This window comes from Pan paniscus, chromosome 12, assembly GCF_029289425.2.
Source record: "Pan paniscus chromosome 12, NHGRI_mPanPan1-v2.0_pri, whole genome shotgun sequence".
Classification (NCBI taxonomy): Eukaryota; Metazoa; Chordata; class Mammalia; order Primates; family Hominidae; genus Pan; species Pan paniscus.
Window position 1 is genome coordinate 95042370 of NC_073261.2, and position 121896 is coordinate 95164265.

The 121896-nt window shown below is 42.5% G+C and overlaps 1 protein-coding gene across 1 annotated transcript; it reads left to right on the plus strand.

Annotated features, from left to right (window-relative positions):
* The first annotated feature begins 33694 nt into the window (after positions 1–33694).
* Positions 33695–113894, plus strand: XDH (xanthine dehydrogenase). Its single transcript, XM_057301321.1, has 36 exons — positions 33695–33812; positions 42475–42532; positions 45299–45395; positions 47111–47219; positions 49802–49928; positions 50771–50832; positions 60206–60274; positions 60603–60689; positions 61886–62027; positions 64597–64689; positions 65292–65443; positions 66714–66807; positions 68467–68576; positions 71102–71286; positions 72797–72971; positions 74384–74467; positions 75929–76098; positions 77847–77970; positions 79665–79784; positions 80268–80364; positions 81328–81452; positions 82213–82346; positions 82777–82864; positions 84078–84164; positions 98020–98211; positions 98412–98557; positions 99305–99386; positions 99922–100017; positions 100635–100763; positions 101460–101534; positions 103574–103626; positions 105923–106037; positions 106822–106887; positions 108532–108720; positions 110401–110577; positions 112209–113894. The coding sequence occupies exons 1-36, from the start codon at positions 33771–33773 to the stop codon at positions 112257–112259; spliced, it is 4002 nt and encodes a 1333-aa protein (XP_057157304.1). The 5' UTR covers positions 33695–33770; the 3' UTR covers positions 112260–113894.
* Positions 113895–121896: the final 8002 nt, after the last annotated feature.

Sequence of the window (121896 nt, forward strand, 5' to 3'; positions counted from 1 at the left end):
TTTCTGCTTGGAAGCTTTTTCCAGTGCTTAAAGTGGGGTGTTGTGGTTTCCACCTATTATGGTATTAAAAAGGCCTCTCTCTCTCTTTAGCTCTAATAATATTTGCTTTATAAATCTGGGTACTCCAGTGTTGGCTGCATATATGTTTAAAGTTGTTATATCCTCTTGCTGAATTGACCCTTTTGTTATTATATAGTTGCACACAGTGTTTATATCTCTCATACTCACAGAATACTTTTCTTAACACAGCAACGATTATGTTCTTTTGCCACACTTTTGTCACTGGGTTTCTGATAAATTGTCCTTAGAAAAGGCGAAAATTTTAAAAGCTCAGCTATTTCAGAAGTGAACAGAACATTTAAATGAAACAAAGTGAAATTTCAAAAACACCTATAAGTGGTAACATTCAAAGACAATCAATAAAATAATTGAAGTAGAGTGTAAAACTTCCAGACCAAACATGCCACGAATGGAATATTTTTAAAAATGAGAAAAGAGAAGTCATAGAAAAAAAACAGAGAAGAATGGTAGAAACAAGCCCAAATATTTTAATAATCAGTAAAATGAAAATGAGTTAAACATGCCAGTTAAAATAGACTTAGACTGGATTTGAAAACAGTAATACAAAATTCTGCCCGTGCTTTTATAAAAACATGCCTGAAACTTAAAGGCCTGAAAAGGTTAAAAGTAAAAAGGCTAGAAAAAAGATGAAATACCTAAATCCTAAACAAAAAATGCTGACAACAAGATATTAATCTCAGATAAAATAGACTTTAAGACATAAAGCATCTTTAGGAGTAAATAGGTCTCTAAGTAATGCTTAAAAAGCTTAAGTACCTAAAAGCTACCTTAATATATTTCAAAAATATAAAGCAAAAATTGATAAGGTACCTAGAATTACCATGAGAAATGAGCAAATTCAGCATCAGAATGGAGGATTTTAATTTTAAAAAGTTAAATTATTGAGAGGTGAAACAGACAAATATTAGGGTGTGGTTAGGATTAACTGATAATGTGTGTCATTTAGCTTTTTAATTTGATAGAATGCCTATTTAGTGCTAGACACTATTCCAGACTTCGGGTCAGAGTGGTGACATACAGATATGGTCCCTGATCTCATGGGACTGACAGTCCAGGTCCTAGGGCTGATGGAGAAGGATGTTCACAACACCCCCTCACCATGACATGGAATTTGGAGGTATAGCTTAGTGGTTAAGTGTGCACACTTTGAATGGAGATCTTGTTGGGCCTTGTCTCTAGCACACAGGAATTGCATGGTTTGAGATGGTCATTTAATCTCTGGCCACTCATCTATAAAGCGGATGCAATGCCTATCTCCAAGTGCTGGTGAATAATACTATGTAGGGTATTTGAAGCTCTTAGCACAATGCTTGGCATTAACTCTCAGTAGTTGGTCACACTTATCATTACCTGTCATTTCGCTAAAAGCTTTGAATCAACAGTTGCTGCTGAACCAGATGGTCGAGCTTTAATAACACCCTGATTCATAAGTAATGATATTTTGTGGATGAGTATTGAATGAGTCAATCTATTTTCCCACAAATCCTAATTTTCCAGTTTTTTATTCTTTTTAGCCAGCTTCATAGTTTTGCATATTTGGGACTTGTGGTTGGTGAAACTGAATGCTATGGTTGCTTTCTGTTTTGTTTTTTTTTTAAGATGGAATCTGACTCTGTCGCCTAGGCTGGAGTGCAGTGTGCAGTGACACGATCTCGGCTCACTGCAACCTCCACCTCCCGGGTTCAAGCGATTCCCCTGCCTCAGCCTCCCGAGTAGCTGGGATTACAGGCACCTGCCACCGCACCCAGCTAATTGTTTTGTATTTTTAGTAGAGATGGGGTTTCACCATATTGGCCAGGCTGGTTTCGAACTTCATACCTCAAGTGATCCACCCGCCTCAGGCTCCCCAAGTGCTAGGAATACAGGTGTGAGCCACCGCGCCGTGCCTATGGTTGCTTTTGACAGTTCTTTGTGTGCTCGGAACCTAAGAATCAGATTATGCATGTGTCTTACTTAGCATCCTGGTCAAAATGGCCACTTCCCACCCCTCTCCACATGACTAGACGTTCTAACATTACATTTGCATAAAACTCAGAATTGGAAACTACTAACTTAAAAAAACATTCTTTTATCAGTGGCTGCCCAGTTATGAGCTCCTACTTCATTTTAAGGGATCAGCACCAAATATGGCCAGGAATCAAAACAGAGACCTTAGTGCATTTCTGCCATGTGTATGTAATTCCTTTAATACACCAATAAATATTTACTAAATGCTTCTGAAATGTCATACTCTTTTTTATTTCAGAAATGGTGGAGAATACAACTGTGAATAAGTTGTGATTCCTACTCTGGAGAATCTTACTGTTTAGGGGGAGGAATCAGGCAGGTATAAAAAATAATTCTGCTCCCTCTAAGAGCAAGAACAAGGCAAGGATGTCTACTCTCACCACTTCTTCTCAACATTGTTCCAAAAATTCTAATCAGTGTAATATGGTGGACATCACAGAGAAATAGAAGGCATAAATATTGGAAATAAATAGTTAAAACTCTTTATTCTCAGACAAATAAAAACAACTAGGGCAAGTGAATTTATCAATGTCATAGGGTATGAGGTCAGTATGCAAAAATCAGTTGTATTTCTATATATTAGCAATGAAGCATTGGGAAACAAAATTTAGAAAGCAATACCACTTATAATAACACCAAAAATATAAAGTACTTAGGAATAAATTTAACTGAAGATCTTCAAGTCCTTTACATTGAAGATTCCATGGCATTGTGGAGATATTAAAGACCTAAGTAAATGAAGTGATATACCATGTCCATGAATTAGAAGGCTCACTGTTGTTAAGATGTTAGTTCTCCCCAAATTGGTCTATAGAAATATAATATCAAACAAAATCCCAGTTGAAATTTAGAAGCTGATTTTAACACTGACATAAAAATTCAAAAGACCTAGAATATCCAAAACAATCTTGAAAAAGAACAGGGTTGGAGAACCTTTGTTTTCTAACTTCAAGACTTATTAAAAAAACAGAATATTTTTGTGATCTTGGAGTAGAAAAAAATTTATTTATTTATTTATTTTTTTAATTTATTTTTATTTTTTATTTATTTATTTTATTTTTATTTTTATTTTTTTAAATGACTTTTTGTATTATGTAGACACATATTAACTATAATAGAGCCCTTCAGCAGGAAAACTGTTTCTTCAAAGTTGCAAAGTGACTGACAACGATATATATAACTAGAAGCTTCAAGAAAAATGTTACCAGAGGCCACTTTTAAACTAGGGGGAAAATCGTTTTTCACAATAAGCTATCCCATCTCCTCCCTACTGAAGCCTCTGATCTGCTATGATTATTAAACCCTCATCTTTTTTTTTTTGTTAATAAATGATGACATTTATTACTGTTCTAATATATTATTATTATTATTATTTTTATTATACTTTAAGTTTTAGGGTACATGTGCACATTGTGCAGGTTAGTTACATATGTATACATGTGCCGTGCTGGTGCACTGCACCCACTAACTCGTCATCTAGCATTAGGTATATCTCCCAGTGCTATCCCTCCCCCCTCCCCCCACCCCACAACAGTCCCCAGAGTGTGATATTCCCCTTCCTGTGTCCATGTGATCTCATTGTTCAGTTCCCACCTATGAGTGAGAATATGCGGTGTTTGGTTTTTTGTTCTTGCGATAGTTTACTGAGAATGATGATTTCCAATTTCATCCATGTCCCTACAAAGGACATGAACTCATCATTTTTTATGGCTACATAGTATTCCATGGTGTATATGTGCCACATTTTCTTAATCCAGTCTATCATTGTTGGACATTTGGGTTGGTTCCAAGTCTTTGCTATTGTGAATACTGCCGCAATAAACATACGTGTGCATGTGTCTTTATAGCAGCATGATTTATAGTCCTTTGGGTATATACCCAGTAATGGGATGGCTGGGTCAAATGGTATTTCTACTTCTAGATCCCTGAGGAATCACCACACTGACATCCACAATGGTTGAACTAGTTTACAGTCCCACCAACAGTGTAAAAGTGTTCCTATTTCTCCACATCCTCTCCAGCACCTGTTGTTTCCTGACTTTTTAATGATTGCCATTCTAACTGGTGTGAGATGGTATCTCATAGTGGTTTTGATTTGCATTTCTCTGATGGCCAGTGATGATGAGCATTTTTTCATGTGTTTTTTGGCTGCATAAATGTCTTCTTTTGAGAAGTGTCTGTTCATGTCCTTCGCCCACTTTTTGATGGGGTTGTTTGTTTTTTTCTTGTAAATTTGTTTGAGTTCATTGTAGATTCTGGATATTAGCCCTTTGTCAGATGAGTAGGTTGTGAAAATTTTCTCCCATTTTGTAGGTTGCCTGTTCACTCTGATGGTAGTTTCTTTTGCTGTGCAGAAGCTCTTTATTTTAATTAGATCCCATTTGTCAATTTTGTCTTTTGTTGCCATTGCTTTTGGTGTTTTGGACATGAAGTCCTTGCCCATGCCTATGTCCTGAATGGTAATGCCTAGGTTTTCTTCTAGGGTTTTTATGGTTTTAGGTCTAACGTTTAAATCTTTAATCCATCTTGAATTGATTTTTGTATAAGGTGTAAGGAAGGGATCCAGTTTCAGCTTTCTACATATGGCAAGCCAGTTTTCCCAGCACCATTTATTAAATAGGGAATCCTTTCCCCATTGCTTGTTTTTCTCAGGTTTGTCAAAGATCAGATAGTTGTAGGTATGCGGCATTAATTCTGAGGGCTCTGTTCTGTTCCATTGATCTATATCTCTGTTTTGGTACCAGTACCATGCTGTTTTGGTTACTGTAGCCTTGTAGTATAGTTTGAAGTCAGGTAGTGTGATGCCTCCAGCTTTGTTCTTTTGGCTTAGGATTGACTTGGCAATGCGGGCTCTTTTTTGGTTCCATATGAACTTTAAAGTAGTTTTTTCTAATTCTGTGAAGAAAGTCATTGGTAGCTTGATGGGGATGGCATTGAATCTGTAAATTACCTTGGGCACTATGGCCATTTTCACGATATTGATTCTTCCTACCCATGAGCATGGAATGTTCTTCCATTTGTTTGTATCCTCTTTTATTTCTTTGAGCAGTGGTTTGTAGTTCTCCTTGAAGAGGTCCTTCACAACCCTTGTAAGTTGGATTCCTAGGTATTTTATTCTCTTTGAAGCAATTGTGAATGGGAGTTCACTCATGATTTGGCTCTCTGTTTGTGTGTTGTTGGTGTATAAGAATGCTTGTGATTTTTGTACATTGATTTTGTATCCTGAGACTTTGCTGAAGTTGCTTATCAGCTTAAGGAGATTTTGGGCTGAGACAATGGGGTTTTCTAGATATACAATCATGTCGTCTGCAAACAGGGACAATTTGACTTCCTCTTTTCCTAATTGAATACCCTTTATTTCCTTCTCCTGCCTAATTGCCCTGGCCAGAACTTCCAACACTATGTTGAATAGGAGTGGTGAGAGAGGGCATCCCTGTCTTGTGCCAGTTTTCAAAGGGAATGCTTCCAGTTTTTGCCCATTCAGTATGATATTGGCTGTGGGTTTGTCATAGATAGCTCTTATCATTTTGAAATACGTCCCATCAATACCTAATTTATTGAGAGTTTTTAACATGAAGGGTTGTTGAATTTTGTCAAAGGCTTTTTCTGCATCTATTGAGATAATCATGTGGTTTTTGTCTTTGGCTCTGTTTATATGCTGGATTACATTTATTGATTTGCGTATATTGAACCAGCCTTGCATCCCAGGGATGAAGCCCACTTGATCATGGTGGATAAGCTTTTTGATGTGCTGCTGGATTCGGTTTGCCAGTATTTTATTGAGGATTTTTGCATCAATGTTCATCAAGGATATTGGTCTAAAATTCTCTTTTTTGGTTGTGTCTTTGCCCGGCTTTGGTATCAGAATGCTGCTGGCTTCATAAAATGAGTTAGGGAGGATTCCCTCTTTTTCTATTGATTGGAATAGTTTCAGAAGGAATGGTACCAGTTCCTCCTTGTACCTCTGGTAGAATTCGGCTGTGAATCCATCTGGTCCTGGACTCTTTTTGGTTGGTAAGCTATTGATTATTGCCACAATTTCAGCTCCTGTTATTGGTCTATTCAGAGATGCAACTTCTTCCTGGTTTAGTCTTGGGAGAGTGTATGTGTCGGGGAATTCATCCATTTCTTCTAGATTTTCCAATTTATTTGCATAGAGGTGTTTATAGTATTCTCTGATGGTAGTTTGTATTTCTGTAGGATCGGTGGTGATATCCCCTTTATCATTTTTTATTGTGTCTATTTGATTCTTCTCTCTTTTTTTCTTTATTAGTCTTGCTAGTGGTCTATCAATTTTGTTGATCCTTTCAAAAAACCAGCTCCTGGATTCATTGATTTTTTGAAGGGTTTTTTGTGTCTCTATTTCCTTCAGTTCTGCTCTGATTTTAGTTATTTCTTGCCTTCTGCTAGCTTTTGAATGTGTTTGCTCTTGCTTTTCTAGTTCTTTTAATTGTGATGTTAGGGTGTCAATTTTGGATCTTTCCTGCTTTCTCTCGTGGGCATTTAGTGCTATAAATTTCCCTCTACACACTGCTTTGAATGCGTCCCAGAGATTCTGGTATGTCGTGTCTTTGTTCTCGTTGGTTTCAAAGAACATCTTTATTTCTGCCTTCATTTCGTTATGTACCCAGTAGTCATTCAGGAGCAGGTTGTTCAGTTTCCATGTAGTTGAGCGGCTTTGAGTGAGATTCTTAATCCTGAGTTCTAGTTTGATTGCACTGTGGTCTGAGAGATAGTTTGTTATAATTTCTGTTCTTTTACATTTGCTGAGGAGAGCTTTACTTCCAACTATGTGGTCAATTTTGGAATAGGTGTGGTGTGGTGCTGAAAAAAATGTATATTCTGTTGATTTGGGGTGGAGAGTTCTGTAGATGTCTATTAGGTCCGCTTGGTGCAGAGCTGAGTTCAATTCCTGGGTATCCTTGTTGACTTTCTGTCTCGTTGATCTGTCTAATGTTGACAGTGGGGTGTTAAAGTCTCCCATTATTAATGTGTGGGAGTCTAAGTCTCTTTGTAGGTCACTCAGGACTTGCTTTATGAATCTGGGTGCTCCTGTATTGGGTGCATATATATTTAGGATAGTTAGCTCTTCTTGTTGAATTGATCCCTTTACCATTATGTAATGGCCTTCTTTGTCTCTTTTGATCTTTGTTGGTTTAAAGTCTGTTTTATCAGAGACTAGGATTGCAACCCCTGCCTTGTTTTGTTTTCCATTTGCTTGGTAGATCTTCCTCCATCCTTTTATTTTGAGCCTATGTGTGTCTCTGCACGTGAGATGGGTTTCCCGAATACAGCACACTGATGGGTCTTGACTCTTTATCCAATTTGCCAGTCTGTGTCTTTTAATTGGAGAATTTAGTCCATTTACATTTAAAGTTAATATTGTTATGTGTGAATTTGATCCTGTCATTATGATGTTAGCTGGTGATTTCGCTCGTTAGTTGACGCAGTTTCCTCCTAGTCTTGATGGTCTTTACATTTTGGCATGATTTTGCAGCAGCTGGTACCAGTTGTTCCTTTCCATGTTTAGTGCTTCCTTCAGGAGCTCTTTTAGGGCAGGCCTGGTGGTGACAAAATCTCTCAGCATTTGCTTGTCTGTAAAGTATTTAATCTCTCCTTCACTTATGAAGCTTAGTTTGGCTGGATATGAAATTCTGGGTTGAAAATTCTTTTCTTTAAGAATGTTGAATATTGGCCCCCACTCTCTTCTGGCTTGTAGGGTTTCTGCCGAGAGATCCGTTGTTAGTCTGATGGGCTTCCCTTTGAGGGTAACCCGACCTTTCTCTCTGGCTGCCCTTAACATTTTTTCCTTCATTTCAACTTTGGTGAATCTGACAATTACGTGTCTTGGAGTTGCTCTTCTCGAGGAGTATCTTTGTGGCGTTCTCTGTATTTCCTGAATCTGAATGTTGGCCTGCCTTGCTAGATTGGGGAAGTGCTCCTGGATAATATCCTGCAGAGTGTTTTCCAACTTGGTTCCATTCTCCCCATCACTTTCAGGTACACCAATCAGACGTAGATTTGGTCTTTTCACATAGTCCCATATTTCTTGGAGGCTTTGCTCATTTCTTTGTATTCTTTTTTCTCTAAACTTCCCTTCTCGCTTCATTTCATTCATTTCATCTTCCATTGCTGATACCCTTTCTTCCAGTTGATCGCATCGGCTCCTGAGGCTTCTACATTCTTCACGTAGTTCTCGAGCCTTGGTTTTCAGCACCATCAGCTCCTTTAGGCACTTCTCTGTATTGGTTATTCTAGTTATACATTCTTCTAAATTTTTTTCAAAGTTTTCAACTTCTTTGCCTTTGGTTTGAATGTCCTCCCGTAGCTCAGAGTAATTTGATTGTCTGAAGCCTTCTTCTCTCAGCTCGTCAAAGTCATTCTCCATCCAGCTTTGTTCCGTTGCTGGTGAGGAACTGCGTTCCTTTGGAGGAGGAGAGGCGCTCTGCGTTTTAGAGTTTCCAGTTTTTCTGTTCTGTTTTTTCCCCATCTTTGTGGTTTTATCTACTTTTGGTCTTTGATGATGGTGATGTACAGATGGGTTTTCGGTGTGGATGTCCTTTCTGTTTGTTAGTTTTCCTTCTAATAGACAGGACCCTCAGCTGCAGGTCTGTTGGAATACCCTGCCTTGTGAGGTGTCAGTGTGCCCCTGCTGCGGGTTGCCTCCCAGTTAGGCTGCTCAGGGGTCAGGGGTCAGGGACCCACTTGAGGAGGCAGTCTGCCCGTTCTCAGATCTCCAGCTGCGTGCTGGGAGAACCACTGCTCTCTTCAAAGCTGTCAGACAGGTACATTTAAGTCTGCAGAGGTTACTGCTGTCTTTTTGTTTGTCTGTGCCCTGCCCCCAGAGGTGGAGCCTACAGTCGCAGGCAGGCCTCCTTGAACTGTGGTGGGCTCCACCCAGTTCAAGCTTCCTGGCTGCTTTGTTTACCTAAGCAAGCCTGGGCAATGGCGGGTGCCCCTCCCCCAGCCTCGCTGCCAACTTGCAGTTTGATCTCAGACTGCTGTGCTAGCAATCAGTGAGATTCCGTGGGCGTAGGACCCTCCGAGCCAGGTGTGGGATATAGTCTGGTGGTGCGCCGTTTTTTAAGCCGGTCTGAAAAGCGCAATATTCGGGTGGGAGTGACCCGATTTTCCAGGTGCGTCCGTCACCCCTTTCTTTGACTCGGAAAGGGAACTCCCTGACCCCTTGCGCTTCCCAGGTGAGGCAATGCCTCGCCCTGCTTCGGCTCCCGCACGGTGCGCGCACCCACTGGCCTGCGCCCACTGTCTGGCACTCCCTAGTGAGATGAACCCGGTACCTCAGATGGAAATGCAGAAATCACCCGTCTTCTGCGTCGCTCACGCTGGGAGCTGTAGACCGGAGCTGTTCCTATTCGGCCATCTTGGCTCCTCCCCCCTATTTATTTATTTTTTATTTTATTATTATTATACTGTAAGTTTTAAGGTACATGTGCACAATGTGCAGGTTAGTTATATATGTATACATGTGCCATGCTGGTATGCTGCACCCATTAACTCGTCATTTAGCATTAGGTATATCTCCTAATGCTATCCCTCCCCGCTCCCCCCACCCCACAATACCCCAGAGTGTGTTGTTCCCCTTCCGTGTGCATGTATTCTCAATGTTCAATTCACACTTATGAGTGAGAACATGCAGTGTTTGGTTTTTTGTCCTTGTGATAGTTTACTGAGAATGATGATTTCCAATTTCATCCATGTCCCTACAAAGGACATGAACTCATCATTTTTTATGGCTGCATAGTATTCCATGGTGTATGTGTGCCACATTTTCTAAATCCAGTCTATCATTGTTGGACATTTGGGTTGGTTCCAAGTCTTTGCTATTGTGAATAGTGCCGCAATAAACTTATGTGTGCATGTGTCTTTATAGCAGCATGATTTATAGTCCTTTGGGTATATAGCCAGTAATGGGATGGCTGGGTCAAATGGTATTTCTAGTTCTAGATCCCTGAGGAATCGCCACACTGACTTCCACAATGGTTGAACTAGTTTACAGTCCCACCAACAGTGTAAAAGTGTTCCTGTTTCTCCACGTCCTCTCCAGCACCTGTTGTTTCCTGACTTTTTAATGATTGCCATTCTAACTGGCATGAGATGGTATCTCATTGTGGTTTTGATTTGCATTTCTCTGATGGCCAGTGATGGTGAGCATTTTTTCACGTGTTTTTTGGCTGCATAAATGTCTTCTTTTGAGAAGCATCTGTTCATGTCCTTCGCCCACTTTTTGATGGGGTTGTTTGATTTTTTCTTGTAAATTTGTTTAAGTTCATTGTAGATTCTGGATATTAGTCCTTTGTCAGATGAGTAGGTTGCGAAAATTTTCTCCCATTTTGTAGGTTGCCTGTTAACTCTGATGGTCCCTGGGATGCAAGGCTGGTTCAATATATGCAAATCAATAAATGTAATCCAGCATATAAACAGAGCCAAAGACAAAAACCACATGATTATCTCAATAGATGCAGAAAAGGCCTTTGACAAAATTCAACAACCCTTCATGCTAAAAACTCTCAATAAATTAGGTATTGATGGGACGTATCTCAAAATAATAAGAGCTATCTGTGACAAACCCACAGCCAATATCATACTGAATGGGCAAAAACTGGAAGCATTCCCTTTGAAAACTGGCACAAGACAGGGATGCCCTCTCTCACTACTCCTATTCAACATAGTGTTGGAAGTTCTGGCCAGGGCAATTTGGCCAGAGAAGGAAATAAAGGGTATTCAATTAGGAAAAGAGGAAGTCATATTGTCTCTGTTTGCAGATGACATGATTGTATATCTAGAAAACCCCATTGTCTCAGCCCAAAATCTCCTTAAGCTGATAAGCAACTTCAGCAAAGTCTCAGGATACAAAATCAATGTACAAAAATCACAAGCATTGTTATACACCAATAACAGACAAACAGAGAGCCAAATCATGAGTGAACTCCCATTCACAATTGTTTCAAAGAGAATAAAATACCTAGGAATCCAACTTACAAGGGACGTGAAGGACCTCTTCAAGGAGAACTACAAACCACTGCTCAAAGAAATAAAAGAGGATACAAACAAATGGAAGAACATTCCATGCTCATGGGTAGGAAGAATCAATATCATGAAAATGGCCATAGTGCCCAAGGTAATGTATAGATTCAATGCCATCCCCATCAAGCTACCAATGACTTTCTTCACAGAATTAGAAAAAACTACTTTAAAGTTCATATGGAACCAAAAAATAGCCCGCATCGCCAAGTCAATCCTAAGCCAAAAGAACAAAGCTGGAGGCATCATGCTACCTGACTTCAAACTATACTGCAAGGCTACAGTAACCAAAACAGCATGGTACTGGTACCAAAACAGAGATCTAGATCAATGCAACAGAACAGAGCCCTCAGAAATGAGGCCGCATATCTACAACTATCTGATCTTTGACAAACCTGAGAAAAACAAGCAATTGGGAAAGGATTCCCTATTTAATAAATGGTGCTGGGAAAACTGGCTAGCCATATGTAGAAAGCTGAAACTGGATCCCTTCCTTACACCTTATACAAAAATTAATTCAAGATGGATTAAAGACTTAAACGTTAGACCTAAAACCATAAAAACCCTAGAAGAAAACCTAGGCATTACCATTCAGGACATAGGCATGGGCAAGGACTTCATGTCTAAAACACCAAAAGCAATGGCAACAGAAGCCAAAATTGACAAATGGGATCTAATTAAACTAAAGAGCTTCTGCACACCAAAAGAAACTACCATCAGAGTGAAAAAAATTTCTTAAATAGAATAACCATTAACCATAAAATAATTGATAAGTTGTGCTAAAACAAAATTGAAAATTTCTCATCAAGAAACATCATTAAGCAAGTGAGTAGGCAAGCAACAGACTTTGAAAAGATGCTTAAGATGAATGTATACCTCAAGCAGGTACTTGAATTCAGAATATATACAGAATTTTTACAGTTCAATAATGCAAAGACAAAAATCTCAATGTAAAACAGACACTGTGCAAAAGAAGATATAGAAATTGTTAATAAGCAATGAAAACGTGTTCAAAATCAGGGAAGTAATGAAAACCACAAGACACCGCTTGACAACTACTCAAATGGTTAAAAGGAGAGATTGATGACAATAAAGATTAGACAGGATGTGGAGTAGCTAAAATTCTTATATGTTGCCAGTGAGAGTATAAAATGTTATGCCCACCTTGAAAGACTACCTAGAAGTTTCTTATGAAGTTAAACACACACCTACTCTGTTACCCAGCATAACAGAAGAGTGGATAAATAAGTTGTGGTGTATTCTTACAATGCAATACTATTCAGCAATAAAAAAATGAATTACTAAATAAATGAATCTCAAAAACATGCTGAGTGAAAGAAGCCAAATACAAAAGAATAGATACTCCATGATTCCATTTACATGAAATTCTATAACAGACAAAAGTAATGCATAGTGATAGAAATAAGAACAGTAGCTGCTACTGTTGGGGGCAGGGAGTGGGGATTGATTGGAAAAGGGATGAAAGAACTCTCTGGAATGACACAAATTGTGGGGGCAAAACGAGTGTACGTATTTGCCAAAAATTATTGAACTGTATACTTAAGATTTGTGCCTTTAATGGTATATAAATTTAAAAGAAGGAAATAACTCTATTAAAAGGTAGCCATTTATAATTTTACCAATGCTTAAGTAGCAAACTCAAATATCCTATTCTCCGATTACATTCTCCTTGGCCTCATGAAGCACTCCACAGTACCTTGTATTCAGGTACAAGTCAATGGACCATTACTATAGGCCCTCCCTTGCAGATACCCTCAACTCTCTCACCTCTTTCCTCCTATTACATGTGCCTGTTGCAACTCAATTCTGCATAAACCTATTCACTGCCTTTTCCATGCCTGCCTCCATGCAGTTGAAACTGTGCAACAGTCCCACAATTGGGTAGATTGATGTGACTTTTCACTTCTGTGATAACAAATATTACTCTAGGCTCATGATTTCCAACCTCAAATGGGAAACTGGCACTGCCAGTCACCACACAGCCGAGATAAGTCCATTCTTTGACTCTCCTCAAGGAATATTTGTACACTCTCCAGTTTTCCAGCTGTATTCATCTTACCCTGTATTCCTCTCAGCTAACGACCTTGTCTCATATTAATTAAAAACAAAACACACAAACACCACCCCACCCTCACCCCAAATCCCACAGTGTACAATACAGAAACTCTACCTGTTTCTCTCCACTACCAAATTCAAACACCTGGTGGCATCACCACCCAATTTTTCTCCTTCATTACTGTTTCTGGGAAGAGATTTCATTTCCTCTGCAAAGTCAGACTCCCCATTTGTGCTCTGATCCCTCCCCCTTTTTGCCATATCAGCCGGTTTTGTTCCATCGTTAACATTTCCATCTTTACTCTCTATTGGATTTATCCAATAATTATTCAGACATTTGTACATTACCATCTTTATCCTAATCATCCCCAGCTATTGCCCCAATGGTCTGTCTCCCTTAACTGCACTTCTTGCAAGAGTTGTCTGCAGTCTCATCCTCACCTCTCATTTAATCCTCACTGTATTCAATTTTGGTTTCTGCCTCTTCCATTTCATAGAAATGGATTTTGCGAAGGGCACTTTGTGCTGCCAAAGCCAGTGTCCTCAACGTACTGGACCTTTCTGCGGTAGTCTAGGCTGTTAAACACTTCTTTCCGGAAACATGCTTCATCTCTTGGCTTCCTTAACACCAGACCCCCAAGTTTTCTCCCAGCTTTCTGGTCTTCTCAGACTCTTTTGCCAGCAGCCCTTTCTCCCCACTATCCCATCTGGGATAGTGGAGCAAGCATAGGGAGCAAGCAGTCCACAATCCTCTTCTCTTCTTGCTTTAAATTTGCATTCCACCCATTCCCATGACTTTGGATTTTACTATATACTGTGATCCTTAAACAAATATTTGTAGCCTGGATCTTTATTCCAGGCCCCAGACTCTCACTTTCAACAACTTACTCTACATTTCTATCTCAGAGGGCTCACAGAAATCTCAAAATGAACTTGTACCAAGAAAAAATTTGATTCCCTTATTCCCACCCCTTCATCATTCTTTCTCTTCTGGGTGAATTGGACTTAGGAGGAACCAACTCCATCTTTCTTGCTACCTTTTTCTGACTCATTGCTCCTCCCAACATATTCTAATTCATCACAAATTGCTATCAATTCTGCCCCTACAACATGTCTTAAAATTATTATGCACATGTCCATGTCCATTTCCGCAGGTCCAACCCAAGTCACATCATCTGTTGCCTGACTGTTGCCTGAATAACTCCTGCCTCTCTTCAATCCACTCTCCATGTGGTAGCCAGGTAATTAAACAAATGGATATAGGACAATGTCTCAAGCTCACACACAAACTCCCCCAGCCACTGAACACTATCAATGTCTTATGTCATGTAAAACACAATCTAAAACTCTTAACATGATCTCAGGCATGCTTTAGCTTTCCTCACCAACTTCCCCTTGAATTGCTTTTCTACTCACTCGCTACAGTAATTTCCCTCCTCTCATTGGTCCCTCAGGTATACCAAACTCTTTTCATCTCAGCGAGTCTGTACAACCTGTTCGCTCTGCCTGGAACATTCTTTCCACCACTCTTTGCCTGGCTAACTCTGAGTCAACTCTCAATTCCAACAATACTTCCCCAAAGTGGCCTCTCTGCTATTCTGTCTCTGAAAGAGTTCTGAGAGGCCAGTCTTTCCTACTGTAACCTGTAGGCCAGTTTGTATTAATAAATATATATTTATTTGTGTGTTGATTACAATAAATATATATTTATTTAATGCTAGCTTTCTCTAGAGATATTTGATCTCCACAAGGCCTGTTTTGTTTACCATTGTATATCAGTGGGTGCACTTCCTGGCCTCTAGTAGATGCTCATAATTATTTGTTGAATGAATATGAGGTACATAATGATAAGTTCTCCAACCTCAGGCCTGGATCGATTGTCTGCTTTTCTGTGTAACTGTCCCAAATCCCCTCCAGGCAGGGTGTATGGTTTACTCTGACAAAGTTCTATTCGATAGCCCTCTGTGTTTATATTTACAGTGCTAGTAATGGTAGATGTCACTAATATTCACAAATATCCCATGCCCCTCCACTTTGAGTTATAGATAGGATTATACTTTCTTGCTGTGTTAGATTAAGTTTTGCCCCCAGTATCTGCTGCGTCTGTATGATAAGATTATTCTACTTCCCTACCTTTGCCATCAGTCTTGGCCACGTGAGAGGTGGTGCCCCTCCACATAGGAGGATTATGCTTCTCTGGTATCAGATATTGACCATGAAACTCATTTTGGTCCACAAGTAGAAGTGAAGAATGCCACTCCTGAGCAGAAGCATTAGAGCTATTACATCAGCCCACAGACTTTCTTTTCTATCTATAATGAGAATGACATTGTCTCACATAGAGGCTGCTCCTTCAGCCTGGAGCCCAGGGCATTAGATGACCACAGGATGTATGAGAGAGAAAAAAAAAAATCACTATTTCTATAAATGCTTGAGACTTGGGTGATCATTCCCACAGTTTAACACAATCTAAGCTGACTGATCGACATACCTCCTTAAAGTTATCTGCAACTGGTTCTGCCAACAAAATATGAGAAGTCATATGTATCACTTCTAGGCAGGTTTAGTTTGGTTGAATCTCTCCAGGCTTGAGAAGTCAGGGCCTCTGGGCCCAAATGCAGTAAGACAGTAAAGAATCAGGAACAAAACATTAAGCATATTAGATATGTATGTCTTAGTAAAGAGAGAGAATGAGAATACAGTTATACTTTGATCCTCTAACCCAAATCCATACTGCTGGCCTTTGGGCCACTAAGCATTTTTATTGGATAGGACCTGATCTCCTGATCTGTAAGGGTCCTGAATCCCTGGATATCTTTTTTTTTTTTTTTTGAGATGGAGTCTTGCTCTGTCGCCCAGGCTGGAGTGCAGTGGCGCAATCTCGGCTCACCGCAAGCTCTGCTTCCTGGGTTCATGCCATTCTCCTGCCTCAGCCTCCCGAGAAGCTGGGACTACAGGCACCCGCCACCACGCCCAGCTAATTTTTTTGTATTTTTAGTAGAGACTGGGTTTTATTGTGTTAGTCAGGATGGTCTCCATCTGCTGACCTTGTGATCCGCCCGTCTCGGCCTCCCAAAGTGCTGGAATCACAGGCATGAGCCACCACACCCAGCCAGATCCCTGGATATCTGAGACCACTTAGTCCAATCTCTGAGACCACTTAGTCCACAAGTGATATGAAGGAGTACTTACTTCCACAGTTTGGCCCAAGACAGGCCTCACAGGAGGAGTTCATGCTCTCTCTCTCTCTCTCTGCCTGCTGGTGGTCATTGCTGTGTCTCAATGTGGGATTCAGAAACTTTTCCCTAGAAGGTGCTGAGAGAACATCATTACTTTATTGGTAGGTGCACATGGCCAGGAAGTCTTTGGGAGAGTGGCATAAAATACGTATAAAATACTGCCAAGCTCCAACTTCTGCTTTCAGAAACACTTCTTGATACTTGCTCTAATCCTGGCATTAACAAACATTGTCTTCTTACAACCACCAGGTAAGGAAACTATTACTGTCTCCATTAAATAATGGGGACATAAGGTCAGAGAGTATAAAGATCTTGCCAATGGATGCAGAGTTAGTGAGTTGTGAACCTGAGATCTACAAACATTTGAATTCTTGCTTCTTCTTCTCTGTCTCTCTATCCCTTCCATTCTGTATGTTACTGAAAATGCACAGACCACTACTAATCTCTAATATCTCCTTCTCTAAATCTCATCCCTAGGATCTTTTTCTTTGAAAGCTCTTCCTTCTGGTCTGGTATTGAAGGATATTTTTCAGTCTCCTGAAAATAGTTCCTTTGTGACAAAAATTAGTTCTTACAAGTGTAATGGAAGAGCTCTGAGAGGCAAGCTTTTGGAGTCAAAACAGCAGAACCTTCTTTCCCAATTCCTGTTGGTTACTCGGGCATAGGTTGTGCCAGCAAAAATAAGCTTCGGGCCCCCATAGGAAACCAGGGAGGCACAGGGCTCGGTTGGAGCTGCTGGCTCGAGACCTTCCTAGGTATCACCCAGTGTCTATCTGTGTACCACAGGTGCTGCAGAAGAGAAAAAGCCTGCTGCAGGCCCCTCTCCCCAGAACATGTCCCAGAACTAATTGTAGGTGATGTCTCCTGAGTCAAAGAGCACACCATAATTAGGGGGACATGCTGGGGCAGCCACAGGCATCCACATCTTAGATGGTGCCACCCACTGTGCCTGCTGGCTGCTGCCGTGTCTTTTCTCAAGCTGATCTACCGGCTCTTGATGGTGACTAATTGTCAGCTTGTGGTTCTGCTGGGCATTTCAGGGCCTGTCATAGTTGGGCCTTGAGGAAGCTCCTGGTGGAATTTTGAATGGCACACCTGAGTTCTGTTAAGCTTTGTACAGAAGCAGTGTCTTCCCACCCCTTCCTTGCTGTTTCCTCTCTTTTCAGTGGGTGCTGACAGGAAAGGGATGGATCTCCAGGCCCTAATTGAGGGAGAAGGCGGGTTCTGTGCATGTGAAGATGAGTCTTTAATTTAGGTCAGACAAATGACTGATTTTTGCAGTTGATATCTGATTCTCACGCCTTATTCTTTAGCTCTGGAAAGCTGGCCTTCACAGACACAAGTTGGTATTAATGTAGGTATTCCTAATCTGGTTCTACAAATGCTGATGCAGCGCCATGCTTCCAACACAATGTAAAAGTGAATCACAGCTGCCCCACTGCACGGCTAAGCAGTAAGGGACTTGAGTGTGAGGGCTTTGCTTCCTGAAGGGGCAAAGAGGAAACCTAGGAAGAGCCTTGAGAGGGGAAAAGCAGCAAGCAGAGGGCCTTCTCCTTTCTCAGCGGGAGGTGAGAGAGAGTGTCTCACTTTTCAGGGCTTTTGGTGGAGTTGGGAAAGCAAGCCCATGGTCTGGCCCATTCTTAGTGACTTCTTGCCAGCACTGACTCACCTGGCTTGTGTAGAATTAAGTTGGCATCATGCCACAGGAAACCACAAGGCCACAGAGGTGGGCAGGAGTGCCTGGCTCATCCTCCGTCTGCTAGAATTGGTTTTTTTGGACTACTTTCTGACTTCCTCCCTCTTCTTCACCCAGACTGCTTTTCCCACCTGTCCCTTTCTCAGCCCTTCCTTATGGATTCATTTGTCCATTTCTGGACTGCTTCCTTCCTTTAGCAAGCATTCTTTCCAAATCCCTTCAGAAGTGTTCCTTGTGAGATAGTTTCCAGCAATCATTGCCCTCAGAGGTTGAAACCTTGAGTCACTCCCATGTGACCTCCCGTTTTCTGGAAAGTCCTAGTTCACTTGAGCCAGCATGTCCAATGATTGGGGTTTATTTAGGTGGAACTCACTTCCCTGTCCCTGGATTTTCATTGTTGATTGTTGTGGTTTTGTTTTTTACACGTTGGGGATTTCCTTCCTGACTCTTCCTTCTTGGCCCCAATCCACTGCTGATTAAATCTCTCTGTGGATCCTCCACCAGGCCCAGCATAAGCTGCTCTGTCGTGAGACCCACCTGAGTGCTCAGCTCTGAACCTCAGGGATCTAGTGGAGTAGAAGGAGTGCTGATTCTAGAACTAAAAAGTGGGCTTCAAGTGTAAGTTCTGCTGCTTGGTCACTCTCAGAACCTATTTCTTCAGGAGAAAATGAGACTTACAGTATCACATATATGAAGCTGCCATGAATTGATGTCTATAAATAAACGAGAATACCATATTAAACCATAGTGCATGGTCATAACAATGGCGAAGAGGAAGAAAAAGGAGAAGAGTGATGAGGAGAATAAGCACAAGACGACTTTCTCTTCCGGGTGAGAGGGAAGCAACCTTAGGTAGACTGAGAAGAATCAGTGGCTTTTCTTTACTGAGCAGAAGTCATTGAGCAAGTATTTACTGACCACTACTGCATGTTAATGTGGATTCAAAAACAAGTAAGATCTGGTTTCTGTGTGATATGCCATAATAGACATAGGTATAAAATAACAATGGACATGAATGAAAGACCAGTGAGTTTCCCTAGGTGTGATCGTGTGGGGAGTCCAAGGTCATAGGCTTTTAAGAGCTGGTTGCATTTAAGCTGAGCTTTACATGATTTTATTAGGGGAAAGGGAGTTCTAGGCTGAGCAAATGACCTGGGCAAAAGCATTGAGGTGTAAAACTGGCAGTAAGTTCAGGGAACACAGAGTAGTCTATTGTGGCCAAAGATGGTTTGTGTGGGTGAGGTAGTGGGAAATGAGGCTGGAAGGTGGGCTGGGTCCACATGGGTCCAGATGGCACAAGCTTGTGTGCTGAGGACAGGGCGGGTTGTGCTGGGCTCTGTGAATCCTCAGTGCCCTTGGAGTCCTTCTGTTTGCATTGCTTTGAGTTTTAGGAGGGATTTCCCCCTAAACTGTGCATCTTTGCAACTTCTCAACATCTTTCTGTCCTCCTTGACTGTATATATTCAAGCTGTGGGAACAGTACCACTTTCCAAGCCCACTCCCACATTTGCAGGGCTCAAGGCAAGGGTACAAATGGAAGCTCATCAGCTAGATGTTTTCATTCTTAACAGTTGTAAACTAACTTTAAAAAATGTTAAATCAGAATTTCTATGCTCCTCACTTGACAAGTATACTTTCGTAATAACCCTGAAGATCAGGTTATAATTGATCATTTTCAGACTCTCCAGAAAACTGGTTTCCCCGTCCTCACCATAGTCTCCCCTCCCTAACTTGACTTCTCATCCCTAGCTTTGCCCCATTCTGTGACAATCCTCTCTCAAGCACATGGGTGGATAATACGGTCCACATATCTAAGCTATGCCCACTGCCCCATTCGTCACCCCAGGGCACCTAGAGATATACATCTTGGGAGCCAAGTGGTGGACATACCAGAGGCACAGGTCCCCTCTGCGGGGATAGGCCAAGGGAAATGGCCAGACTGGGCCTTGGGAGTGAGGTAGAGGTCACTGGGCAGGGGCCCTGATCCACGGGGAGTGCTGTAAACAGAAAGTGACATAGGCTCTGAATGGTCACATTCCATAGGCGCAATGAACTTCTCACCCAGTGGGGAGAGGCATAGCCACAGGCATGCCAGAGTAGAGCCCTCTAAACAGCAGACCCAGGGCAGAGCCACCTCTTGTCTGGGCCTCCGGGTGGGGCTGTGATGAGCCACTTCTGTCTTTGGTGAGTCCACTTTCAGAGTTACTGGGCTGAGTTGGTAGAAGCATCAGACTTTGTCAGCAGGAAGTGTTCTTATCACCTCCATTTCCCAGTGGATAGGGAATGCACTCTATCCCTTGGTGGACAAGAGTCTTAGGATGACAGTATATTTTGTCATGCGACAAGAATATCAAGAAAATTTCAGAGGCTTACGAAAAGGAGGATTACTCAAGGATATTCTATATTAGGAAATACTGGTTCAAACAGTTACATGAAAACGACAAGCACAGTCTGGGCATGGTGGTTTACGCCTATAAGCCCAGCACTTTGGGAGGCTGAGACATGTGGATCACTTGAGGCCGGGAGTTCGAGACCAGCCTAGCCAACATGGTGAAGCCCAGGCTCTACCAAAAATACAAAAATTAGCCAGGTGTAGTGATGCATGCCTGTAATCCCAGCTACTCGGGAGGCTGAGGTAGGATAAACCCTTGAACTCAGGAGGTAGAGGTTGCAGTGAGCCAAGATTGCACCACTGCACTTCAGCCTGGGCAACACAGCAAGACTCCATCTCAAAAAAAAAAAAAAAAAGCACAAAATGGACTGGAGAACTTTCATAATCTGGTATTATACTCTTTTCCTTAGCATTCCAGCTATTCCAATGCTGGACAAGTGGGAATATCCTGTAACATGGACCCAACTTTCTCAGAAATGGGTGAGGCTCAGATGGTATGAATAAAAAGGCCACCAGAAAGGAGGATGCAAACACACACACACACACACACACACACACACACACACATACACACACACACACACAGGTATTATGTCATAATACCCATAAATGTTAGAGCTGGAAGGGTCCTTGAAGTTTTATAGATGGGAAAGGGGCTTGCCCAAAGTGACAGAGAGAGGAGCAAATCCTTGGCTTTCACCTGAGTCTCTCTTTTCCTAGACTGGGTCTCTTTCCATAGTTTCATCACAACCTCATGTTTGGTTCCAAAATTCTCTAGACCAGTTAAATGGGGCCTCTGTCTGTTTATAACAAAGGCATGGAGAGGCTGATGAAATTTTTCCTAGGAAAAAGTACTCTCTTTTTCTCATTTGTCCTGAACAAGTTCACAATCTTTGCTCACAGACCCACCATTGAAGCACTCCCATTCAGCCCCAGGCAAGGCAATCCATGTATTTCCTGGAAACTGCTGCTTCACTGGCACCGCAGTCACGGCTATGGGGCCATGGGATGCATTCAAGGGGCAGCCAGCACCCAGATTCTTGTCACCCCAGTTCCTACTTCCACATGGGATTCTCAGAATAATAATGATGATCCGATGGAGATGATGAATAGGGGAAGTTTAATATGGTGACAATACCGATACTGATCAAGACTAGAAAATTATAGTTGCCAGATCACTAGAATTATTGACTATTCTGGTCTGGCTACCTAGCTGCAGATGGAAGACAGCCAAGAATCACAGGGAGAGGAAACTTGACCAGGAGGCCATGAGCTGATCCCTGAGGTGACTATGGTTGCCATTCTATGTTTACCATTCTTTATGCCTGCCCCTCCTCTGCTGCTCCTCCTTCGGTTCTTCTGCCTTCCCTCTCTTCTGCTATTGTGCTAAGTCTATCGATTCCTCTGCTCAGATCCACAGACATGACATATGGAGGGTCAAAACCTTCCCCATTGAGATCCATGTTCCTTCCATGTTTCAGGGAGCTTCCAAGCCACCAGGGACCACTGACTTCCAGAAGCCCCTGGTCCTCCTGAGAGAATGAGGAGCAAATCCAAGCACTGGGCAGACCCTGCAAGAGTGCCGCGCCTTCACCCTTCTCTGCATATCCTGGGCTCAGGGACCCGGGGGGAGTTGGCAATGGCTAACAAGTTCCGTTCCATCTGCTGCTTCTGGCAGAGTGGACCTGGAACCTGGGGCCCTTCTCTAGGTCTCCCCGAGCCAAACTATCAAATGAATGACAGCTAAGATTCTATCGATTTCCCACCGTCTGGTTCTTTTCTTTCCCTGTGACATTTTTACACTCTGCATTTTAGTTTGGGTTTGCAGAATTTCACAAGATTCTTGTTCGATTTCCTTCCTCAAAGCACTTTATTGTGATTGTAACATTAAAAACAGAGAAACAAACCACGTCCATGAGTTTTTTTAAGACAGGCCTGAAAGCCTTGGAGCCTGCTGTGTCACACTACACGCTCTTTCATCTTCTACTCTCCTCACTCTGATTCTTCTAAGGCCAAACTTTCTCACTGCTGCTGCCAACCCTGCGTTAGTGAGACTCAATGAGATGGTTTTTCCTCTGCCCCCCATGCCTATACAGTGTAAAGGGGCCATCCTGGATGGTGTCCAGCTAGGAAAGCCCAGCCTCTGCTCTCTATTGCTGTCAGAAGATTCTAGAATCACAGGGGCTTGGGTTCGAGTCTTGATTATACCTTATCAGCCATGTGACTTTTTGTGACAACTTCTCTGAGTCCAGCCAGCTTCCTTATTTATTAAAAAATGTATCTCTCTCATAGGGATTTTTTGAAAAGTAAATGAGATAAATATGGAATGCCTGGCACATATTACACTCTTCATAAACTTTTGTCCTCCTCAAACTGTCTCTCACTATGGAGGTGATTTTGCCTTGGCCAGCAGGCTGGAGGCCTTCTGGGGAAGCATTGAAAGCAAGAACTTGTAGTCTCCTAAAAGAGCTTTAAGCTACTTACTAGATCAATAAAGAGATATGAATGTCTTAATTTACCCAATCCTCATAAAATGCACCAAAATAAAGCTAATGATACAAGAAATCCCCTTAAAATTCTCAACAAGGCTTGCTCAGTGTGCTGAGAGGCAACTGTGTTATTGTAGCTCATGAGATAAAATTTATGTTTCAGAAAATGCTAAATATTATGTCATGAACTTTCAGAATTACTCACAAATAGCCAAAATCTCAAATATTAACCCATAAATGCCAAACATCAACTTACTTTCAAAGCTCTGGAGAAAGGGGCAGACATTTTCCAAAAGTGTGAAAAAGAGTAGAAGGAAATGTCCCATCAGTAGAAGACAATATTGGCCAGGCATGGATCAAACCACCAGTAAGTGATTCCTGCAGTAGGGAAGACTCTATGGAGAAAGTCAGTCCAGTTTCCATTTCCTCTCCTTGAGTGTTGGGAAAACTAAACTTACTCTAGAGAACAGATCTGAGGCTGTCAGCTTGCTCTCTGTCCCTGATTGCTTTGGGGAATATGCTCCTTTTGGGGGTTATATGCCTAGGGATGCAAACAGTAGTTTAATGGACCTCTTTTTGCAGGAGAAAAGGGGTTCTTTTCTTTTTAAAAGTAAAACAAAGAAGATAACAGTATTAACGATACTGAGTTCCTGTGTAGAGTTCCAGTACAAGAACAAATTTAGAACAGGAACAGCAGGTGATCTTCCTGTAGCCTTTTGTGCTCTGAATTGACTTCTTAGAGTCCATTGTAATAAAACTAGGAAGTTGGCCCAAGCGATCTGGAGGAAGTGCTCAAGATTTCATATTATACCTATTTCAAATATATCAATATATCAGCCTGCATTTTGCATCTGTGTTAGGCCATTCTTGCATCGCTACAAAGAAATACCCGAGACTGGGTAATTGATAAAGAAAAGAGGCTTAATTGGCTTATGTTTCAGCTGTGCAGGAAGCATGGTGACAGCATGTGCTCAGCTTCTAGAGAGGCCTCAGGAAGCTTTTAATCATAGCAGAAGGCTAAGGGGAGCAGGCACGACACATGGTGAGAGTGGGAGCAACAGAGAGAGAGGGAGTCTCCACACACTTTTAAAAAGCTGGATCTCATAACTCACTCGCTACCATGAAGACAGCACCAAGCCGTAAGAGATCTGCCCCCATGACCTAAACACCTCTCACCAGGCTCCACCTTCAACACCGAAGATTACATTTCAACATGAGATTTGGGTGGGACAATTATCTAAATCATAATAGCATCCTTGCTCTGGGGAGTGGTGAAGTTTAGGAGGGTAAATAAAGAGCTTGGATTCAGTTTTTACAATGTTGGCTCATGGTTTATTTCTAAGACACAGTAAGGATACACTTTAAGCCTCTTTGTCCCTAGAGTTTACTCAGTGCTCAGCATAGTGCCTGACATATGTCATATGACAGAGCCTCGTTATGGTTGTGTAATGGTCAGTAAATGGATGTGTAAATATTGCCTAGTGTAGAAGTTGCTCTGGAATCCATCCTTAAAACATAGTATGGGAATGGGGACACTTAAGGTTGAAGACCTGGGGATGAAAATAAGTTCTCCTAAGGACCTAACACCTGTTTGTGGTATGAATGGATGAAAAAGGGAAGTGATCAAATGAATGGTTCCACTCAGGTGTGGATTAGAGCCACAAGACAGAAAAGACTCAGATGAACTACCAAATATTTGACCTAGGAGGGACTTTCTAGACAGCATCAAGTTCAACTCTCCAACATCAGGTAGGAGGAAACCCTGAATAGTTAAGTAGCTAGTTCAAAGTCATCCAGCAAGTTAGTGTCAGGATCAAGATTCAAATGAAGGTCTCCAATCTCCTAGTTGGGTGATCTTTCCACTATACTGCCTTTGCAACATGAGAAGGATGGCTTGAAAATAAGAAACAGAAATAAAAGAAACACTTTATAAAAAAAAAAAAAAAGAAAATAAGTTCTCCTGAGGAGCCTATGAACCCCAGTGATACCATTTGCACACACAGCTTTGCATGAGGGCCAAGCCAGACATTTAAGCTATGCTCCTTTGCGTTTAACTAAAACCTGGTTCTGATATCGTTTTCATTCATTCATTTGTTATTCAACAAATACTTCTTGAATATAATAGTATGCCAACCATGTCCAGGTAGAGTTTAGCATTGAATAAAACAGATAATATCTCTGCCTTTGTGGAATTTATTGTATTAGTGAATGTAATACTAGAGGCTATAACAGATAAACCCAGAAATCTCAGTGAGAAAGCACAATAGAAATTTATTTTTTGTTCCTGTAAAGTCAATAAGCAACAAGGGTAGGGGGAAATGTTCAGCTCATTGTATTTATTTAAGCACTTGAGTTTATTGAAAGCTCTGCTGTCTTCAATTTGTGACTTCCAACGTCACCCTGGTCATTGACATCAGTTGTCAGACAGTAGAAAAGACAGAATGGGAGCCTGGACATTGTACACATCACTTTTACCCATATTACATTCATCAATATTCAATCATGTGGCTTTAGCCATATATAAGGGAGCTGCAAAATGTAGCTCCTGGCTGGATAGTGACTTCCCAGCAGAAACTCTTCATTAGAGAAGGAGAGCATGAATATTTGGTGGGAAGATTGACATTCCTGCCACATTTACGTTCTGCTGGGTGCAGGAAGACAGACAATAAACATATAAGTGAGTGCACTAGGTATCATTTCAGATGATAATAGTATAAATAAATCAGGGGAAGGAATTAAGGGTGCAAATAGTTGTAATAATAATTTTCTCCAGTGGCTACTCATTGGTCTATATTGTCTACAGGTCACATGTGAGTTGATCCTTGAATAAGTGAAGAGGTAAGGACTTTCTTTCCTGAATTGTGCAAGAGCAGCTCATAGTGGAAAGAGAAACTTTACTTTGTCCAGCTAGCCACCAAACCCACATGGTCGTTGCCACACGTGACATGTGGTGACAGACTTTATTGAGTGAAAAATACATTATAAAAAACATAAGGATGATGCAGACAGATTGAAGTGGGTTTACATTTGCTTCGAGGGCCTTTTCTATTCCCTGGGACTTTGTGTATTTGCAGTGAAGACCCAGGCTGAAGTTTACATGCTTTTAGTTTTGACTCTGTCCATTTTTTTTTATAATCTCATCTTCCTAAGAGGATTCTCCCAGATGAGTATTTGCTTGATTGATTGATTTCCTCTATAGTAATGAAGTAATGTGACCTTTATCTTAAGGAATACTAGCTGGTTAACTAACAAAAGTTTAGTTAGAAAAGAACTGGTAAACGAAGTTAAATGATGCTGAGAATATATGAAATGACGGAAGAAACTTCTGTGTTTAGTAAAAGGCAGATGCTTAGATATTTGTGAAAACATAACTCATCCCTTGCATTGTGGACACAATTCAACAAACATTTTTTGATGCTTCTATAGATCTGGCTCTATGCTAGGCACCAGTGAAACAGTGGTAAACACTGTTCTGCTCCTAATCTCAGGGGCCCACTATCTATGCAAGAGAGAAAGACACTTTACCAACCAGAAAGCTGGATTTCAGCCAGACTAAGAAGGGCCATAAATGCTATGCTAACAATCCTGGTTTTACTAGTGAAGAACCATCAAAGAGATAACTTTTCTGCTGGGAAATGGGTGACGGATGTAGAAACTGGCATTTGCTTGTCGTGCGACAGTTGGCAAGTCAACCTCTCTGACTCTCACTTGCTTTTGTCTGAAAAAGGAAGATAAAAATAACTTCCTTACTTACCTCACAGGGCTATTATAAGGATCAAATGAAATCAAGATGTGTGAAAGAAATGTTATTCATAGTCAAGAACTGTTATTAGGATTACTTAATAATATAGATGTCTGAGAGAACAAAGGAGTATTGGGTGTTGAGTAGTAATGCTCTGAGAATATGGCAAAAATCTTTCATCCAGAGTGGAGCATATGTAGGAGTGAAACCAGTCTTGGTTAAAAAAATCTGAACAATGGAATATATTGAAAAAACATTTTCTTTCTTTTAAAGTAAACTTTGTTGTAAATAAAGAAAATGAACAAGAATGCCCTTAGGTTACAGACAAGAATGTACATCTGGTTGAAAAGAAAAAGGATGGAGCAGACTGGGAAGAAGCTGCTGCAGAGGCAGGATAAAGGCCAGCAGTGACTTCTAAAGAGAGCTAGAGACACAGCCAGGGCACAGAAGGCCAGGGCATGAATTCAAAAGCACTAAAGTCTCCACAGCTGCTGGTCTAGCTCTGACCAGCCTTTCAGGAAACACTCCATAGTCTTTCTTGAATCATCTTCTTCCAGGAAGTGCTTGGCCCTGAGGGAGCTCACTCTTCAAAAAATAAGTTATGACTCTTGGCAGCATTTTTACTTTTCTTATCTTTTATGATTTCCTGAAAGTGTGGCTCCCACTGGGAAGAGGTCTGTGTCCAGAAGACCTCAGGGCTTATCTGGATTTTCTATGAATCTTAAAGCCTCACATGCCAATGCAGTGTATATTAAAAGCCAAGATATCTCTTAGGAGAATAAGGTAAGTTAATGTAATACAATGTACATCACAGTTGGTCTATTACCAGGTGGTAAAATTCCATTACTTCAGCCAAAATTTCAGAATTCATCCTAATGTGAAAAGCATATACAGTAGATATTCAGTATGGAAAAAGTTCTGACTTTAGATTTTTTTTCCCTTCATTTATACTATTTTGAAAAGTACCAAAGAAGAGACTGATGTCAGCAAGATGGTGGAATAAGATTTTTCAGCACTCATCCTCTTGCAGAAACATCAATTTAAACAAATATCTATGCAAAAAATTGCCTTCATAAGAGCTAAGAATACCAGCTGAGAGATTATAGTACCTAGGTACAGCATAGAAATGAGAAAAGATGCATTGAAGAGGGTAGGAAGAATGGTTTTACATTATCTGTGTTACCACTTCCCCAACCCTAGGCAGCACAGTGGAGAGAGATATCCTTCACTTGGATATCTCTCCAAGATCTCCAAGGAGATATCCAGGGACAGGGAAGTGAGCACTAAACTTTGCCTTGGACCCAACACTGGGTCCACTAGAGTAAAACCCAGTGCCAGGCAGGCGTCCATGGGCCCAGACTCCAATCCACTTGGGGATTAAACCTCCAAGCCCACTCTGGTGCCAAGTGTGACCCCACAGCTTCAGGTTCCACCCTAGCACCCTAAGCCAGCCCCTGCACATTCAGGTTCAAAACTTATCCCAGCACCAGGTCAATGCCTACAGACCCAGACATCAAGCATCAGTGGAAATAGGCTCCAGGCTTGCCCTCACCAACTCAGGCTCCAGGCCTACTGCCCCTGGATTCAATCAATAGGTCTACCCCAGTGGATCCTGACCCCAGGCCCACTCACCTGCTGACCTAGGCATCAGGCCAGTCTTCCTGAAGGCTCCAGCAGAAAGCCCACCCTCAGATTATACCAGACAACCTGCCCCAAATCTCTGGACGGGCTGACTGGTGAAAAACTTTCCCAGACAAAGCCAGTTTGCAAATACTGGAATAAGTCACTACTTCTTTAAATGCTCAGATATCAACAGAAGGCAGAAAGAAACATGAAAAAGCAAGTTGATAGAACACCACCAAAAGAATAATCTCCCAGCAGCTGACCCCAAGGAAATAGAGATATAAAAACTGCTTGACAAGGATTTCAAAATAATTGTTTTAAGGAAGTTCAGCCAACTTCAAGAAAATATAAAGAAATTCAAAGAAATCAGGAAACACAATGCACAACCAAAATGGGAAATTTAACAGTGATATTGAAATTATTTAAAAAGACAGAAATTATAGAGCTGAAAAATACAATGAATGAAATAAAAATGCAATAGATAGCATCAAAAGCAATATTGATTAAGCAGAAGAAAGAATCTGTGAACTAGAAGACAGATTATTTGAAAACATACAGCCAAAGGAGAAAAAAAATGATAAAAAGGAATTTTAAAAAAGCTTATGGGTCTTATGGGACAACCTCAAAAGTACAAATTTTGAGTCATAAAAGCTCAAGATGGAGAAGAGAGAGACAATGGAGGTATAAAGCTTATTTAAAGAAATAATAGCAGAAAACTTTACAAATATGGGGAAAGATATAAATACACAGGTAAAGAGGGTCAAATGTCTCCAATAAGGTTCAATTAAACAAAACTACACCAAGACACATTATAATCCAACCATTAAAAACCAAAGAGAGGATCCTGAAAGTAGCAAGAGAAAAGAAGCAAATAACATATCAGAGAGTTCCAATGAAGTTAGCAATAGATTTATCAGCAGAGACTTACAGGCCAGGGATAGTGGGATGATATATTCAGGATGCTGAAGAAAAAACTCTGTCAACCAAAAATATTGTACCTCAAAAGCTGAAATGAAGGAGAAATGAAGGAGCGATGAAGAAGGAGAGATAAAGACTTTCCCAGACAAAAACTGGGAAGGATGTTTACATCGCTAAGCTTGTCTTACAAGAAATGCTAAAGGAAGTTCTTCAAGCTGAAAGAAAAGAACACTAATTAGTAATACAAAAACATATGAAAGTGTAAAACTCAGTGGTAAAAGTAAATACACAGTCAAATTCAGAACACTCTAATTCTGTAATGGTGGTGTGTAAATTGCTTATATATTTAGTATGAAGGTTAAGAGAAAAAAACTATTAAAAATAATGACTACAATAATTTGTTAACAGATACACAATATAAAAAGATGTAAATTGCAGCTTCAAAAACATAAAATGTGAGGGAGAATGGAGCAAAAGTTTAGGGTTTTGTATGCAATGAAAGTTAGGTTGTTATCAGCTTTAAATGGCCTGTTATAACTGTAAGAGGTTTTGTGTAAGCTTCGTGGTAACCATAAGGGAAAAACCTACAGTAGATACACATAAGATAAAAAGTAAGCAATCACAGCATAACACTAGAGAAAATCACTTAATCACAAAGTAAGAAAACAAAATAGGCCAAAAGCAACAAAAGATCTATAAAACAACCAGAAAACAATAAAATGGCAGTAGTAAGTCCTTACCTATCAATAATTACCTTAAAAGTAAATAGATTAAATTTTTTAATCAAAGGACGTAGAGTGGCTGAATGGAAAAATAAATAAATAAAACAAGACCCAATTATAAGCTGCATACAAGAGACTCATCTCACATTTAGGACACACATAGACTGCAAGTGAAGGGATGGGAAAAAATATCCATGAAAATGAAAACCAAAAAAGAGCAGGTTGGCTATACATATATCAGATAAAATAAACTTTAAGTCAAAAACTGTAAAATGAGGCAAAAAATTATTATATAGTGAAAAGGGGCTGAATTTCTCAAGAGAATATAACAATTGTAAATATATATGCACCCAACACTGAGACACCTAAATATAGGTCTAATCCCAGCACTTTGGGAGGCCAAGGTGGGCAGACACCTGAGGTCAGGAGTTCATGACAAACCTGGCCAACATGGTGAAAGCCCGTCTCTACTAAAAATACAAAAATTACCTGGGGCTAAATGAGAGTGCTTCAATGGTGGGTCTGTGAGCAAAGATTGTGAATTTGTTCAGGACAAATGAGAAAAAGAGAGTACTTCTTCCTAGGAAAAATTTCATCAGCCTCTCCATGCCTTTGTTATAAACAGACAGAGGCCCCATTTAACTGATCTAGAGAATTTTGGAACCAAACATGAGGGTGGCACATGCCTGTAATCCCAGCTACTTGGGGTGCTGAGGCAGGAGAATTACTTGAACCAGGGAGTTGGAGGTTGCAGTGAGCTGAGATCACGCCACTACATTCTAGCCTGGGCGATAGAGCTAGGCTTGTCAAATAATACAGAATTTCAGTTAGATAGAAGGAATAAATTCAAGAGATCTATTGTGCATTGTGGTCACTGTAACTTAATAACGATGTATATTTTGAAAATCTCTACGACAATTTAAGTGTATTCACCAGAAGAAATGATAAATATGTGAGGTAACATGTATGTGATTCAGCTCAATGGAGCTATTTAACAATGTATACATATTTAAAAACATCATATTATACATGATAAATGTGTACGATTTTAATTTGTTAATTAAAGAAATAAAGTCACAGAGAAAGAAAATGGTGGCAAATACTTTGCTAAATAATAAGTAATCATACTAATTCAAGTTTTTGTCAAATGTCAGTATTTAGGGTTTCAACTAGTTATTACAGAGCTGAAAATTCTGCATAACAACACAAACCCTTATTGAAAATTTATTTCACTTTTATCTTTCAATGCTCCATAGTAATATAGAGGAATTTCACCTCTAGGTAAGAGAGGGGTTGAAGATTTGCTGAGTGGGGAGAAGCACACCAACATTAGTTTCTCCTGTGGACAACAGATTTAATCTATGTTTTATTTCATTCAGCTAAGAGTTGGTCCTTACAAAGCAATTATGGCCACCTCCATTTTGTAAATGAGAATATTGATGCCAAGAGAGAGATTTTTGCCAAAGGCACACAGAAGTGGTGGAGCTAACATTCAAGCCAGCCTATGGAACTCCAAAGCCTGAGCTCTTTCCTCAGCCCGTCCCTTTAGCTTTTCCTGGAGCATTGGCTGGGGAATGCCTAGGAGGAAGGGGAGGGCTTGTTAAATTGGGTAGATTAGTGCATAGAGGAAAAGCCTCTCAATCAAAGAGGTGTGAGGGTTTGGAAGAATTGACTAATTACAAAACATGCCCGAGGTTCAGTCCCTTTCTCTCTCCCCAGCTCCTTCCTTCTTTCTTTCAGGGTAGAATTTCTCCAGCTTGGCTCTATTGACATTCATTGTTGTTCATTTTATTGGGGTGGGACTGTCTTGTGGTTTGTAGGATGTTTAGTGGCATTACTGGCCTCCATCCATTAAATGCCAGTAGCATCCCTCCCCAGTTGTGACAATAAAATATATCCCCAGACATTGCCAAATGGCTTCTGGGGTAGGGAATCTCTCAGATTTAACAACCGGTTTTGGTTTCGGTTTTGTTTTTGAGATGGAGTCTCACTCTGTCGCCCAGGCTGGAGTGCAGTGGCACGATCTCAGCTCACTGCAACCTCCACCTCCTAGGTTCAAGTGATTCTCCTGCCTCAGTCTCCAGAGTAGCTGGGATTACAGGTGGCCCACTGCTCCCAGATAATTTTTGTATTTTTAGTAGAGATGAGGTTTCACCATGTTGGCCAGGCTGGTCATGAATTCCTGACCTCAGGTGATCCACCCATCTTGGCCTCCGAAAGTGCTGGGATTATAGGTGTGAGCCTCCATGCCCAGCCAACAACCAGTTTTATAGTGACCAACCATCCCAATTTGCCCTGGACTGAAGGATTTACTAGGATCTCTGAGGCATTTGTCAGGGATTCAAGGCTAAAACTAGGATAGTCCAGGGCAAACTGGGATATTTGGTCAACCAACAAGTAAAGTTTCATCTCCTGGTTAAATTAAGGCTGTGGTGGGAGGGGGCATTGTGTTGATTGTGTGGTTGTCCTGTCAGTCTTCAGTTTCTCTAAGCTGTTGCTATATCAAGTACATCTGCCTAATACTCCTTTCTTCCCCCTCAGGTAGCCTGCTAGGGTTGTAGGGGAGGTGTCTTACTTAAGGAAGGCTGGCTGAGCCACTGTATGGGTCATTACAGGACAGAAGAAGACCAGAGTGAATGCTGGTCTCTGTGTGTGTTTTTTATGTGTGTGTGTGTGTGTGTGTGTGTGTTGAACTAAAGAACTGGTAGGGGCAGTTGGGAGGGTGCTGGACTGCAGAGAGCCCTTTAGTGCTGCTCCAGTGGACGTGCACATCTGTGTTTACACTGAGAGTTAATGGATATTGGATGGGGAAAGGTTTTCAGCTATGTGTTACTGTAGCCTATGACTATGTGGTATGAGCATTTTAATTTATTTGGTGTTTTGAAATACTTTTATGAGTTACTCTGACAACTTGTCAAGGATATTTTCCTGAGAGAAACAAATAAAAGACAAATCTCAAAAATAGTTTGCTATTAGGATTTTATTTGTTGAGATGTTGAAGATGTCTTTTCAACAGTGATAAATGTTTTGGTTCTTTGCAAATTTACAAGGCACTCCCAAAATGTCATTTGTCCCTCATTCTTCTATTCTTGATGTCATTCTATGATCCTGTACAGGATGAAAACAACTGAGTTCTGAAGGTAGTAAGTAACATGCTGAGGTCAAATGCCAGGATCTGAGTCAGGTTCATGGGGCTCCATGTCCTGTGACCTCTGTGCTCCACCAGGCTGTGAAAGAATGACTCTTGCATTCATGCAGTCAGTCTGTGTTGCTGTAAACCTGAATGGTAAAATGACAAATGTAGACACAGAGGGTGTGAATCAGCTCTATTAGCAGTGACTCTGAGAATGGTCCTTCCCCTCCTCTGTCTTCCCCTTCTCTGTCTTGCAGCAAGTGGGAGGACGAAGCAGGTTTCATGAGAGCAGTGCCCAAGACCCACAGTCACCTAGTGCCAAGTCAACAACCTTACTGATATCTGGATGTAGTTTCCTGTGCTCTTTGACACAGGTATGGAGATTGTAATTTGCTGTGTGTGATTGTTTGCACTTCCTTGATTATGTAAACCAGTGGCTTTTGCCAAGAACTCTTCATGCCCTGAAGCTCTGAGCTGGTTCCCTCCCATTGGTGGACCTTATTTCATTTTATTGGGAGGCGTAACTTTCAGGTCACAGAGCAGTGATAACTACCTGCCAGTGTCTCTTAGGAGTGAGGTATCTGGAGTTCGGGGACCCCAACCTGTGACAATGACAGCAGACGAATTGGTTTTCTTTGTGAATGGCAGAAAGGTAAGTAGGAGCTGACCTTTGGTTTTGTGTCCCTTCTCCCTGGGAGGGGAAATGTGTCCTCTGGCAGAGCCATATCTTGTTCTCTGTCTTTCCTGTTCCCTCTTACTTGTTCTCCTGTCTTTCTCTCTCTCCCTTTAAAGGTGTCGCTGCATTTTGGTAGCATTAGGGAAGAAGACCTTCTTGGGGCTAGAGCACAGACAAGATACTCAGAGGCCAAAGAATGAGGGAGAGAGAGGCAAGCAGAGAGGCATCTGTGAGCTAGCTGCCAACTCTCTGCAGTAGTGGAGATTGGCACAGAATGAGAAAGGGGAGTTGAGTTCTAGGTGAGATTTGAAGTCATCACCACACTTCTATTTCTGTCTTTAATCAAATATATCCTAAAATTTACGTTGCTCTCTTTACAGAGAGAAGGAACAGGAATGTGTTTTCCTGCTTTTATCAGGAGATAAGATGTATGCAGCCTTTGAATCTAATATATTATATATATAGGTTTAACAGCCAGTCCTGATTCACTGTGAGGTGACATATACTGACACCTTGTGGCAAACCACAATTTTTTTTTTCATAAAGGGCATCTCCCGCATTCCCCCCACTCCCCACCCACACACACTGAGTTCTACATGTAAGCTGCAAATCTCTTACCTACTTGAATTTACCTTATTGGTACACAGGGACTTAGGGAAGGTGACATGGGTACCAGCCCTTGGACAAGAGTGAGAATCTTTGCAAATTTTAATGTGGTGCAGAGAGAGAGGGGGCAAGCACATTACATGGTCACTAGCCTCCATTTGCCCTCCTACAACACTGCTGAGATGCTCACACCTGTTCAACTTCCCACTTAGGAATGAAAAGGATAGTAAAAGAGTCCCATAGTTGCACATTGTAACTAACTGTGTGGACTGTGCGTGATGAATGTGCCCAAAGTGTCCCCCAAAGAAGGGCAATTTTATTTGTCTTTCTATATTGGCATTTTTGCATTGAGTTGAGAAACTGTTGATGTAATTTTGAGTGACTTTTGGTGTAATTTTCAAGAACAATAATGTGCTTCACTGGACTCCTAGGTCTTAAATTTCCAGGATGTGTTTGGGTGACTGTAAAAGAAATTTCATGAACTGTTTCAACGTCGGTGCTCCAAAGATTGATGGACTCTCTTTGAGTGGTGCCTTTGGGAAGTGCTGGGGAATGGGGACAGTCATGTTCTTCTGGGTTCAGAGTTTCCTCTCTGAGCTGCATCCTTTTCAGGGTTGGCACCTGGTACCAACCCAAGAAGTAGGGCAAAGCTTTCAAGTGTAAGATTTTGCATCCAACATTTCAAACAACTTCTTTCCTTCAGCAATTACATTGTAGAAATCTAGGAAACCATTGTGCAATTGGCTTTCTAGGAGAGCTACTTACACAAAGCCATCTCTGGAATTTTTATTAGTAATTTTTACATTGGGTAAACAGCTAGATTCAATGACGTCCAAGGTCATGTCTTACTCTAAGGTTTTATTATTTATTAAACCAAACCATTGGTTAACGTGTAAAAGTATAAGTTTCTGCTCTTCTTCAGGGATGGCTTGCTGTTATGCACTAAATCTAGAAAGAAGAATTTCAAGGTAAATCTGGCTTGGGGAAAATTATTTTCCCTTGCATTTTACTTTCACTTTAGGAGAGTAATTTTAAATTTTTCGATGGTACCATCACATCAAATCCTATTATTTCTAGAAGCTTCTACTACTGCCAGTTTCTGTGATGAATATCCATGTTTGTAATTTATAATGATGTAGCATCTTCAGAAACTGCAAGAAAGGTAGAGGGGCAATGCAGAAAGTAATTATGTGAAAGCAATGCTGTAAAAACAAGACCAAGCAAGGGAATTCCTGGGTAAACAATGGCAGCTGGAGAAAGTTGTCCTCATTTTTATTCAGAAGATATTCTAGACCTTTTGTTACAGGAATTGTGCAAAGTAGTTACCAAAGAAGCTGTAAGAACTTAGTGACTCTTTTTTTTTATTATTATACTTTAAGTTCTAGGGTACATGTGGACAAAGTGCAGGCTTGTTACATATGTACACATGTGCCATGTTGGTTTGCTGCACCCATTAACTCGTCATTTACATTAGGTATATATCCTAATGCTATCCCTCCCCTCTTCCCCCACCCCACGACAGGCCCCGGTGTGTGATGTTCCCCTTCCTGTGTCCAAGTGTTCTCACTGTTCAATTCCTACCTATGAGTGAGAACATGCAGTGTTTGGTTTTTAAATGTGAGCCTACTCCTCTCCTTGTTTTGTACCACTGTCCAGGACTCTGGCTTCACTAAATGGGGTCCTGCAGAAGGTGTTCGATGCAAAAAGTCGAATACCTCTAGGGCCTTCTGTGGTGGTGATGAGCCTTGATGACTATTGTTTTCATTCACATCTTCTTTTGTTCTAGAGTCAGAGTCAAAGGGAAAGAGCTGTCCAGTATTTTATTTTTATTGTAATGACAGCCTTTTTGCAAGGCAGCATTCTAGCTTTTCTGAGTAGTCACTCTGTCTAGCTGAGACTGTGGCACCTGGAAGAATCTGGGAGGATCTGGCAGGTTGGGTGCAGCCAAAGGTGTCCAAGAGTGATCCCCACAAGAAGTGAGTGTCGGCTACAGAGATCGTCACGGTGACTTTCACTCACTCACTCACTCACTCACTTACTCATCATTCACTTGCTCACTCCCCATATAGTCAACATTTATCAAGCTCCTTCTGAGGCCTCAGACAACAGGATATGCACTGGGGGAATAAGATCTCTAAGATCAGGCATTTGCCATTCTGGAGCCCATATACTAGTTAGAGAGATGGATTATAATTAGACAAAGTAATACCTTCTGAAATGTATTTCACAGAAAACTAGCAGCATGAGATGCTTTTCTTGGATATTCTTAAACCACTTAGCACAGTGCATGGTATACAGTAGGTGTCCAACTAGTGTGGATGGAATAAGTGGGTGAATTTTTAAAACTTTGAGAAATCCTGTAGTAAATAAATTACTTCTCTAACTTTGTATTTTACAATTATTTTATATTTAAAGAAAAATCGCAAGAAGAATACAAGGAAATACTAAATACCCTTTATGTACTTTACCAACTGTTAATGTTTTGCCACATTTGCTTTATTATTCTCTCTTTCTTGCTCTGGACACACACACAGATACACATGGATGTATTATAAGTACATAAATAATTCTATATATTAATGTACATAATTAATATAAATGAATATATAGTATAAGATAGATTTCTGAACCTTTTGACAGTAAGTTTCAGACATCATGTTCCTTTAGCTCTTATCCTAAGAATAAATATATTCTTTTTTTTTTTTTTTCTGAGACAGGGTTTCACTCTGTCACCCAGGCTGGAGTGCAGTGGCGCGATCTTGGCTCACTGCAACCTCGCCGCCTGGGTTCAAGCAATTGTCTGCCTCAACCTCCTGAGTAGCTGGGATTACAGGCGCCCACCACCATGCCTGGCTAAGTTTTTGTATTTTTAGTACAGTTGGGGTTCTACCATCTTGGCCAGGCTGATCTTGAACTCCTGACCTGTGATCCACCCACCTCGGCCTCCCAAAGTACTGGTATTACAGGCGTGAGCCACCGCGCCTGGCCAGAATAAATATATTCTTACAAAACTGTAGTCCATTTATAGAAATCAAGAAACTTAGCTTTGGTGTAATACTATAAACTTTATGCAAATGTATTCCAATTTTCCCAATACTGGCATTTATAACTCCACAGCCCCAGCCTGGAATCCAAGATTACACCTTGCAGTTGGTTGCCATGTCTTTAGTCTCCTCTAATCTAGAACAGCTCCTCGGCTTTCCTTTCATGACACTGGTGTTTCTGAAAAAACAGGCCAGATTTTTTTTAGAATGTTCCTCACATTGAATTGTATTATGCTTTCTTATAATTAGATTCAGAGTCTGCATTTGGGGGGCAGGAATACCACAGAAGTAATATGTTTTTCTCACTGCATTCTATCATTAGGTTTGTTTTTTTAACGTCAGTTTTTGGGTCTTTTTTGTGATGCAAACTTTGATGACTTGGCTAAGGTGTTATCCACCAAGTTTCTTCACTGTAAGGTAACTTTTCTTTACCTTTATAATTAATAGAGGCTATGTGAGAAGATAATTTGGAATGATACAAATTCTTGTTCATCAAATTTTCACCCACTAATTTGAGTATCCATTGATATTCTTTTTTTAAATAATTTTTATTGTGGTAAAATACATAAAATTTACCATCTTAATCATTTTTACATGTACAGTTCAGTGGTATTACATACATTCATAATATTGGGCAACCATCATCACCATCCACCTCCATAACTTCTTTCATCTTTTAAGACAAACTGTATAAATTTACTAAATAATAACTCCCTATTCTACCTTTCCCCCAGTCCCTGGAAACCATCATTTTTTCTGTCTCTATGAATTTGACTAAACTACCTCACTTAAGGGGAATCATACAGTATGTCTTTTTGTGACTGGCTTATTTCATTTAGCATAATGTTCACCTATGTTGTAGCATATGTCAAAAATTCCTTCCTTTCTCAGGTTGAATAATATTCCATTGTATGGATGTACCACATTTTGCTTATCCATTCATCTACTGATGGACACTTTGGTTGCTTTCACAGTTTGGCTACTGTGAATAACGTTGCCATGAACTCAGGTGTATAAATATCTGAGACCCTGACTTCAATTATTTTGGGTATAAATCCAGAAGTGGAATTGCTGGATCATATGCTGGTTCTATTTTTACTTTTTTGTGGAACCATCCTACTTAGTTTTCCACAGTGGCTGTATCATTTTGCATTCCCATCAACAGTGGGCAGGTGTTCCAGTTTCTCCACGTCCTTGCAAACACTTATTTTCTGTTTATTTGTTTGTTTGTTGATCATAGCTATCCTAATGGGTATGAGGTGAAATCTCATTATAGTTCTGATTGGTGATGTTCAGCATCTTTTCATTTACTTGCTGGCCATTTGTAGATCTTTGGAAAAATGTCTATTCAAGTCCTTTGCCCATTTTTGAATTGGGTTTTATAGCTGTTGAGTTTTAGGAGTTCTGTATTACACTTGATCTCATAGTCACTGATGGCTCATTGCAACATTTACATAAAAACCAGAAGAAAAGAGAAGAAGGGGAGATGGAAAGACCTTTAATTTTTAATTTTTGGGGCTACATAGTAGATCTACATATTTATGGGGTACATGAGATACTTTGATATAGGCATGCAATGTGTAATAATTACATGATAGAAAATGTGGTATTCATCTCCTCAAGCATTTATCCTTTGTGTTACAAATGATCTAATTATACTTTTTTAGTTATTTTTAAATGTACAGTTAAGTTATTATTGACTGTAGTTATTCTGTTGTGTTATCCAACACTAGGTCTTTTTCATTCTTTCTATTTTTTTGTACCTATTAGCCATCCCTACTTTCCTCCTACCCCCTACTACCCTTTCCAGCCTCTGATACCATCCTTCTACTCTATCTCCATGAGTTCAATTGTTTTGATTTTTAGCTCCCACAAATCAGTGAGAACATGTGAAATTTGTCTTTCTGTGCCTGACTTATTTCACTTAACGTAATGACCTCCAGCTCCATCCATCCATGTTGTTGCAAATGATGGGATCTCGTTCTTTTTTATGGCTAAATAGCACTCCAGTGTGTATATGTACCACATTTTCTTTATCCATTCATCTGTTCATGGATGCTTAGGTTGCTTCCAAATGTTGGCTGTTGTGAATAATGCTGCAAAAAACATAGGAGTGCAGGTATCTGTTTTATATACTGACTTCCTTTCTTTTCTGTATATACCCAGCAGTGGGATTGCTGGATCATATGGTAGCTCCATTCTTAATTTTTTGGGGAACCTTCAAACTGTTCTCCATAGTGGCTGTACTAATTTCCATTGATGATTCTTAACTGGATCAATTGTGCTGATTACAAGATGGCCAATCATATTTATTAGATGACATTCTTCTGCCAGGAAGAGCTTTTCCATATCTTCCCTTTGTTTGTTTGTTGACTCTATCTATTTGGACTCATAGGTTTTAATTGTATTTAATGTATTATAGCCCATTATGGCTGTTATTTCTTTTGATGCTCAAGTTTTACCAGAGCAATCTGCTTAACCCAACATTTCCTTAACTCACTTCCCTATAAAATGTTTTTCCTTTGGGATACCCATTGGTATCCTGTTGAGAGTGTTCAATGGAGTGCACCATGGTAATCCTGCTGTCACACCTTGAGAGTGGCACAGTCATTCTCTATAGCAATCCACTTGTGGCTGGAGTGATAAGGAAAGCCTTTATGAAGAAATTGTTTGAAGTCTTCTGATAAGTCAAAATGCAGGTGGAAGAGGAATGGCATAGTCAAAGGCACAGGAATTAGAAGATATAAAATGTATTTTTAGTGCACTAAGATGACCAGCTTGGCAGGGAAGTAGAAGGGAGAAAGGCTGAAAATGAAGATTGGGAATATATTGAAAAGGGCCTTGAAAGACAGCCTAAGGAACTTGGATGTTACCTTGAATATGTGGGTGGTCATGAAAAGCACTGAGCAGGGAACTGATGTGATGTGATAAAAGCAGAACTGCAGTACAGGAGAAATGAACAATGTGGTAGTAAGCTAAGAGGCTCTTAATGTTGTCTACAAGAAAGGTGATAAAGATTGCTATTTTGTGCATTTATGATTACTTCTATGATTTGTAACCAGGATACTGAATAAGCTGGACTCATGGGGTGTAATCATATAAGAAAATTAATTTCATCTACTTTCCTTTAAACTTTATTCAAAGGACAAATTCTGGCAGTTTCATGAACTTTTTATTACTCTTAGTCAATAAAAAATCTTATGGTTATTTTTAAGTTGCCAAACAGTCTCAATTCAGGACGGCAGGGTGAGGATAGCAAGAAAGCTCTCCTTTAATTGGTACTATTGTAAGATGGCTTCCGGCTTTCTGAGCCTTTTAGGTGTTTGGAGCTGACCTTTCATTCTTCTTGTGATGGCTTTCAAGGATCTTCAAGGGCCACCACAGGGAATATTTGCATGCATGTCTCATGGTATGAGTGATGCACTTTTCTCAGGCTGCTGTTCTCCATCAGCCTCCAGTTTGGGGAAGTCCACTCCACACAGTCTCTCTTTATTGAATGCTCTATCCTGTATTTTGGGAAATGATTTAAAGACCTCCAAGCCAGCTCTTTTTATCTCATGAATGGCTTGCATTACATCCATAGGCAACACTTCCACATCCTCTGCTCTACCAAGCTCCGGGAGTGTATACCAACCCCAGCACAGCCACCTCTCCAACTTAAGTTTAATGAGGAGTTTAAACTTGTCATTGTCGGTATTAATTTCTTGTTAAGCCTATCTCTTCCCCTATGCTGCAAAGGTGGCATGTTAGATTTTTATGTAGCACAAAGCAAGCTCCCTCACTGAGTTTGAGGTGGGAGGCAAATATTCCTCCCCTTCTCTTTTATTTAGGATGGTGTGGGTAGTATAGTTCCCTCCAACGAAAACCTTATCATGAATTCTTTCTTTATTATCCCAATAATATACACCCTTTTAAGCTTTGGTAATGTGTGAAGAGTATTGAAATCGGTTTTTGTAGATTTCCTTTGACAATTCACAGTGGGAACTGACATCGCACTTTCTAGACCACTTTTTCCACCTTATTGAACCTAGTGATGGATCTTTGGTTTGAGATTTCTCTTTCATTTCGGACATGTATTAGTGTTGAGTAATACGCATCACATGCCAACACTCTGCTCTGAGCACAGGCCAACAGAATGGCCTTCCACAGTCACATGCAGGATCTGAGAGTGTATACTCAAAGAGGCAAAGTCCGAGATCTGCATGCCATGCTCTCAGATGCCCCTGAAATTCACAGGTGTGATCTAGCAGTTGAAATGAGATGACAGGTTTTATTTGAAGGTGATTTTGCCTTGGTCGAGCCAGCGTGGAAGGTGCAATGCCTGCGTGTTCTGTGGTGGGTCCCAAGATGAGCATTGAGGTACAATTTTAGAATTTAAGGATTTGAGTATATACATTGTCTGGCTGTAGTTTATAGGTTCATTCTTATGGAGTTGCCATAAAAATAACTTAGTTTTCATGATCTATTTAGCACATTGTATTAGGCCATTCATGCATTGCTATAAAGAAACACCTGAGGCTGGGTAATTTATAAGAAAAGAGATTTAGTTGGCTCACAGTTCTGCAGGCTGTACAAGCATGACACCAGCATGTGCTTGGCTTCTGGGGAGGCCTCCAGGAGTTTTTACTCATGGCAGAAGGCAAAGTGGGAGCAGGCACATCACATGGCCAGTAAGAGCAAGAGAGAGAGAGAAGGGGGTGATGCCACATACTTTTAAATATCTCGTGACAACTAATTCACAACTAAGGGGACGGCACTAAGCCATTCATGAGAAATCTGCCCCCATGATCATATTGCTTCCCACTAGGCCCCACCTTCAACACTGGGGATTACAATTAAACATGAGATTTAGAGGGGCAGAGTCCAAACTATATCACACTTCCTACTAACTCTACAAATTATTGAGTGAGACACTGAAGGAAGAAATTAATTGCAGAAAGATGACTAAGTATACCTATGATATATTTTTCTTTCATTTATTTTAATAGGTGGTGGAGAAAAATGCAGATCCAGAGACAACCCTTTTGGCCTACCTGAGAAGAAAGTGTATCCTGACTTTGGAGTGGGAGTGATGGAGAAGGGGGGCAATGGTGACTGATTCTGTAGGCCTTACATTGTTTCCTAGTGACTGGTGGGGTGGCCTTGAGGTGTGGAGGAAAGAGCACTGGATTAGGACTTGGGACACTTGCATTTTAGTTGCACCTGTAATCTGAAATTCTCAGCTACTGAATGAGAGGATTGTTTGTGGTGATCTTCGAGGTGTCTCCCCGCTAAGACTCTAGTAATGCCAAGGTTTAATCCAGGGCCTGTAGAAAGGTCCTCATTAGCCTTGGTGAGAGCTTCATGGTCATTCCTCTGTGGGAAGAGGGGGGCCTTCCTTAGGTGACATTTGCTTAATACATAAATGGAGTTCCTGGGGAATGTTTCCAGCTCTGCCTAGGTGGAGGGAAGCAAGGGAACATGTGTCTATTGGGAAAAGGATGCGTGAGGTAAGAATCCTATACAGGTAGCATTCATTGTAGAAACAGCAAACAGGGAGCCCTGGAGGGTGGGGGGACTCCTTAGAAAGACTGGGGTGCTGCTCTTCACTCAGTGTGGGTGGGGCTTCTGGAAAAGCCCCTTTACCTTTAGTTCTGAGTATCGGAAGTATTCTGGGACCCTGGAACTAAAACGATAATAATAATTGGAGTTAATATTTAATGAGCACTTCCTATATACAGGCAGGATTCAAAGTGATTTGTGCAGCTCACCTCAATCTCCACAGGAATCCCATGGAAGCGTAACACTCCCTTTTCACAGAGGAGGAACTGAGGCCTTGATATGTGAAGTGACCTGCCTTTTGCTAGTGTGTTCTGGGGAAATAGTGATGGAGACTGCACCAAAGCCTAGAGCTGTGTTCCCAACCTCTCACCCGCACTGGCAACTCTCCAGGGGGCCTGTGAGCAGGACTGTGCTCATCCTGACCTCTGTCAACAAAACCCTCCTTCTCCTAGCGGGGGTGTCTAGTGGATCTTTCCAGTGACATATTTGGGGACAGCAAGGATTATTTCAACACACACAGAAGTGAGACTGGAGCCCATGCTTTCACTCTGGTTTGCTCCCCTCCTATCAGACGGTACAGTGGTTGGCTTTGGTGTACTTTGTTCTGGATTTTTTACCTTAAGTGGGTGTATCTGGAGGTTCACAGAAGATAAACCTGGTGGTGCTGGGGAGTGAAAGTGTCACTAGATCGGATCAGGTGATTGTGTGGATCTCCATTTACAGCCCATCTACCTGGGAGGTCTGGGAAGAGAAGCTCATTTTCAGAGATTATTGAGATCAATTTTAGCTTTCTAATAATAAAACTAATTTTAATTTTTTAATCATTTCCATTGTAGTTTTGAAGGCCCAGAAGCCTCAGAAATTCCTTATCACAGCAATTGGCTGTGTCACATCTTAAATGAAATGCAAAACCGAAAGTTGGCACATAAGTAGGATAACCTTGCAACTTATGGCTATCTGTGCTCAGAGTCAATTTATGGAGTTCCAGATGGGGGAGAAAACTCCAGCCTTGACTTTTACCCTAGCTTCCAGAAAGGTCTCCAGGCTGGAAGAAGACCTTGCTAGACTTTGTACTGCCACCATTCATCTTCAGGTGCCACCATTCATCTTCAGGTGCCCCCAAAGTTGTTTGACCTGCTGAGAGCTGCATATATCCTGACTAGGACACAGAAAACCTTCCCAGGTGTGCTGGGGAGGAAGGAGCGTGATGAAGGGACCTCACCCAGTCTGGAGTCCGATGGCTGTGATGGAGCCACACCGGCAGGGCAACATGTGTTCCTGTGTCATCTTGTGTGGCCCACGTTACCTCTTGGGTCTCAGTTTGTTGTTTTTTTAAATCTGTGAGGAAGTTTCTTTCCTACCTGCTAACCAAATCATTCTGGAGGTCAAACAGGTATCTAGGTGAAAGTGCTTTTCAAAAATAAGATGTTAAATCATTGTTTTTAAATTTTGTCTTGAAAATGAGAGAAGTGACCAGGCGATTATATCCTCAGTTCCCTCCATCTTCAGTAGGTAGTGGGTGGCTTAGAGGCCTGCAGGTCTGAGGGAGAAGCAGCCATGTGACTCAGGGAAAGTGACCTCCACAATAGCTGTTCTCTAGAATAGCTTACCAGTTAGGCACTTTTAAAACTCAAAGTAGCAGATGATCTTTCTGCAAGTATATGTAAGAGTGAGGCCCAGTATTGGACCCGGACCTAAAAAAACCACTCTATTTTAATTTCCATTCACATATCTTTTGGACCAAATATTCAAAAGCCTCTGGTCTAGCCCTAATTTTGATTCTTGGGGATTTATCAGCCCAAAAAGTTCAGAGTGAAAAGCAAGGACTCAGAGGTCCCAGAACAGATCAATGTCTCATTCTGGCCCAAGTGGCTTCATGGTGTGCCCAGCTGGGAGTGATGTGAGAACTGCCCCGTATGCTCAGGTGTATGATTTACCTGCTCACACATAGAAGACCTCAACCCAAGAGAAGGCTCTAGGACTGACCAGTCCTAGAACTCATGTCCCAAGAGATGCTACTTGGGTGCTGTCCATGGGGTTCTGATGCCTTTGCTCTTCTGTGCAGTGGAGATGGCCGTGTTCCCTGCCTCCCTAGGGTGCAGTGCAGCCCCTCTGAATAAGGAGGCCAGTGGGCCTGCTGCCTTCCTTGGTTGAGGGGCCTGAGCACGTGTGGGAATGAATGGCTCTGCCCACAGCTCTGCCCAGGCATTTCCTAGCAACCCAGCAGACTCCTCTCCCTGAGTTCATTCTCCTTAACTCTTGACCACCCAGTGGGGCTGAGTGGAACCAAGCTTGGCTGTGGAGAGGGGGGCTGCGGGGCTTGCACAGTGATGCTCTCCAAGTATGATCGTCTGCAGAACAAGATCGTGTATCCTTTGCCTGCTGGCTGACCACCCACATGGGGGCTGCGATGCAGGACCAGCTTGTGAGGGAGTGCATGAGTGTATGTGTGTGCATGTGCGCATGTGTGAGCCCCTGTTTTTATGGAGAATCTGTGCACAGGAAAACTGTAGAATGATCTCTTAGCAAGTATCTTCTAGGCTTATAATATTGACCAGGCTCCGAACTGCTGATAAAATGACTTTTCTAAAATCCACATTTATATCACATTCCATAAAACCCTTCAATAGCTCTTCATTGCCCCCAGGACAAAATCTCTTTGCTTAGTGGGCAAGGCCCTGCACAGTATGCCCCAGGTTTCTTCTCCAGTTTTCTTTCTCACCATGGGCCCAGCACTCCATTCAAGCAGAGATAATTGTGAAATACCAATGACACAGGCCCACTAATTGCTTGGTCTTTGTTTAAGCTGGGAAGTTCTCCTAGGATTTCTCTATCTGACTAACTCTTACTAGCTCTTTACAACTGGGCAAAAATATCACCCCCTCCAGGAAGCCATCCTGGATCTCTCAAGACTGGGTTAGGTGCCCCTTGACTGTGCTGGTCCCATAGTGCCCTGTGCACAGCATTCCCAGTGTAAACTCAGGCATGATACAATTTTTACAGTTTATTTGAGAAAACAACAGTTCATGAGCTCAAGAAGCTCCAGATTAGAAGCAGTTCAGGAGCTCCACCAGGGAAATGCAAGCAGGAGGTTTTTGTAGGATGGACACAGGCAAAAAGCAAAGAAATTATTTGATTGGTTACAATTATACAATTGCCTTACTTGGTCTATCCCACTGGAAAGTCCCTAGTACTATAGTTATAAGTTTGTTGACTACTTCTGATTGGTTGATCGTAAGGCTTTTTTTTAATATGAAGATGTTCGTAAGAAGTAGCTCAAGTTAAGACTCTGCTGCAAATCAAGCAGAGTTTAGGTCACTTATGAGGCCTAACTGGTTTCGTCTGCTGAGTCTTCAGGCCTGGTCTCCTTTTTAATTTACTTTAACAAGATTTAAATTGCACCTTCATATGAGCTTCTGTTTTCTCAGTTGACTGCAGGCTATTGAAGGGCAGAGCTTTCATCTTATTCATCTTTATTTTCCCAGCCCTCAGCAGAGTGCCTGACTTATGTCTGGCACTCAATAACTGATGCTGAATGTAAGTGAATGAGTGATGAATAACAGAAGAATGCAAGGAAGTTCTAGCTAAGGGCTTGCTGTCTCATGTTGCCTGGGGGTTTCCTCCCCCTTTCCCCACAGAGGAATGAAAGCAATAGAGGCGAGGAAATGCAGGGAAGCAAAGTGATTGGAGGCTAAGGAACAGCCCTGCAGGCAGGAGCATGCTTTAAGGCTGCAGCCTGCCAGAGAAATTTCCTCTTGACTCAGCCTCCTGGGTCAGGCTGAGTAAGAGGCGACTGAAAGTGACCCTGGCTCCCTTGCTCCTGCTCAGAGGCTGAGGATGCTCTGATGCCTGATCCCACAGTACTCTGGAGGGGCTCAGCTTTACCTATAAGGAGAGCTTCCTTTGTTCCTTTCCCAGAGTCTTCAGTGGAGAGGTGAGGACACTGGTAGAAGAGACAAGAACATAAATGGGAGCGGAGAGACATAACATAAAGCCTCACAAAGTCCTCCAGAGCTCACAGTCAGGCCCATTCTGATGATCTGAGTGGACAATAAATGGAATGACCTTAATCTGGGGTTCTAGCCACTTTTCTGCCAATGCCTGCCTGGCCCCCATCTGCTCCTTGCACCATGTTGCAGTGACAACTGTGGAAGGAATAGGAAGCACCAAGACGAGGCTGCATCCTGTGCAGGTAAACAGAGGAAAGGGAGCTGTGCTCTTGAGATCAGGCTGTTTGCTCTGCAGGGAGGCTCATGCCAAAGTTGCAGACTTGCTTTGGGTTGTTGGGAAGAGTTTCACTGCTTAATCTAAGGAGGCATTGCACCCTGGCCACCTCCCCATCTCCTCTGGGTACCGTGAGGTGAAAAGAAGAAACACCCAAGCATGAAGCTCCTTCCTGTGAGCTGGTTGGTTATAACATTGCATGATCTGAAGGGACCCAAGAGGTCAACTGAATCTGGTGGCTAGGCCAGTCCAGAACTTGGAGGAAGGGATGCAGAAGAGCTTCCTCACTTTGTTCTGGAGTGTGTTTAGGAAACTCCCAGCCTTCCCAGATTTGAATTTTAATTATCTGTGCCCCTTGTTTATAAGCCCACTTACTCCCTGCAATGGTAATTCTGCACCCCTTACCTCCCACCCGCAGATAGTACAAATGTAAACTGCTAGGCCTCCTCTTTCATTAGAATGGAGGTTAGCAAGTGCTAAATAAGATGACAGAGATTTAGTGCCTGAGCAAGGCTTTCTCCTTGATGGTATCAGACCACCTGAAAATGCATTGAAATCTGAAACACTTCTGGGGCGAATGGGCAGTAATAATCTTAGACTGGTTTGGGGAGACAATCAGGATGCTCTTAGGCTGAGTGGAAAGAAAGGGGAGTAGAGCCCTGTTGGAAGGAACGGCCATTGTCCCCAAAGCATTTTGTTTGAGGAAACTTGGGGTCTTTGGGAGATCAAGACTATCGTGACTAACACGGTGAAACACCATCTCTACTAAAAATACAAAAAAATTAGCCGGGCGGAGTGGCGGGCGCCTGTAGTCCCAGATACTCAGGAGGCTGAGGCAGGAGAATGGCGTGAACCTGGGAGATGGAGCTTGCGGTGAGCCGAGATCGTGCCACTGGACTCCAGCCTGGGCGACAGAGTGAGACTCCATCTCAAAAAAAAAAAAAAAAAAAAACAGAAAAAAAAAAAAACAAAACAAAAAAAGAAGTTACCAGAGCTTGGCCCAGGTCTTAATCCTCCCTTGATTATTTGAGGAGACATGTCGTTCAGGCAATGGAGCCAGAGCCTCCTGCGGAGAGGCTGGTTCTATTCCTTGGAGTGGCATCTTGGGCCAGTTATGTGAGGCCAGCCAGGTCGGGGTGGTATTGCTTCCCATCTATAGATTTGTTTCTTAGGCAGGAAGAGGGGAAATTACTAAACTTGTCCAACCCGAAGGAGACGTGAGAGGGTTAATTAAGGCTTGTTATTTTCTTTGAAACAAATAGGTGAAAGAAAGAATAAATAGTTTAAACATAGGAGTCAAGTCTCACACTGCTGATAAAGACATACCCAAGACTGGGTAATTTATAAAGAAAAAGAAGTTTAATGGATTCAGTTCCACGTGGCTGGGGAGGCCTCACAATCATGGCAGAAGGTGAAAAGCACATCTTACATGGTGGCAGACAAGAGAAATGAGAGCTAAGTGAAAACAGAAACCCATCAGATTTCGTCAGATTTATTCACTACCATGAGAACAGGATGGGGGAACCACCCCCATGATTCAGTTATCTCCCACAGGGTCCCTCTTGCAACACATGGGAATTATGGGAGCTACAATTCAAGATGAGATTTGGGTGGGGACACAGCCAAACCATATCAGGTTGTATCTGTATAATCAACCTAAAATCCTCCCTATCCAATGGTACAGGTTCTTATTCCTAATCCACTTATTTTGGCTACAAATAGGCTACAGAGCCAGATTCCACTTCTTGTCCATTTATTTGTTTTCTCTTGGTTTCTGTGACACTGTGGTTCTGGCTTTTCCTTCTCTCCCCACACTGGCTCCTCCTCTGCTCAGTCTCTAATTGCTGCAGTACCCTGAGCCCTGACCTGGGCCCCTCCCCTTCTTCATCCCTACACTCTCCCTACATGAGTTTGATGTTGTCCACACGCCAATGGCACTCTCATTTACAACTTCAGCTTTGACCTCTCCTCAGAAGTTACATTTCCAATTGCCTATTTGACATGTCAATACGGATGTCTAATCTCAAACTTAAGAAAACCCTACTCTTCTCCTAATGGCTTCCTTCCCCAGTCTTCTCCCATCTGAGTCAGTGGCAAAGCCATCCACCCAATTGCTCAAGACAAAAATCTAGACATCACCTTTGACTGTTTCTGTCATGTGCCACACCCCAATCCATTCAGAAGCTGCCTTCTGGTTATGATAGTCACTGTTCTTTGAAGGGACCTTCCTAGTCATAGCTAACACTGGCTGACTGCCTGCTATATGCAGGTACAGTGTTAAGGGTTTTACATGAATATCTCAGTTAATCCTCATCACAGCTCTAGAGGTAACTACAAGGATGGTCCTCATCATACAGATGAAGAACCTAGACTCAGAGGGCTTGGAAACTGGCCAAGGTCACAGTTGGTAAATGGTGGCACTGGGGCTTGACTCTGTGCAGTGATTACTACCCCCACTGTCTCTCAACATGGGCTGGCTCCAGTCGAGTCCTTTGGGGAGCCTGGGAGGGTTCTGCCATCCCAGTTGTCTATGTCATCTGTATCTTTTAGGAGAGAATTGCCAAAAGCCACGGCTCCCAGTGCGGGTTCTGCACCCCTGGCATCGTCATGAGTATGTACACACTGCTCCGGAATCAGCCCGAGCCCACCATGGAGGAGATTGAGAATGCCTTCCAAGGTATGGGCCTTCAGGCACAGCCTAGGAGGTGGAATGGCAAACGAGGCCCTGCAGAGGTCAGGGCAAGTGCCAGAGTGAGAAGCATGAGGGACTACCCTTTGGAGGAAGGGCTCAGGCCCCCCAACAAGGTGGTGACTAAGATCTGCTAGAAAGCCAACCCTCTCTTACTTGGGAGAACTCCTGGTTGGTGTGGAGACCTCCTGGGGTCTCCTGCCTTTGGGTCCATCTTTCTGAGGTGTCTGTCTGCCTTCCACCAGTATTGGAGTGGGGTTGGCAGTGCATGGCTGGTGCAGGAAGACGTCATTTAGAAACTCCACGGGGGCTAGTGATATGATTTCCTTCCCTCTCAGTTTTCACCAGAACAGGATTCTGCAGGGCCAAGACCACCAATGTGTCTGCTTCTCTGAATTGAATAGAGAAGCCTCCCCATCTATTCACCATTTCCATCATTTATTCAGTTATTTTAGTCACATCCTATGCCACAGGGATAAAAGACACAGCCTCTACTCTCAAAAAGTTCATACTTTGAAGAGGAGAGTTTGTAATGTAGTCTGATAGGCTAACTGATGAAGCTATGATCAGCCACTGTGGGAGCACTTAGGAGAGGCACCTGACTCAGTCTGGGCATTCTAGGAAGGTTTCCATTCTAGGAAAGACTTCCTGAAATCATGATAACTTTTCTGAAGTCAGGATATGAGAAGGCCAAGAGGCCTTCCAGACAGAGGTAACAGAATATGCAGCCTGGTAAAGAGAGCACCCAACTTAGTTGCAAGCAAAGTCACAAACTCCTCACCCATCCCAGGGCCCTGCACTGACATTGCAGTTTTTTCCTTGGCCCACAGGAAATCTGTGCCGCTGCACAGGCTACAGACCCATCCTCCAGGGCTTCCGGACCTTCGCCAGGGTAAGTGGGGACCCCAGAACATCAGTGTCTCTGCTTCTAAAATGGCAACACTCAGAAATCACTGTGGGGAGGGAGACCAAGGGCCTCTGGTCTACAAACAATGATGATAAGATGACCAGTTAGTGAGTCTTCCCTCTGGGGACATCTGGCATTGGGAGTAGAGTCTGCCATTCTTATTCAGGGAAGGGTTCTTATGAATAGCATGGGACTTTCTGCCAGTGATGGTCTGGGGACTGGCTTCCTGGAAGAGGCTCACCGCCTGAGAGTGCCTTTGAGCTTGGCAGTGCCTTTGGGCTTGGCAGCTTTCCCTTGGAGACTGGCAGGCTCAGCCCATGGCACAGGTGCTGAATGTAGCATTTAATAACAACATGGCCTTGCTCAGCACTTGCACCCCTCCTCCTTCCCTCTCCTGGCTGCTTTCTGTGGCTGGCACTCTGTTGGGCTTATGAAACTGGTAATTAGATCTCCAGACAGTTTGTGAACCCCTGCAATGTTCATATAACTCTGAGTGAGAAGTCACAGCCGGATGTGTGGGCATTGATTATATAAACACATACACACACCTGCCATCTGGCAAGGAAGGCAGAGAGCTGGCATCTCCTTTCTTGGCTTAATCTCCCCCCAGGTTTTACTTGACTTCTCAATTGGGCCACGTTAATCCTGACTCCAAATCAAACCATTTCATTTCAGTTTGATTCTGGGTCCAGGGGAGTTACAGACTCCTGTGCTTTCCACTCACCTTTAGGGTTGGAGCATCATGAAAAAGAGTGCTGTGTCTGTATAATCGTATAATCCAAGAAGGGGTGGGTAGACATGGAGACAGGACCTTATAAGGATGGAAAACACCACACTCTGATTAATGCTGCTGCTGATGAAGAATTAACAAGTGTGGAATTAAATGAAAATGCCTGAAAGCACAAATTCAGATTCTGCAGACCTGGGTTCAATTTGAGGCACTTAATTGATGCACGACCTTGGGCAAGTCTCCTTGTTTCTATTAGGTTGGTGCAAAAGTAACTGTGGTTTTGCCATTAAAAGTATGGGAAAAACTGTAATTATTTTTGCAGCAACCTAATAAAATGGTGATTTTATTAGGTGATTTCATTAGAATATCTACCTTACTGTGTTTATAAAAATTAAGTACTTCTTGAAAAGCTTTTAGAACAATGCCTGGCACATTTCTGTTATTCAATAAATGGGAACTATAAATTATGAAGCTGGTATATTTCTTCCATTAGCCTCTATATAATCTTCCCAAGTTACTCAGTGTTTCCTGAGAACCAGAGATTGTTAATCTTGCCTCTATTTACTTCATAAGAACCTGCTCAAAGTGATATAATGTAATCAGTCCTCTTAATTTTTCAAAAGAGAAGGATTTTTGAGTATAGCAGTTGCCTTCCCTCCTGGAAGTTGAAATGGCTCTTGATTTCACCATGCAGAACTTACCTCCCTCAATTCAGCTACCCTGCAGTGCAGAGCAGAGCAAGACTGAGAGCTCTGAGCAGCCAAAATGCCTGACACACAAAAGGTGCTCAGAAGCTAATGCATGTTACTCATCGGAGGTCTCCGAGATGTTTCTTCAGAGCCTTTTAACTTTTATTTTACACACAGCTCTAACAAACTCGGTTACTAGCTTTCCTGTCCACAGCACACACTAGAAAGCATGTGGAGGGTCAACTAGAGGTGGGCACACTGCTCACGGCAAGAAGTGACCACAGCTATCTGGTGACAAGGAAAGAAATGGAGGAACCATTAAACAGGTACAAGCAAGACTTCCAGTTTCTGGTCTGGCTTGTAAGCAGCTTAGGAGTCTTTATTTCACCTAAACAAGAAGAAAAAGGCGAACAAACTGAAGAATCAACAGTTGTTTTTAGATCCATCAGAGGAATGAGGTCACAGGACAACTCATTGTCCAGAAAATTGGAGAGACAGACAGGCAGACACGGCATATCAGAGCAGAAACCTCTGCAGGAACCTTTGCCAGGATAGGAAGATGTAAGGACTAACTGATGAATTGCTGGAGTTTATACATGGATATAAACTCCAGGGGGATGCAGTCATGGAGGGGGTGCTCTACACCTTTGTGAGTTTTACCTCCAGGATCTCCACCAGGTCCTCACAGTAAACGTTGGAGAAAAATCTCCTTGTGTTTCTGGTAGGGAGTGGGAAAAATGAACCATTTTGGAATATGCCAGAGCATTCTGTTCTTCTTAAAAAGGCCTGTCCTCAGAAGAAATTATTTTACCGCAGCCTAAACTTCTGAGGTTATATTAGATCCTTGCCTACCTTGGGGAGGGGAAATACGCAACCCCAGGACCTTTAGTCTTTCACCTGTGGGAAGGGAAATACACAAGCCCAGCCCCCTCCAGCCATCCTGTCCCACCAAACAGAGAAAAAAAACCCTGAGAAGCACTTGTGAAGTTCACAGGTGAGCGGCACAAGCTCACCAAAAAACTGAGACTAATCCTAGGACTATAGGATACTTCTCCTTCATATCTTACCAATACATTAACTAAAGGCCTATTTATATCAGGTCTTTTTAGCCAGTACATCATGTCCACCTTTCAACCAAAAATTATAAGGCATAGTCAAAGGCAAACACAATTTGAAGAGACTGAACAAACAGCAGAACCAGAGTCAAATAGGGCAGGAATATTGGAATTAACAAATGAGGAATTTTATAAAGCTATGATTAGTATGCTAAGAGATTTAATGGAAAAAATAGATAACATACAAAAACAGATGGATAATGTAAGCAGAGAACGGAAATTCTAAGAATTAAAAAGAAATGCTAGAGATTGAAAACGCTTATAACAAATTGAAGACTACCTTCGGTGGGCTCATTAGTAGACTGGACATGGCTGAGAAAAGAATCTCTGAGCTTGAGGATATGACAATGCAAACTTTCAAAACCAAAAAACAGAGAAAAGGAAGTGAATGAAAACAAACAGAAACAAATAAGAACTGTGTGATAACTACAAAAGATGTAACATACGTGTAACGAGAATATCAGCAGAAAAAGAAGAAAAAGAGAAAGGAAAAGAAGCAATATTTGAAACAAAAATGACTGAGAATTTCCCAAAATTAATGTCAGATTTTAAACCACAGAGTCAGGAAATTCAGAGAACACAAACCAGGATAAGTACCAAAACCCAAAACCAAACAAAAACTATACCAAGGCATGTGATATTCAAACTTCAAAAAATCAAAGGTAAAGAAAAATGACTTGAAAGAAGCCAAAAGAAAACACCCCTCACCTATAGAAGAGCAAATATAAAATTATATCTGACTTTTCCCAGAAACCATGCAAGCAAGAAGCATGGAGAGAAATACTTAAAGTATTGAAAGAAAAAACCAAAGCACCTAAAATTCTGTAACCTCCATAAGTATCCTTCAAAAGCGAGTGAAAAATATTTTCTCAAACAAAACTTGAGAGAATTTGTTGCCAGTAGACCCATCTTGTAAGAAATATTAAAAGAAGTTCTTTAAAGAGAAGGAAAATGATGTAGGCCAGAAACTCATATCTACATAAAGGAAGAGCATCAGAGAATGAATAAGTAAAGGTAAAATAAAAATTTTTATTTTTCTTAATCTTAATTGGTCTAACAGATAGCAATTTGTTCAAGACAATCATAGCAACCATGCATTTGTTTATGTGTGCATATGTATATATATATGTGCTTGTGTATAAGTAAAATGAATGACAGCAATGATAAAATAAACAAGAGGGAAAAATTAGAAATATTTTGTTATTATAAGATACAATCACTATCTGTAAAGCGGCGTAGTGTTATTTAAAAGTGGACTTGGATTAGTTAAAAATGTATACTGCAAACTCTAGGGCAACTACCAGAAAAAAAAAAAAAAAGAAAAAAGGAAGTATAATTGATACTTTATGAAAGGAAAGGAGATGAAATTATATATAATGCTCAGTTCAAACCACAAAAGTCAGAAAATGAGTGAAAGACAAAACTAGAAACAAAGAATAAGGACGACAAATAGAAAACAATAACAAATATGGTAGATACTAATCCAACTATATCAATGATTACCTTAAATGTCAGTGATCTAAATACACCATTTAAAAGACAGAGATTATTAGAGTAGATGAAAATAACGAGACCCAACTATATGTTGTCTACAAGAAACCTACTTTAAATGAAAAGACACAGATAGATTAAAACTAAGTAGATAAAGAGAGGTAGACCATGATATACTAATCAAAAGAAAGTGGAAGTAGCATATTAATTTTGGACAGAGCAAACAGTTATCAGAGAAAAAGAAGGGCATTAAAAATAATAAAGGAATCAATACTCCAAGAAGATATAACAGTCCTTAATGTGTGTGCACCTAACAACAGAGCTTCAAAATACATGAGGCAAATCTGGTGGAACTGCAGAGACAAATAGATGAATCCATTATTATATGTGAAGACTTCAACACCCTTATATCAGAAACGGACAGCACCAGGCCAAAAATCAGTAAGGACATAGTTGGACTCAACGGCACCATCAATTAATTGGATATAATTGACATTTATAGGCTACTTTAGCCAACAACAGCAGAAAAGACATTTTTCTCAAGCTCACGTGGAGCATTCACCTAGATGGACCACATTCTGTGCTATGAAACACACATTTACAAATTTAAATTGCATGAATAGAGATCATACAATGTCTGCTTTCAAACCAAAATGAAATTAAACTAGATATCAATAACAGAAAAATAGCTGGAAAACCCCCAAATGCTTGAAGATTAAACAACACAATTCAAAAGAACACATGGTCAAAAAGAAAATCTCAAGGGAAATTTTAAAATATTTTGAATTAAATGAAATTGAAAATACAGCTTATCAAAATTTGCAAGATGCAGTGAAAACAATGCTTAGAGGGAAATTTATAGTATTGAATGCATATATTAGAAAGGAAGATTAAAAATCAATAATCCACCAGGCACGACGGCTCATGCCTGTAATCCCAGCACTTTGGGAGGATGAGGTGGGTGGATCACGAGGTCAGGAGTTCAAGACCAGCCTGACCAACATGGTGAAACCCTGTTTCTACTAAAAATACAAAAATTAGCCAGGCATGGTGGCACACACCTGTAATCCCAGCTACTCAGGAGGCTGAAGCAGGAGAATCACTTGAACCCAGGAAGTGGAGGTTGCAGTGAGCCAAGATTGTGCCATTGCACTCCAGCCTGGGTGACAGAGTGAGAGTCCATTTCAAATAAATAAATAAATAAATAATAAAAATAAAATACAAATAAAATCAGTAATCTGGGCTCCCACTTTAGAAAACTAGGAAAAAAAAGGCAAATTAAATTCAAAGTAAGCTGAAGAAAAATAAAATTTGGAGCAAAAATCAATTTCATTGAAAACAGACAATCAATAGAGAAAATCAACATAACTGAAATTTGGGTCCTTAAAAAGATCAATGAAATTAATAAGCCTCTGGCCAGGCTAACTAAGAAAAAAAAGAGAAGATACAAATTACTAATATCAAAATAAAAAGATCTCACTATAGAGCTCATGTACATTAAATGGATAATGAAAGAATATTAAGAACAACTCTATGCTCATATACTTGATAACCTAGATGAAATAAAACAATTCCTTGAAAGATGTAAGCTACCAAAACTCATACAAAAAGTAGATAATCTGAATAGGCCTATAACTATTGAAGAAATTGAATCATTAATTAATAACCTTTAACACAGAAAGCACCAGGCCCAGATAGATTCACTGGTAAATCCTATCAAACATTTAAAAAAGAAATTACGTCAATTCTCCACAATCTCTTCCAGAAGATAGAATCAGAGGCAATACAAAAGTTAATCACTTTCATACGTAACAGCAATGTATAAGTGGAACTTGAAATTCAAAACACATTATCATTTACATTTTACATTAATACTCTCCAACAAATGTAATACTTAGGTATGAATCGAAAAAGTGTGTACAAGATTTATGTGAGAAAAACTACAAAACTCTGATGAACAAAATCAAAGAACTAAACAAATGGAGAGATATTTCTTTTTCATGAATAAGGAGACTGAATATGTCAAGATGTCAGTTGTTCCCAACTGTAGACTCAATGCAATCCTAATCAAAATCCCAGTAAATTATTTTGTGGCTATCAACAAATTGATCCTAAGGTTTATATGGAGAAGAAAAAGATCCAGAATAGCCAACTCAATATTGAAGGAGAATAGAGAACAAAGTCAGAGGACTGACACTACCCAATTTCAAGATTTACTACAAAGCTGCAGTTATCAAGACAGTGTACTATGGACACTGTCCATACTACAAAAAGAATGGACAAAAGAATGGACAAAGAGATCAATGGAACAGAATAGAGAGCCCAGAAATAGACCAACATAAATACAGTCAACTGATGTTTCACAAAGAAGAAAAGGCGATACGATGGAGCAAAGATTGTCTTTTTAACAAATGGTGCTGCAACAACTGGACATTCACATACAAAAAAAAATGAATCTAAACACAGACCTTATACACTTCTCAAAATTAACTCAAAATGAATCATAAACCTAAGTGTAAAGCAATAAAACTCCTAGAAGATGACATAGGAGAAAACCTAGATGACCTTGGAATGATGATGACTTTTTAGATGCAACACCAAAGGCATGATCCATAAAAGAAATAATTATAAGCTGGACTTCATTAAAATTTAATAACGATGAGTGAGGAGACAAGCCATACACTGGGAGAAAAATATTTGCAAAAGACACATCTTGTAAAGTACTTATCCAAATATACAAAGAACTTATAAAACTCAGCAATAAGACAATGAACAACTAAATTAAAAAATGGGTAAAAGACCTGCACAGCTACCTCACCAAAGAAGGTATATGGATGGCCAGTAAGCATGTAAGTTCAACATCATATGCCATTAGGGAATTGCAAATTGAAAGAACAGTGAAATACCACCACAGGTCTATTAGAATGGTCAAATCCAAAACACTGACAACATCAGATTCTGGTGAGGATGTGGGGCAACAGGAACTCTCATTCATTGCTGGTGAGAATGCAAACTGCACAACCTCTGTGGAAGACAATTTGGCAGTTTCTTACAAAACTGAACATGTTTTATCATGCACCTCAGTGATCACACACCTTGGAACTGACTCAAATGAATTTAAAACTTATTGCCACATGAAAACCTGCACAGGCATGCTTACAACAACCTTACTCATAATTGCCAAAACTTAGATGCAACCAAGATGTCCTTCAGTAGGTGAATAAACTGTAGAACATCCAAACAATGGAATGTTAATTCAGTGCCAAAATGAAAGGAGCTATCAAGCTATGAAAAGACATAGACAAACCTTAATTGCTACTACTAAGTGAAAGAAATCAATCTTTAAAAGCTACGTATTGTATGATATCTATTCTATGAAATTCTAGAAAAGACAAAACCATGGAGGCAGTAAAAAGACTAGTGGTTGCCAGTGATTAGGGGAAAGAGAGGGATGAATAGTCAGGGCACAGAGGTTTTTTAGGGCAGTATAACTCTTTCTGTAAGATATCATAAGGGTCGACACATGTAATCATGCATTTGTCAAAACTAATGGAATGTACAACACCAAGAGTGAACCTTCATGTAAATTAATGGACTTTGGGTGATAATGATGTGTCAATGTGGGTCCATCAGTTGTAACAAATATACCACTTTTGAGGATACTGAAGTGGGGAAGGCTGTGCGTGTATGTTGGGATAGGGGATATTTGGGAATTCTCTACATCTTCCACTCAGTTTTTTCTGTGAACCTTAAACCACTCTAAAAAAAATAAACCTTTTTTTTTTAAAGGCACCAGTGCAGAAGCCTTAGCCTATTTAGTAAAGTAGGAATCTCAGGAGGGTGGGGATGAGAAAATGTAGTCTTATCCAACCTCAATAGACCTTGAGGGCAGTGATGCATTACTGTACATCACAGTAATTTATGTCATTAACACACCAATGAATTATCAAGAAAACAGATCTAAGTAATAATGCACTGGCACTTTGTCTGGAAAAGGCGCTTCTGTGAAATATGTCCTTCCTCAGAAGGCCAGGTGAGTGGGATGCAGGACTTTCACTTCAGGTAGGCCGGGGCATTTCCCTACATCACTCCTTCTCCAAGAAGAAAGGTGAGAAAAGGCACTAAGAAACCTCTCTTTCTTCCTTTCTTTCTTTCTAAATATAGAGGGGAAGTGCAAGGTGGCTGGCTGGGGGGAGGCTCAGAATGGACGGAGCAGGTCTGGTGTCCAGTGCTGGAGCTGTGAATGCAGGAAGAGTCTGCACACAGAGCAGCATGTCCAGGTGGTGGGGTGGATGGGGTGTTTCTCTCCTGATGCCACTGCCTGCCTGCTTACAACTTCTCCAAGGTCACACCTCCAGCATCCCATGAGTGCTTTCTTGCAGAAGACAATGAGTTGTGAAACAGACTCTGGGAAATGCCAGCATGGCATGGTGTCTCCTGTGGCTGACTTGCAGAAGGACTGCTCCCAGCCTGCTTTTTCAGGAATTGACTACCCCATAAAAGTGCCTGAGGCAGAACCTATGAGTTTCCCCTACTTTTTCATCTCAGCACAACTCCAGGACTCTGTCTTCTGAAGCCCTGAGCTGCAGATCAGTCAGCTGAGTGCACCCCTCTGCCACCCTGCAATGCCTCGGTGCTGGGTGGTAGTGATTCTAGACTCTGTGTGTGCTCTGCCACTGGTATCCTAAGAGGTCCTGAGCAAGTCTTTTCCCAGAGATGCTGGGTGGTCTGACCTGCATACTTCTCCAGAACAGGCCCACAGTGAGGAGTGAAGAGTGTTTACCTTTCTGGGAAGAAGTGCCTAATAAGCAGTAGGGAGGCCATTGGGCACACTGGCTGGACACAGTGCTGGGCTCAGCACCCGTCTTGGACATCCTTTGGCAGGGTCCCGCAGAGAGCCCAGCCTGGGAGACACCAGCCACGCCCCTAGAACCTTGCTGATCTGGAAGTCAAGCCTCTTGAGTCTTGAGAGAGCCAAAGGGAATATCCCTCATAGACGCTTCCTGAGGAAGCAGCACTGAAGAAGAGAAATGGGCATAAGGGATAGGTTTTGATAAAGTAGGACCTAGCTTTTATGGAGGAAAGTTCCTGAAATTCAGTGACCTTGTTGCTCCTATTTGTTTATCCATGAGTTGTTTAATCTACGTTAGCCAAGCAAGAGGGAATGTAGCTGAAGCCTCCACTCTGGGCGACAGGCAGGCAGGATGCCCCTGCTGTTGATGCTGGGACAGGCATCAGAGCTGGAGTGTTCTGGATATTAATAATCTAGATTCCTTAGCTTCTGCAAATACTCTTTGTAAATACCCTTGTGCAGATGTTCATCATCTCTCTAGGATGGTGGATGCTGTGGAGGAGATGGGAATAATCCAAATTGCTGCATGAACCAGAAGAAAGACCACTCAGTAAGTGAGTTCTTCTCCCCCTGGAAGCCTGGGGGTAATCTGAGACTTAGAGGAGTCAGTGCACGAGCTCCATGTCCCTGGCAGTGGGGCTGGAAAAGGAACCTACGGTGAGTCAGTGATGGCAGACTGTGGGGATGGTGATGGTGCACGTTAGCCCCGGGTCCTGTAACTGAGACTCTCTCATTCCTGCCTCCCAGGGATTACCTGCTCCTCTTGCAGCCTGCAGGGGGCTGGGAATGAGCTCGCTGGAAGGAAAGGCTGAATTGGTCCTCTTGGGTGTTTGAAAGGAGGAGATACTGCATCACCTACCTGTTCTCTTTCCCCATAGGTCAGCCTCTCGCCATCTTTATTCAAACCAGAGGAGTTCACGCCCCTGGATCCAACCCAGGAGCCCATTTTTCCCCCAGAGTTGCTGGTAGGTGATGCCTCAGGGACAGATCCAGCCCGGTCTGTACTGTGAGTCCCTGGAGACCTGCTTTATTTTTTTCATACCCACTGGGAACTTTGTGTCTTTCTTGTCCTTTATGTTTCAGCTTAAATTTCCCTTCCATTTTCTGACACTCCCCTAGGTTGAGTCTCTGCTACGTTACCCACAGCCCCTGCACTTCAGTCCGTGTGTGTCACAGTTACAGTTATTAATTTGATGTCTGTGTTCCTTGCTAAATGACAAGCCCCATGAGGATAGGGACTGGCTCTCTAGGCACACTGTGTAGCGTAGCAGGTTCACTATAACCATTTGTTGATCTCCTGCCTATATCTAATACATAAGCACTCCAAGAAACCTATTCCCTCTATAAGCAATCCATTTATTTAAAACAAAACAAAACAAAAAACGAGAGCTCTCTTCAAAGGACATGATCTGCAGCTCACAGCTCTGTCTTAAGGAAACCCCCTCACACCCACTTTATCACCATCACTCTAATATTTATGGCAACGAAAGAATCAAGCCACTTGGAGTTTTTGAAGTGCACACTTCTCAGGGTCTTGAGCTCATGAAAACTACCTTGTAGCTTCAACAGGCCAGAGAGAATGGCTTTGCAGCAGGCCACCAGCAGATCCTTCTCTGGACTGTGAAACTGAAAATACTGGCAGTTTGATTTGAGGGCTTCGTTCTCAGCCCAGTGTCACCCTGCCAGCACTAAAGCCAGCCTTCCTAGGCATCCCCTTACAACAAACCCCTTCCTTCCTTCCTTTCTTCCTTCCTTTCTTCCCTCCCTCCCTCCCTCTCTCCCTCCCTCCCTTCTCATGCCTTGTCCATGGTGCCCCCTGGAGATAGTATGGGGCACTGCAAGGAATCTGGGCTTTCAGCCAGGTCTGTTGGGGACCCCTCATGGCAGGTGACCTTCAGCAGGTCCCATAACCTCCTTGACCCTCAGGATCTTCTTTCACCGCTGAAAATGAGGCTCATAATGCCTCCTTCATGGAGGTCTTGTAAAGACTAGTCCCAATGGAGTTCCTGCCTCTGAACATATTACTTCCCCTTGCTTCTTCCTGATAGATATTTTCATTCTGAATATCAGTAAAACATCCCATTGAGGACTTAAAACAATTTATAAGAGGAATGACAGTAGGAAGAGGGAGACAGTGTAGTAAGAAAACTGCATTTCCCAGAGGCTGAAAGACACTCCTCGGAAGCAGCTGCGATTTGAAGGGGAGCGTGTGACGTGGATACAGGCCTCAACCCTCAAGGAGCTGCTGGACCTCAAGGCTCAGCACCCTGACGCCAAGCTGGTGGTGGGGAACACGGAGATTGGTAAGGGCCAGGGAGGCTGCCCTGGGGCTGCCAGGGGGTCTGGGGGTGTTTCTAGGTCCTCTTGCCCATCCTCACCTCCCCCTGACTTTACTTGCCTCTGCACCCTATCCCTCTGCCCCACTGACTACCTGGAGCCCACTGGAAATCCCTGGACACTCCAGTTCCTGCAAAGGCCCCTAGCTGTGGAGTCCCACAGGCCTGGCTCAGCCCCTTGCTGGATGTGTGACCTCAGAAAAGTTGCTTGTCCTCATCTACCCTCATTTTCTGTTTTTTATATGGGGGTACTAACAACTCCTTGAAGGATTGTTTTGGGTGTGAAATGAGATCCTTGCATGTAGTTGACTTCTCTCCATAAACATTTACAGAGCACCGAGCATGAGCCAGGTACTCTGGAAGGGGCTTGGGATACAAAGCTCAATTGGACATGGTTCCTTGCCCTCAAGGGCCTTCTAGTCTAAGGGAGGAGGAACTAATTTAAGCAAAGTGCCTAGGCCAGTGGCTGACGGACACTAGAGGTTCCATAAATGTCGCTTTTGACCCCACCACCCCACTTTTTCTGGGGGAGGATGTGATAAGGTAAAGAAGAGGAGAGCTCCAGGTGTGACTGTGTTTGTGTTGCCTATGACCGTGGCCACCTGCCCTGTCAGTGCCACCACCTAGGACGTGAGGCCTGGAATAGTTGAACAGGCTGGGAGACTCAGAATATGCAGCTCTCAGCCCCAGTGCTGTAAGAGATGGGGAGAGGTTCCTAGGTCCCTGCTAATCTCTGTCGATTTCTAAACCTGGCATGGCCTATTTCTACTTTGCTGGATCCCAAGCCTAGTGAGGATCTAAGGAGGAGACAGTGGGACAGCTGAGGACCTCTGCTGTGGAGGGGCATGCCATACTTCTAAGCAGTCAGGTCCTGGCTCTGGTTCCTGAAGGAGCTGCCAAGCCCTGAGTTCTGGTTGGCTCCTCAGTCACAGAGAGGAGAGCCTGGCTTGGGTCAGTGCTGATGGAGTCAGAATGGGCGCCTCCCTCGTGCGCACATATACATAAGTTAGAGTCCCCTACTGTGGTTTTGTGACACACTGAGGCAGCAGAGTGGGCTGAGACACATCTCAAGAAATGTGATCTTGATGGCCATGGCTTAACAGGACTCATGGCTCATGTAGCTCAGGTGCAGCTTGATTTAAGGTGGCTGGGGGAATCTTAGGAGGTCCTTCTTTTTTTTTCCTCAAAGACAGGGTCTCACTCTGTTGCCCAGGCTGAAATGCAGTGGTGCAATGCCACCATAGCTCACCTCAAACTCATGGGCTCACGTGGTCCCCCACCCCAGCCTCAAGGGGATCATTTCACACTTGCATGCTCCCTGCCATGAGCCATCCAATGTCCTGGGCCCAGTTGGATTCCAAGAGAAATGAATAACAAAGATTACCTAAGTTCCACAATTGGAAATGATTTCTCAAGACCACTTCTGTCTGTGCCACTCCCTCCTCTCTTATGCATACCCCAATAGCGTAGTCACCTCCAGTCAACGCAGAGTGTTGGGGGAAGGCAGACAAAGAGAAAACCTTAGTAACGTAGAACTTACTGCTTCAATCTGTGTTCTTTGTCCTGGAAGCTGATATTCAAAAGGGGCTGGTATTCAGGTGCTGTTTAGGATTTCTGAAGGGAGCTTTGAAGATTCTGGAATCTGGGGGCCCACAGAGCCTAGGGCCCCCTTCAGAAATCCTAAACAGCACCTGGGGGGAAGGAGGGGGGCAAAGAGGTCACAGGTATTTCTTTTTTAACCTTTTCCATCTACACACTGTTGGCAGGGCTGGGAGAGGTGCTGAGCCAACTGGGTCTAAGGAACAGAGGCACACTTGTTTAACAGAGGCTTCTGACTCATTTAGTCAGGAAGGCCAGAAACCACATACAGATGTGTGGCCCCGCAAAGCCAGACAACTTGAAGAACTCAGGCAGATAGTGGGAACTGGAGGACAGATTTGAAGTTTTCCCTCCCATTTTCCTTTTTTGTTTTAATGTTAAACTTTCATGTTTTTATTACGATTATATCCCAACACGAATAATCATTCCAGTACTGAAATTTGGTTATTCTTAGCTGTGTGATTTGGGCAAGAAACTTAACTTTTCTGTGCCTCAGCTTCTTCATCTATAAACAGAAAAATCATAGTACATCATAGGGTTGTTGTAAGCATTAATTAAGTTAAAATAGGGAAAGTGCTTAGAAGGGTTCCTGACATACCTTAATTTCCTGTGTTTTCTAATGTACACACACACACACACACACACACACACACACACACACACACTAGAGTGAATTCAAACTCATTTCATTTGAATTCAGGTAGGTTTTTTGAGAGGGAAAGAAAGACCTAGTTTTGGGCTGACAGTCCAAAGACTGCATCTAATCCCACCCCTGGTCTACTGAGTTTCCTATTCCCAGACACCTACAGTCACCAGGGAGCATACTATGATTGTGGATATGTCATATATCCTGTGTGTAATGGTGAGAAAAGCTGCTAAGGCCTGCCCTGGTGATACAACAATGGGCCTACAACTTCAGCTTCTTGTTTCTCTCTAGGCATTGAGATGAAGTTCAAGAATATGCTGTTTCCTATGATTGTCTGCCCAGCCTGGATCCCTGAGCTGAATTCGGTAGAACATGGACCCGACGGTAAGAGGAGGTTCACTCCAAGCTTATGGAGGGGCTGTGAGGCTGGGGATAGGTTACAAGGTGGGTGGCAGGTATCAGGGTGGTCTCCCCACTGGCTCTGGCTGCCCCCTGCTTCTCCTGGGGCTCACCTTGCACAGGGAAAGGCGGGAGGAGACCCCATTCATTGCTGAAACATCCATGGTAGGGTGCCAGTGGGCAAGAGGCTGCAGGATCTTCAATCATTTTTCTCAATTCTGGCTACACATTAGAATCGCTCATGCGGGGGTGGGGAGGTGGGGATTGTGCCTGAGTGCTTTTAAAAAGAATGCTAGGACTTCACCTTCAGAGATTCTGATTTTAATGAGTTGAGAACTACTGGTTTAGAGGAAAGAGCATTGGTTGTAGGATCAAGAGGCCCAAGCTTGAGTACTGGCTCTTTTATTAGCTGTGTGGCATTGGTTAGGTCACTCAACCACTCTGGGCCCTAATTTCCTCATCCATGGAAAGCTGTGAGTCCTGATTCAGCCTTACTCCAGTTGCTGGAAAGCTTCAGAGGAACTGTGCATGAAAGCCTCTTCTGAACTGTGGGAAGAATTGCTGTGATTCCGAATATGTGTTCCCAGGTATCTCCTTTGGAGCTGCTTGCCCCCTGAGCATTGTGGAAAAAACCCTGGTGGATGCTGTTGCTAAGCTTCCTGCCCAAAAGACAGAGGTGTTCAGAGGGGTCCTGGAGCAGCTGCGCTGGTTTGCTGGGAAGCAAGTCAAGTCTGTGGCGGTGAGTCGCTGTCAGAAGCAAGTGAGGCCCGTAGGACGGAGCTTTCATCTGAAAGCAGGGCAGCCAGACTCTCACTGTGTCAGTGCAGTGGGCCCCAAACTTTAGCGCTTAGAGTTGCCTGGGAGGAGCAGTGCTTGTTAAAGTGCAGATTCCTGGGCCCCACCCTCAGAGATTCTGATACATGGGTCTGGGATGTAGCCCAGCTCTTCAGGTGCTTCTGATGAAGGTGGTCTGTGGGGCACCCTGGGAAACGCACTCCACGACTCCTAGGCTTCATTCTGTGGTTGCAGAGATGAGGCTTCCTGCCTCCCTCCCGCTTCCTGAGCTTGGCTGAGCCAAACAGTAGGTGAACAAGAGATATGCTAGGGAGAAGTCAGAATTGAGAGGGGAATTTCCTTTCAGAGCTATAGGGAGAACCAGAGACAGAGCCCTCCAACAGAGGGAGGAATCCACCTGTTGATTATTCAGTCAGCCTTCAGACAAGTCCCCACATTCCCAGTTTGCAAATGGTGGCATTCGAACACCCTATGCCAATGGAAGCTCTTCACAACAGTTTATGGTGTCGGAAGAAAAGCTATCTCTTCCATTTTTAAATTGTTTTTTAAAATTACAACAAAACAGCCTACTCCTATTCCTCCCAGCCCCCACCCCAAGTACCTGTCACTTCTGATTATAGATAAGGAAACATAAACTATAGATAAGGAAACATAAACTCAAAAACTCTGCTGAGTTCCCTGGTTCTGCTAAAATCTATTTCCAGGAAGAATTGTATTTTCATCGTGCAACTGATTTTCTTCCTGTTTTCTAATAACGAGAACCCTGTATCTGATTCTTCTTACATTTTTTTTGCCAAGTTACCAGGAAGTTCAGATCCAAATAGAGCAAATTGTTCAACCTTAAGTCTTCCTCCTCTCTTTCCTTGATCTTTATCTTCTATTTTACTAAGTCTATATGGCCTCTGTGATAAATCACCTCAATCCCTTCGGGAAAAGGTTGGGTGAAATCATCAATCAAACAAACACACTTAAAGGGGCTTGCCTGCTAAAATTTTAGAGTGGGGATCCAATCTCAAGTATTCTGATTTCAAATTTTGCTCATTTTTCAGAATGCCGAAGTTCTCACTATGCTGGTATTGTGACTACAGTAGGCACAGGTCCTCAGGGGTCTGCCTGCAGCAGGTGTCACCCGGCTGCCCTGTGTTCAGGAGCCTGCTATGTGAGCAGAGGTTTCCTGGGGTGGGCTCTCACTGCATGCTCTCTGCTTGTTTTAGTCCGTTGGAGGGAACATCATCACTGCCAGCCCCATCTCCGACCTCAACCCCGTGTTCATGGCCAGTGGGGCCAAGCTGACACTTGTGTCCAGAGGTGAGCTGCCTGAAGCAGAGGTCCAGGAAGAAGGACTTGGGGGAGAAAAGTCTCACCAGATAGGTCATTTTCTGGAGAAACAGCTCAAAGTTCAGTGACCCAGCTTTCCCTGTGATTTGGATCCAGGGAAGCAAGGAGAATGTACCTGGTTTGGTGGACGGGAAAGCTGGATATTTTCTCTGTAGAGAATTCACAGCAGGAACTGCTACCTGCATGCCTTACCTAGTGGGGTACTGGGGCTGGGATGCACTGGCTCACCACAGCCTGCTGTTGGATCTTCAGGAATTCTGTGAGCCATTTGTGAAACACAGTTATTAATAAAAATCAGGCCAAGTGCGGTGGCTTATGCCTGTAATCCCAGCACTTTGAGAGGCTGAGGCAGGAGGATTACTTGAGGTCAGGAGTTCAAGACCAGCCTGGCCAACGTGGTGAAACCCCATGTCTACTAAAAACACTAAAATTAGCTAGGTGTGGTGGTGTGTGCCTTTAGTCCCAGTTCCTTGAGAGGCTGAGTCAAGAGAATCACTTGAACCTGGGAAGCGGAGGTTGCAGTGAGCCGAGATCTCACCACTGCACTCCAGCCTGGGTGACAGAGTGAGACCCTGTCTCAAAAAATAAAAATAAAAATAAAATTGTATAAAATGACAATGAAATAAATTATATTCAAAACAAAAGGAATAAATACTCAAAATTCATCACTTCATAAGTACTTCATTTTGCTGTTATCAGTGCTCCTGGAGTTATTTGCATCTGTTCTGTCTGTACGGTGGAAATGCTCTACAATTATGTGCTCCTGTGCATCTCTGCCTTGTCAGAGGGTCCCCAAGACCACCCCGGCTCTGATATTCATTGAGAGGATTCAGCATGCCATCATATTCCTGGCTATGACTTATTATAGCAGGAGGATGCAAAATCAGCAAAGGGAAAAGATACATGGGAGCAAAGTCTGGAGGAACCAGGTCCAATCTTCCAGAGACTTCTCCCAGTGGAGCCACACAGTGCATGCTTAATTCCTCCAGCAATAAGTTGTGACAACACAAGTGATGCCTTGCCTACCAGGAAAGCTTGTTAGAGGCTCAGCGACTGAGGTTTTCTTGGGAGCTCGTCACATAGGCAGCCTCTACTAGCATGTGCCTAAAGTCTGGACTCCCAGAAGGAAAGCAGGGGTTCAGCATAAACTATTGTTTGTACAGATAATTTAGGCACAGTGAGCTGCTCCATCATGGAGCACTGGGAACCCTTCTGAAGTACAAGTTCCCAAGGGCCAGCCTTGTAAGCAACCCCTACAGAGGACAGCAGTCCGGGTTGCTGTGCTAACTCTTTCCTCCCTTCTTCCCAGCTTCACATTCAGTGATGCAACTTTGGTGGCCTGAAATTGGCTATTGGAAGTATTTACACCACAGAAATTGGCAAATGCTATAAACTAAGGCTTTTCCCCCTACACGGAACTGGTTGTTAAAGATTCACCAGCACACCATTGCTTAAGGATGCTTAAGGATTTCAGATAGAGGATTTGGCCCCAATTGTGCCAGTCATTTGCTCTGACTGTGGGCATTGGAGACCAGCATGAAGAATCCCACTGATGGTTATCCTTTCTCCCCATGGGGGGTTCCCAGCCTTTCCCTCACGTTGGCTCCTCTTCATCTTGCTTCTGTACAGGCACCAGGAGAACTGTCCAGATGGACCACACCTTCTTCCCTGGCTACAGAAAGACCCTGCTGAGCCCGGAGGAGATACTGCTCTCCATAGAGATACCCTACAGCAGGGAGGTGAGATGTTGGAAGTGGTTCCAGGCTCTGCTCAAATAAGTCCTATTGCCAGGCTCTAGACAAAGAGATCAGAATATGCTTCAGGGACCAACTTGAGCATCTCTCAACCTTTACATTGATTTTTCTCTCTGAACTTTGCCTCTGTTGAACCAACCATACTCCTTTCTGGACAATGAGAAGTTGCAGGATAGGAGTCCACATGGCATGGACTGTGGAACCAGATAGCTAGAAACTTGGTCCTGAGTGAGCCATTTCACCTTTCTGAGCCCCAATTCCCTCATCCGTAAAATGGGCACCATGTCACTATACGGGTTATTGTGAGGACTGAAAATAAACAATTCATAAGGTTCCTGGTGATGCCTAGAAGCCAGTGGAGATGACCAGCAGCTAAGAACAGAATTCCAAGAACACATCTAGGTGTCGAGGATTCCTGCCCATGTCAGAGGAAATTTGCTTTCCCGTGGTAAAGAATGTGGGGTTCATGTGCTGCGTGAAGAAGCTGCCTGTGGCTCAGACCCTCATACGCTGACCTTAGGCTTGACGAGGTGTTGCTTCACTGACCTCGCTGTGGATTGGTGCGGATGGATTCCTGCTTCATGAGTGGCTCTTCTGGCCTGTTGGGGCAGGTCTGGGCACCACTGGCTGCCTTACTCTTTGTTCCCTGGGCCCTGTGATGTCTTGACCTGGTGTGGGTCTTTCCTCCCTTAGCAGCTACCAGCTCAGAACACATCCAAAAGGGCCTGTCAGAAAAGGCATCTGGGAGAGGCTTGGGGAGCCGCTGTCAGAGAGAGTGTGAAGGTTTCCCACAGCTGGAGCTTTAGTGAGTGTTCTAAGGCATGTTTTGCCCTTGGTAATTTTGACCTCCTTAATGAGAATGCTAATTAAATTAGAGCATTTATATCCCTGAGGTGGTTTCTTAATGGTTTTCTAGCTTGTCTGTATAGACCATTTTGAGCAGTGATTCCCAGAGTTTTGAATTTCACAGTTCAGTAAACTTTTTTTTTTTTTAATTATGAGTGATGAAAGTGGGGAGGAAACAGGTGTAGCTCTATTCAGTTTTTATTTGCCAGGTATGGTCATTAACAAAACACATCCTTCCATGAAAGAAAGGAGATTTTAATACCCAGAATTAGAAACTCTCAGGAAAGGATATTGTCAACCTGACACTGACAGTTCACTGTACCCCAGCGAGAATGTCCCCGTGGACGGGCACAGTCCTGGGAGTGAGCACCTGGGACCTCTGTTCCAGAACAAAGGTCAAACTCTGGGCTCAGTGCCCCAGAGCCACACATGACATGCAAGCTGAGCTAGCTTTATCATCAGGAGCGGGCTCCATGGCTTCTTCAGGGAAAAGTGTGTGCTGCTAATTTTGGTGTTCATCAGAATTTGTGGTGCCAGAGTGAGTACAGACCTCAAAAGGAACCTGACACAGAAAGGGCTTGAAGTCAGGTGGCTCTTTCCTGGAAAATAGCTCATGCTCTCCTCCTATCCTTAAAGAAAGATCCTGGCTCGAACCCAGGAAGGAAAATGTGTTTAAAGCACAAGGGCAGTGATTGTTTCATAGTGTGATAGTGATATTTTCTTTCTTGCTTGCTTTCTTGCTTTTCTTTCTTGGTTGCTTTCTTCCTCTTTCTTTTCTCTTTCTTTCTTTCTTTCTTTCTTTCTTTCTTTCTTTCTTTCTTTCTTTCTTTCTTTCTTTCCTCTCTTTCTCTCTTTCTTCTCTTTTTTTTGAGACAGATTCTCACTCTGCCTGCTGGCCCAGGCTGGAGTGTAGTGGCATTATCACGGCTCACTGTGGCCTCAATGTCCCAGGCTCAAGTGATCCTCTCACTTCACCCTCCCAAGTAGCCGAGACCACAGGTGTGCACCACCACACCTGGCTACTTTTTTTTTTTTTTTGTAGAGATAGGGCCTCACTATGTTGCCTAGGCTGGTCTTGAACATTTGGCTTTAAGTACTCCTCCCGCCTAGGCCTCTGGGATTACAGACATGAGCCACTGTGCCCGAGTTCTTTCACCAAGATTTCTGAACGATGCCAACAGACTGGTGGGAGAGGCAGGTTAGAGAGGGCACTGTGGAGGCCACAAACAGAGGATGCCAAAGGCCAAACAGCCTCAGTCCCCAGAGAGGCTGGGTGGGCACTGATAGTGGGCACCAGGGTAGGGAAGGTAAGGGGGATGAGGGGTCTCTAAGGAGCCTTTGTGAAAGCACCCTTCTTCCTCTGCAGCTGTTGTTCAATGGAGACCACCCAGTTCTACTTTGTCCCTGACCCTCAGCTTTTCTGACTAGCAGGGAGAAATCCTGTTTTTTTTTTTTTTTTTCAGCTTCTGGGAATGTTATCTGGAACCTCTCCTAAACAGGTGGTAATCAGTTACATTTGATCTTTGATTCCTGGGGCCAGTTCACCCACTGATGTGTGATGGTATTATCCCCTCACCTCACCTCATAGCCCTGTGGTTTGGGTCTGCCATTTGCAGCCCCTGCAGAGCAAGGTGGAAAACAGGCACCTTCCTGATCTCTTTTAGGAGGAGTATTTCTCAGCATTCAAGCAGGCCTCCCGGAGAGAAGATGACATTGCCAAGGTAACCAGTGGCATGAGAGTTTTATTCAAGCCAGGAACCACAGAGGTACAGGAGCTGGCCCTTTGCTATGGTGGAATGGCCAACAGAACCATCTCAGCCCTCAAGACCACTCAGAGGCAGCTTTCCAAGTAAGAGCTAACAGCAGAATGAAACTGCTGCTAATGTTGCTGCTACTAATAGTATCATTGTTACTGCTGCTGCTACTATGACTACCAGTAGTATTACTATTGCTGCTACTACTACCATAACTACTGCTACTGCTGCTACTACTGCTACCACTTCTACTTGTACTATAACCACCGTTGCTACTACTACTATTACCGATACTACTACTAGTATTACTACTAGGAGTATTGCCACTGCTATGCTATTACCATTGCTGCTACTACTATTGTTACTATTGTTACTATTATTGCAACTATAATTAATATTATGATTGCTACTACTCCAGCTGCTTCTACTAAAATTACTACTGTTACTCATTATTGCTATTACTATGACTACTGTTGCTACTACTATCACTGCAGCTATGATCACTGCTGCAATTCCTACTGTCACTATTATGATTAGTATTATTGCTGTTATTACTATTACTATTGCTAATACTACTGCTGCCTCTTCTACTACTTACTCTATTGGTACTACTACTACTATTACTGCTGTTATGCTAGTATTTTACTAATAACATTACTGCTTCTAATATTATTGCTACTGAAATTACTACTACTACTACTACTGTTACTGCTACTACTACTACTATTACTATTGCTACTAGTATTGCTGCTGCTACTATTACTGCTAACAGTAGTATTACTGCTGTTATTGATGCTGCTGGTGCTATGACTGCTACTTTTTGGCATTGCTTCTGTTACTACTATTATTACTACTGTTGCTGTTGATTCTATTACAACTGCTTCTATAACTATTACTACTTCTACTACTACTATCTATCTTGTTACCACTACTGCAACTATTACTGCTGTTGCTAGTATTATTACTAGTAGTATTGATGCTGATGCTACTACTACTGCTCTGTTATTACTACTATTGCTACCACTATGGCTGTGATTAGTACTACTGCTACTACTATTACTATTTCTATGGTTATTATATAACAGAAATTGTACCAAACACTTCACTAGCATTATCCTAGGAAATCCTTACAGCACCCACATAGGATCAATAAAGCTTAACTTGGAGTTTGGTTCCTTGGTTCTGAAATTCCTGGCTTTGTCATTTACCAAATAGATAACATAAGTTAAGTTACTTAATCTCCATGTGCCTCAGTTTTCTCATTGGTAAATGGGTGTAGGAATTTTCCTTACTACATTTTAAAATTTAAATTAAAAGTGAGAATTCATATAAAACACTTAAGATGTTGCCTGGCACATTGTGAGGACCTGATAGATTTTAACTGTTATTATTTTGGTGGTCTTTTAAAATTGTATCTGTTTTTGAAGATGAGGAAACAGGCTCAATGAGGTTAATTAAAATTGCCTAAAGTCACCCAACTCTAAGTATCCAAGCCAAATTTTGAACCAAGCTTTGTACAGCTCCGAGGCCCTGGGCACACAGCTCTACACAAAGGGGTCTGGAGGGCTGGGCAGGAGCGCTGTCCCACGCCCTGCTCTCTGGCAGGCTCTGGAAGGAGGAGCTGCTGCAGGACGTGTGTGCAGGACTGGCAGAGGAGCTGCATCTGCCTCCCGATGCCCCTGGCGGCATGGTGGACTTCCGGTGCACCCTCACCCTCAGCTTCTTCTTCAAGTTCTACCTGACAGTCCTTCAGAAGCTGGGCCAAGAGAACCTGGAAGACGTGAGTGGGGCCTGGCCAGGCACAGGCTCTCTGTAGCATGTTTGGGGATATAAGAAGTTGGTCTGGGTAGTAAACTTGCTCCTCTCCTCTGGACATCTGAGGGCAGAATAGCAGGGACCAGGGTCACAGCACAAGAATCATGGAAATGGGAGTGACCAGCTGGCTTAGAGGCAGAGTGCTGGGCTGGGCTTTGGCAACACAGGTTCTTGCCCTGTAATCTCAGCTACGTGGGAAGCTGAGGCAGGAGAATCGCTTGAACTCGGGAGGTGGAGGTTGCAGTGAGCCAAGATCATGCCATTGCACTCCAGCCTGGGCTACAAGAGCGAAACTCTGTCTCAAAAAAAAAAAAAAAAGAAAAAAGAAAGAAAGAAAGGAAAAAAAGAAAGGGAATGCAGAGTGTGATGAGTACGTAGGGTGGAATGGGAATGTCAGGTGGGGCTGCAATAGCCAGGAGGCTGTGGAATGCATAGGATGTGTCTTCAAGAGAGAGTGCAGGCTGAGGTGGGGCCCAGCTCCTGAGATTTGTTCACCAAGAATTTATTTTGCACCTATCCTATGCCAGGTTGCATGAGGTGCTAGGGGGCAGCTCAGTGTCGGGGAGAACATGGACAATAAAGGCCACACTTGGGAGACAACTGCGGAGATGGAGTGTGGAGGGAGCCCAAAGCAGAGAGGATGTCACTGATGCAGGGACAGCAGAGATAAATCCTTCTTTAAAAAAAAAAACTTTAAAAATACAGGATTGGATAAAGAAAACCTAAAATTACTCTTACTCTCAAATCCCAGAGAAAACCACTGCTAAGTATTTTGGTTATTTCCTCTGATCTTTTTTCCTGCATTTATCTGTCCATCTATCTGTCATACTGTTTGTCTCCCCATCTCTCTCTCTCTCTGTTTCTATCTGTCCTTCCATCCATCTATCAATATCTGTCATCTTCCTATCTTTTGATGTGGATATATTATTTTCTAAATAGACTTGGGACCACACTGCATATAGTGCTTTAAATCCCCCTTTGCTTCCATTGGGATTATATTGTGAACATTTTCCATATCATTAAATGCTTCCCACGGAATTGAGGAGGGCAAGGAAGGAGGAGAAGGATATTCCCAACAGAGACAGCAGCAGGCATAAATGCAAGAAGAAGGGAAAGAGTTTGGTGTGTTGGAGAAAGTACAGACCATTCAGTCTACAGGGTACACTGGGGGGCTAGCAGTGAAGCTGAGGCTGCTCTTAAATTCTGAGCTCTCAGAGCCCATGTTTGGATGCTGAGAGATCCAGCCAGCACTCAAAGGGGTATGAAGTGAAGAGACAAGGGGATCAGTTATCAGTTTGGTCATTTTTATGGACAAGCAACGAAGGAATCAGTTATTGAAATATAATCCTGGTCACCTCTGTTATCTTGTCTCCACAGAAGTGTGGTAAACTGGACCCCACTTTCGCCAGTGCAACTTTACTGTTTCACAAAGACCCCCCAGCCGATGTCCAGCTCTTCCAAGTGAGTACAGTCAGTGTATGGCTAATATCAGGGGACTTTGCAGGCCACATGAGTTGGCTAGTGGCTGACCATCGGCTAATGACTAACTTGAATTGTATATAGGTGCATAAAGCTCCTTACTCTTGTGCGTAAATACCCAGTGAAGAAAATGGGAATCGTATAGATGTTAATGTCACTAATTCTCCCTTGTTTGCCTAAATTTCTCTCTTTGGGATTAAACTCTTAGCTGCCCCTCTTCCTTACAGATTTTTTTTTTTTTACGTGATGGATAATGTGCAAAGCCAGACGTCTTCTTGAGCATACTAAAACAAACAAACAAACAAACCATCTATCTGCTCCAGCTTTTTGAGAGGTGCTACGTAAAGGGTCAGCAAACTTTTCCTGAAAACATTTTAGATTTTGTGGGCCAGATGGCTTCTATTGCAACTTCTCAACTCTGTCATTGTAGCACAAAAGCAGCCACAGGAGAAACAGGAATGAATGAGTGTGTTGCCTTCCAATAAAACTTTATTTACAAAAACAGGCAGTGGGCCTGTGTTGGCCCCCATGCCACAATTTACTGCCCCCTGCACACTAGAGTGTAGTTGTCCCAGGCATGAACTCTGGAACCTGACTGCCTGAATTTGTATCCACACTCTGCCATTTCATAATTGTGCAACCTTGAACAACTTACTTATTCCCTTGTGTGCCTCTTAAGCAAGTTAATTATACCCACCTGCAAATGTGGATAATCACATACCTGTTTCATAAGATGGTTTTGAGGATTAAATGTGTTAATAAAAGTAAATTGCTTAGATGGTCCCTGGGATATGGTGAAACACTCAATAAACATTAGCCATTGTTATGATTACTTTGTAAAACAAAAACAGAACTTTATTATGAAACCAATAATTTAAAACATTTTAGAAAATACAGAAAAGCATAAAGAAGAAAATAAAAATCACCAAAAAGTCCACCTCCAAGAGCAAATTATTATTATATTTTTGTTTAATTCTTTTCATTATTTCCTATGTGTATATGTACATGTATATACTATATTTATAGCATATATTATCTTTTCCTACATAATTTGAATTATTGTCAAACACAAACACAAATGTTTTGCGTCATGTTTTTATGCTTGCATGAACAATCCTTCTAGTTAAAGTTCTTCAAAAGTATGTTTTAATGGTTGCATACTATTGTGTTACATGGGGCTGCATAATTTATTTACCCAATCCCCAGTTAGTGGAAATGTAGGTTCTTCTTTTTCTTGTTGTTCTTTTATATAACAACACTAGGACCATCCTTGCTATCACTTATGCACCTTCCTGTTCCCTTTGCCCCACGCCCCTCTGAATTCTTTATTCTTACCCCTTGGTGTCCTTTGCCATGTAGTCTGAAGCTCACCAGTGTCCCCTGGGCCCGTAGAAGGGCAGTGTCCTTGGCAGCTCACCCTGATTGATGACCCTGTCATTCCAGGAGGTGCCCAAGGGTCAGTCTGAGGAGGACATGGTGGGCCGTCCCCTGCCCCACCTGGCAGCGGACATGCAGGCCTCTGGTGAGGCCGTGTACTGTGACGACATTCCTCGCTACGGGAATGAGCTGTCTCTCCGGCTGGTCACCAGCACCCGGGCCCACGCCAAGATCAAGTGAGTGTCACCGCCAGGAGGAGCTGGTGGAATGCTGTGAGGGGGCCACTGGGAGTACCCAGGAGACTTCTCTCACCCTGCTAGGCCATGGAGATGCAAAGATAATGAGGTGCCTCCAGGACCTCCCAGGCTAGAGAGAGGGGAAGACCTTATAGGCAGGTCCTATTATTATCTCTCTGTTCCAGATGAGGAAACTAAGGCACAAGCAGGGTATGTTACTTGCCCCAGGCCACACAGTTGGTAAGTGGCAGAGTTGGAATTTGAAGCCAAGCAACGTGAGCAACTGTGTTGTGCTGCCTCAGGATGTTCAAGCCAGAGAGTGTGAACTTCACTTCCTGGTGGGCGTTAGACACATACCCTGCTGAGCAGATCAGCTAGGAAAAGCCCTTCCCTGGGCCCACTGTGTGGAATAGGAATCAGGTTTCCTTATCATTGGTCTTTTCTCTGCTGCTGCTCCTAGTTTGGAGACAGGCTCCCTCCAGGAATGGTGAACCAGGCACAGCTGAAATCTAACAGATAAATAAACTTGTCCAGGTCCCTGAAAACAAAAAAAAAGTGTTTAAGTTCCTATGGTTGGCAGCTATAGGATACATTCTTTCCCTTTTGTTCCTTGTCTTGAGCCCATATTGACAATACCATAACTCACATTGTCTACACTCAAACCACCTCCATCCAAGCAATGTGTGAATGGATGGAAGAGGATGAGGGGGTTGACATTGTTGTAACTGCAACAGTTGGGGCCTTCCCGGGCTGCACACACTTGGAAGTGGGTTTGGCAGGACAGAGCTTAACTCTCCTAACTTAACCTCAGTTCCAATAATCCCAGTCACGCTGCTTTCTGGCTTAGTGACTTTGGAAAAACTACCTAACTTCCTTGAGTCTGAGTTTCCCCAAACATAAAATGGGAATTAGGATAAGTACTTTCAGGGTTTCTTGTGAGGATTAAGCATTTGGATGATGGTTAGTACTTCAGGGCAGTTTACATACCTTTCCCTGAAATGTGTTGCCCTATTTCCCCATGGGGGCATGTGCCAGTGTGATGAGTACATAGTTGAGACTGTTATCCTTGATCATATAGTCAGGCATTCTCCCTTTGAGGTTCGTGTTGCCTAATTATGGTAGGATGCCCTGTCATGCTGGGATAGCACAATGAATGTGGGGAGACAAATCCAGCTTTATGAAGCTGTTCAGGGCCATTGGATCAGTGGCACAGCCGGGCTCCGTGTGCTGATTTTGGAAGGGAGTTAGGTGTGATGTGTGCATGAGCCAGAGCGCTCCAGAGTAAGTGCTGTTCATTCTGATATGGCTTGCTTGTACTTGGAGACCAGACAGGGCATCATGTAACATCCAAAGAGGCCTGGCCTGCCTTATTCACTTTATTTATTTTTAAATGGAGACAGGATCTTGCTATGTTGCCCAGGCTGGTCTTAAACTCCTGGGCTCAAGTGATCCTCCCACCTTGACCTGCCAAGGTGCTGGGATTATAGGCATGAGCCACTGTGCCTGGCTGGCTTATTCACTTTATATCCCCAGCAACATTCATCATAGTGGCCTGAACATGGTGAGGATTTAATCAACATTTGCAGAATAGAATATAATTGAATTAGAATCTAATAGAAAAGAAGCAGAGAATCGAGGAATTAGGATGGAGCCAAGCCAATCAAAATAAGAACAAGGTTGTCCAACCAGGTGATGGGTCCCCTGCCCCAGCTTGCTGACCTGGCCCCTCACACCACTCATTCTTGCAGGTCCATAGATACATCAGAAGCTAAGAAGGTGCCAGGGTTTGTTTGTTTCATTTCCGCTGATGATGTTCCTGGGAGTAACATAACTGGAATTTGTAATGATGAGACAGTCTTTGCGAAGGATAAGGTAAGTCTTGGATTTTTTTATATGAAGTAAATTGAATAAGTATTGAAGTTTTAATTTGTGTACATTGCTCCAAACTCCTGATCTGGAAAGGTTATACATTTGCATGGATTGTGGCCATCATCCAGTTGGCCCATATTCAGGACAATCCAAAAAGATAGAATATGTTACTTGTTTATTTAATTGATGGCTGCTCTTTGTACATGGCAGGATGTCTCTATGCCAAAGTGGCAGTAAAACAACACTGGTGATTGCATTTGAACTAACAATTGGGTTCTTAAGGGACAACAGTAAGCTCTTTAATTAAAATAAAATAAGAATACATTTAATACACTAACTAGAAATCACAATACCACCACTACGTGAATTGGTAATTCACTTACATGAAAGTTTATCTATTGATTTCAACTATATGGAATTCTGCAACAACAAACAAAATTTTTCAAATGTTTAAGACAGCTGCTACAAAAGTCCTTATATTTTACTCATAAGATAGTTCTCGACAGTCATTTTGTAATTCCAATAGACATCAAATGTTGCAAATTAGACATGCGTGGGTACTTCTGAAGAGTGAATTCATCTTATTATTGACGTAAAAGTGAAGGAGATAACAAAAAACTAAAAATATGAGAACAAAGACTCCATGAGGAGAGCATTTCATAGAAGAACAAATTGCTTTACATACTTTAAGAGCTTCTCAGAGCAGTGCTAGCATTATGGCTAGTGAAAGTCAGCCAGATTTAACCACCGTTGCAATAACCAACAGCCAGATTTAACCACCATTGCACTAACCAACTAAGTCAATAGCTTATTTGGGCCACAAGAGATAATTATCAGAGACATGCATGCTAATTGTTGGTTCCTATTGTCAGAAACCTCGTCTTCTAAAGTGATGTGTTGGACAAAAATTTTTTGTTGTTTACTTTTTCGGGGATGTTGGATGAAAATTATCTCTGAAGGAGATCCATTAAGCTTTTATGAAACTGAATTATTAAACAAAATAAAACAACAATCATTATCATATAAATTTTTAAAAATATTTTCATGGGTCATCAAGTCTAAGAACCAGTATTTGAGAGCTACTGCTTTTGGGTATTAGTTGAAGTATAAGACATGATACTTAAAGTATCATGTCTTGTAAGTACGTGTCTTACAGGCCTTATATTGATGCTTACAGCCTTTACAGCCTTTGAGAAGCTTTTGGTATAAATCTGGGAAATAGAACATAAAAGAGAGTGGTGTGGTGAAAAGAAAATAAAACTGGGGGTCAGGGCCTAAGGTTAGTCATGATCTGTCAATAGTAACTAGCCAAATGCGGCCTTGCCTTCTGAGTCTCCATAGGAAGACCAATGGTGTTGGAGTGAATCCGAATTGACAAATGCACTTCCTGGTGCCATATCCCCCTTTCTGCTCATGGCAAACAAGGAATCAATTGCCACATTCTATCTGGTTCAGCTTCTCAATAGTCTGCCAGTACTAAATACTCAGAATTGGCCCTTGAGATGAAATGTGTTTGCCATCTTGATCCTAGTGATCCTCAATCAGTAGGATAAGGAAATTAAGAGGCCCCAGGGCATTCCTAAAGTGTGCTTTGATTGTGAGGGCAGGGACTTCTTTTGGCTTTTTGAACAATCCAAAAATAATTTGTTTCACCATGAGCCTGGTTGCGTTCTTTAACAGTCTGTCTCTGCTACTAGGTTACTTGTGTTGGGCATATCATTGGTGCTGTGGTTGCTGACACCCCGGAACACACACAGAGAGCAGCCCAAGGTGTGAAAATCACCTATGAAGAACTACCAGCCATTATCACAATTGAGGTAACTGAGAATGGGCTGCCTGTGTAGAGGAGTGAGCTCCCCGTCCCTGGATGTGCATGTATTAGGATCCCCTAGAGGGGATTTGAGCAGCAGGTAGGGATTTGACTAGATGGGTTTTTAAATCCCTTTCAACCCTGGGATTTGGGGTCCCATGAAACCTTCCCCTTTATGATCTTATGCCCAGTCCACTAACAACAGCCAAACTGAACTCCTCCTTCTCAAAATTTTACCTCCATCTGGTCCTTGTGGTATTCTTTGCTTTTCCTCGAGGTCCAGGGTTGTCCACCTACAGCTGAGGAAATGGAGGAATATGATTCTCTGGGCTACAGTAGAGCTTACTTCAAGTCTGTCTGTGAAGCATATAGAGATTCATTTATGGAAAGAGAGAGTCAACAATTCAGAGAGCTTCTCTTTCCCTAATCAGAAGCTATCTTTCCCTCCCTGCTAAAAGCCACATTTCTGAAACTTCTTTGTGATCCTCAGGATGCTATAAAGAACAACTCCTTTTATGGACCTGAGCTGAAGATCGAGAAAGGGGACCTAAAGAAGGGGTTTTCCGAAGCAGATAATGTTGTGTCAGGTAGAGCTGCTCCATGCCGCAGTGGGAATGGGGTGGCCCTGGTTTGCAAATTAAATTCAAGAGATATGCATTGAACCTTAAGCAGGGAAGTGATTTCCAGACATTTCCTGACAGAAGATTCCCTCTTACGTTTGTAGCAAAATAGTAGACAGTTGGCTGGGAAAGAGCTTCAGTTATCTTAATCTCTACTCTCCTGTCTCTAGGCTGGACCTAATGATTCTAGAGTATTCTGATCTGGAAGACCATCTAGGGATGATAACAGCCACATATGCCTGACAGCCTTAGGTCTGCTAGGCCTCTAACCGCATAAATTCTCATCCTCCCCCTACCTGAAGGCAGTCCTTACGCATCTTCAACTAGCATCCTCCCTCCTCTTCCCTTTGCCCTGCTCTCCCTCCACCTCTGTCTCTGACACTGTGAAATCCAATCCATTGCTTCCACCCCAGGACAACACAGCTGACTACCTGTTTTGGAACTGTTTTTTACATTGGCTGTTGTGCTTTGCAAAGTCACTATGAAGCCAACTCTCCACCAAGCCTGGTATGAAGCCGACTGTCCACCAGGCCTGGTAGCTTAGGTTCTGGAACATGCTCTGGTTTTCAGTGTTTCAATCACATCTATTAATCCCTGCTTTACTTTTTCCAAAATTTTACAATGACAGTTTTTGAAATCCTTGATTTCCATAAGCTGCAGTGAGAAGAGAACTTTGGACTGGATGCATTTCAGTGTCGTTCTTTCTTTGTTGTGGGGGTGGGGATGAGGCTGGAGCACTCAGCTCCCAGATACCTAAGACTTTGGGATCCTTTTCCACCCCAAGTGGGAAACCTTGAGGTTACCCCTCAGGTAGCCCTGTGATCAGTTGCTTCCTGCCCAGGCCACTTGGCAGAGTATACTCTCTCCTTAGGCAAGCTGGCCCCTTCTGCAGCACCGGGCTCACTGTGAGGGATCTCACTGCTTCCTCAGGGGAGATATACATCGGTGGCCAAGAGCACTTCTACCTGGAGACTCACTGCACCATTGCTGTTCCAAAAGGCGAGGCAGGGGAGATGGAGCTCTTTGTGTCTACACAGAACACCATGAAGACCCAGGTAGATGCCTTTTGGGTCAGCTCAAGGGGCTGTCAGGGTAGCGGGGAGCTCCTAGCAGACCAGGAGGGCCATGTGGGAAACGGGAAGAGGGAGATGTGGGCTGGTCCAGAGGGTACTCGAGTGTCATAGTCCTGGAGCCAGACTCTTTCACCAACAAGCTGGTATCACTGACCTTGTTCCATAACCTTTCTCAGCCTCAGTTTTCTCATTTATAAAATGGGGCCTGGGTGGGTTGTCATAATTATTAGATGAGTTTTAATATTTAGACTAGAGTTTGGTACATGTTGGCTGTTATCATTTCAGTGCCTATGGCCTCGGTCAAGTCATATCCTGCCTCAGTTTCCTCATATGTAAAATGAAGGTGTTGGATTAAGTCATAGCCACAGGGACCACTAAATTATCTACAGCAGCTCAAATATTCTTTGTTTCTCTACTGCCTGTAATGTGACAGCGGTTGCCAGTGTTTTCGGCAGCTGGTCCTACTCTCATGATCTACCAGACGCTGGTCACCTGGTCAGACAGAATAAGTTTCTAAAAGTATTCTGTGACCAACTGCTTGCCCTCTGGTTAAAAACCAATGCTGAATTCAGTCTGGCAGGCCCCAGCATCACTAACCACAAAGCTGCATGGGATTTTCAATCAAGGAGTTTCAGAATTCGCAGCAGTAATTAGGTCCATGCATATTGGACAGGCTCTGCCTCAGGCCTGAAATAAGTTCAGGTAATGGATTCAGTGTGAATATTCTGTCTTTCCCTCGCAGAGCTTTGTTGCAAAAATGTTGGGGGTTCCAGCAAACCGGATTGTGGTTCGAGTGAAGAGAATGGGAGGAGGCTTTGGAGGCAAGGAGACCCGGAGCACTGTGGTGTCCACGGCAGTGGCCCTGGCTGCATATAAGTGAGTTCCAAAGCCTGTTTCTCCCATCTGGCTCTGGGAAGAAGAATAAGGCTGCCTGTGCCAGGAAGGTTTTCAGGACTTCCCCCTGTTAGAATTAGTTTCCCCCTGCTTTGAATTCTCACAGCCCTCTGTTTTTAGAACCCTTGGGCATAGTGGGAGGGTAACATCGCTGTTCCGTTGTGGTCTGGCACAGGTATCCACGTCTGATCTCTCCTACTGGCTGTGAGCTCTCCAAAGGAAAGCACATACCTCGCTTCCTTATATTCTCCACCTTGTCTAGCACAGTGCCTAGATGGCAAAGCAGCCCTATACAGGTCTGCTCAGCATGCAGGTGGGAAAGATGGCTTCCCGGCTGTTTTTATTCTGAGACTTGCAGGGCTGAGCTGCTGTTGAAGGCTCACAGACTTCTAACACTGTCGGTAACCCCCAGGACCGGCCGCCCTGTGCGATGCATGCTGGACCGTGATGAGGACATGCTGATAACTGGTGGCAGACATCCCTTCCTGGCCAGATACAAGGTTCTAGATGTTGGGGCTGTGCTGGGGCGGGATGTGCCATTTTGTGAGGAAACCTGGGACCGAATGTCCAGGCATCCTGAGCTGCACTCTTACTTTTTGCCTATCTGTAGAAGTTCAAATAGGATATAGCAAGAAGAGAAATTCAAATAGGCTAACAGCAACACAGAAAGGTAGTGCTGAGGGAGGCTGGCACCCCATCTCCCAAGGGTGGCATTCATGACTTCTGTGGATTTGCTGTGTTCTGAGTCTGGTCAGGCTCAGAAACATGATTCACCAGCAGACTCAGGGTAAACCATCGCGCTTGGTAGCCCAACATTAACATGATCACAGGCCTGATGTAAAAATTGGAATGACAGCTTAGTAATTTACTGTGAGAAATAAAACTTCCCAGGGGCCTGGACAGGCCCAAGATGTTAGGATGGGTATGTACTTTTCCAGACCATGGTTGGACATGGTCCACACTTCTCTCTGGGACAGTCCCTCTTCTGGGTTTCTGTGGATGACCAATGCACCCTTTCCCTGTACACATCAGCAAAGCCTTATGGGGCTCCGCCTAGCTCTAGAAACCTGAGAGCTCTCTCTCCATGAATTGGCCTTGAACATGGACTTTGACCTCTTCTGAGTTTGTTTCATGATTTAACTCCCAGCAAGGGATTATATTTCTCTTAGCCCCAAATTCTTGTGGGCCTGAAGAGGATTCCTTGATCTTTTGGGGTCCCAGTTTCCATATGTGTAAAACAGCCTGTAAAGGGTATTTTAACAGTGTACATAAGGTCAAGGATTTGCGTGCTCCTGTGAAATGCAACTTTTTTTGTCTTCTGACCAAAATCTGTGAGGAGACAGTCCGGTATCTTTCCTAGTTTCTCTTCCCTGCACTTCCCCCCGCGCCCTATCGTGACCAACCTTCTCTTTCCAACCTCCTTACTCCTCTCCTAGACCAGAAGCCAGGTGCCGGTAGCAGGAAGAAGGGGTGTGGGGACAAGGGCTTCCAGGGGTGGGGAGCCAAGTGTGTGCCACTGGGGAGAGGTCAGTTCCTCTCTTCTTCACTTGTTACCTTCTGGTGACTTCTGAAGGTCACCTTTTTTTCATGGGATGATGTGGTGTTCTGTTTATTTCCTCCAGGTGACATAAGTGGGAGGGAGGATCAGAGAGAGACAGAGAGGTGGGGGAAACGGGACTTAGGATAAATCACTCTCCTTTCTCCTTTTATCAGGTTGGCTTCATGAAGACTGGGATGGTTGTGGCTCTTGAGGTGGATCACTTCAGCAATGTGGGGAACACCCAGGATCTCTCTCAGAGTGTGAGTAGGACCTGCAGCCGCCCCTGCACCCAGAGCTGACTTCGAGGTCAGCCTGTTCCCACACAGGCACAGGCCTCCCCAGTCCCTGCTTGCTACTGTTGCAGTAGTCTCCTAATGGGTCCCCACCTTCAGGTTTCCCATCCTCGATTAATCTCTATAGCACAGTGATGATCGTATTATTTCTCTGGTTAAAAACCCATCCTTCCTGTTCAAGATAATTTGCCAAGCTAGCAAGTTAGTTACAATGTTTTATGTATAGTGTGGTGGCATTGTGTGTGTGTATATATGCATGGAATAGTAATATATATATATATATATATACAGTAACATATAAACTAATACTAATATATATTACTATATATAACATGCATGGAAAAGTGTCTGAAGGAACATATACCAAACTGTTAGCAGTGATGATCAAATTATTAACAATGATTGGAATGGTATTGAGAGGGGTACACACTGTCATTTTCTGTGTTACACATTTCTGTGGTGTTTTAATTTTAAATAATTCGAATTGCTTTTTAAAAAATGGTTTCATTGAAGTATAATTTACATACCATAAAGTTAATCCATTTGAAGTATATAATTTAATGGTTGTTAGTAAATTTCAAGAGTTGTTAGACCACTGTCACAATCCAGTGTTTGAACTCCCATCACCCCAGAATGATCTCTTGCATCATTTGTAGTCATTCCCATTACCATTCCATAGGCCCAGGTCATCATTAATCTACTTTCCGTCTTGTAGTCAAGTCATTTTATAGAACCATACACTATGTAGTTTTTTCTGTTTGGTGTCTTTCTCTCAGAATAATGTTTTGTAGGTTCATCTATGTTTTTATTATTATTCTTTCTTTTGAGATAGAGTCTCACTCTGTCGCCAGGCTGGAGTGCAGTGGCACGATCTTGGCTCACTGCAACCTCTGCCTCCAGCTTCAAGCGATTCTCCTGTCTCAGCCTCCCAAGTAGCTGGGATTACAGGCATGCACCCCTATGCCTGGCTAATTTTTGTATTTTTAGTAGAGACAGGGTTTCACCATGTTGACGAGGCTGGTCTCGAACTCCTGACTTCAAGTAATCAGCCCTCCTCAGCCTCCCAAAGTGCTGGGTTTACAGGCGTGAACCACTGCATCCGGCCCATCTATATTATAGCATGTATCACTACGTCACTCCTGTTCATTGATGAATAATATTCCATCATAGGGATATACCATATGTTGTTTCTCATTCACCACTTGATGGACATTTGTGTTGTTTCCAGTTTTTTGCTTTTATGTATAATACTGCTCTGAACACTCTCATACTAGCCTTATGTAGACATGTATTTTGATTTCTCTTGAGTAAATTCCTAGGAATAGAATTGCTGAATCTGTGGTGAGCTTAACATTTTAAGAAATGATCGCATTTTCATGGGCGGAGGCGGCCCGGCAGGCACTGGGAGAGCTGGGCTTTATTATTACTAATATTCTACAATTGTTTAAATAAAAGGAACTTTATAATGAAACAGTTTGGAATACTGGCTCAAGAATCTATGTCAAGATGAGCTGAATTTTAGTAAATTATTTTAGGAATTATGACGAGCTAATTGAATTAGGCTTGTGACAATGAGAGGAATTTACATGACAGGTAAAACTTACTCATATTAAAAATGTTTAGATATTTGCTTCTATAGATGTCACTTTAATAAAATACCAATTTAGTTTTACTTGTGGCTTATCTAGTTAGTAAGAACTTTAATAGGCTTTACTGGGACAAGCTTACTGCTCTTGTAGGAGCTCCTCTCACAAGTAGTTGTAATGCCATAGTGTGATACTCAGGATCAGTAGCTTGAGATGTTATGGTTTTTCTCTTCATCTGTGACTTGCAGAGAGCCTCCCCTTTTTGGATCCAGACATCTTTTCTGAATCCTGGTTCCACTAGCACACCTGCTCCCCTGTGATCCCAAATCATAGTCAATGGTGCCTCGAACATAGCACCTTCAGTTAAAGGCTGCCTAGTGCTCTGAGGAAAGCTTGCTGATTATCTTCCTGCTCTACTCACCCCAAAAGGCAGAAAAGCAACATAGTCAGTCCTGTGCTCCTTTGTAATTGTAAAGATCAGTTATATATATATATATATTTGTAACGAGAGCAAGTATATACTCATTCTAGGATAAATTTAAGGAGTTTAAAATATCCCAAAGTAGAATTTCTATATCTAGTCTTTTGTTTCTTTCATGAATATTTGCAAGCGATTACCATTAAATTCACACATGAAAGATTAATCTGAAAGATCAGAGAGACCGTATTATTCCTGACCATGATAGAACTGCTTCTGTGGTCTGGGACAAGTAACAAAGCATCTGCTTGAGTTTTGTTTGTAAAATACACTATTAATATTTGACCTACCTCAAAACATATTGAGGATCTGTGAAATGCTAAGTGTCCAAAATAAAATATTGCTGATTGTCTTTTTATTGAAAGTAAATTTCCTCATTAAGCCAACCTGCCTTCTGTAAGTCACAGTGCTTAAATCTCAGGATTTTTCATCAGGAGAGACCTGTCATTAAGGATTTGTAGGTATAATTGCTTAGCCTCCATTATTGGTGCTTGGGATAGAGAGGTTTTAGATTTTTCTGTTTTTTGTTCTGCTTCAAAGCTTCATTTATTGAAGACATTTATAAGCTATTGGATCATCACTTGAATCAAGGTTTTGACTAGTGAGCTTAATTGTCCATTTCTTATGATTTCAAAGTTACAGTCTGAGAAATGGCTGATTTTAATAACTGTCCTTTCATAAATAAATGTTGGAATAAACTGAAGCTGGAGATAAATACTTCATGAAAACTGGCTAAAGTCTGAAATAATTACCTGTTTTATGTCCAATAGCTACTAAATTTGATAGAACAGTTTTGAGAAACATTTCATTCTTGAAGGCAACATCTGACATGGTTCTCAGCAAGTTGGAATAGTAAAGATTGTTGGGCTGTTATGATGAGTGGAAGGAGCGTGTTTGTAGCATACAAGTTATTCAGCAATCTTGTGCTGTCGACCTAAAAATATGTCTTAACTCTTCATCAAGGCAAGCCTGGTGAAGCCTTTACTTGTTACTACTTCAACAGTTGGAATTAGTTGCTCTTTTTACTTGATGAAACAAAACTATACCTCTGAATATTTATGGATACTTTTTACTAAATCAGGCTTGTGTTCTTAATCCAAATTAGTAAAGTTTTATGAAAGCTGAAATGTAACACAGTAGTCTCCCCTTATCTGCAAGAGATACATTCCAAGACTCCCAGTGGATGCCTGAAACCTCAGATAGTACTGAACCCCTCGTTATACAGTCATCTTCCCTTATCTGCAGGAGGAGATACATTCCAAGAACCCTAGTGGGTGCCTGAAACCTCAGATAGTACTGAACCCTTTATAGACTATGTTTTTTCAATCTGACAACCAAGGCGGGACTAAGCGGCTAAGGGGCAGGTAGTACACAGTGTGGATAAGCAGGACAAAGGGATGATTCACATCCCGCACAGGACAGAGCAGGAGATCATCAGATTTCATCACTCAGGACAGCTTGTGATTTATTTTATTTATTTTTTGTTTTGAGATGGAGTCTCACTCTGTCACCCAGGCTGGAGTGCAGTGGTGCAGTCTTGGCTCACTGCAACCTCCGCCTCCTGGGTTCAAGTGATTCTCCTGCCTCAGCCTCCCAAGTAGCTGGGATTACAAGCGCCCTGCCCCACCACGCCCAGCTAATTTTTGCATTTTTAGTAGAGACGGGGTTTCACCACGTTGGCCAGGCTGGTCTCGAACTTCTGACCTCGGGTGATCCACCCGCCTCATCCTCCCAAAGTGCTGGGATTATAGGCATGAGCCACCTTGCCCGGCCGACTTGTGATTTAAAACATAAATTGTTTATTTCTGGAATTTTCCACATAATATGTTTGGACCAAGGCTTCCTTGGTTAACAAACTACGGAAAGTGAAATTGCAGATAAAGGGGGTTACTGCTCCTGTGCTCTAAAACTGGTGTTTGGGTGATCAGGAGCAGGTAGCCAATGGGAAGAGCACATCTGAGTGATAACTAAAGGAGTTTCTCTGGTGGCCTTTTCACATTCTCCAATGCTCAAGCATATTTTCCACTTACCATTTTCTCTTTCACCTCATTTTGCCTCACCATCCCCCATCCCTGCTTATTTCTTAAGCCCATTGATGTGTTTAGGGCTAATGAATCATTGTTCCTTAATATCCTTTTCAATATGCCACAATTTAGGACACATTTAAAATTTTCTAAAACAATATCCTAATCCGAATATTGATTAATTTGAGCCACATTCCCAACTCTAACTCAGGACACACTGCCAGTCTTCCCCAATATCTCCTCTCAATTCCTCACCACACCTTATAAAATTGGAATCAAAGAAATCTCACTCTGTCATTGTGAATCTAAGAATAAAAACACTGATTTTAATACTGCTTTACTAGTTTCAGCCTTCTAAGTAGGTAGGCCTCTAGGTATTCTGCAGATCACTGGTGGTCTTGATAGCCATTAATATATGTTTGTATTATGTTATTTTTCAAGTAAATCACAGTTGGAAAAAAACATCTTTGATATTATGCCCTTGGACCTGTTACTGCATCACTAGCACTTGTGATGCAATAGGACACTTTGCCTGTACTAAAAGGGCCAAGAGTAAATGCCTTGTTTTTTTTTTTTTGGTTTTTGTTTTGTTTTGTTAAACATGTCTATAGAGTTGGCAGTTAATGCTGAATTTGTCAAATAGCCCTTCCAAAATTATTCTTGTATTTAAAAAATAAATGGATCTACCTAATTTCTACTGATTTTTTAAAAAAAGAAATGATCAAATTATATTCCCGAGTGACTACACCATTTTATATTCCAATCAACAATCTTTAGGGGTTCCACATCCTCAGTAACACTTGGTATTGTCTGTCTTTACCCACTAGAATTAGTGGGTGTGAAGTGATAGCTCATTGTGATTTCAGTTTGTGTTTCTTATATCCTGTGACCTTGCAGAACTCATTTATTAGTTCTAGGATTTCTTCTGTAGATGCCTTGGGATTTTCTCTGCAGACAATCATTATCATCTGCAAATAGGGATGGTTTTTTTCTTCCTTTCCAATCTGCATGTTTTCTTTCATATCCTTTTCTTTACATACTGTGATGGCTAGCCAGACCTTGCAGAACTATAGGTCATATATCCTTCCTTTGTTTTTATTCTTAAGGGGAAGGCATCCAGTCTTTCACCATTAAATATGTTATTGGTAGGGTTTTGTTTGTTTGTTTGTTTTTTGTAGATACTCATGATCAGATTAAGAAAGTTTTCTTCCATTAGTGTTTTCTGAGCATCTTTATAATGAATGGGTGTTGAATTTTGTCAGATGCTTTTTCTGCACTGACTGATGTGATCATGTGATTTTTTCTTCTTTAGCTTGTTAATATCGTGGATTGTATTCATTGATTTTTTTAAACACTGAACCAACCACTGTCCTTGGAATAAATCCAGCTTGGTCATGGTATAATTAATATATTGCCAAATTTTATTTGCTAAAATTTGTTAAGGATTTTTGGATCCATATTCATGAGAAATATTGCTCTGTAGTTTTTTCTTTTAAAATTATACCATCTTGGTCAGGGTTTGGTGTCAGTATAACACTAGCTTCATAAAATGAGTTAGAATTCCTCTTCTAATTCTAGAACAGATTGTGTAGAATTGGTGTTAATTCTTCTTTAAATGATTGGTAGAATTTTCCAGTGAAATCGTTTGGACCTGGAGACTTCTTTTCTGATAGCCTTAAAACTATTGATTAAATTGCACTGTGGTCTGATAGACAGTTTGTTATAATTTCTGTTCTTTTACATTTGCTGAGGAGTGCTTTACTTCCAACTATGTGGTCAATTTTGGAATAAGTGTGATGTGGTGCTGAGAAGAATGTACATTCTGTTGATTTGGGGTGAAGAGTTCTGTAAATGTCTATTACGTCGGCTTGGTGCAGAGCTGAGTTCAATTCCTGGATATCCTTGTTAACTTTCTGTCTCGTTGATCTGTCCTAGAACTTAAAAGTATAATACTTGAAAAAAAAAAAGAAACAAACAAAAAAACACTATTGATTAAATTTCCTTAATAGTTCTAGGACTATTCAAATTATCTATCTCATACTGAAGTGGTAGTTTTGTATTTTGAGACATTCATTTAAAAATGTTTTGTTTTTCATTATTATCGGTACATAGTAGTTGTATATATTTATAGGATACATATGATGTTTTGATACAGGCATACAGTGTATCAGGATAAACAAATCAGAGTAATGTAAATATCTATCACCTCAAGAATTTATCATTTTTCTGTGTTAGGGAACATTTCAATTCTACTCTTATTTATTTTTAAATATACGATAAATTATCATATATTTTAAAATATTATAGTCACCATATTGTTCTACTGTATGCTAGATATTACTCATTCTAACTATATTTTTATATGTATTAACCATCCCCATTTTATCCCCTGTCCCTCTACCCTCCCCAGCCTCTGGTAAACATCATTCTACTCTTTATCTCCATGAATTCAATTTAATTTTGTCTAAGTTATTAAAAAATTCATGTGTGTAGAATCGTTCATAGTGTGTTCTTATTTCTCTTTTGATGTCTTCAGGGTCTGTAGTGATAGCCCCTGTTTCAATCCTGATATGGTAATTCGTGGCTTCACTTTGTTTTTCTGTCTTGCCAGAGGTTTGTCAATTTTATTGCTCTTTTTAAAGACCCGGGTTTTTGTTTCATTGTTTTTCTCTATTGTGTTTGTTTTCAATTTCACTGATTTCTGCTCTTATCCTTATTATTTCATTCACTCTGTTTGCTTTGGATTTATTTTTCTTCTCTTTTTCTAGGTTCTTGAGTTGAAAGCTTAAATTAACTATCTGAGAATGTTTTCCTCTTTTTTAATGTATTCAATTTAGTGCTATAAAGTTTCCCCTCAGCACTACTTTAGACAGGTCCCATAAGTTTTGGTATGTTGTATTTCATTTTTTTCTTGTATTTTTGGTCTGCTTGTTTATTTCCCTGACACCTTCTCTTTGATCCCTAATTATTTAGAAGCATGCTGTTTGGTTTTCAGGTGTTTATAGATATTCCAGTTATCTTTGTATCCTGAGGCTTTCTATTGATTTCTAGTTTCATTCCATTTTAGTTGAAGAACACAGTCTATAGGATTTCAATTCTTTGAAGTATGTTGAGGTTCATATCATGGCCCAGGACATGGTCTGTTTTGATACAAGTTCCACGGGCACCTAAGCAGAATGTGTATTTTGCTGTTGACGGCTGTGTATTAGTTTTCTGTGGCTGTTATAACAAATCACCACAAATTGGGTGGCTTAAAATAACGAACATTTATTTTCTCACAGTTCTGAGGCCAGAAGTCTGAAATCAAGGTGTTGGCAGGACCGCACATCCTCTGGAAGCTCTAGGGAAGGATCCATTCCTGACCTTTTCTAGTTTCTGGTGGCTGGTGGCACTCCTTGACTTGGGGTTGCATCACTCCAATCTCTGTCTTTGTCTTCCCACACCTTCTCCTGTGTGTCCATTCTTGTCTACCTATACATACTTCTCTCTTACAGAGACATGTGATTGCATTTAGGGTCCACTCCAATAGTTCAGGATAAGCTACTTCTCTCCAGATCCTTAACTTTATCACCTATTTTGCCATATAAGGTAGTATTTACAGGTTCCATGATTAGAAAGTGAATATGTCTTTGGGGAGGCATTTCTTTTTCCTACCACATGTCTAATGTGCTATAAATATCTACTAGATCCTGATGGTGGTGTTGAGTTCTTCTATACCCTTCCTGATTTTCTGTCTATTTTTTGCTACCAATTTTGAGAGAGGAGCATTGAAATCTCCAACTGTAATTGTGGAGTTTTCTATTTCTCCTTTTAGTTCTACCAGTCTTTACTTCATATCTTTTTCAGCTCTGTTATTTGGGGCAGACACAATTAGTATTGCTGTCTTTTGGGAGGATTGACACTTTTATCATTATATAATCTCCTTCTCTCTGTCTCTGGTAATTGTATTTGCTCTGAAGTCTACTTTATATTATAATATGAAGTCATATTAATAAAGCCAGTCTTGCTTTCTTTTGATTAATGTTTGCATGGTATATCTTTTCCATCCTTTTACTTTCAACTTGCCTACATTATTATATTTGAAGTGATTTTCTTGAAGATAGTATGTAATTGGGTCATGTTTTTAAATCCATTCTGCTAATCTCTTTTAATTGTATTTATACTATTTATACATAATATAATGATTGATGTATTGAGGCATAAGACTGCCACTTTATTTTTTGTTTTCTGTTTGTTCTATCAACTTTTCATTTCTCTGTATTCTTTTGTGTGCCTTGCTGTGGGTGGGTTACTTGGACATTTTTTTTTAATATTCCATTTTTATTAAAAGTATCTCTTACATAGCTTTCTTAGTCATTGTTCAAGGTATTATGTTATATATACACAACTTATCACAGCCTACTGAAGTTCTCATTTTACTAGTTTTGGTGAAGTATAGAAAACTTACCTCCCTTTATGACTCTGCCCTTTCCCATTTATATTATTTTTATTTTAAATATTTTCTTTACATTCATTTAGAACCACATCAAGACAGTGTTTTAATTTTTGTTTCAACTATCAGACAATTTTAAAAACCGAGAAGAAAAGCTTACTGCTTGTACCCATGATTTTGCTTATAGTGTTTTTCCTTCCTTCTAATTTTCCAAGCTTCCTTCTTTTATCATTTTCTTTCTGTTTAGAACTTCCTTTAGTCATTATTTTATTGTGGGTCTGCTGGGGACACATTTTCTTAGTTTTCCATCTGAGAATGTCTTGATTTTTTTCCTTGTTCCTGAAGGATCACTTTACTGGGCATTAAGTTTTGAGTTAACAGTTCGTTTCTTTCAGCACCTGAAAAACTGCCACTTCGTTCTGGTCTCTGTGGCTTCTGATGAGAAATCCTTTGTCATTCTAATTAGGCTCCCCCTATAGGTAAGTTGTCATATTCTCTGGGTGCTTTCAAGATTTTTCCTTTGTCTTTAGTTTTCAGAAGTTTAATTATGATAGGACTTATCATAGATTTCTTCAGGCTTATCCTGTTTTAAGATCACCAAGCATCTTGAATCTGTAGGTTTACATATCTTGAAACCTTGGGAACTTTTCAGTTAGTATTGCTTTGAGTACTTTCATGCTCTTCTCTTTTTCTCCTTTTCTTCCAGATCTCCAATGGCATGAGTGTTAGGTCTTTTGTTATAGTCCCAAATGTCCTTGAAACTGTAATTTTTTTTTCATTCCATATTCTCAATATAGTTCAGACTGGATAATATATCTTATTCTATTCTTCAGTTCACTGATTCTCTTCTATGTCCCTTCTCTTCTGCTGTTGAATCCACCCAATAAGCTATTTATTTTGGTTGTTGCCTTTTCAATTCTGAAAGGCCCATTAGGTTCTTCTTTGTATCTTCTATGTCTTTGCTGAGACTATCTGTTTATTTCTAGAAGCTTTTTATTTCTGTCAAGTGTGTTCACAATTGATCTCGGAGGCATTTTTTTCATGGCTGCATTAAAACTACAGTCAGATAATTTTAACATCTTTGTCACCTCAGTGATGGCATCTCTTGGTTATCTTTTATTATTCAGGAAGTTTGAGATCTTCCTATCACTTGGTATGACAAGTGATTTTTCACTGAAACTTGGAGAAACCCGTCATTAATGTACAGATGATGGTGGTGATGATGATGTTCTGAGAGCTTGGATCTATTTAAGCCTTCTATTTTAATTGACTCCTTCTGACCTTGCTCTAGCAGTGGTGGATGCCACCTCATCACTGCTAGGTAGAGGTAGAAATCTTGATCTTCCACTTGGCCTTTGTTGATACCCAGGTTAGGAACAACTCCTTCTTACTTCTGGGCAGAGGTGGGAGATCCACATTCCACGTGTTGTCCATGGACATCATGGTGTGGGTGGCCTCTTTACCACTGGCTTGTGCTAAAAGCCTTGACTCTTCACTAGACTTTTTCTGACACCACCAGAAAGGAAGGGAAGAGTGGTGTGTCTTTGTTATGTGGGTGGGGAAGTCAATGTGTTCTCCAGTGACTCCATCATAAGGTGTAGGTACAGCCTTATGACTGGCCATCAGCAATGAAAGTCTTGACTCCCGATCTGGTCTCCTCTGGCACCATCCCAGCAGGAATGTTGGGGTATCTCATAACAGCCTCATGAATGTGGAAGTCTAGGCTCCTACTGAGCTTTTGCAGGTGTGAGTAGGAATGAGACTACATTTTTTTTTCTGTGATGTTTGGCTGGGGTACTTATTGTCTAAAAGTGTTTAGTTTTGCTAGACTGCCCTTTTCTTGGTCTTTTGGCTAGAGATAAAAGGATTTGGAATATAGAGTGAGCTTTTTGGTCTCTGTCATCATTGGCATTTCTGGATTGCCAGCTCCTGCCCCAAGTCTGGGATATATAGATGAGGCAAAAAGGAAACCCCTGGAACTCACCATCATGTCATTCCTTGGGTTGCAAAGTCCCTACCGGGACTGCCTTTATTTTTCCTCCACTTTTCAGAGTATTCTTACGTTGTTGTTGTGGTTGATTTTAAATAAATATATAGAATTCCAGAGTTTTTAGTGGTACTTAATGGAAGTATGGAAGTGAAAGTCTCCGTATATACTTCAATGTTGAGTTTCTCACAAGATAGAATCCTGAGTAATGTGTCAGTAATTATCGTGTGCTTTTATATTTAGTCTCAGTTGATGCTCCTCCAGTCACATTGTAAATGACCAGGGTAAGACCAGAAGTGGGAGCTACGTACTCCTCATTATTGTGGTCACAGCTTTGGCAGATGAACTTGGAATATTGAGTTGTTTAGAAAAATAACTAGAGGGCTTGGATGAAATAAAGTCAATTGTGAGAATTAACAAATTTATTTTGGTGGTACCACTTTTTACAGTTTTTTAAATCTTAATTTTGTAACCATAGTAGTTACGTATGTATAGATTCTTGTTTGAAAAAAAAAAAAAAAGAGGTGGCTGGGTGCGGTGGCTCATGCTTATAATCCCAGTACTTTGGGAGGCCGAGATAGACAGATCACTTGAGGTCAGGAGTTCAAGACCAGCCTGGCCAACGTGGCAAAAGCCTGTCTCTTTAAAAAAAAAAAAAAAAGGTTAAAGTTTTCAGGAAAAGCCGACATTCCCCTTTACCCTTTTGGATCACACTCCTCTCTGCTAGGGGCTGCCTAATTGGCTCAGTTAGGAAACTTCACACTTCAGATCTAGGGTTAAAATTGTTCAAAAAAATAATTATTCTTATTTCTTGTTCTCTTCATGTATAAGACATGCTTTCTGGTATGGGAAAAAATCACGTTGAAAAACATACAGTCTTTGTCCCCAGACATCCTACAAGATTTTCAATTCAATCCAGCAAATATATTAAGTGCCTAGGGTGGCTACATAAGGAAGGCTATGACATTGTTTCTGCCCTCAAGAAATTCACAATATGGCAGGGGAAGTAGATGATAAAAGAAACAGAAATACAAGTTGATAAAGTACTAGGGAAAGCAAAAGTAGAATTAATTGAGACATAGAAAAATCATTTAGGATGAGTAAGACTGAAATTATCAAAGACACATAAAGCAACTTGTGGGAGAGAGAGAGTACCCATAGGGAAATAAACCAAAACCAAAATAAAACAAACAACAAAAAAAGAAAGCTGCCATTGATCTTTCCAGAGAGATGAGATATTACAACTTAAAGAAGGAACAGAATGTTACTAAAATGGAGCAGTCAAAGAATAAAAATGAGCTCTCATGAATTGACACTATGAAAGCAGAGGGGTTCAAAGAAACTTGACAAATCTCCCAAAAATGGAAAACAATGTGAAAAAACAGAGAAAATACAAAAAAAATTTGAGGATCAGTTCAAGAGGTCCAAATCATAGACATTTCAGAAAGAAAGAATGGAAGAAACAGAGAAGGGGAAGCTATCAATAATTCAAAAAAATTTCCAAAACTGATGGGCATACACTTTGGGATTAAAACAGCCCATATAATAACCAGCACAATGAAAGAAAATAGACCTATGCCAGGTTATAACGTTATGAAATTTAGAAACCTGAGGACAAAGAAAAGATTTCACAATTTTCAGGAAGAAAAAACAGAACTCTCCAAGAATTGGAAAGGCATTGATTGGACTTCTCAATAGCAGGAAGCTAGAATGTACTAGTAAAATGCCTTCACATTGCTGAGAAAAACTGGAAAGCCTACTTCCAAATTAGGATTCTATATACAGCTGAATCATTAATTAAAGGTGAAAGTAGAATAAAGACATTTCAGACATGCAAGGTGTCAAAGATGTTCCTCTTTGTGTACCCTTTCTTATGAAGATATTAAAGGATGTACTCCAACAAAATGAGGGAGTAAAATTTAAAAAGGGAAAGGCATGGAATCTAGGAACAGGGGATTCAATATGGAGTGAGGTGAAGGGAATCCCTGGGATGAATCCCTTTACCCCTTTGGATCCCACTGGGGGATTTAAGATTTAAATCCTTAGGTAACAGCTGAATAGCAGATCTAGTGGGCAGCCAATTTAAATTGGAGTAGGCCAGATGGCTCTAGGATAGAAAATCTGATGTGCTTGAGCATGTTGGAAGCAGAACTCAGGAGGGAAAAGAGAAAATATATTAGGAGCAGATTTTTAGAATTGGGGAAAACTTTTAAGTTGGCTTAGTAATAAGTACATACAAAATGAAGCAGATGAAAAAATAAAGACAATTATTAGCTCCAGGGTGAAAAAAATATTATCAAGAGAGAAGAAATTGTAGTGTAACTACATGGTTCAGCTGTAAGTAATGTTTACAGAGTTATAATATTAAATTGACTATTGATCTGATCAAAATACAACTATACTGGGAAATAGGAAGCTGGTAGGGGTGAGGGCTGGAGGGAGGGGGCTAAGCCAAAACTAAATTCTCCTTTTCCATAAAAGAAAGACAACCTAAAAGTCTAAAACTGAAAAAGTCAAGACATAGCAATGTAGCCACATTATCTAGAGATGTATAAGTTTATCTAAATAGCTGATAAATGATAAGCTATGAGAATTGTAAGTAGTTGCTTCTGGAGACTAGAAGGAAGGAAAGTGGAAGAGGCTACTGTTTTTCATACCATGACTTACAGAAGTATGGGACACTTCAAACTATTTGCAGTACAACTTTCATGGCTGTTTCATAGTTTTCATTAACTAATTTACAATGAATTTTTAAAAGTTAACTGTTTTCAAAAAGAGGCAAGTGATTAGTTCCAACTAGAGGCTCTGGAAAGAATTTCTCCACAGAGGAGCTGAATGAGGGGACTAGTAGGTGGATAAGGTGCAGTAAAGATGCTGCCGCAGGCTGGGCTCATGCCTGTAATCCCAGCACTTTGGGAGGCCAAGGCGGGCGGATCACGAGGTCAGGAGATCGAGACCTTCCAGGCCAACATGGTGAAACCCCATCTCTACTAAAAATACAAAAATTAGCTGGGCGTGTGGTGCGTGCCTGTAATCCCAGCTACTCAGGAGGCTGAGGCAGGAGAATCGCTTGAACCAGGGAGTAGGAGTTTGCAGTGAGCCAAGATCGCTCCACTGCACTCCAGCCTGGTGACAGAGCGAGACTCCATCTCAAAAAAAAAAAAAAAAAAGATGCTGCTGCAATATCCTGGGGGAGAAATAACTTGGGTGCTGAGGGGAAAGGCAGGCAATGGATACAGCCCTCAAAGTTCCTACTTTGAGGAACCAATGCAATCAGTACACTGTTCTCTCCCATTTTTGTTTCCTCTGCTTCAGATTATGGAACGAGCTCTATTCCACATGGACAACTGCTATAAAATCCCCAACATCCGGGGCACTGGGCGGCTGTGCAAAACCAACCTTCCCTCCAACACGGCCTTCCGGGGCTTTGGGGGGCCCCAGGGGATGCTCATTGCCGAGTGCTGGATGAGTGAAGTTGCAGTGACCTGTGGGATGCCTGCAGAGGAGGTAAGCTGAGAATTTGGTAGCACAAGTCAGAGTGGTTTAGACTACTTCGGGGGACAGCGGCTTTGTATCTTGGGCATCTCCCATGGGGGCAGATGACAGGCAGGGGCTGCTGAGGGGGTTGGAAGCTTAACTTTAGGTTGTGCCCTGCCCCCACAGTCTCTTGCCGCCAACAAGGCCTCTGTGTCTCTCTCCTTGGGAAGGTGCGGAGAAAAAACCTGTACAAAGAAGGGGACCTGACACACTTCAACCAGAAGCTTGAGGGTTTCACCTTGCCCAGATGCTGGGAAGAATGCCTAGCAAGCTCTCAGTATCATGCTCGGAAGAGTGAGGTTGACAAGTTCAACAAGTAAGCACTAGGAGTAGAAGTCCAGTTGCTCTTCTGGGTTTCATATCCTACAGCCTTTCTGCTGACCCCCATATAGGAAGCTAATAATTCAATGGATAACTTATGAGACTGCTGAGTTTGCCAACTCATTCACAGCCATCTCTTTAAGATCTTATAATGATCTTCAGCCCAGGGCAGGTGGGCTCACAGCCTGCAATCGGTGTCATAGCCTGTCAGTTGTGGTTCATCTTTACGCGTTTGTAAACCTTTGGACACACCATATTATAAAGAACACTGGCCTAGGACTAACACATCACAGTTATGCACCTGCCTCTGACACTGATCTATAAATATGAATTTGGGAGTCCCTGGGCCTCAGTTTCATCATCTGAAAAGTGGGCATAATTGGGCTGGCTCTGTCTTCCTCACAGAGTTACTCAGATAATTAAATATAAAGCACAGAGAAGGCTTTATTATTGTCAGTGAGGCACAGTGCCTCCTGGAGATGATGACAGCCCAAGATTAGCAGGGTACTCTGACCCAGTACGGGTTGCACTCAGGGAAGAAGAGTGTTGACAAGACCCCCTGGTGTGGGCTGTACACCAGCTGACTGTTCTCATCTTTGTCTACATTATTGGGGCATAGTTCCATTATTGCAAGACTATATGGGCAACCCCAAGGATGTCCTGTTTTGATTTGAACATCCAAAGATGTTCATGTCCTCAATATGGTAGAGAAGGTTCTGTAAGAATATTCCTTTTTCTCTAGGGAGAATTGTTGGAAAAAGAGAGGATTGTGCATAATTCCCACCAAGTTTGGAATAAGCTTCACAGTTCCTTTTCTGAATCAGGTAATTGCTTTATAGAATTGTGTCCATCTCCGCTGGACTGGGACCCCATTTCCCTGTTGTTTACAGTATTGCAAGGGAAATTTCGTTGTCACTGGTAGCAGGGCTTACTGGAGGAACTCTTTGCTCCTTAAATGAAAGTCGAACTTGCACAGTCCTATTTGTCCAGTAGGTCATGGGCAGTGAGACTCAGAGATCTGGGATCAACCTCTAGTTCTTACCTTTCCTTAACTATCGGACTGGAGAGAGCTACTCTATTTTTCTTGTTCTGTTTCTTCACTTACAGAGTGAGGACAGATATTTGACCTATTTCCCTTTGAGAACAAGAGAAACAGAGAGAAACATATGAAAACCTTCTGCAAACTACTGAAGTGCTATATAATTAAATCATGAGATTCATACTGCCATAATTTTTGTCTGAGGTTTACATCCAAAATGCTGCTGGTTCTCTTGTTCCTGGGCTCCATACCTTTGGTCCCAAACCTTAATGAGTTGGAATTTACTGAATTTTGTGTCTGGCATCCTTCTCTTTCCCTAGGCAGGAGCCCTGCTTCATGTGTACACAGATGGCTCTGTGCTGCTGACCCACGGGGGGACTGAGATGGGCCAAGGCCTTCATACCAAAATGGTCCAGGTGAGCAGCCGTCTCTGGCAGTGTGGTGTCCGTTGTTAGAGGAAGTGGTATAAGAAATTGAGCAGTGGGACCTATCAGAGCAGAAGCAGGCCCGGGGTCTGGCCCTGGCCCTGTTGCTTATGTCCGTGTAGCCTCGGGCAAGTCTTTTCCCCCACTTGAACTCAGTTTCCTCATCTGTGCAAAGGAGTTGGCCAGGTGACCTCTGAGGACATTGCTATTACCAACATTCTCAGTGTGTGAGGCGGGCATGCTCTGTGTGTAAAGGTCGCGAGTTTCCCACATTCCAAGACTCCTCGGAGTGGAGTGAGGACAATGAGCTGGATTAGAGTCAGCACATCTGCTTGGTGCATGGAGACTGGCCAGACTGGATCTTTTGAAAAGTGAGTGTTAGTGTAAAAAGGCACTGTTTGTCAGTTTATGAATTTTTTATCCAACCGAACTCCGTCAAGTGCTCCTTCAAATTCAGCCAGATGTAAGGACATCCCAGACAATGAGATTAGAGCTTACAAAATTGTTTTCTTGCCTGTAACAGTGAATGTGAATCCTGTCTTGGGGAGAAGGCAGCCAAGCGCCGTGATAACCCCTTCCCTAGAGGGCAATGTCTTCTCTTTTCGCAGGTGGCCAGTAGAGCTCTGAAAATCCCCACCTCTAAGATTTATATCAGTGAGACAAGCACTAACACTGTGCCCAACACCTCTCCCACGGCTGCCTCTGTCAGCGCTGACCTCAATGGACAGGCCGTCTACGTAAGGAGCCCGTGGGAGCCCGCAGAGCAGAGGGCCAGCCCAGAGCTGTGGGCCAGCCCAGAGCTGTGGGCCTGGAGAGTCTCCCTGGGTGGGAGCTAGAAGGGTTCCTTGTAGGCTCTTTGGCTCTGGCCAGGCCTCTGGCTCCCTTATCCAGGAGGATGCTGTTTCTCCAAACCTCAAGCTAAAAGAGAGGCCCAAGAATCATAATCACTGCCCTCAAAGCTGGGAAGGATGAGTGCAGGATGGGGGGGTGAGGATACCGAGGGAAAGCAGAGGCTTCTGGAATTACTCCCTGGTGCTGGAGCTAGCAATAGGACAATGGGCTGAAGCTGAAATTTGATTATAGAGGCAGGTTGGCCACACTGGCTCCTCTGCCATATGGGGGATATAATCAAACAAGCAGTTTGAGGGAAGAAGACACCTCTCTGGGGATCCCTCAAACATTTCGCCCTCTGTCAGCCCAAGAATTGAGTCAGGAAGTGCTCTCCAAGCAGGGACTAGTGGTGGCCCTATTGGCCAGGTCCTGTGGATTCTACCCTGGGCCTTGATCATTCTGGAGTGGGTGGCCAGGCTGTTTGAGTGGCACCCTGGGTACAGCATTGCTTGGAGGTAGCCTTGCTGGGGCCCTCGGGTTTTGCCTGGGCTACAGAATGCAGAGGACTGATGTGTCTGGGGTGTGGGGGGTGTTTACTTTAGGCGGCTTGTCAGACCATCTTGAAAAGGCTGGAACCCTACAAGAAGAAGAATCCCAGTGGCTCCTGGGAAGACTGGGTAAGTCTGAGCTGATCCAAGTCACTTTTGCAAAGGAGAGGGAAATTGACAGCAGGGCCTCCGTTCCAAATCCGAACAAGTAATAGGAGACAATATTTTAGTCAGAACAGCAGAGAGAAGTTGAGGTGGTTTGTGTGATTTTATAGGATGAATAAATGCTCATCCTGGCTCGGTCCCTTTCTCTATAGCTTTCATCATTGAGGGAGGTCATTTGAGGGAAGTTTCTGATCCAGGATCTTGACAGCCTTGTGGGAATCAGGGTTTTCTTTGCCTGAGCCTGAGAGGATGGGTGCCTGCTGAACATGCCTCATTGGATTGTCTTGACTCAGCGGGTCTGCTCCCACACCCCGCTTGTCCCAGATGAGCCTGGTTTTCCTCAAATCTCCATCTCTTGAGTCTGAGTCTACTGAGATTCCCTCTGTGACAGCGTGGGGAGAAAACATCACCCAAGGACTTCTATCATTCCTGTGATTTGGGGAATGACAGAACAAGCACTTATGATAAGAATGAGCCCAATTCTCTGACTTCTAGACCAGTGGCCTTGAATGTCAGAAATCTCAGAGGGAGGGGGCAAGGGAGTCTCTTGCAGGCGGGAGGCTGTGGCTCCTCCAGCAGGTGGAAATATTAATGGCAGCTCTGCATCCTTCCCCAGTATTGGAGTGGTAGAACTGGGCAGAAGAGTAACACATCAAATGTGACTGCACATAAACCAGCTCACTAGAAATCTTCCTCAATAGATTTAAAGAAAACATGCCATTTTTCTCAGACCCACTCATCTTACTATGCCTTCTATGACCTCTCCATACCACGTGTACCAATAGCACATGAAAGTAGCCTGATTTTGGTAGTTGGGTTTTAGCATGGATTTATCAGGCAGTTTAAATGTTTTTAACAACAGTCCCGACAACAATGTTCTATCATCTGACCTGCGGATCTGAGCTTTGTCTTCAACCACCAGCCATGTAGACCAGTGTGCCTGGGAAACAGATAACCCCAATAAATGAACCACAGTCACCAACACATACATACACATGCACACGTGCACGCACACACAAACGCACACAAGCATGCGCGCACACACACACATGCACACACACATTATGTTAAATGACTAGTGCAGGTTTTAGGCCCAAGTCTTTCCAAGCCTTAGTTTCCTCATCTGTAAAATGAGGCTAACAATAGTATAGGTTTTCTAGGGTTGTGAATATAAGTAAGATAATGTATGCAAAGTGCTAAATAGTGTGTGTGTGACACAGTAAATCGTTTGGTGGCTGCTAATGAAGAAGACACAAATTATATCAAGTACAACTTAAATCTGAGTCTGTGCTAGTGTTTGGGGATACCAAAAAAGCACATTATATAGTCCAAGGGATAGGATGGAGGGATAGTTTGATCAACAGGAAAGCATATGTGAAAGCACAAGGTGAACATGTGAAGTACCACATGAGCACTATAGCGTGTTGCTTTTATAATGGCCAGTTAGGGAGAGTTCGTTCACCAAGGAGGGGAGAATGGAGGGCAAGTTTGAGTAGTTGTTGAGGAAAGAAAAGGATTTGCACATATATAGAAGAGGAACCACATAAATAAAGGTGCAGAGGTGTGGGAGATGGAAGAATTGAGAGAGGTTTAGCTCTTGAGTGTGGCTGGGGTGGCCATGGTGTGCTGCAAAATGCCAGAGAGACTGTGGTCCTTAACATCAGGCATTTGCTCTATAGGCAATAAGGAGCCATGGAAAGCTCTAGAGTAGGGTAGTGACATGCACAGTGTGGTATGTTAAGATGGCCACTCTGGCTGGGCTGGGGAGACAACTCAAGGGAGGAAGACCAGTTAAGAGGTGACTACAGTGTTCCAGGCTTCAGATAATGAGGACCTGGTGCAGGTGGTGCCAGTGACAATGTGAGGTAAGGTATGGAAATGGGAGTCACTAGTAAAATGAGTTGATTGGCTTCCAGAGGAGGTGAGCTCCTGAAAGCTTAGTGGCAGGTCAGGGTTCCTGAAAACCTCACTTCCCCTGCCTGATGGCCATCTGCTCTCCTCAGGTCACAGCTGCCTACATGGACACAGTGAGCTTGTCTGCCACTGGGTTTTATAGGTAAGTATGGTGTTGTCCTTGCCCAGCTCATAGTGTGATGTCATCCTAACCTCACTGGTCCACTCCAGCACCGAATCCTGCCAGGCTGTGGTCAGGAGAGAGCAGCTCCACTTATCTCTTCAACAGACTTCCGCTAATTTCAGTCTAAAGATGCTGTAAAATATGTGGAATGGCCACACTGTGTGCCAAGGGGTAAAAGCACCAGCTGTGTGTCAGAAGACCCGACTTCTAGTTCTGGTCTCGGGGTGCACCATTTCACCTGAGGAAGTCGGTGGTCCTGCTGAACCTGTTCCCCTGTTTCCTCACTGATGACATATCGGGGCCAGTACCTAACCATTCCTCCCTCAGTGTTCTCCTGCAGAAACCAGGCTGTGTAGTGTTATGAGTTAGGCATTGCTGTTAGCTATGCATGCTTCTTTGTACTGTGTGTGGGACTTTTTTATAGAAGGAGAGGAGGATTTAGAGCACGTGGTCTTGTTACAAAATGCAGAATACAGTGGAACCTTATTAATACAGGGAGATTTTCAAGAGAGCGTATGACTTCTGCAACTTTAAATTTAGTAGCAGCATGAATAGCTAGAGACCCTGCCCATCTGACTTAGCAGCTGTAAAAAGATATGATCATATTTACTGTCAGTCATCATATTTTAGCCGTCTCTGGGAAGTTTAACTAGGACCTTTTCTTTCACAGATATTTGGAATATTTTCTTTCAATATATTTGGAAAATAATTCAATGTTTCTTTAAAATATCATGTCTGAATGTATGAATATATAGATGCATAAATATATATATGTATAAACGTTTCTTTGTATGAAACATTTATTTTCCGTATGTAAATGAATATATATATGAACATATATATGTTAGGCATATATATGTTTATACATATAAGGCATAAACATATATACACAAAAAAACATTTATATGCCCTATATATGAACATATATATGGCTAATATATATGTATAGATATTACACTGAATATATATTCCTTATACATATATGTATAAGGCATATATCTGTATAAACATGTACACACACAAAACATTTCTATGCCATATATATGAACATACATATGGCTAATATATGTATAGATATTACACTGAATATATATATGCCTTATATAAGGCATGTATATGTATTATACATATATGTATAAGGCATATATGTATAAACATATACACACAAAACATTTCTATGCCATATATGAACATATATGTGGCTCATATATATGTGTATAGATATTACATTGAATATATATGTATAAGGCATATATATGTATAAACGTGCATATATATATATATATATATGGTGAAGAAATGTTTTGCCAATGCTTTCTAGGTTATTAATATCTGACCTACACATACATAAACACATTTTCTCATAAATTCCTATTACATTTCTGGAGTTCATGAAACTAAGGTTTTATAAAGGTGAAACCAGAGGAGCATGGTGAAAGCAGAGGTCAAAGGAATTGGTGGCGGTTTTTTCTGGGAGAAGCCTTTTCCCTCAGCCCCATATTTGTTTTGTTTTTGTGCAGATCTGGTCATATCAGCTCATGTTATTCCTGTGTAGTGTATAGAATAACACAGTCAGTGTACTGTAAACTCTAGGTGTGTGAATACACATGCACAAATGCATAGATATACACATATATGTATATGACTCAGGCAAAAGTGGAATTGTATAAGGTACTCCAGATTGAAAATTTTAAAAATGTATAAGGGAGCATTTGTTTCTATTCGTATCATTTCCCTCAAATCATTTGTTGAACTTTCAAAGGGACCGGCAGGTGGGGAGTGGCCGCTTAAAGATGCACCCAGGTTAGCATGAGATGCTGATCTTATTAACTTTCACCTCGAGAAGGTAAGCAGGAGAACTTGTGTGAACAGTCTAAGAGCCACCACAAGCAGAACCTTCAGTCCTGAAGACCTTGGATTCTAATTCAGTACATCCTTTGGAGTGTGACTTTCATGTCCTTCGTGAGCCCAGATGGATCTGTTACCTCTCTTTCTACTGTGCAGAGGCTAGCATGGTAGTAAACACTGCTAGGCTGTACAGAATGAGTACAGAAGGGCTACTGGCAAAATAGAGGAGGGCCCAGAGACAAAATGTTCTGGAATATCTGGGTTTCATTAACAGGTTCAAATTGTTCAAACCATGGACTTTTTTGGAGAACAGCTGAGTGCAAAAACTTGTGGGGTTTAAAGATGCTGTGGGTCAAGCTGTGCGTGCATAGGGAAGGGGGTGTGTTCATGTTAATACATGTGCAGTATCTTCTCTTTCCTCTCCCAGAACACCCAATCTGGGCTACAGCTTTGAGACTAACTCAGGGAACGCCTTCCACTACTTCAGCTATGGGGTGGCTTGCTCTGAAGTAGAAATTGACTGCCTAACAGGAGATCATAAGGTAAGAAGTTTGCAAAACTTTAGTACTTAGTGGGAAAGAGAAGAGAAACAACTGAGTTGTAATACCTAGAGCTGATAGAGACAAAATTTCTGGTTGGAAAAATAATGCCTTCCATTAAGGTTAGGCAAACATCCTATAAAGGGCCACAGAGTAAGTGTTTTAGGCTTCGTGGGCCATACAGTCTCTGCCTCAGCTACTGAACTCTACCACTGAAGTGTGACAGCAGTCATAGACAGCTTGTAAACAGGTGTGACTCTGTTCCAATAAAATATGATTTATAGACACTGAAATTTGAATTGGAATTGAATCTCATACAATTTTTACTTGTCACAAAATATTCTTCTTTTTATTTTTCCAGTTATTTAATAATGTAATTATTAGCCTACAGGCCCCACAAAAACAGGGGCGAGTTGGATTCAGCCCATGGAATGTAGTATATTGACCCTTTTGTACATGATCTACCCAGACTCAGATTCAAAGCCCCAGGTTTCTGGGACCCTATCTGACTAGTCACGTATGAATGTGTGTTATTCCCAGTTACTGAGAGATCACGGCTGCTCCCCACCCACTACCTGGCTGCTACAAACTCAGACTCCAGCAGGGATGGTGGCAGCAGAGATTTGGTGGGAACATCAACACTTCTGCCTGAGCACACCCAGGGCTTTCTGCTTGGGAACATACTCTTTGGTTGGCACTTGTAGTCTGAGGGTCACCGTGAGTCATCTGTCATATTCCAAACATCTTTTCCTCCTCTAACTTCTTGTAATTTTGCTGTCTACTCTAGAACCTCCGCACAGATATTGTCATGGATGTTGGCTCCAGTCTAAACCCTGCCATTGATATTGGACAGGTGAGGCTCAGTGGGACCAGGGTGGTGACAGACTTGGCCACCGATGCACCCCATTCCCCTCCTGGGGCCACCTGCCACAACATGTTGTCCAAGGTTGTCTTCAAACAGGCTGAAACATGGAACCTAGGGAGTTTCCCCCAAAGTAGAATTTAGATTGGTGATAGTCCAACCAACCCTCAAGGCAGAAAGCAAATTAATATGGGTCAACTTGGGAAGGGCACTCACAACTCAAAAACAAGATGAGAAATGGGGAAACATGGCGTGCACATGTGAACGTGCGCACACACCCAATTTGAGTGTGAGCACAATGTAGAATGGGGATTGAGTTTGGGATCAATGCCCAGACGGTGGGGTCTGAGGTCAGAAGAGTTTTCTGTCTTCTCATTCCTCCTCCACCCAGGACAGCTTTTGTACCCCAGGAAGTAGATGCTGCCAAACATGGAGTGGTGGAGGGCCCTGGGAGCAAAACACAAAGGCTTAAGCAGAAGAAGTAAAGGGAGGTCCCAGAGAAAATCGCTTTAGGAGAATATGGGATTACTAGGAAGAATAGGTGAAATAGGGCTGGGCCCTGTGGCTCACACCTGTAATCCCAGCACTCTGGGAGGCCAAGGCAGGCAGATCACCTGAGATCAGGAGTTCGAGACCAGCTTGGACAGCATGGCGAAACTCCGTCTCTACTAAAAATACAAAAATTAGCTGGGTGTGGTGGCATGCATCTGTGATCCCAGCTACTTGGGAGGCTGAGGTAGGAGAATTGCTTGAACCTGGGAGGCAGAGTTTGCAGTGAGCCAAGATCGCACCATTGTACTCCAGCCTGGGCAATAGAGCAAGACTCAGTCTCAAAAAAATAAATAAAATAAAATAAAGAATAGGTGAAATAGGAGAAAACAGAGGAGGAATCAAGAATTCAAGACTGAGCATCTGGTAGAAAATACAAATTGTAAAATGGACAACTACTGAGTGTACGAAAATCTGGCCATTAGTCAATCTGTTCATTAATTCATTGAACAACCATTTATGGTCCCCTACTGTGGCCAGGCACCAAGCCAGGCACTGCAGACCCAAAGGTGATTGCCAGTCGGTTTCTTTTCTAAATGCTCATTGAGGTATGGTAGTGCCCCATGTCATGCTTCTGAGCAGGGGGCTGAGAGAGCAGATGTGTGGGCCTGTCTAGCATGGCAGTTACCCTAGGAGAGACCTGTAAGCTGAACTGCAGTGGGGGCACTTTCTCCCAGAGGACAGGCAGGGGTGGGCGTTCAAAAAGGCTGGAGGTAAGTCTCAAAGAATCTACTATCGAATAAATCCTCCTGTGAGCTTGCTTCTTAGCTTTGGCTCACCATTTCCCCAGTAGCAACATGGAAGGAATATCTCCATCTGCACTGCGGCAGGTTGTAGTGGGAAACATGCCCACCTAGAATCACTGACCTTCCGTGTTAATGTCTTTGCTCTGCCTGAGCCAAAGCCTGGCAGAAGTCCGGATAGGTTATCCCAGGGCTGAGGCAGGAGCCAGGTAAGCAATAGAGGGCAGTTTTAGCTACATTCCAGGCCGCGCTGCAGTTGGCGCTTTGTGTCCATTGTGGCAAGTGGTATCTGTCCTCAGGGAAGAAGGTGGCAGGCTAACTGTGCTCTCCATCCATCCTGCAGGTGGAAGGGGCATTCGTCCAGGGCCTTGGCCTCTTCACCCTAGAGGAGCTACACTATTCCCCCGAGGGGAGCCTGCACACCCGTGGCCCTAGCACCTACAAGATCCCGGCATTTGGCAGCATCCCCATTGAGTTCAGGGTGTCCCTGCTCCGCGACTGCCCCAACAAGAAGGCCATCTATGCATCGAAGGTACCATTGCTCTGGCTCTGTGCTGTCTCTTCTGATCTGCCCTGGGGGAGGCCCCAGCGGGTGATGAGAGGCCTCAGTGACCCACCTGGTGGGACTTCAAAGGGCATATCTTGAGGAGGGAAGATGGTTTGACACTGACCTTGGTAGGGGCAGTGGGATAGTTGGGCAGTCCTGCTTGAGAACCAGTTAAATTGGGTTGAGGAGAGCACCTTAGTATGGTCTGAAGCCCACTTCTTTGGGTGAATTTAGAGGGATTCCTTCATCAAATCTTCTCATTTAAATCCTGGCCCACACCCATATCTCAGGCGTACGTCACTGGTGCTTGATCCTAAGAGATGATTTTACAGGTACAGCATTGCTATGGTCCAATGACAATCAACACATTCACTGCCAATGGGATAGCGCCTTTGTACACACCCTTTTACCTCCTTCAGTTGCCAATACTCGACCTTAAGACTTGATCAGGCTGGGTGCAGTGGCTCATGCCTGTAATCCTAGCACTTTGGGAGGCCTAGGTGGGTGGATTGCCTGAGCTCAGAAGTTCGAGACCAGCCTTGGCAACATGGCAAAACCCCATCTCTACTAAAAATAAAAAAAATTAGCTAGGCATGGTGGGACACGCCTGTAATCCCAGCTACTCAGGAGGCTTAGGCACGAGAATCTTTTGAACCTGGGAGGCAGAGGCTGCAGTGAGCCGTGATTGGACCATTGCACCCCAGCCTGGGCGACAGAGCGAGACTCTGTCTCAAAAAAAAAAAAAAGAAAAAAAAAAAAAGACTTGATCAGATGCCTGGAGGATTGTGAATAAGTGTCTTCTATTTCTTCCTTATCTGCAGTAAGTATGAAAAAATGGTTGAAAATTGATTTAGCTGATGCATATAATCCTAGTTTGAAGAAGGAAGGCAACTAATCCTTGGTAACCAAAGAAACATCCATTTGCTCATCTCGTGGTTTACTTTACCATAGTGGGTGGGGAAGCTGGGACATATTGTGACCCTTGCCATTGACTGTCATACTTTACCATGCTTGGGAATTACTGGGGCCCATGATAAAAATGTGCCTTTCTGGGGCCCACGCCTAGAAATTTTGCTCCAATAGGTGTGGCTTAGGGCCCTGGAACATGCATTTTCAGCAAGTATCTTTAGTGATTCTGATATAGGTGGTCTCTGATCTATACTTTGGCGGGGAGAAAAACCAACCTATGCTAGAAAATGTTTTAATTCCTGTTTGTTCTTATGCCTATAATTCCTGCGGATGCTGTAATATGACTATGGTGCCTGTAAATGTTGGTGTCAGAGTTGCAGGTAGACTCTTCCCCTCGGCTAGTGACTGAGGAAAAGGTTAAAACTCACGTCAGATTTTGTGGTCTGTAAAATACAATTACCGAGTATAACTTTAAATGGTACATTATATGTGCATGATGTCTTCAGAGAAAATTACATGAGTGTTCAAAGAAATATGTCCATGCGGTCCATTCATGTACTAGCTTGATTGTTCTTAGCCCCTGATCAATTCTGACTGTGCCTTCCTGCTGTATTTGGTGTGGCTCCCATCAGTGCTTTCCTGGTGCCACCAGCCCTCCTCATGCAGAGTTTGCTGCCTGGCCTCCTAGGTCCACTTGATGATGTGGAGGCAGGACCACCTGCCTGAGCCCCTGCCCTGTGCCCTGTCTGTGTTCAGGCTGTTGGAGAGCCGCCCCTCTTCCTGGCTGCTTCTATCTTCTTTGCCATCAAAGATGCCATCCGTGCAGCTCGAGCTCAGCACACAGGTAATAACGTGAAGGAACTCTTCCGGCTAGACAGCCCTGCCACCCCGGAGAAGATCCGCAATGCCTGCGTGGACAAGTTCACCACCCTGGTATGATGCCCCTCAAGCATCCACTCAGTCCAGGGGAGGCCAGGGATAGGCTGGCAAACTGCAGGGAAGGTTCTGCACAGAGGAGAGGTGTTGGGCTCTCTCTTAACCGGGCAGCCTTGCATCAATGGCCACCCTTCATTGTGCATGGTATGAAGCACACACTCGAACTTGCAAGAGAATAATGAGAAACCTCCTTAAAGCTATAGCTTGTAGCTGGGCCTCCTTAGAGATGGGAGGAATGTGTGGTGCACAGTCATAACTCACAGATTTTATTATTTTCCATCTAGATAAGGATGATGGATGAAACTCCAGAGAGCCTAATCTTTAGTATGAGTCAGTCGCTAGCATTTTTTTTAAAATTTATGTTAAGGACACTATATGAATATTGGGGGGATGGAGGGAAAAAGAGGAAATAATTAATTAGATCAATCACATTTGTCCTGTGATTATCATGTGCCATTCTGATACTGGGGACACATAGATGTCCTTGAGGAGTTTGCAACCTTGGGAAACCAGATGATTCCATTATAGGGTGATTGATTACTGCCTTGGAGGTGTATGTGGCAGAAAGTAGTAGAAGAATTCCGTAGTCATTGGAATCACTTTAAGAAGCACCTATGTGATACTTGTAGTTGGCAATGCCTAACAAAAGAAGACTTTGCTAGGACGGTTGCTTCCGCTTTGGGGATCCCAGAACCAGCCCAGCCTCTGAGTGGTGCTGAAGTGGGCTCTGTACCTTGGCTTTAATTCCCTTTGCAACTGCAACCTGTGTGGAGTTAGCAGGACTGGGTTCTTCCTGATACTCAGGTGGGGCTTCCTCTTTTTAAAATTCGATATGCTTTTTGGATTTATAGTTAAAGTGGGTACATGTGGTCCCAAGTAGGGAGGGCACAGAGGAGCCCCAAAGTCAGACAGATCCACCATCCCCAGACCTCAACACAGCGGGTGAAGGAGGCATGTGGGTCCCCATTCAGGTCTTCCTTGGGTCTACCAAGAGCTTTAGCTATGGAGTGAGAACTACACAGACCGTGTGGCACTCCCAGGCAGTAAAGATGCCCACATCTGTGCAGCAACCTACCCACAGCCCAGAACCTTCCCACTATGGCTCCCAATGCTGACAATCACCCAAACCCATTTCCCTGAGAGGAGTGGGCAGCATGGCTCCCAATAAGCTCCCACAGTTTGCAAGGCGAGCTCTTTGCCAACAGTCTGATGCAGAACTCAGTCATTTTCGTAAGCTCTCTGTGGCCCCAGACCTGAAACAAAGATCCGTTTCTATGTTACAACATACCAGCGATTTAAAAATTCTTGCCATGGATTTGCATGAGCAGCTGATTCTATGAACTTTTTAAGGACTGTGAGTTTCAAAAGGGATCGCATCTGTATTGTTTGTCACCATATCTCCAAAACCTAATAGAACGCCTGCCACATGGAAAGTGCTCAATGAAAATAAATGAATGGCTTAGGAAATTAAGGAGTCCTGCCCTGAGGCATTCTCAACAGCTGGGCCTGCAGAGTGGTGCTTGGCCTTGGAATGATGGTTGGCAGTGGTGGGAGGTAAGGTATGCAAGAGAGTGGGAGGAGCATGATCAGCAGACCCTGGCAATGAGAACACTGTCATTCCTTCCTAGTGTGTCACTGGTGTACCAGAAAACTGCAAACCCTGGTCTGTGAGGGTCTAAAGAGAGAGTCCTCAGCAGAGTCTTCTTGTGCTGCCTTTGGGCTTCCATGGAGCAGGAGGAACATACCACAGAACATGGATCTATTAAAGTCACAGGATGACAGACCTATGATTTGTCAAGATGGGATTTGGAAGACAAGTGAATGCAATGGAAGATTTTGATCAAAAATGTAATTTGTAAACACAATGATAAGCAAATTCAAAACTGTTATGCCTAAATGGTGAATATGCAATTAGGATCATTTTCTGTCTGTTTTAATCATGTATTTGGAATAGGGTCGGGAAGGGTTTGTGCTATTCCCCACTTACTGGACAGCCTGTATAACCTCAAGTTCTGATGGTGTCTGTCCTTTGAAGAGGATTCCCACAAACCTCTAGAAGCTTAAACCAAAGTTACTTTAAATCGTGTGCCTTCCTCTGAAAGCCTTGCCTTCAAACCAATGAACAGCAAAGCATAACCTTGAATCTATATTCAAATTTTGCAGTGAGGCAGTGGGGTAAGGTTAAATCCTCTAACCATCTTTGAATCATTGGAAAGAATAAAGAATGAAACAAATTCAAGGTTAATTGGATCTAATTTTGTGAAGCTGCATAAAGCAAGATTACTCTATAATACAAAAATCCAACCAACTCAATTATTGAGCACGTACAATGTTCTAGATTTCTTTCCCTTCCTCTTTGAAGGGAATATTTGTATTCCAAATACTCTTTGAATATTTACAAAAAAAGATTATGTTTAATCTTTACATTTGAAGCCAAAGTAATTTCCACCTAGAAATGATGCTATCCTGGCATGGTGGCTCACCCCTGTAATCCCAGCACTTTGGGAGGCTAAGGCAGGAGAATTGCTTGAGCCCAGCAGTTTGAGACCAGCCTGGGCAACATAGAGCGCTCCTGTCTTTAAAAAAATTTTTTTTAATTAGTTAGTCTTGATAGTGCATGCCTGTAGTCCCAACTACTTGAAAGGCTGAGGTGGAGAGATCATTTGAGCTCAGGAGGTTGAGGCTGCAGTGAGCTATGATTGTGCCACTGCACTCCTGCCTGAGCAACTGAGCAAGATCTTGTCTCTGAAGAAAAAAAAAAGAAATAAAAATGCTGCTATCAAAATCAAGCTCAACCAGAGGTAGAAGAGCCAAGAAGCCTGGGTTCTCATCCTAGCTCTGTCTCTTCTGTCTCTATCTTTGTGATCTTGGACTGTCAATTCCCCTTCCTGTGATCCATTTTACTGCAAACATAAGGGTTGCAGTAAAGGGTTGTCTCACGTCTTCTGCTTTAAAAGCCTATAAATATATGACCTGAAAACTCCAGTTACATAAGGGATCTGCAGCTATCTAAGGCTTGGTTTTCTTACTGTCATATGATACCTGGGTCTAATGAACTCTGCTGAGATCACCTCAAGTTTCTGCGGTTGGTAAAGAGAACAAGGGAAGAACAAACATCCCTTTTATTGCTCCAACAGGTGATTTAATCCCTACATGGTGCTGGGTGGACAATGTGTCACTGTCACATGCCTTCACTGTATAAATCCAACCTTCTGCCAGAGAGAATCTGTGGTTCTGGCCATGGAGGGAGGATAGTGGAAATGATATAGTTGGACTGGTGCTTGATGTCACTAATAAATGAAACTGTCAGCTGGTTGGCATGTGAAAAATGCTTCTTAATTATCATCACACCAAATGCTAGTATCTTCAGTATCTTGGCCAGCCTTCATTTCTTGAAAACACACACACACACTTTCTTAGAAAAATCCCTCTCCAGAGTATCCTAGATATGCTGGCTGTTGTACAGCATGGTCAAAGTAGAAGAGCTTTAAAAACTAAACGAGTGTTTACACTGAGATTCAGGTCCATTTCAGATGATTTTCTGGGATGTTCTGGGACAGGGCCTGAGACCTGTCACTTGTTTTTAGTGAAGCTCTTGGGGTGAAGCAGTGACACAGAATTCCCTTGTGTGCTTAGGTACCAAGGTGAGAGTAGAGTGGTCATGAAAATCCAACAAGAAAGTGCTTTGTGAACTAGAAATCACTGTGCTATTCAGAGGCATCGGCATCGTCCATCTGAGACCCGTTGTCTTGCCCTGTTGTCTTAAAGTGCTTCCAGTCTATACAGTGAGATGTCTTGGTCTTTTTGGTGTTGCACAAAGAATGCAGTCAACACTGTCTGCAGTATGGCCTGGAACCTGCAGAGGGCAGTAGAAGATTGAACAAGGGGCAATATTGTCCAGGTGGCCCAGCAGCGTTGCATTTGTTAACCATTAGGTACTGATTTAGGTAGGATCTCTGCGTAGACCAGATGTCCTCGGAGGCTTCCCCGAGAGCTGAATTCAAAGCTGACTTAGGGTTTTAGATTGACAAAAGTCTCAAAGGAGCTCTCCAAAGACATGGGTCAGCCGTAGGAGTCTGAGCTCCAGATGAATGGCTAGCAAGGGGAAGGCAATTCTTATTTTCAGAGTATCTGCAACTTGCCAGGTGACAAGGTGAATGCTTTACCTACAGGGTCTTATTTAATCCTCCCAGTGGTTTTACGAGGTAGGTCCTTTAACCCCTATAACCACATGAAGGAGAAGCCCTACCCCTGACCATGCTGAGGGCTTACTCAGAGACATTTACTCCTAAGTGCCCCCCACAACCAGCGGGCAGCTCCCTTACAGGCCAGGAAACCTGGTGTGTACTGGGAGTCACCTGCCTGAGAGTGGACAGTTGCTAGCCAGGCTCACGGAGGTGGATGGAGGCACCAGGATGTCCACCGTTTCATTTATAGGCAGGTTGAGGATTCTCTTGCTGGCACGGCCAAGGTACTGAGTTGTCATCAGGGCAGCTGATGAGACTCCCCTTACACCAGAGCTAGGTGGCTGGGAGGCTGGGACAGGAGGGCAGGACAGAGGTTGTAGGAGGAACTCTGGGCAAGGGATAAGGACAGAAATAGTCTTAGCTGATTGATTTATGACTGAGAACGTCCCCGAACCCATGGTATTTTTATCTTTTGCGGAGGGGGAGCCTGGAAACCTGTCCATTTGCTGCCTATTTTGGATCGTGGGACAAGATGATTCCTGACATACAGCTTCCTTAAACATGAGGTCACCCTGGTGCCCCCCAGGCCCAGGAGCCTGCCCTTTTGTTTTGTTTCTATCCTGAACTGGGGGAGTACGTGTTCCTAAGGCAGGAGACAGATCCTGTGACAGTCTTGTCACCTGAAACAAATCAACCCATTGATGGAAGTGGAAATGTCAGGCACTGCCCAAAGGGATTCTGGCGTCATCTCTGTCCTTGAACTATCCTGCTCTGGCTTGCACAACCCCCCAGGCCAACTCAGCATCCCAGAGCTGGAAAGACCATCAAGCTCAATCTCTGTATTTTAGAGAGGGGAAACATAAGCCCACAGAGAGAAACTGACTCGCTCAGGGTCCTACGGCCCTTTAGTGGCACAGTCAGACTGACAGCAAGGCTGCCTGGTTCCTGGTCCAGGCTTTTTAAAACTTAACCATACACCATTAGTCAACTGAGCCTTCTATTAGGAAACCTGTGGGTCAGGGAGCTGGGGTATATGACAGAAATCTAGTTACACTGAATGGGAAGAAGACAGAGAGAGCAAGCTTGAGGCCCAAGATGAACACTGGTGAGGAGGGTAATATGCCTGTATGCCTATATATGCCTATCTGCCTGTGCTCCTGTCACAGGATGCTAAAATGGGATTCTTTCCTCAGCCCCACAGATGGGAAACAAAACAATGAGTGCAAAAACATCCCCTCATTTCAAAGAGAGATGCTGAATCTAAATCATCTGTGCAAGACTTGCAGAGAGATGGCTGGAAACTAATTTTGCCACCATTAACTCCTCATCTACCCCAAGAGTTTAAAAGATTGAAGTACAGAATTTGACAGATTGGGAAGAGAGGTTTTCTTTGGAGGTAGCAAACCATGCATTCTCCCTGCCAAACAGGAGAGAGTGTGTGTGTGCGTGTGTGTGTGAGAAAAGGGGGGTCTCGTGGTAAATGAGATCTGCTTGGGAAGCTGTGGTTGGATTAGACTGAGGCATTAAGGTAGTGAGAGGAAGGGGATGAGAGCCACAGGGCAAGGATACCAGTGTGGCCACACTGGAGGGAGCCACCACCCAGGAGGACTTCCTGAAGGGTGTCATGGAACCCCAACAAACAACGGGACCATCTGATGCCCCAGGATCAAAATAGCCTCGGGCTGGCTTGTTCCAGTGTGGCCCATGAGGAGTGCCCACACATCCTTGCCCTGGCTCCTTTATTCCAGTTTAAATTTCCCCCTCTCCCCACACCTTTCAGTAGGGAAGAAGGTGAGCACCCAAGAGTGAGACCCTTTTCTTTGAGCCCTGAGTGTTAGTGGGAGGGAGCTTAGGAATGGATACACAGGCTGCAAACATTGTACTGATGAGCCCGTGCATCAGCCCTGGGAGCATAGAGTCTGAGTGGCATGTCATTTGCTCCCCTCCTCCTATCTTTCCGTCTCCATCACATCCTGGCAGATCTGATCCCCTGTTCAGCCAATTGCCCTTATCTGTGGGCTGACAACGAAGTCGTTCTGGTCCATGCATGTGCTCTCTGTTCTTCCTCTCACTAGATGGAGTATTCCCAGGGGTCCTCGTGGTGGCTGACATTCTTGTGGGGCACTCACTACCTTTCCTTGCTTCCCACCGAGGCTAGACTGAGCACCCGCCCCAGGGTGGTGACACACAGCATGCCTCTGCCCACTCTTGGGTGTTAGGAGCTGAGCATAAAAGCACGTGTGGAGTGCTCAAGCTCCTCTGCTTCTCCTCTGCTTCCCTCTTCTCTCTTGGGCAGGTTGCTTAGCTCCTCTGACCTCAATCTTTTCATCTGTAAAATAGGTGTGGATAATCTTCTCCACCTCACTGGGCTGTTGTGAAGATTGAAAGAATCAGTGGGGTTAAAAGCACTTTTTGGAGTACAGAGTTGTTGTCATTTGCAGGCCTTTGACCATGCCTTAAAAGGGGAAGAGCACCGGGAAATCATGAGTAAGCTTTCCAAAACTTGGATGGAAGGGAAGATGCAGGAAGGCATCTCGACCATAATGAGGTGTAGGGTGATGGGTACATGGATTAGCTGTGATCTTAGGCCAGGTAAGAGAAGCTCACCTGCTCCTCTTGGCACAAATGATTGATTAGCATGTCTCAGCTTCTCACGTGAATGTGATTTTCCCAGCACGTTGGGCTGGGTAGGAGAGTGGGCTCTCAGCTCCCTATAGCTGACTAAGTGGCACAGGTGAGATGGAATGAAGAGCTCGTCAGCCTCACCTGGCTATCTTCACAAGCCTTTATCAGAAGTGAAGAAGTCACTCTCTTCTGTTATTCTTGCTGTTTAGTTTTGTCTGACAATGACAACAACTGGCATTTGTATAGCAATTTGAAAGGCACTCCCCATTGCAATGCTTTCTGTAACTCTTGCGATAAACCTATGAGGTGTGTATTACAATCATACCCACTTTACAAACAAAGAAACTGAGGCTCGGGGAGAAGATGGTGCAGACAAGAGCACTACCTGTGAAATCAACTGATGTGTTTCAGTCTTTGTCTCCCACTTAGCTGCTGTGTGATCTCGGGCAAATTGCTGAAATCTTTACATTTCTACTTCCTTGTCTGTGAATGAGATAATGGTGGTACTTTCATGGGGTTGTGGAGAGGATGGCATCCAAAAATGCGGGGAAAGCACACAACCTAGTGCCTGGCAAGGAAGCTTCTACTCTTATACAGCGAGAGTACACCTGAGGAGTGTTAACTAATAAGAAAACCAACACTGCACAGCCGCAAACAAAAGAGAAGATGTTTTAATTGGGGTCTTGGGAATTGTAATGAGCAAGCAGCTAAATTGTGTCCCATCCAGGTGAGGTTGGGTAGGGGCTTATAAAGGTTTACTGTAAGTTTACCTATCTGGAAGGTTCTAGCAGAGTCTTTAATTGATGATGGCTGGTCACAGCTTAGGATGTCTCTGATGATCAATCCAGTTTGGCATAGCTGTTTCTCCAGGAGGTTAATGATCAGGTCCAATAGAAACAGCTGAGATAAAATGCAGCTGGTTTTACAATTTGGCCCAGTTTAATAGATCAGATTCCATCTGGGTGTGTACGTGACTGGGGTCCAACTCCTCATGCCTTCCTGGCTTTTTTGATACTTCTGACATAACCATCTCCATTTGGATTTTCTTTCTGACAGCAATGACTTTAACCTAAGACTCCAGATGCCAAAGCTTGAGCTCTTTCAATGGGGTGGTGCTGGCTCTTAATTTTTTGCATTACACACTTCAGTTGGCTTCTAGCCCTGGAGAGAACACACACACACTCACACACCCATCACACCCATCTCTCTACCTGTTCACTCTCTTCCATCCCTCCATCTTGGTCTCAGAATCCAGGGCAAAGGACATGCCTGGCTCATTGTCAGTAGAAAAGCACCTGCCTTAGGAATCAGACTCCCTGCTTCTCTTTCCAAACCCAGAACAGTCACTTCAGAGTGGGAGGCAGCTCCAGAAGGCGAGGGGGTTGGGAGGCATTGTTGATAATGGCCCAAAGGTCATTTCCTCCACACCCCAGGGAGTCCTGATTGTTGCTTAATGATAAGCCTTTCCCAGGGTACAGAATGTATGGCAGAATGTATGGGGTCTTGGACCCTTTCTCCATCCTCCTGAGAGCCATCAGTCTTATCAAGTGAAAGTATTCTTTGTCTTCTTGGAGTGGGCCAAGGGCTTCCTGCCAGGACCCTGTGTACTTTATAGGCCTTTGTGGATTGGTGACAATGGTCCCGTGGTGGTTCTGTAGTAGTGTGGCGCTCTGGGCTCTCCTATGCACTACTTTAATCTGGAAACACCCCCCATTCTCCATCCCCACCGCTGGGGGCCAGGAGTGCTGTGCCTCTGGGAGATGCGGCTGTAGTAAAGTTGTTGGTAATTTGTGGCCTTCAGCTAATGAGGAGATTGGCTTGCAAGGCACTCGGTATGCATGTTCCTAAGTCCCAAAATCAGGTTTTCTCCTTCCTCAACTATATATGCCATGTGTTCCTTTTAAAAGGCCAGATGCTGGGCTAAGCTAGGGGCTCAAGTGTAAAGAGCAAGGGCTGCCAGCAAACGCTCTACTCAGCTCCAGTATTTTCATAAGTTCTCTTCTCTTGGGAACATTACTCACCCTCTGAGCCTCAGTTTCCTCATTTGTAAGTGGAGGAGAATAAGACCTGTTGTCAGTGTGGTGAAGTTAAATGACATAGTCAATGAAAGGCACCCAGCACAGCCTGGGCAACATAGTGAGACCTCGTCTCTAAAAAAATTTTTAATTAGCCGTGTTCGGTGGTGTGCACCTGTAGTCCTAGCTACTTGGGATGCTGAGGCGGGAGGATTTCTTGAGCCCAGGTGTTTGAGGCTGCAGTGCACCTCAAATCAGACCACTGCACTTCAGCCTGGGTAACAGAGAGCGACTGTCTCAAAAGGAAGAAAGGAAATAAAAGAAAACAAAGACACTCAGCACAGCATCTGACACCTGTTGTTAGGTGCTCAATAAATGTCAATCCCTTGCTGTTCCAAGATTCTCCAAGCATATGTACAACAATTTTGTAAATTTAGTGTCCAAACATGTTTATACTGTACACTTGTAGTAGACACTATTGCAAATCCTTTTCCTTGGCTGGGAGTTACTAGTTCCTCTAAATGTTGGCAGCTGACAGTACACATCTGCCTATTATCTTGAGAATTGCCCTCAGCTAAAACAGAAGTCCCCTCATCTGGGAGTTTATACCATCTTTTAAGGCTTTGCTTCTTGGGAAGCACCCTATGACAGGATATATACCATTTTCTACTTGCATAACTTACTAACAAATCACATTCTTCCCTCCCTACTCTCTGGGTATTGTATGGCTGGGAATCCTCACTCTGCTATAATGTAATATGTGGCTGGGAATTCCCAGTCTATTGGGAGCTGAGACCCAGTGTAGTGAGGTAAAGTGTGTGTGCTTGGTTGATCTTGACAATACCTTCAGTTTCTCCGGAGCCTCAATCATTTTCCATAGCCACTTGCCCCATTCTCACAATAGATAACATCCCTGGTCAAAGCATTATCAGTTTCCTCTATTGCTCCATCAAATGCTCCTCTTTTCTTGAGATAGCAATTGAGTAGCCACACACATGACCTGAGCTGTCTGCCTGGCCATTGTTGGCTCTTCATACTTTGTTTACCTAAGCTCTGAGAAAACTATGTGTATTGCTCAAAGGATTGCATCACATTTTAGAGTTGGAAGGGACAATCCCAAGGGTGAATAGCCTCAGTCCTCAACTGGGGGTGATTTTACCTTTAGGGAACATTAGGCAATGTCTGGAAATCTCTTTGGTTGCTGCAACTCAGGGAGGGGTGGTGGCTCCTGGAATCAGGCAGGTAGAGTGCAGGGATGCTGCTAAACATCTTATATTGCACAGGGCAGCCCACTGCAACAAAGAATTATTCAGCCCAAAATGTCAGTGGAACTGAGGTGGAGAAAGCTGAGTCTAGCCTACCACCTGGATGGTGGGGAGGAGGCTACGGAGGATTCTGGAGGTGGCTGTGGCAGAATTAAAAGCCAAGTCTCCTTAGCTATTCTTTCTACTGATTTTGTTGTTTCATTACGAGAACATCGGTCCTTTGTAGTAAGTGTGCGATAGCAGTCTCTCTACAAAATAGAAATTTTCTAGTGCAAGAACATACCAAGAAATTCTTATTTGTAAATGGACACTCATACGGTATCCATTCCAGCATAGTGAATTACCCTCCCTGCAAAAGAATCATAAATGATGATATTTAACTTTGATATTTGCTTCTAATCCCTTATCAGAGCACATAATTATGTGTTTTGTTTGAACTATAGTTCCTTAACATCTTTCTATGTATTGGGAAAATTATACCCAGGAGTGGACTATCTGGTTTGTTAGTCATGTTTCAAATGTGTTTACAACCAGGTACACTTGTGAATTTGCTTCTTCCTTGTGGAGGGTCTATTTTTGCCTTTAAAAACATTTTTCTTAAATAAAAAGAAAATTACAGTATGAACCAAACATAAGTAATATAGAGAAGGATAAAATACACATATATACTTCCCACCTGGTTCTAAAAAAATGTTTGTTTGCCCATATTTGTTTCCCATGGTAAAAGATTAATGTTACAAGTACAGTTGAAGCTTCCCATTTTATCCCCCCACTCTGAGATTTTGCCCTCTGCCTTGAGGTAATTACCATCCTAAGGTTGATGTAAAACATTCCCATCCATGTTTTTATATTTTAATGCATGTGTACATATCCTAAGCAGTGCACAGCGTATGTGTTTTAAAATTCGCACCCATTAACCACCACAATGACTAACTTTAAAAAGACTAAAAATATCAAGTGTGAATAAGAGGTGAAGGAACTGGAACTCTCACACACTGCTAAGGTAGTAAAATGGTACACCCAATTTGGAGAACTGTTTATGAGTCTCTACTAAAGCTGAAAGTATGCATACCCTCTGACCCAGCAATTGCTGAGCATATACCCAAGCGAAATGCTTGCACATATGAACCAGAAGAAAAGTCCAAGACTGATCATAGAAGCACTGCTTGTAATAGTCCCCCAAAATTCCCAAATGTAGATCACCAACAGAGTTCATAAATTAAT

Coding starts and splice junctions, on each gene's coding strand:
- XDH (XM_057301321.1), top strand. CDS start 33,771: ATGACAGCAGACGAATTGGTTTTCTTTGTGAATGGCAGAAAG. Junction 74,468..75,928: donor CCGATGTCCAGCTCTTCCAA/GTGAGTACAGTC, acceptor CTGTCATTCCAG/GAGGTGCCCAAGGGTCAGTC. Junction 80,365..81,327: donor AGCAGATAATGTTGTGTCAG/GTAGAGCTGCTC, acceptor CTGCTTCCTCAG/GGGAGATATACATCGGTGGC.